Raw genomic sequence first — 144,179 nt, 5'->3', positions numbered from 1 at the left:
AGGTTCAGCCACCTTGAGAGAAGAGAAGAGAAGAAGGCTAGGCGCAAGGAAGAAGAAGAAGGCTAGGCGCAAGGAAGTTCAAATCAAGCAAGCAAGAAGAGAAGGTGAGTTTGAAATTGGGGGTTTGTAATTCAGAGATCTTTTGTAATAAATCAATTATAGTTTCATTCTCTTTTGATTTGAATTCAGTTTCTTTGTTATATTTTCTTTCTTCTTTCTCCTTCTTCCATTCTTCCTTGATGTTTTCAGCTTGTAAAATTTCAGTTCAGCAATCTAATTCTTTTTGATTCATTCGAATGGTCATGAATTGTACTTGAAGTTTCTCGAATAAGGGTGTTATTGTAGATTAATTCGGCCAACTAACCTTCAAAACTCAGATCTGAATTCTCAGATCTGAGATTGCAAGATCTGAATTGCTTGAAAGATAATTCAAATCTGCAAATTTCAGATTGGCCGAATGGATCTAAAGCTTGGAATTCCTAGAGTGCTTGAGAGAGACTCTAGGAATTCAGATCTACTATTCAAGAACTGAATTGGATGCAAGATTAGAGATAACTTGCACAGTTCCGTTGGTGATCAATTCAGTTTTGAATTGATACCTTAGATGTGTTTGAAGAAATGCATGCAAGAGGATTAGATCATTGATAGAGATATGGGGATCATCACTCATGCATAGATTGAACATGCACTCGAAAGAGGCTGTTCATGAGCTTGGGGTCTGACCAAACCAAAGCTCAATCATGATTTATTTGAATGATCCAAATTGATAGATTGCTGAATTCTGAGATTGACATTTACTGCTTACTCTTCTAACCTGATTTGAAGGCAATTGGGCCAATGATTTAGATAGTTTTTAGTTTAGGATTTTTAGCTTTCATTAAACTCTTGATTTATTTGTTAATCAGATAAGAAGTACTCAATTTAGTATTGATACTTGTTTCCTAAATCCTCGTGGGAACGATACTTCACTCACTACTTTATTACTTGAACGGCTAGTGCACTTGCTAGTGTCACAATGAGCCACGTCAATTCGAGACTAGTTCGCAAATCTTGAACCCGTTAGGAAAACCCTCTTGATTGTTCCCTTTGACCCAAGTCCCTTTGCAACATTCTAGTCATGCCATTAGGGACAATGGCACTTAAGTTGGGGGTGAGGAATGAGAGAGAAAAAGTGAAAAAATATAATAATAATAATAATAATAATAATAATAATAATAATAATAATAATAATAATAATAATAATAATAATAATAATAAGAACTAAACCTTTAGAAATGCAGAACTAATATTTTTACTAAGAAAATTTTAAGTTTTTCCATTAAAAGAGATTCCCAAATAGAAAAAGTTGAGGAAATTAATAAAAGAATATTGAATTTTGTAGAAATTGGTAGCAAGTGATAGGAGTCAAAAGTGGTCTTATTTGAATATTGTCAAAACCGTTTAGAAATTGGAAAATACTCTCAAGTTTGCCCTTGGTAGGATTATAAGAGAAAGATTGAGAAATTAGACAAAAATTCTTCAAGTCGTTAGAGATAGTGGACTACCCTGAACAATGCTTCGCAAAAAAAAAAAAGAATAAAAGAATAAAAGGTCAACGAACACCTTGGACTTAGTAATCGGGTCTCTTTACCTAAGTCAAGTGTCGAGATTCGCATCAAACGGAAAATGGAATGCCAAAGATAATCACCTAACACTTAGTAACAGGGTCTCTTCACCTAAGGCAAGTGTCGAGATTCGCATCAAACGGTGGAAGGTAACAATAAAAATAAGTGTGTGTCTCAAAGTTCAAGGGTAGAAATCCATTGTCAGAAATGGTAAGAAGAATACCTGTCCGATTTTGAAATCAATCTCAGATTTTCTTGACAAACTGCAAATGGAAGAGTATATAAGATTTTTAAGCTAAGTTTCTAAAATATTCAAAGCAATATAGTTTTACTCCTTAAGCCCAATACTGATCTATACAAAGTTTGAGAATTCTGGAAAAAGGATACTTGGCTGATTTTGTCAAGGATGATCTTGCTATGGGAATGATCTCTTTACTCGGTGTAATTTTAAGGCTGCATTGCTAAGGGATTAGCAATTGTTAAGTTGGGGGTGTTTTAAGGGCATCAATTCAGGGGTATTTTAGACCTTAGACTAGCTAACCTATACCCTTTTTCTGGTTAAATTCAATATTTTGACCTCTCAGGGTCCCTATGCAAATTATGGGTAAAAACTTGGAAATTTACAGAATTTCCTACAGATTTTGAGAAGTTGGTGCGAATTCCAGCTGAGAGAGGGGGTGTTTCTATGAAAAACTGAGCATAAGAGGGCGCCTCCTATATGCTAAACCTAGATAGGTGCCTTTCTTGTAAAATAACTCTTTGTTTGAAGCCCTAAGCACCTCCTCCTCATCTTTTTCTCTCTTGGTCGCCCTAGGTTATCAAATCTCCACCCTCCACTCTCTCCTAACCTCCAATCTCAACCATCCAAGCCTTAGCAACCTCTCATACCTTTAGATCTCTCCCTAAATAACATCCTAGCATTACACCTCACTCCTTAAACATTAACCAATCACCTTAGGATGCGACATCACATAGACCAATCACCTCTCTCCAGTTATAGGCGTCCAAATTTCAGCTCTACATAATATTGGGCGCCCTTTCCTCATCTTTTCAGCCTTAGGATCTCCTTAGAACAATCCTAACCCTCCATTCTCAAACCCTAGGGCGCCCAAATTTTTGCATAATCCTAAGAGCTACCCATCTCTTCCTCTCTAATCCTAATTATGTCCACCATTCTCTATAAAAAGGACCCAAGGGGCCTTTGGGAAGTGGTTGGTCAATTCACCCAATTCACAAGGCTAAGGTTTCTTGAGGAGTTCAAGGATTGTAGAAGGGAAGGACGCCCAGATCTTTTTAGGAGGGGTTCCTGCAAACAGTCCAACCAATCTACAACTACTGCCACTGGATTTGATCAACCATCCCTTTCGTTTTTTATTTTATTTTATTTTTATTCTAGCAATCTTTTAGATTTAATTTCAGTTGGATTCTACCCCCAAGTAAGACGGAAGGCTGTGCTTGAGAAGTTCAAGGGTAGAGGAAGAGGAGAACGCCCAGGCAAGAGGAGGGGTGGTTTTTGCTTGCAGTTCACCTAGCCACTACTTCCACCTCTAGATCCGGATCCCAACCAGTTTCCCATAGTTTTAGATTTACTTTTTATGCGTATTTTTATTTTCCATTCTTTATTTTCCAGTTTTTATTTTATTTTTGCAATTTATTTTATTTTTGCAATTTATTTTTATCAAATTTAATTTTTGTCTTCCTTTCTGTAGATTTGAAATTCGGCCAGGTAAGACAGAAGGCTCGGCTCGAGGAGTTCGAGGGTCAAAGGATAGATTCAGAGACTGCTACCTCTGACCAAGTTGTAGATTTTTTATTTTGTTTTTTATTTCTGTTATTTATTTTTCTGCAATTTTTACTTCCAGCATTGTTAGAATTTTGTTTTAATGAAAACCAGTTCAATTAATTAAATTTTGTGTTTATGCAATCTCAAATCTTGTTATTTTGTCCATATTGAAGTACATAACAATTTTTCCCTCACTTCCCTATGGATATGACCCCTTTCTCACCACTAACAGTGCTTTGTTGTTATTTTTAGAATTGGAAAATTTATAAATATTGAAACTAGTGTTCCGAAGTGGTTAACGACACGCTTTCGGACACACCAAGTTTTTGGTGCCATTGCCGGGGAAGCAACGGAGAAAAAATTTTATTTGCTTTGTTCAGATTTGTTTCATTATTTTTTTATTTTCGTTTGATTACTTGATCTGTAGTCTCATTTTAATTCTTGTTTCTCTTTGATTTTGCAGGACGTAATAGCAAAAGTTGGGGTACCAGAGCGTTGTCGAACTGCTGAAGAAAAAAGAAGAGAAGAGAAGAGAAATTAGGATTGCGATTCAGGTGTAATCGTCCCAATTTAATCCTATTTTTTGTTTTTGTTTTCGAATTCTTTTTGGTAAAGTAATGTTTTTGAATTCTTAGTTAATTATTTTTATTTCTTGATAGATTCAATTTATTTTTTTAGGATTATTTTTTGTTTCGTTCTTAGATATATATTTTTTTAGGATTGTTAGGTTCTGTTTTTTCTTTACTTTTAGGTTAGAAACTCATTTCATTTCTTTGATTTTTTATTCCCGCATATTCTTATTTTTTATTTATTTTCAGATTTGAAACTCATTCTTGGATGAATGAAATATGAAAATGGAATAAATTAATAAAATATAAAAAATACAATATAGTTACAAATTAAAAATACAAAATTACATTAATAGCAAATAAATTAAATAAAATTAAAACAAAATTTACAATAATTTGAAAAAAAAATAAAAAATTCTATACAACTAGTCAACTATTTTTCATGAATCATGACTTTCATCTTTTACTTCAGGTGAAATATCTGGTGTATGTAATAGTATCATGCCCTCCTTTGTCTTGTAAAGTCGAAATCTATCTTTTGCATGACTGCATCTAGCCAACCTTGGTACAATGGTACTTTGCACTAAAATAAGACTTCGATGGAACTATAGCCTGTAGGCACCGGAGGGTTAGTAGATTACGTGCCATGGCGGTGAGAACTGGATAATTTTTTGAATGTTCACTCCACCAGGGTAAAATATCAAATTATTTGTTCCCTCACCTTAACTACAAAATTTTGCTTGTAAATAAATTAAGTTTAGTAAATGAGCTTTTTGTAAAAGTAGTTGATTTCTACTTTCTACTTATTATTTCCTACTGCTTCAGATAATCAAATTCATATAAATTATACATTTCAAATACTAAATTATTAATTTATTCTTTTTTATTTCCAATGTCAATATTCATATTTTCACAATAGGTTTCGAGTGAAATATCAAAACCATCTTTCCTAATCTTAGGATCTAATATTGTAGCTAAGCAATAAAGGGGAGAAATGTTCTCCCAATATTTTTAAAATATTTTTTTTTTCATTATTTCAACAATTCATTTAAATTGTGGGTTATTTCTTCTTCCTTCTCATGTGTGAGAAAATGTCTGCTCAAATGGCCAATACCACCCTTGCTACAATAGCTAAAGTCTTTTCTACATTTTTGGCAAATTGCTCTTTTCTGCTTCCCCTCAACATCCTCTATTTTAAATATTTTCCAAATCGGGCTACTAAACTTGGGGTTTTGGAAAGAGCCGTCCATTTTTCTTTTTAAATTCTAAAAAATAAAGTTAATTTAATTGGACTTACTCAGATTGTTGGTTCAGAATCCCAACTTGAATGTAATAGTTAAAACCTTTCAATGTCTAAGGCTCCAAGCCTCCCAAATTTCTAACTTGGAGAATTAGTCAATCAACCAATCAGACTATCAAAGTTCACTCAAATTGTAGAGAATGTATGAGAGAGAGGGAAGAGATTAAGATAATTGTTGAATGTTGATTATTGAATTGGTGTGATGAGAAGAATGATGGAGGATAGGGCTATTTATAGGAATTGAAAATAATTCAATTGTCCAAAATTCCCTAAAAACTAACTGTTTTTTTAGGTTGTTGGGAGGGTATTTTGGTCATTGTAAAGTTATTTATAACTTTACCCAAAAATCCCCCCCTAAACTAGTTGTTATATTGCTGTTAGGGGGCATTTGTGTCATTTTTCTCCCCTTTATATGCAAAATACATAAATACCCCCTATATAGCTATATAAATAGCTATATAGGGGGTATTTATGTGAAAAAGCTCCAAAAAGCTGAAACTAGTCGTTGGGGGGAGGGGACCATCGGGCCAGACGACTAGTTTTCGGACGGGTCGAGCACGACCCGCTACGGGCCTTGTGGGCCATGCTGTATGATGGGCTGGACCCAACACGGCATGGACCATCGTGCGAGGCTTGCCGGGCCACGGGCAACACGACCTCATTTACACCTCTATGTGAGGGGCTCGACCTTTTCCGATTTTGTGAAATAGTCTACTACAATGGGGAGGTATTTTTTCTGTCCGACCGTAGTGGGGAATGCTCTGAAGATATCCATCCCCCATTGGGCATAAGGCCACGGACAAAGAAAGGGAATGAGGGGAGCCATTGCTGGTGGTAGAGATTTGAGTGCCTTTGACACTGGTCACACTTTCGGACAAGCTGGGTTGCATCTTGCTTCATGGTGGGCTAGTAGTAGCCTTGCCGGAGTGCCTTGTACGTTTGGGTTTGTGTGTCGGGGTGGTCTCTACAGATACATTCGTGTATCTCCCTAAGGACGTAGTTGACCTCTATTGGAGGGAGACACCGCAGCTAGGGGAGAGTGTGCGACTGGTGGTAGATCTGGCCCCGGAAGAGGCAATATTGGGTCGACCTGTGGGCTAGCCTCCTTGCTTCTGTTTGGTCTACCGGAAGGGTGCCATCTTGGAGGTATTGTATGATGGGTTTACGAGTGCTCATGGTTTGGTGAGCACGGTTTGCTTCTGTTTGGTCTACCGGAAGGGTGCCATCTTGGTACTACCAGTTTTTAGAAAATCGGTAACCAAAACCTAACTGAAGCCAGTTGGTTAACTAGTTGACTGGTTTGGTTAACCGTTGGTTCGGTTTGTCGGTTTTTTTTGGTTTTTTTATTTTTACAATATATATTATAAAAATATATAAATATAATAAAAATTATAAGTATATATAAAATATTATATTTTAAATAATAACTAATATATCATATATTATAAATATATTTATATGTAATGCATATTTATTAATTTATAATATATAAAAAATTTATAATATAATATACATGAACATATAGAAAAATATGTATACCGATCGGTTCGGTTAACCGTCGGTTTTCTGTATTGGTTAATCGAAACCGAGCTGACCAGTTCGGTTAATTGATTTTTTTATTCAGTTTCGATCATTGATTTTTGGTTGGTTCAGTTTTTCAGCTTGTTTTGCTCACCCCTAGATGGGATCCCTCCACGATTGCTCTTGCTAAACTGGGAGGACAATCAAAACTATTTATGAAATGCTGGTATAGGTACATTTTGATCACCACAACTGTAATAGCATAGAAGGTGCTAAAACGGTGCCGCAAAGGCACCTATGATGAGTTTAGGACTCGGTACAAACCTACGATGAGCTCTGAACCTACACAATTTTGCAATGAACCCGAAGCCTAAAGTGAGTTCACGATGAGCTCAGGGCTGCCATGGGCCCACAACAGACTCAAAGTCACGTACTAAAGGTAAACTCGAGGCCTTCATGAACCTGCGATGAGTTCAAGTTCATCGCAGGTCAGAAATGAGCAAAGAAATACGTGATTCATTAGTGCCATGTGTGATTGAACACCCAACAAGATTAAGAAAAAGGAATGTAAGATTAGTGTTGACGTCATCTGTGCCACGTTAGTCTAGGGGATTCGCAAAAGGAAGTAGCATATGTGTATTCTGAGAATCCACGGACGAAAGGAAACCTCGTCCTAGAGATATCTCATAAGACACATGAAGAAACCTTAGCGGTGCTCCCTGACAACTGACACCGAATCAAAGATTCCCTTCCCTAGTGGGAACCAAACACTTTTATCTCCTTCCTTTTAGGACCTCAGGATCTCTCCTTATAAATAGATGTCTAACTTATAATGAGAACATTCTTATATCATTCCTGTCCCCTTGTTCAGCTACCTTGTCACTCAGAGCCTTTAAACCTACCCCTTACCCCCAGCCTTCCTTCGTCTTTCAAGGAGACCCCTGTCTATAGCCTTACCACCACACTTACAGCTGGGTTGCACTAAAATGTCCATTCTGACTATCGTGCTGAGGTCGGCATGCGGCGAGCTGGCAAGCTTTGATAGTGCATCAGCTCGGATGTTCTTGGCTCTAGGGATCTGCAATATGGAAAAATGCTCAAGCTGTTGGGTGATCCCTTGCACTTTATGCAGGTAACTTGCCATGGTGGGCTCTCTTGCTTCGAACTGTCTGGTGACTTAGTTGACCATTAGCTGGGAGTCGCTGAAGGCTTCCATGCGCCTTACTCCAACGTCAAGGGTGAGCAAAAGTATGACTATTAGGGCTTCGTATTCTGCCTCCTTGTTAGACGCCTTGAAATCAAACCTCAGGGCGTGCTCCAGGGTGGTGTCGTCTGGGTCAAGGAGGATGAACCCTGTGTGCTACCTTGCCGATTGGATGACCCATCTACAAGGAAGGGTCTAGACTGGTGTCAGCACCTGATTTTTGTTTGGTCCATCTCCTGAACCCCAATTCACCCCAGATTCCCGAACAAACACTCCTGATCTCTCCAAAGCACCTAAAAATTCAAAAATCCCAAATTTTGCCCAGAGAGCCCTTAGATCCACCATTAAACCAATCCAATACTGATCCGATGGCCTTGATCAATCCTTATCAACACCTCGACCACTAGATCCGACAACACCATCAGACCTAGGACCTTCCAAAACACCTACACATGAAATTTAAATTAAAGATTCTGATGAGAGGAGAATTTATCATATTTTTATCCCCAAATTACTCTGTCTTTTATACTGAATTAGCACCTAGTTGGACTCATATTTCTGTTCAGGGCATGAAAGAAGGCATCAAGAGCAAAGAAAGACAAATCAGATGATTTTTCACTATTTCGACATCGTTCAGTGATCTGGACCTAACTCGCGTCTCCGAACTCCGAATGGGCTGATTCAAGACCCACTGGAAAGATAAGAGAAAAAGACAACTTTCATATTTTGGGCTTTTATTGATTCGGCCTGCATTGAAGTCAAATCCGGGCCCGAATCGGGGCAATTTCGTAGGAAGGCCCACTCCGCAGTTGAAGCCCAACTCGCAGAAAAGCCTGGCTGAAGCCCAATTCGCAGAGGAGGTTTATTACGAATCCAAGAACAAGATAAGAAGAATCCTTCCAGATCTAAATTCTTAATGTAATCTTAGAGAGATAAAGGGATTGAGTTTAGTAGATAAAGAGATAAGATTAGAATTAGGATAGGACTTTCCATTCTTGTAAGATTAACTTCAAGAGGAAGTAGGAGACCACCCCCCTCCCCTTCAATCTATATAAAGGAGGGGGTGGACCAGATAAGGGCATCACTCAATCACTCACTTCCTGATTTGAATCAAGAAGCAAGGAGCAATCAGTCAAGAAGGGTTCAAGATGTTAGACAGTTTTGTATGCCCTTAGCTTCAATCAGAATGATGTACTTTATGAGTTTATTGTAAATGAATAAAGATACATATTTGATTCATGTTCCCTTGGTATGTTTCTGTGTAATACCCTTAAACTAGACACTTAATGAGACTCGTGTTAGTTTAGAATGTTAACAGCCAGTGGGTCGGTCTGGGGAGACCTATCCTGACAAGGCTGACACTGTGGTGCCACCAAGTCGGTTGGGGTGGCCTGTCTCAGCTGCCAGGGTGAGACCCTAGGCACATACAGTGTAGGATTAATTGAATCTTTGAACTGGACCAGATTTCCAGTATTGCCCTGGACCTTGGAGATTGATGGGCAAAACTGGAAAGTTACACCCGACCCCTAGACTCGATTATGATACTGCGCTAGGTGTCGGATTGGGCTATCTTTCATGTACCAATCAGTGAGATCCTTAGCGGGGGTCAAAACCTGGGTATGTTGGGACAGTCCGAGAATTCATCTGAGTGGGTGATCATAGTGACAGGATCAGCCCCTTTGTCGGACAAAGGTAATGATTGGGGGTGCACTCTCACTGATAGAAACCAAGACTGTCGGCAGCCGATTTCAACCGTTGAGATTTGTTTTGCAAAATATATTTTATATAAGATATAAAAGTATATATATTATGGTTTCTAAAATGTTTGCAAGAAGGTTTTAATTCCCGGGATCCATATGAGTGGAGAGTGCAACACTGTTCCTTGCAGCTGAGGGAGAGGTCCTCTTTTGTCGGGCAGTGTATGATCATTATGGGCTGAGAGGTTAAGTGTAAGAGCATTGAGGTTAATACCTGATGGGCTAATCTTGCATCTGCCCACAGTCCCTGGGTGTTACAAGGTGGCTTGGCCCAGGGACCACTTAGTGTAAGTGTTGGGCCCACAGAGCCCATTTGATGGGTTTTCAGGGGGTGCACTGTCTTTAACAGTGTATTTGGCCAGGCCTTGTAACAAAGGCTGGGCCGAACTCGTGTGGCTGATGTGTAGATCAATGCTTGGGTCCCACGCCATACAAGGAAACCCAACTGGGCAACAGTTAAGAGGGTTAAGTGAGCACATAAGCTTAATGGGCCTAAAGCCCATTTCAAACTAGGCTGTTTATTTAGTTAATAAAGGGGCGAATTCTGAAGTGGATCAGCTAATAGGATTGGGCTTAGACCCTATCCACTTAGAGAGTCCAAGATCTAAATAAGATTTAGATCTGGAAAGCTCCTAATTAGATTAGGAGATGGCTGATCTGATCTCCAGATAAGATAAGGATTATCCCTTATCACTTAAAGGGACTTCTAACCCAAATATGATTTGGATTAGCAACTCCTGATCTGATTAGGAGCTGATCCCTTTAAGATTATAAAAGAAGAAGGGGGCGGCAGCCTTTAGACACACACACAGATCATCAGGTTTTCTTTAGTGCTGAAATCAAGAAGAGAGAATTCTGCTCCCTGCAAATACTGTCTTGCCGCCTCCCTATTCTTGCCGCCCTGTTTGCCAGTTCGATCTCCACTTGTGGGAGAAGTCAAGATTGGATCTTGACATCAGTTCTTTGAGAAAGGATTGAAAGGAGGCTGTGCTCACGTACCATCTTGCTGATTCTTGCGAAGGACAGAGTTCTTGGAGAAGAACACTGCTGATTCTGCTCCACCTGCACTGTGCCATCTTCAGTGGGAGCAGTCTTTGGATCCTTCCTTGGGCGTGAACACCTTCGTTGGGAGATATTACTTCTCCGTATCAGGTATAATCCTTCCCACTCCTTTTTGGTTCAGATATGGTTCAGTTTATGGTTCAGAATTGATCATTGAAAATATGATTTTCTAAATGGGGAATACGATTCCCAGTTGAAGGGAGAGAAAAATTTTTGAAATTCGCCCCTTATTCCACAATCTTTGGGCGTCCATAGGATGGATCTCTCATCCGTTCACAAGAAAGGTTCAAGAATTCAAGAAACTTCAAGAAGAAGGTGGCGGCAAGAAGAGGAGATCTCAGCACCATGGGCGAATTCAAGAGTTCTTTCTTCCCCTTTGTTTGCTTTAATTCTTCCATCATGAACTGATTTGTTTCTTGATAGGGCTATGGAAAGCCTAACCATGTTAATGAATATATTTTTATCTTCTTGATTTACCCAAGATTGTGATTTCCATATAGTCTATGAATTATTGTGCTTATTGCGATTAAGAGCTTGGCCACCTCTTAATTGGTTTGGGTTATGTGAATGAATTGAGAGAGGAATTCACATAATTGACAGAATAATTCATAGTGTGAATTGAATGGTATATAGAAATATATATACATGATTCATCTGAATTTAATGGTTTTCTTGGACTTAATGCACTTCCATCTTGAGAGCTCTACTCGAGAGATCGAAGGGTTACCTGATGGGCGTAGGTTTAGTATATCTCGAGAGAGAATATTAAATAAATTTGGGAAAATCTCAGCTTATGGGAATGACAATTAGTCTTGGATAATCGGACCCATCAATATTCATTACATTGGTTAGGTGGACCAAAAGTCCTAGCGATTTCATCATTTGCATATTCGATTAGTGATCACCCTTGTTTTTATTTTCTTTGTTCCAGTTTTATTTTCAGTAGTTCTTGCTCAATCCTAAATTTCGATTGTCCAAATAATTAGGGAAAACTGTGAATCTAATACTTATTTTGTTGAGTCCCCATGGGAACGATATTATTATACTACTTGATAACTTGCTAGGGTTATATATTTATAGCTATCAAGTTTTTGGCGCCGTTGCCGGGGATTTAATCGTAAAATAATATTAGAATTTGTTAACCTTTATTAATTTGGACCTTTTATTTCTGTTATTATTTTCTTTTATTTGTTTTTATTTCTGTTATTATTTTTATTTATTTGTTCGAATTCTGCTGGTTTAGATTTACTAGTGCATGACACACACTAGACAGGAAGGATTAGCAGAATTCGATCCTGAGATTGAAAGGACCCTTTGCTTGTTGCAAAGGGCCAACAAAGGAAAAGCAAAAGAAGATGTTGTTATTTGCAAACCAGCCATAGAGATAGAAGGAGAGATGGTAGAAGGAAATCACACCCTTTTGGACTATGCTTGTCCAAACATTGATGGGGCGACATCCAGCATTTGCAAGCCTACAATCCATGCCTATAATTTTGAAATAAAGCCTGCAATAATTCAAATGATCCAAACTAGTATTCAGTTTAGTGGGTTACCAAGTGATGACCCTAATGCACACATCATTAACTTCCTTGAAATATGTGATACCTTTAAACATAATGGAGTTAGTGATGATGCTATTAGGCTAAGATTATTTCCTTTTTCATTGCGTGATAGAGCTAAAGATTGGCTCAACTCACTCCCTGTAGGAAGTATCACCACTTGGAATAATCTAACCCAGAAATTTTTGGCTAAATATTTCCCACCCTCCAAAATAGCAAAGTTAATGATATTACTACCTTTGCTCAATTTGAGAGGGAATCCTTGTATAAAGCATGGGAAAGATTCAAGGAGATGCTTAAGAAGTGTTCCCACCATGGGATACCAATTTGGTGACAAATACAAACTTTTTATAATGGTATTACCCCCTCTAATCGGTCCATTATTGATGCAGCCGCAGGTGGTACAATCATGAGGAGAACTCCAGAGGAAGCATATGACTTAGTGGAGGAGATGGCATCAAATAGTTACCATTGGAGCAATGATCAAACCAATCAAAGGGGAGTACACCACATAGATTCCTTTGCATCGCTATCTACACAAATAGCCAATCTAAATAAGAGACTGGATAATTTTAGTATTGCAGCCATTAGTACACCATCTTGCATCTCATGTGATTTATGTGGTAAAATAGGACATGCCAATTCTGATTATCAAATAAATAGTCATTTTATTTCCCATGATAATGCTAATTTTATCTCTCATGCTGGCAGGAAAAACTACAACCCATATTCAAATACATACAACCTAGGGTGGAGGAGTCATCCAAACTTTTCATGGAGCAACAATCAGCAAAAGGCACCCATGGGATTCCAACCACAGCCGTCCCCACAAGAAAAAAAGAGCAATTTGGAGGAGATGATCTCTAAGTTCATCAACACTACTGAAGCAAAATTCCAAAGCCATGAAACGTCAATTAAGAACTTAGAGGCTCAAGTGGGGCAGATCGTGAGCATATTATTAGAGAGGAAAGAAGGAAGGCTACCCAGCAACACAGAAAAGAATCCCAGAGAGCATGTGAACGCCATAGCCTTAAGAAGCGGGAAGACAATCGGCGAAACCCAAGAAGACGACAAGGAAGCTGAATCGACCAATCTGCAAAAGGAGAATGAGGGAAGTACCCCTAAACTAAATTTACATGAAATTCAACTCCCTATTCCATACCCAAGAAGAGTTTTGAAGGCCAAATTAGATAAACAATTTGAAAAATTTTTGGAAGTGTTTAAAAAGATTCACATTAACCTTCCTCTTCTTGATGTGTTATCACAGATGCCCAAGTATGCAAAATTCCTGAAAGAGGTGATGTCCAATAAAAGAAAATGGAAGGATTGCAAGATGGTAAAACTAAACGAAGAATGTTCGGCCATTCTTCAAAATAAACTACCACCAAAACTGAAGGATCCAGGGAGTTTCTCTATACCTTGCACCATAGGAAATGCTGAATTCGATAAAGCCTTATGTGATCTTGGTGCTAGTATAAGTTTAATGCCCTATTCTATTTTTAAGAGACTTGGATTACATGAACTAACATCTACCACCATTACCCTTCAATTGGCTGATCGAAGCATCAAATACCCTAGGGGAATAGTGGAAGATTTCTTAGTTAAAGTAGGGAACTTCATCATCCCTGCTGATTTCATTGTGTTGGATATGGAGGAGGATAGATCGATGCCATTAATTCTAGGGAGACCCTTTTTTGCAACCAGTAATGCTTTAATTGATGTACAAAAGGGTCAGCTTACTCTAAGGATTAATGGAGAAGAAATGATATTTAATGTTTTTCAAACCCTAAAGTATCCCAACACTAAAGAACATGAAATTTATGTAATCGACTCCATTGATGTGGTGGCAGCAGAAATTAATAAATCAAAGATAGATGACCCCCTTGCAAACTGTCTTGTTAATTCTGGTAATAACATGCAGGTAGTGGAGGACGAAGTAGAGGAGGTAATAAATTATTTAGAGACCGGCCAAGAAGAGTGCAAGCCAAGAAAAGGGAGATTTCTACCATTAGATGGACCAATCTCCTCTAAACAATTATTACCCTCCATCAAAGCACCTTCAGCTTTGGAACTCAAACCCTTACCTTTTCATTTAAAATATATGTTTTTGGGAGACAGTTCCACCTTACCTGTAATTATCTCATCTGATTTGACAGGTCTCCAAGAGGAAAAGCTTGTGAGGGTACTCAAGCAACACATATCGGCCATAGGATGGAGCATTGCAGACATAAAAGGAATTAGCCCGTTGGTATGCACACACAAAATTCTGATGGAGGAAGGCTGTAGTCGCAAGGCACAACCACAAAGGAGGCTGAATCCAAAAATGCAACAGGTGGTAAAGGCAGAAATTCTGAAATGGCTCGAAGCAGGTATTATTTATCCAATTTCAGATTCATCATGGGTAAGCCCTGTTCAAGTCATACCAAAGAAAGGTGGGATGACTGTAATTATGAATGAAAATAATGAATCAACTCCCACAAGAACAATAACTGGCTGGAGGGTGTGCATAGACTATCGAAAATTAAATGAGGCCACTAGGAAAGATCACTTTCCACTGCCATTTATTGATCAGATGATAGAGAGACTTGTAGGGCACGAATATTATTGCTTCCTGGACGGCTACTCTAGGTACCTTCAAGTACCCATTGCACTGGTAGATCAGGAAAAAACCACTTTTACTTGCCCTTATGGGACCTTTTCCTTTAGGAGAATGCCATTTGGACTGTGCAATATGCACCTGCCACTTTCCAACGGTGTATGATGTCATTATTTGGTGATTTCATCAATAACTTCATGGAAGTCTTCATGGACGATTTCTCTATTTATGGATCATCATTCGAAAAATGCTTGCTTAATTTGGAAAAGGTACTCCAAAGGTGTGAGGAATCTAACATTGTTTTAAATTGGAAAAAATGCCATTTCATGGTTAGAGAAGGAATCGTTCTAGGGCATAAGGTATCCTCCCGGGGCATCGAGGTTGATAAAGCTAAAATAGAACTGATTGAAAAATTACCTCCACCACAGTCAGTAAAAGATGTTAGGGGCTTTCTCGGGCATGCCGGTTTTTATAGGCAGTTCATCAAAGATTTCTCAAAAATCGCCAGGCCCCTAACAAATCTGCTAGTTAAGGATGTGCCTTTTGAAATTTCATTGCAATAAATTAACCGAATCAAGTCTTTTCTATATCTTCCCGATCTGGGCCCATTTTGGCCAATTTGAACCTACCTATCAACTTAGAATTTTCGAAAATCCCACCCTATGAAATTTCAGCTAATAATACCCTCGTTTATCCTTTTATATAAAAAGATTCCATTTCGGCTAATCTCATTAGCCCGCACATGCATGAACCCACTCCGCGTCAAACCCATCTCAACCCACTTTTTTCGCCCAAAAATCCCCACCATTGAACCAGATGACCCAGTTCAACACATTTTCTAAAAATTACAAAAATATCCCTCAGAACCCCAAACTTACTAAATTGCCACTAGCCCTATTATAAATACAAACCTAACTCTCTTATTTGATATAATGAAATTTTTACCGTCTTCTCCCTTTGAGCGATAGAGCAACGACGACCCAATAGCGTGAACAACATTCTCCGACCCCCATCTCTGGTCTTCCTCGCCCTCTCTTCTTCTTCTTCTTCTTTTTCTTTGTTCTCCTTCTTATTCTCTCTTTCATCCTCTATAACTTTCTAAGTCATACTTCCTCTCCTTCTTCTTCCCATCCTTCTTTTTTCTTACCTTTCTTCCTTCGTTTCCCTTCCTCTGTTTGGATCGGTCAAGATCAATGCCGCCGCTTCAACTTCAAGCAACAGTGGTGGAGCTCCTCTTGTTGGGAATGTTGGACAGTTTTGTATGCCCTTAGCTTCAATCAGAATGATGTACTTTATGAGTTTATTGTAAATGAGTAAAAGTGCATATTTGATTTATGTTCCCTTGGTATGTTTCTGTGTAATACCCTTAAACTGGACACTTAATGAGACTCGTGCTAGTTTAGAATGTTCATAGCCAGTGGGTCGGTCTGGGGAGACCTATCCTGATAAGGCCTGACACTGTTGTGCCACCAAGTCGGTTGTGGTGGCCTGTCTCAGCTGCCAGGGTGAGACCCTAGGCACATACTGAAGGGATGAGAGATCCATCCTATGGACGCCCAAAGATTGCGGAATAAGGGGCGAATTTCAAAAATTTTATCTCTCCCTTCAACTGGGAATCGTATTCCCTATTTAGAAAATCATATTTTCAAGGATCAATCTTGAACCATAAACTGAACCAGATCTGAACCAAAAGGAGTGGGAGAGGATTATACCTGATACGGAGAAATACTATCTCCCAATGGAGGTGTTCACGCCCAAGGAAGGATCCTAAATCTGCTCCCATTGAAGATGGCGTAGTGAAGGATGGAGTAGAATCAACAACGTTCTTCAAAAGAACTTGACCCTTCGCAAGAATCAACTGGACGACTTGTGAGTACAGCTCCAACCAATCTTTTCCCAAAAGATTGAGATCAAGATCAAATCTTGATTGCTCCCAAGAACTAGAGATCGAACTGAAGGAATGGCAATGGGAGGAAGGTGGCGGCAGGAGAGAATTCGCAGTATGCAGGAAATCTCTCAATCTCTCTTTCTTTAAGAGAAGAATGCTGTTGATCTTCTAAAAGGCTGCCGCCCCCTTCCCCTTTTATAATCTCAAAGGGATCAGCTCCTAATCAGATTAGGAGTTGCTAATCCAAATCATATTTGGGTTAGAAGTCCCTTAGTGATAAGGGATAATCCTTATCTTATCTGCAGATCAGATCAGTTATCTCCTAATATAATTAGGAGGTTTCCAGATCTAAATCTCATTTAGATCTTGGACTCTCTGAGTGGATAGGGTCTAAGCCCAATCCTTTTAGCTGACCCACTGCAGAATTCGCCCCCTTTAAATGACTGATCAAATCAGCCCAGTTTGAAATGGGCTTAAGGCCCATTTAAGGTTATGTACTCAAAAAGCCTTCCAAACTGCTGCCCAGTTGGGCTTCCTTGTATGGCGTGGGACCTAAGCATTGATCTACACATCAGCCACATGGGTTCAGCCTAGCCTTTGTTACAAGGCCTGGCCGAATGCACTGCTGAAGACAGTGTACCCCCTGAAACCCATCAAATGGGCTCTATGGGCCCAACAGTTACACTAAGTGGTCCCTGGGCCAAGCCACCTTGTAACACCCAGGGACTGTGGGCAGATGCAAGATTAGCCCATCAGGTGTTATCCTCAATGGTCTTACACTTAACCTCTCAGCCCATAATGATCATACACTGCCCGACAAGAGAGGACCTCTCCCTCGGCTGCAAGGAATAGTGTTGCACTCTCCACTTATATGGATCCCGGGAATTAAAACCATCTTGCAAACATTTTAGAAACCATAATATATATACTTTTATATCTTATATAAAATATATTTTGCAAAACAAATCTCAACGGTTTAAATCGGCTGCCGGCAGTCTTGGTTTCCATCAGTGAGAGTGCATCCCCGATCATTACCTTTGTCCGACAAAGGGGCTGATCCTGTCACTATGATCACCCACTCAGATGAATTCTTGGACTGTCCCAACATACCTAGGTTTTGACCCCCGCTAAGGATCTCACTGATTGGTACATCGAAGATAGCCCAATCCGACACCTAGTGCAGTATCATAATCGAGTCTAGGGGTCGGGTGTACCTTTCCAGTTTTGCCCATCAATCTCCAAGGTCTAGGGCAATACTGGAAATCTGGTCCAGTTCAAATATTCAAATAATCCTACACTGTATGTGCCTAGGATCTCACCCTGGCAGCTGAGACAGGCCACCCCAACCGACTTGGTGGCACCACAGTGTCAGCCTTGTCAGGATAGGTCTCCCCAGACCGACCCACTGGCTGTGAACATTCTAAACTAACACGAGTCTCATTAAGTGTCCAGTTTAAGGGTGTTACACAGAAACATACCAAGGGAACATGAATCAAATATGTATCTTTATTCATTTACAATAAACTCATAAAGTACATCATTCTGATTGAAGCTAAGGGCATACAAAACTGTCTAACACATACAGTGTAGGATTAATTGAATCTTTGAACTGGACCAGATTTCCAGTATTGCCCTGGACCTTGGAGATTGATGGGAAAAATTGGAAATTTACACCCGACACCTAGACTCGATAATGATACTGCACTAGGAGCCGGATTGGGCTGTCTTTGATGTACCAATCAGAGAGATCCTTAGCGGGGGTCAAAACCTGGGTATGTTGGGACAGTCTGAGAATTCATCTGAGTGGGTGATCATAGTGACAGGATCAGCCCCTTTGTCGGACAAAGGTAATGATCGGGGATGCATTCTCACTGATGGAAACCAAGACTGCCGGCAACCGATTTCAATTGTTGAGATTTGTTTTGCAAAGTATATTTTATATGAGATATAAAAGTATATATATATATATTATGGTTTCTAAAATGTTTGCAAAAGGTTTTAATTCCCGGGATCCACATAAGTAGATAGTGCAACACTGTTCCTTGCAGCCGAGGGAGAGGTCCTCTCTTATCGGGCAGTGTATGATCATTATGGGCTGAGAGGTTAAGTGTAAGACCATTGAGGTTAATACCTAATGGGCTAATCTTGCATCTGCCCACAGTCCCTGGGTGTTAAAGTGGCTTGGCCCATGGATCACTTTGGATAAGTGTTGGGCCCATAGAGCCCATTTGATGGGTTTCAGGGGGTGCACTGTCCCTAACACTGTATTCGGCCAGGCCTTGTAACAAAGGCTGGGCCGAACCCATGTGGCTGATGTGTAGATCAGTGCTTGGGTCCCACGCCATACAAGGAAGCCCAACTGGGCAGCAGTTAGGAAGGTTAAGTGAGCATATAAGCTTAATGGGCCTAAAGCCCATTCGAACTGGGCTATTTAATTAGTTAAATATGGGGCAAATTCTGAGATGGATTAGCAGATAGGATAGGGTTTTAACCCTATCCACTCAGAGAGTCCAGATTTGAATGTGATTCAGATCTAGAAACCTGCGAATGAGATTAGGAGAAGGCTAATCTAATCTGCAGATAAGATAAGGGTTTATCCTTATTATCTAAAGGGATGTCTGATCCAAAATCAGATTTGGAACAACAAGTCCTAATTGGATTAGGAGCTGATCCTTTGGGGTCACAAGAGAAGGAAGGGGCGGCAGCCTTTGGTAGAGATTTTTCACATCCTCTTGAGTGTTGAAAACACAGAAGAAAGAATTAAGCAACCCTGCAGAATTCTTTCTTGCTGCCTCCTTGTTCTTGCCGCCCAGTTTTTCAGTTCGATCTCCAGTTGTGGGAGAAGTCAAGATTCGATCTTGACATCAGTTCTTTGTGAAAGAATTGATAAGAAGTTATGCTCACGTGCCATCCTGCTGTTTCTTGCGAAGGACAAAATTTTTGGAGAAGGATACTGCTGATTCTGCTCCATCCTGCACTGCGCCATCTTCAGTGGGAGTAGTCTTTGGATCCTTCCTTGGGTGTGAACACTTTCGTTGGGAGATATTGTTTCTCCGTATCAGGTATAATCTTCTCCTAGTACTTTTGGTTCAGATTTAGTTCAATTTATGGTTCAAGATTGATCTTTGAAAATATGATTTTCTAAATAGGGAATGCGATTCCTAGTTGAAAGGGAGAGAAATTTTTGAAATTCGCCCCTTTATTCTGAAAGATTTCGGCATCCATAAGATTTGGGCCTCCATACTCTCCTCTCTTTATCTAAGGAGTGTAAATCAGCTCATATTAAAAAACCCAAAATAAAACATGTAATTTTCCAATGTGGGACAAGTTAAAACTGGTTTTAGTGAGAAAAGCTATTTATCCAAAACATGTGTGCAGGTGTTTTTTGTCATGTAATTGACTAATCAAACCCCATTGGATTTAATCTGTAATGAAATTAAAATCCAATACCTCTCTCATTCTCTCTTTGTCACCCCATCCCTTATTTATAGTACGATCTGTTAGACAATGTATGCCCTTAGCTCCAATCAGATTGATGTGCCTTTTGTCATTTATTGTAAATGAATAAAGAACATAATTGATTCATGTTATTTTGGCGTGTTTATGTGTTATACTCTTAAACTTGACGCTTATGAGACTTGTGTTAGTTTAGAATCTTCATAGCCATTGGATAGATCTGAGGAGAGGTTATGTGCTCACTTAGCCCCTCATTTAACTGATCAAATCAGCCCAGTTCGAAATGGGCTTTAGGCCCATTAAAGTTATGTGCTTATTTTGCCTCCAAATTGCTGCCCATTTAGGCTTCCTTGTATGGCGTGGGACCCAAACATTGATCTACACATCAGCCACATGGGTTCAGCCCAGCCTTTGTTACAAGTCCTGGCCGAATACACTGTTATGGACAGTGCACCCCCTGAAACCCATCACATGGGCTCTATGGGCCCAACGCTTTACCCTAATTGGTCTCTGGGCCAAGTCACCTTGTAACACCCAGGGACTGTGGGCAGATGCAAGATTAGCCCATCAGGTATTACCCTATATGGTCTTACACTTAGCCTCTCAGTCCATAATGATCAAACACTGACCGAGAAGGGAGGACCTCTCACTCGGTTGCAAAGAACAGTGTTACACTCTCTGCTTATATGGATCCTGGGAATTAAAACCTTTTGCAAACAATTTTGGAAACCGTGATATATATATACTTTTATATCTCATATAAAATATATTTTGCAAAAATAAATCTCAACGATTGAAATCGGCTGCCGGCAGTCTTGGTTTCCATCAGCGAGAGTGCATCCTCGATCATTACCTTTGTCCGATAAAGGGGCTGATCCTGTCACTATGATCACTCACTCAGATGAATTCTCAGACTGTCCTTACATACCCAGGTTTTGACCCCCGCTAAGGATTTCACTGATTGGTACATCAAAGACAGCCCAATCCGACACCTAGTGCATTATCATAATCGAGTCTAGGGGTCGGGTGTAATTTTCCAGTTTTGCCCATCAATCTCCAAGGTCCAGGGCAATACTGGAAATTTGGTCCGGTTCAAAGTTTCTATTGATTCTACACTACATGTGCCTTGTGTCTCACCCTAGCGGTTGAGACAGGCCACCCCAACATTTGGCCGCACACCAGTGTCAACCTTGGCAGGATAAATCTCCCCAGACTTATCCAATAGCTATGAACATTCTAAACTAACACGAGTCTCAGAAGTGTCCAGTTTAAGGGTATTACATAGAAACACACCACAGGAACATTAATCAAATATGTACTTTATTCATTTGCACTAAACTTATAATGTACATCATTCTGATTGAAGCTAAGGGCATTCAAAAACTGTCTAACAGATGTGCGAGCTGTTTGTGTGATGAAGATCAAAATCTTTAATGGCGCCAAGATTTGCGCACTCTACATTTTTTCTATTCTATTATTTTGATCTGTAAATATTTTTTTTTTGGACAAAATGTATAGGATTTGATCTGATGTAATCAATAGAAAATTAGGGTTTTCTATTTTTTTTACATTGGAAGAAGTGCTGGTTCGCATGGAGGAGAAGAAGACATTTCTTAGATACAAGATCTGCAATTTGCGTTTTGCAGACACTGAATTTGCTACCTACGATTAACCTTTGTTTTGCAGGTTTGCAGATTGTCCAAGAACCTCACACTATAGCCCCATGATTTATTTTCTTGTCGATCCTGATTGTGTTTTTCGGCTGTAATTAGTTTTTTGATCATGTTTTGGAAATTGCAAATTGTTTTGGACACCAAACCCTAGGCCTAATTTGACCTAGGTAAACCCATGGTTCGATGGGGTTAGGTTTTTTACCCAAATTTGGTTATGGGCCAAGGGTTTGATGGCCCATCACAAGACGCAATTTGGCCCACCCCTGGTAAAACCCAGTTTTAGTCATTTAAAACTGCTTTAGCCCATTTTCAACATAATTGCTATATGGGCCGAAATGCCTTTTGCAGTTAAGCCCAGATACCTAGATAATGTTATTTGATAAAATTATGGGCTATAATGGGCTGATAATGTTTTAATTAATTAGGGTTTTATAGATGATTTAGTTGATTGGATCAATTATGTGATTGTTTCATGCATGTGATGTATGATATGTGATGTGCTACGGACACTGGTCATAAGTACTTGGCCCATGTTAATTCAATAGCGGCTCTTTTGCACACCATGGTTGAATGCACATCATTGCCATGGTGTCCTTAAGATCATTGGATGATCTCCCTTCTTGACGGACCCCACATCAACTTCCTCCCCAAGAGGAACCGTGTGGAGCCCTAGCCAGTTTAGGGCCCATCTAAATCTAACTTTAAGAAAGTCTGTGGGAGCCACTTTGGTTTGACCTAAATAAGAACTAGGGTGTAATTACTCATTGTCTCCAACTAAATATAAGTGCATGTGATAGGGAGATTCATTTGATGAATTCTCTAATGGCCTTCCATCGTTTGTATGAAGATGGGCTTATCAGTAACGAGGTGATGCACTATAAAATTGGGCTATCCATTTGTTGGTGAGTCTGTTGGATTGTTTCATAAGATGATAGGGGCATCATAGACCAATATGGGAAGGGCCTATCCTAAAATGGAAGACTCTCTCACGGTACCTTGGCGTTCACGGATATGATGGGTAAGCACTTACTGGATAAAAAGGTTTAACCTAAAATGGCAATGAACCTTGTCTGACAGAGGCCAAAGTGAAAGTTCATAAGATGAGTGGATATGATCTTTCACAGAAGGTGGTGAGGTTATGCAGCTGAAACAATTGGCTCCATGCACTGTATGTGATTTCCCACATTTCCAGAGACATAACCGTAGTTTTTGTCACTAAGATGAGAGGGAAATTTCAGAGATGAATAAATGAAAATGGAACATAGATTAAAAACCATTTCTATGTTGTTAATATGAATCAATTTAGGTTGTGGACTAATAATCTGCTTTGTCGTTATCAGAAATGGCAAACAGACAGTTCACCAAATTGTTGGACGACAACAGGCTTAAGGGCACAAATTATGCTAACTGGTTCCGTAACCTTATGCTGGTATTAACGTTCAATAAATTGGACAATGTTGATAAAAGCCCTGTTTCGGATCATCTGAGTGATAGGGCTTCTAAGGCCCGTAAGAGAGAGTATCAAGAATGGGAAGAGAAAAATTCTCTTGCTTGGTGTTATATTATAGCCTCCTTAGACAATTCGATACAGAGACAGTTCGATCAGATTGGAGTGTCCAAGGATATTTTGGAAAGTCTAAGGACCATGTATGAAGAGAAGAATTTTTGTACTTGATAGGTCTTAAAGTTGTTTATGACCGCTAAAATGGCTAAGAGCCAATAGGTTCATGACCATTGTCTAATGATGGTTGGTTATATTATTGAACCGGAGGCTCTCGGTTCAGGGCTTGGTCATGACACTAAAATTGATGCCATCCTAAATTCGGGCAAGAAAAAGTAGAAGGTGAAAATGAAGCCTCAGAAGAAGGGTAGCAAAACTAAAAAGAAAAGGAAGGACAAAACATTGGATGACTGTCACTTTTGCAAATAGATCGGCCATTAGAAGAGGAATTGTCCTCAGTACCTGGAGACCAAGAAACAAGGTAATTTTGAATCTTTTGCCATAGAGACCAATTTGTTGCTCACTTCTACTTCATGGTGTATTGATGAGAACGAAAAATATCATATTTTTATCCCTTAATAATTAGCCTTTTATGTTTATTTTATGCCCAAATGCACTCATAATTCTTATATTTTGGTTTAAGGCACGAAAAGAGGCGTTAGGTGAGAAACAAGGCTAATCAGGTCATTTTACACAGTTTCGGCGCCGTGTGGTAGATTGAGCATAATTATTTCATCCGGACTCCGATTGAGATGATTGAAGATGTGTTGGAAAGATAAGGAAAAGGTCTACAACTTTCATGTTTTAAGTTTTGATAGATTCGGAATGAGTCGAGGTCAAAATCGGGCCCGAATTATCTACAACTGCATTGGTGACGTGTTGAAGACATTCCTTAGCTTTAGTTTTCATCCACGATTTCACCACTCTCCCACTCACACAAGAACTTTGTTTTATTTTATTTTTGAGTATTTTCTGGATAATTCGGACTTGTAGATTGACCTAAAGGAATTTTAGGAGATTTTGTGGGCTTCTCTTGGGGGAAGTAGATAACAGGAAGAAAACCTAGAGAAAAGGCAAGCAGATTGGGAGCAGCCGAACCTCTCTTCTCTTCTCTCCGCCCCTCTTCTTCATTCTCTGATTTTCTTGGAGTTTTCACCATGCCCATGCGTGACTAAACTCTCATACTTGGTCGAAGGAAGCAGAAGCCTCAAAATCCACCAAACTGTGAGATCTAATTTGGTTTTTATTGTTTAATTCATGCTTTGGATATCGAATGTTCTTCTATGTTTATATCTATGATTGTTTCGTTTGATTGCTAGGAAGGCCTACTAGTTTATTATTCATTACAATCTATTGCTAGATTATATATCAAATCTATAATTGTTTGGTCCTTCTAATCTGTGAAGCAACTAGGGTTTAATGATTTACTGCGTCAGAAATTGTTAGATCCTAGGAAGGACACTCGACTGGTGGTGGATGTTATCCTAGACCAAGATTCATTCTTTTGGTTAATTACAACACTCAAAATTGCCTTGCTTCCCATTTAAATTTTGTTATCTTTAATTCTGATTTTCTTTCTTTCAAATCTGGTTTTCGTTACACACCCCTCTCCATCTTTGATTCACATAGCACATAATTCAGGTTAGATACTCTCTGTGGAACGATTCTTACTCGCACTACTACATTTTATTCTCACGAGTATAGGTTTTATTTTTGGGTGCCTACGATAAGCATGCATTGTATTGACTCTGGGGCTTCAACTCAAGCATGTAACACATTGCAGGGGTTTAAGAAAAATAGAAGACTGAGTGACGGAGAAGTTAAGCTATACTTGGGGACTTTTGCAACAATTCCAGCTACAGCCATAGGAACTATAAAATTAGTTTTCAGAGAAGGAATTATTGTACTTAAAGATTGTCTTCATGTACTGAAATTAAGAAGAAGTTTGATTTCTGTCTCGAAGTTGTGTTTGGATGGTTATTCTATTTTATTTTGTAATGTGATTACTATCAAATGGAATAACAAATTCCTCACTTACGGAGAACTCGGGAATGGTCTCTATGTTCTCCATCATTCTCTAAAAACAAATATAACCGAAACTACGTCAGAAATAATCCCTAAGAAGAGAACACGCGAAGCAGTTTATCCCACGTGTCTGTGGCATTACCGACTTGGCCACATTAACATAGATCATATCACAAGGTTGGTAAATGATGGTCCTTTAGATTTTCTAACTGTAGAAGATCTTCCAAGCCGTGAAGCTTGCCTTTAGGGTAATATGACGAAACGGCCATTTTCAGGTTAGCCAAAAAGATCTATAGGCACGCTTGACCTAATACATACTGATGCATGTGGTCCCCGGAATGTTAGGACACGTAACCAGCACATTTATTTTGTAACATTTACCGATTATTATTCACGATATTGTTATGTGTACCTAATGAGACATAAGTCTGAATCCTTTGAAATGTTCAAAGAGTTCAAGCAAGAGGTCAAGAAACAATTGGGGAGACAGATCAAAGCCCTTCGATTAAATTGAAGAGGTGAATATCTCTCCGACGAATTCAGGGACTACTTAAGGGACAATTGGATATTTTTTCATAGTTAGCTCCTCTTGCTACACCACAATTAAATGGTGTGTCAGAGAGGAGGAACCGAACTTTATTGGATATGGTCCGATCACTTCTCGTACACTCAGAACTACCTACATCCTTTTGGGGGTACACATTAGAGATTGTGATATATGTGCTGAACCGGGTTCCAACCAAATCCGTTCCTAAGATTCCATATGAGCTATGGACCAGTAAGAAACCAAGTGTAAGACACATGAAGATTTGGGGTTGTCCAATGCATGTTAAAAGAACAAGTGCTGACAAATTGGAATCCAAAACCAGTCGTTGCCTACTTGTAGGTTACCCAAAAGGCTCTGTAGGATATTTATTCTCTGACCCAGGAGAGCAGAAGGTTTTCTGTAGTCGAAATGCCCCTTTCTTGGAGGAAGATTACATCCTGAATAATCATCGTTAGGAAGTTGCTCTTGATGAGGAGAGCTTAGGAGTAGTGGGAGATGTCTCACAAGCTCTATTTAATAACCAACCTAGGAGATCTACTCGGGAATCCAGGCCTCCGGTTCGTTACGGCTATGACCAAGAAAGTTATTTGGTGGAAGCTACGATTAGTGAGGAGGATCCCGTGACTTATATGGAAGCTATGTTGGACATAGATTCCTTGAAGTGGGTAGACGCCATGAAAGCTGAGATGGACTCGATGGAGACCAACAAGGTATAGACTTTTGTAGACCTGCCCCTTGGGGTGAAAGCAATTGGTTGCAAGTGGATTTACAAGAGGAAGAAAGGCTCAGATGATAATGTTGAAACCTATAAAGCTCATCTTGGGGTGAATGGGTACACTCAGAAAGAGGGAATCGACTATGAGGAAACCTTTTCGCCAGTGGCCATGCTTAAGTCTATTAGGATCCTATTAGCTGTAGCAGCATACCATGATTACGAAATTTGGCAAATGGATGTCAAAACCACATTCTTGAATGGAGATCTTACTGAAGATATCTATATGCAGCAACCGCAAGGTTTCATAGTTGCTGGTCAAGAACACATGGTATGTAAACTTAATCGATCCATATTTGGACTTAAGCAAATTTCTAGGAGCTGGAACATCCGGTTGACTCTACTATCAAACAATTTGACTTTGAGCAGAATCTGGATAAGCCTTGTGTTTACAGGAAGACAGTGGGAGATAAGGTTACATTCATGGTTCTATATGTAGATGACATTCTACTCATTGGGAATGATGTAGGGGTGTTAAATATGGTGAAAGTGTGGCTTTCACAACAATTCTCTATAAAAGATCTTGGAGAAGCCTCCTACATCTTGGGTCTTCAACTTTATAGAGATAGATCAAAGAGTATAATAGGATTATCCTAGTTACATACATTGACAAGATTGTTAAAAGATGCAGTATGGAGAACTCTAAGAAAGGAAATGTTCCTTTTAGGCATGGAGTAACTCTCTCGAAGGGTATGTCTCCCAAGACTCCCGAGGAGATTGAGGGCATAAGAGAGGTTCCCTATGCCTCAGTCGTAGGGAGCATCATGTATGCCATGTTGTGCACTCGGCCTGACATTGCTCAGGCAGTGGGTGTGGTAAGTACATTTCAATCTAACCCAGGTTAGGAGCACTGGACATCTGTGAAAAACATACTCAAGTACCTTCAAAGGACAAAAGAGTTTTGTCTGGTATTCAGTGGTAGTTCACTATAGATCCAGGGGTATACTGATGCCAATTTCCAATCAAACCCAGATGATAGAAAGCCTACATCTGGTTACATCTTGACGATGGGGTCATGTGTAGTAAGAATAATAGTCCACAACCCAAGTTGAGCATATTGCCGTAAATGACGCTGCCTAATGTATGAAGTTGTTCATTATAGAATTTAGAATTCAGCACATCACCCATTCCACTGTTGCGTGACAACACTAGATCTACAGGAGTTATTAGAGGTAGCATCAGTGGAGAATGTGGCAGACCCATTGACTAAGCCGCTGACATACAAAGTGTTTGAGAAACACGTAGAAAGTATGGGACTCCGGCTTGTATCGGATTGGACCTAAGTGCAAGTGGGAGCTTTTAGACGGTGTATGCCCTTAGCTCCAACCAGATTGATGTACATTATGTCATTTATTGTAAATGAATAAAGTGCATAATTGATTCATGAGATTTGGTGTGTTTTTGTGTAATAACCTTAAACTGGACACTTATGAGACTCGTGTTAGTTTAGAATTTTTATAGTCATTGGATAGATATGGGAAGATTTATCCTACCAAGGCTGACACTGATGTGCTACCAAGTGGGTGGGGTGGCTTGTCTCAGCTGCTAGGGTGAGACCTGAGGTACATGTAGTGTAGGTTTTCTTGAAACCTTGAACCAGACCAAATTCCAGTATTGCCCTGGACCATGAAGATAGATGGGAAAAATTAGAATGTTACACTTGACCCCTAGACTCGATTATGGTATTGCACTAGGTATTGGATTGGGTTGCCTTTGATATGCCAATCAATGAGATCCTTAGAGGGGTTCAAAACCTGGGTGTGTTGGGACAGTTTGAGAATTGACCTGAGTGGGTGATCATAGTGTTAGGAACTACCCCTTTGTCGGACAAAATGAATGATCGGGGAATGCACTCTCTCTGATGGAAACCTAAACAACCAGCAATTGATTTCAAACTTGTTGAAATTTGGTTTGCAAAATATATTTATATAGATATATACTTATATATTATGGTTTCACAAAATGTTTGCAAAATATTTTAATTCCCGGGATCCATGTGAGTAGAGAGTGCAACACCATACCTTGTAGCCGAGGGAGAGGTCATCTCTTGTCGGGCAGTGTTTGATCATTATGGGCTGAGAGGGTAAGTGTAAGACCATTGAGGGTAATGCCCAATGGGCTAATCTTGCATCTGCCCACAATCCTTGGGCCTTCATATGGTGGTTGGACCCAAGGACCATTTAGTGTAAATGTTAGGCTCATTAAGAGTGTTAGACAGTTTTGTAGGCCCTTAGCTTCAATCAGAATGATGTACTTTATGAGTTTATTGTAAATGAATAAAAGTGTATATTTGATTCATGTTCCCTTGGTATGTTTCTGTGTAATGGACACTTAATGAGACTCGCCTTAGTTTAGAATGTTCACAGCCAGTGGGTCAGTCTAGGGAGACCTATCCTGACAAGGCTGACACTATGGTGCCACCAAATCGGTTGGGGTGGCCTGTCTCAGTTGCCAAGGTGAGACCCTAGGCACATACAGTGTAGGATTAATTGAATCTTTGAACTGGACCAGATTTCCAGTATTGCCCTGGACCTTGGAGATTGATGGGCAAAACTGGAAAGTTACACCCGACCCCTAGACTCGATTATGATACTGCATTAGGTGTCGGATTGGGCTGTCTTTAATGTACCATTCAGTGATGGGCCCCCACACCTCCCTCAGTGGTGGGCCCCCACACCTCATCAAGAGGTTACGTGCGGAACCCTAGCCGATTTAGGCCCACCGAAATTTAGCTTTATGAAAGTCAGTGGGAGCCACTTTGGTTTGACCTAAAATTAGAACTAGGGCGTAATTAACTGTTCCTTCCAGCTAATATGAGTGCATGTGATTGGGAGATTCATATGATGAACTCTCTAAAGGCCTTCCATCATTAGCATGAGGATGGGTCCTTCAGTAATGAGGAAACGCACCAGAAAATGGTTTATCCATTTGCTGTTGGGCTTGTCTGAGTGTTTCTTAAGATGATAGGGGTGTCGTAGACCGATGTGGGAGGGGCTTCACCAGAAAATGGAAACTTTCTCATGGTACCTTGGCGTTCACGAATATGATGGGTAAGCACTCACTAGACAGAAAGGTTTACCTGAAAATGGCTCTGAACCTTGTCTGATAGAGGCCAAAGGGAAAACTCATATGATGAGTGGATATGATCCTTCACAGAAAGGTGGTGGGGTTATGCAGCTGAAACAGTTGGCTCCATGCACCTATGTGATTTCCCACATTTCCAGAGACAACCCGTAGTCTCCGTCACTGAGAAAGGAGGGAAATCTCAAAGATGAATAAATGGAAATGGAACGTAGATTAAAATGCATATCTATGAAATGAACACGAATCAAATTAGGTTGTGGACTGATGTTTGCTCTTTTAACAGAAAATGGCAAACGGATCATTTGCAAAATTGCTTGATGACAACAAGTTGAAGGGCTCAAACTATGCCGACTAGTACAGGAACCTTATGTTGGTCTTAACCTCTGAAAAGTTGGATAAGGTAGCCAAGAATCCTGCCCCGGATCGTCCGGGAGATAGGGCTTCCGAGGCCCAGAGAAGATGGGCACACTTGACCTAATACATACTAATGTATGTGGTCCCCTGAGTGTTAGGACACGGAATCAACACGTGTATTTCATCACCTTCACAAATGATTTTTCACGATATGGTTACGATATGAGGAGAGGGTGCCCAATAATTATGTAGGGCTGAGATTTGGGCGCCCAGATAAGGAGGGTGTAGATTTGAACATCTAGGGTTGAAGGGTTAAGATTCAAAGAATAGGTGGTGCGCTAGATTGAATGGTTGGAATATAAGATGGAGGGAGTGGCTGAGATTTAATGGTGAGGAGCTGAATGGTGAGGGTTAGAAGAATAGGTGGTGCCCTAGGGTTTAAAAGCTATAAAGGAGAGCTCTAAAATGAGTGGTTGAGATTAAAAGTGGTGGAGGGTGGAGATTAAACAACTAGGGGCGGCTAGGGTTTGCTAAGAGTGAAAAGAATGGGTTCAAAGGCACCCTAGGGTTTGCTAAGAGTAAAAAGAATGGGCGAAGTTTTTGGGGAGCTGGTGTGAAGACCAACTGAGAGAGGGGGTGTTTGAATTTGCTGAGAGAAACCCAGTGGCTGATTCCTAGGCTTTGCAACTGGTTGACTTGGTACGTGCCCCACTGCCCTCCTTGCACCATCTTCAGCTAGCTATCCTATTTGGCCTTCGAATCTATTAATGGACTGCTGTTGTTTTAGGATCAACTGCTACAGCTGCATAAATTGATCATCTATTGATCGGGATTGTGGGGGTTGTGGGTAGCCCTGATATGATTGGGCCGGTTGACTCCTAGGGTACACCTACTGGAACTAGTTTTGTACTGCTAGCCTCTGAAACTATTGGACCATGGAGTTGGACGGATGCTGATGGGACTATACATTGGGTTGATGTGTCCTCCAAGAAAAGTTAGGATGGTTTCTCCCCCCAGGGTTATAAGTATTAGAATATGGATCACTATTGGGGCTTGAGAAACTCTGGGCTGCCTAAACTTGTTCTTAGATAAAAGGTGGAAATTGGGCCGCATGTTGTATGGTATGTTTCTGTGTAAGACCCTTAAACTGGACACTTAAATTGACTCGCGTTAGTTTAGAATGTTTACAGCCATTGGATAAGTCTGGGGAGATTTATCCTGCCAAGGCTGACACTGGTGTGCTGCCAAATGTTGGGGTGGTCTGTCTTAGCCGCCAGGGTGAGACCCAAGGCGCATGCAGTGTAGGATTACTTGAATCTTTGAACCGGACCAGATTTCCAGTATTGCCCTGGACCTTGGAGATTGATGGGAAAAACTAGAAAGTTACACTTGACCCTTAGACTCGATTATGACACTGCACTAGGTGTCAGATTGGGTTGTCTTTGATATGCCAATCAGTGAGATCCTTAGCGGGGGTCAAAACCTGGGTATGTTGGGACAGTATGAGAATTCATCTGAGTGGGTGATCATAGTGACAGGATCAGCCTCTTTGTCGGACAAAGGTAATGATCGGGGATGCACTCTCTCTGATGGAAACCAAACTGCCAGCAGTTGAGAGTGCAACACTGTTCCTTGCAGCCGAGGGAGAGGTCCTCTCTTGTCGGGCAGTGTTTGATAATTATGGGCTGAGAGGTTAAGTGTAAGGCCATTTAGGGTTATACCTGATGGGCTAATCTTGCATCTGCCCACAGTCCCTAGGTTTTTATAAGATGGCTTGGCCCAGGGACCACTTAGTGTAAGTGTTGGGTCCATCCATGTGATGGGCTCAAGGGGTTCACTGGGTTTTCTTGTGAATTTGGCTAGACCTTGTAACAGAGGCTGGGCCGAACCCATGTGGCTGACGTGTAGATCAATGCTTGCATCCCACGCCATATAAAGAATCCCAACTGGGTAGCAGTTTGGAAAGCCTATTCAGCACTTGATACATATTGGGCCTAAAGCCCATTTCGAACTGGGCTGATTTGATCAGTCACTTAAAGGGGCGGATCTAAGATTAGGTCAAGCCAAAAGGATTGGGTCTTAACCCTATCCACTCATACAGACCAAATTCAAATTAGGATTTGAATATGGTAACCTCCTGATAAGATCAGGAGTGGGCTGATCTAATCTGCAGATAAGATTAAGAAGACTCCTTATCCAAATACTGATTTGGATTATGATAACTCTAATGGGATTAAGAGGTTTCTTAATCATTAAGAAAGAAAGAGGAGAAACCCTAATTCGAATTACAAGACTTTGAAGGTTAAGGTAATTCGCAGAGAACACTGCAAACTAGAGATTGGATCTCAAAGAAACCCTAGAGAGGAGAAAGCAGTTTGCTACCTTCTTCTCTAGTCTTCTCCTCCAGTAGCCGCCGCCATCTACTACCAGTTCGATATCTCTATGAGGGAAAAGATCAAGAAAGCTTCTTGATATCAGTCTTTGCTGAAAGACTGATCGTGTGTAGTACTCATTGTTGCCATCGAGTTCTTCAGAAGGACCTGGTTCGTGGGATGAACACTGCAGGTTCTGCTCCATCATCACTGTGTCATCTTTAGTGGGAGCGGTTCTTGGAAGTTTCTTTGGGCGTGAACACCGACATTGGGAGATATTGTTTATCCGGATCAGGTATATCCCTTCCCTTCTCTTTTAGTTCAGATCTGGTTCGATTTTGGTTTAAGTTAGATCCTTGAATACTGTATTCTAAATAAAGGGAATGTGATTCCTAGTTGGAAGAAAGGTAAGAAATTTTTGAAATTCACCCACCCATTCCGCACCCTTTTTGGTGTCCATATGATGGATCTTACCATTCTTTCACTCACTTGGGTTCCCATAGAAGGATGGGAGCATCTGGATTGTACTTGAATTAATTTCATATTGTAAGGCCTGAGTATCAGGTAACTGGATGTAGGATGAAGGGTTGTATTGTGTAGGAGTGAAGTATTCCTTCAACTTTCTAGGATGGGCATCATTGATTCTGGCTATTTAATTTCGATGTTGATGATGGAGGTATCTCTCTATTTCAGGTATAGGTTCTATAGTTTCTCTCCTTAAAGATTTCCTTCCCAACATACAACACATAAGTCCCTTTTCTTTTTATTTGAATTTAAAATTTTGAGTTTAATTTCAAATGTGGATTTTGCAACTTGAATTTTGAAATTTAAACTCAACTTTTAAAACTCTCTTTTTTTTTTTTTTGAAATTTAAATTTTTGAAATTTAAATTCAAACTCAACTTTTGAAATTTAAATTCCTAAAATCTAAATTCAAGTTGGAATTAAAAAAAAAAAATTCTTCTTTTTTTTCTATTTTTTTAAAGGCAAACAAATCAACCACACGACCTAGGGGCTGACCTAGGGTTTCCTAAACTAGTGGTTCAACCAATGTGAATCCTTTTAGGTTCACTTGGAATTACACCACTTCCTTTCGTTATCCAGGTAAGAGGAGGGGATGTGGGAGGCTCCTCTTGCTCTCGCAAGGACCTAATTAAATAAGCACAAAACCCACTTAGGCTTAGCCGTTTAACCTCTTTCCTTAGACACCAACCGCTGGTTATGGAAAATAATTTCAAGTTTTCCTAAAATTCAGCACACCTTTGAACCAAATGTGAGGCTTCCCTAAAGGATCTTACTATCCAAATTTTAAATTAGGGTTTAGGGTGAACCACACATGAAAGGTGGTGATTTTTGGGCTAAGGGAGGGTGATGAAATCCCCACCTTATCTTATTTAAGTTGGATTGCCCTTAAATGGATTAATGGAAAGAAACAAAATAAACAAAGCAAATGCAACAGACTACAATGCATGAACAATTGTTTCTAAAATGCAATTCAGCAATTAAACATAAAAGAATAAAGCAAACAAACTAAGCAAAAGGAACAATTAAAATAATAAAAAGAACACCTAACACATTCACTACTAACAATAATAATTTCAGCAATTAAATAAACCTATATGATACATGTTCTAGAATATCATACCCTAAATATTGGAATGAAAATGCAAGAAAAATATTAACCAATTTGTTTTCGATTTTTTATATTTTTTTTTCAATTTTTTTAAATTCGAAAATTTAAAAATTTAAATTTCGAAATTTGAAATTCAAATTCAGATTCGAATTAAAATTTAAATTTAAATTCAGATTTGAAATTAAAACTCAAATTCAAAAATTTTAACAATTTCCTATTTAACAATTATTTATTCAATTAAACGACTAAAAGAAAAGAAAATAAATAAAGCAACAAAAAATAATTGCAAACAGAAAATAAAACAAGAAATTAATTGTGCTAAACAGAATTAACAACTACCAAAAATAAATTCTAACAAACTAATGGCTAATCTAAAAATTAAACCGAAAATAAAATTATCAAAAAGAAAATTATGCAAGAAATAGATAAAATAAAAGAAAAAATACAAATCTAAAAAAAATTAATACAAAATAAAATAAATAATATAAAAAGAAATATGCTGATTTTTTTTATTTATATTTTTTTGTTTTTTTTAATAAAAGAAAAACAAAAATCTAAAATTAATACGAAAAGAAAAATATGCTACAAAAATAAAATAAAATAAAATGAATGGATTTTTTTTTATTTCTTTATTTTTTTATCTGAAATAAAATTAAAAAATGAATCTAAAATTTAAACCGAAAATAAAATAAAGAAAAGAAAATTATGCTGCAAGAAATAAAATAAAATAAAATAAACGATTTTTTTTTCTTTTTTTTTTAAATCTGAAATAAAAGAAAAACACAACGCTAATAAAGCAAAAAAAATCGAACATGAATTTAAAATAAAGAAAGAAGAAATGATCTAGAAACAAAATGGAAGCAAAATAATACTAAAAAAATTGGATCTAGAAAAAAAATAATTCAAAAAATTAAAAAATAAGTATTCTATCAAAACAAGAGTTTGAAAATAAAAATAAGAAGATTAAAAAAAAAATGGAATGACTACACCTGAAACACAATTCATTTTCTCTTCTCTTCTCTTTTGTCCCGCAATCCCGCAATGCTCCGGTACCCCACCGTTCGCTATTCCATCATGCAGAATCAAAGGGAAACAAGAATTAAACTGAGATAACGAGTCAAGTAATCAAACGAAAAAGAAAATATAATGAAATAGATCCGGAAAAAGTAAATAAAAAATTTTCTTCGTGCTTCCCCAGCAACGGCGCTAGCCGGAAGTGTGTCGTTAAACACCCTAGAAATCCAGTTTAAATATTTATAATTTTTACCAATTCTCAAACAAATACAAACGCAGTAAATGGGTGAGAATGGTTCGTATCCAAAGGGAGGTGAGGGAAAAATTAATATTTTCTTAGATCCAGACAAGAGAACACAAAGGGGAGTTGCAAAAAAATAAAAAATTAATTAATTAAAAAATGGAATTCAGTAAAACCAAATTGGAATAATATTGATAATAACAAGTGCATAGAAATAAATAAATAACAGAAACATATAAATAAAAGAAACAAAATAAAAATGACTGAGAATCCGATCAGAGGTAGTAGTTTCCGGATCTCTCCTTCCACCCTCGAACTTCTCGAGCTAGGCCTTCCGTCTTACCTGGCCGAATCTCAGATCTGCAAAAGATAATTAAAACACAAATTAAATCTAATAAAAGTAAATTTTCATTAAGGAAAAATAAACTAAAATTAAAGAACATAAAGTAATTCTAAAACTGAATAAAATATGGTTGGGATTCAAATACAGAGGTGGCAGTAGTGGTGTTGGCGAACTGCAAGTAGGAATTCCTCCTCTTGTCTGGGTGTCCTCCTCCTCCTCTACCCTTGAACTTCTCAAGATCAGCCTTCCTTCTTACCTGGGTGAATTGACCAACCCCTTCTACAGGGTCCTTGGGACCCTTTTTATAGAGAATGTTGGACACAACTGGAAATAGGGTGGAAGATGGTGGGCGGCAGCTAGGATTTAGCAAAGTTAGGGACATCCTAGAGTTTCTAATGGATGGCTAAGATGGTTTTGAGGTGATCCTATGGCTGAAAATAAAAGGGGAGGGCGCCCAATATGTAGGGCTGAGATTTAGGCGCCCAGATATGGAGGGTGTAGATTAGAACATCTAGGGTTGAAGGGTTAAGATTAAAAGAATAGGTGGTGCCCTAGATTGAATGGTTTGAATATAAGATGGAGGTTTGGTTGAGATTTAATGGTGAGGAGCTAAGTGGTGAGGATTAGCCGAATAGGTGGTGCCCTAGGGTTTAAAAGCTATAAAGGAGAGCCCTAAAATGAGTGGTTGAGATTAAAAGAGGTGGAGGGTGGAGATTAAACAACTAGGGGCGACTAGGGTTTTCTAAGAGTGAAAAGGATGGGTTAAAAGGCGCCCTAGGGTTTGCTAAAACGTGGGAAGCATGCTAATACAGTAGGAGGGGCGCCAAACTGGGTTTAGCAGCTAGGAGGCACCCTCCTGCTTTCAGTTTTTCACAAAAACACCCCCTCTCTCAACTGGACTCCACACCACCTTCCCAAAATCTGCATTTCAGCCATTAAAACTTCATAGTTTTGCACAAAATTTGCACAGGGACCCTTAGAGGTCACAACATTGAAATTAATTGGGAAAATGACACAATTTGACTATCCTAAGGTAAAAAATACCCCTGAATTGATGCCCTTAAGGCCTCAAAATGCATCAAAATGTGAGTAGAGATATCGAGTCTGCAATCTACGATTAATTGTTCTTTGCAGGCTTACAGGATATCCAAGAAAAATCACACTGCAGCCCTCTGTTTTAGTTTCTTGATAATCTGATTATCTTGAATTAATTTACTTTCAAATCATTATTCTTGAATTAAATGTTGATCTGGACACCAAAAGTTTGGCCGATTTACACCAGATTTGGTCCAAACTGGTTGGACCAAATTATTGGTTCGATGGGGTTGGCTTTTCTAACCCTAATTCGATTTGGGCCAAAGGGTTGATGGCCCACTTCAAGTTTTAATTCGACCCACCTCTGTAAAAGCTAAATTTAATATGATAAAACTGAATCAGCCCCAATTTAGCTACATGGGCTGAACTGCTTTTTGCAGTACAACCCATGTACCTAGATAATGTTATATGATAACATTATGGGCTCTGTTGCTGATACTGATTTAATCTAATTAATTAAGGATTTTATAGATGTTTTAGTTGATTGGATCAATTTATCTCATGCATATGATGTATGGATGTGTGATTTGCTACGTACATGGACCATAAGTACTTGGCCCATGATTATTTCGATAGCAGCTCTTTCGCACACCATAGCTGAATACACATCATTGCCATGGTGTTCATAAGATCATTGGATGATCTCCCCATTTGGTGGGCTCCACATCAGCTTCCTCCCCAAGAGGAACCGTGCAGAACCCTAGCCGTTTAGGGCCCATTTAAATCTGGCTTTGAGAAAGCCAGTAGGAGCCACTTTGGTTTGACCTAAATAAAATTAGGGCGTAATATTTCGTTTCCTCCACTAAAATATGAGTGCATGTGATAAGGAGACTCATATGATGAACACTCTAAAGGCCTTCCATCATTAACATGAAGATGAGTCCTTTAGTAATGAGGAAATGCACCATAAAATTGGGCTATCCATTTGCTGTTGGATCTGTTGGATTGTTTCATAAGATGATAGGGGCATCATAGACCGATGTGGGAGGGGCCTATCCTAAAATGAAAGGCTCTCTCGCAGTACCTTGGCATTCACGAATATGATGGGTTAGCACTCACTGGACATAAAGGTTTAACCTAAAATGGCAATGAACTTTGTTTGACAGAGGTCAAAGGGAAAGCTCATGAGATGGGTGGATGCGATCCTTCATAGAAGGTGGTGGGGTTATGCAGCTGAAACAATTGGCTCCATGCACCCTATGTGGTTTCCCACATTTCCAGAGACATAGTTCACAGTTTTCGTCACTGAGATAGGAGGGAAATCTCAGAGATGAACAAATGAAAATGGAACATAGATTAAAATCCGTATCTATGTAGATAACATGAATCAAATTAGGTTGTGGACTAATATTTGCTTTGCCTTTTTTCAGAAATGGCAAATGGACAATTCACCAAATTGTTGGACGATAATAAGCTTACGGGCCCAAATTACGCTGATTGGTATCGTAACCTTATGATAGTTCTAACATCCGAGAAATTGGACAAGGTTGCTAAGAACCCTGCTCCAGATCATTCGGGTGATAGGGCTTCAGAGGTCCACAGGAGGGAATATAAAAAATGGGAAGAGAAAAACTCAATTGCTCAGTGCTATATCATCGCCTCCTTAGACAATCAGATACAACGGCAATCAGAGTAAGAGGAAGGCAAAGAAGAAACCTTAGAATATAACTTGCAAGCCTAAAAAGCAGAGGAAGGACAAGGCATCAGATGCTTGTCACTTCTGCAAACAGACCGGTCACTGGAAGAGGAACTGTCCTCACTTCTTGGAGACCAAGGAACAAGGTAATTTCGAAACCTTTGTCATAGAAACCAATATGTTGGTGACTTCTGCTTCCTGGTGCATTGACTCTAGGGCTTCTACTCATGCATGTAACACATTGCAGGGGTTCAGGACAAGCAGAAGACTAAGTGACGGTGAAGTGATTCTTTACTTAGGGACTTCTGCAAGTGTTGCATCTACAACCATAGGAACTGTAGAATTGTATTTCAGAGATGGAATAATTACATTAAAAGATTGTCTTTATGTACGCAATTTGAGAAGAAATTTAATTTTTGTTTCAAAATTGTGTGCGGTTGGTTATTCTGTTCTCTTTAGTAATGTGATTACTATTAAAAGGAATAACAAATTTTTCGCATATGGAGAACTTGAGAATGGTCTCTATGTTCACCATCCTTCGCTGGAAACAAATATAACTGAGACTACGTCGGATAATAACCCCAAGAAAAGAACCCGTGATATAGTTAATCCCACGTCCCTGTGGAATTACCGACTTCGCCATTAACATAGATCGTATCACAAGGTTGGTAAATGATGGTCCTTTGGATTTTCTAACTGTAGAAGATCTCCCAACCAGTGAACCTTGCCTTCAGGGTAAGATGACGAAACAGTCATTTAACAATAAGCCTAAAAAATCAACAGGCACGCTTGACCTTATACATACTGATGTATGTGGTCCCATGAATGTTAGGACACGTAACCGGCATGTTTATTTCAAAACATTTACCGACGATCACTCTCGGTATGGTTACATGTACATAATGAGACACAAGTCTGAATCCTTTGAAAAGTTCAAAGAGTTTAGGCAAGAGGTCGAGAAACAGTTGGGGAGACACATTAAGGCCCTTTGATTAGATCGATGAGGTGAATATCTCTCTGACTAATTCAGGGACTACTTAAAGGAAAATGGGATAGTGTCACAACTAGCTCCTCCTGCTACACCATAGTTAAATGGTGTGTCAGAGAGGAGGAACATGACTTTATTGGATATGGTTTGATCACTTCTCGTACACTCAGAATTACCCACATCCTTTTGGGGTTATGCATTGCAGACTGCGACATATGTGCTGAACCGGGTTCCAACCAAATCTGTTCCGAAGACTCCCTTTGAGCTTTGGACCAGTAAGAAACCAAGTGTGAGACACTTGAAGATTTGGGGTTGTCCGACACATGTTAAAAGAACACGTGCTGACAAATTGGAATCCAAAACCAGTCGTTGCCTATTTCTAGGTTACCCAAAAGGCTCTGTAGGATTTGGGGTTGTCTGGACTCTGGTAGATCCGCCCCCTGGGGTGAAAGCAATTGGTTGCAAATGGATCTATAAAAGGAAGAAAGACCCCGATGGTAAGGTTGAGACCTACAAGGCTTGTCTTGTGGCGAAATGGTACACTCAAAAAGAAGGAATTGATTATGAGGAAATCTTTTGGCCTATGGCCATGCTTAAATCCATTAGGATCTTGCTAGGTGTAGCAGCATACCATGACTATGAGATTTGGTAAATGGATGTCAAATCTGCGTTCCTGAATGGAGATCTTACTGAAAATATCTATATGCAGCAACTACAAGGTTTCATAGCTGCATGTCAGGAACACATGGTATATAAAATCAATCGATCCATATATGGACTTAAGCAAGCTTTTAGGAGCTGGAACATCCTGTTTGACTCTACTGTCAAATAGTTTGACTTTGAGCAGAATCTGGATGAGCCCTGTGTTTATAGGAAGACCAGTGGGGATAAGGTTAAATTCTTGGTTTTGTATGTAGACGACATTCTATTCATTGGGAATGATGTAGGAATGTTGAATACGGTGAAAGTATGGCTTTCACAATAATTATCTATGAAAGATCTTGGAGAAGCCTCTTATATCTTGGGACTTTGACTCTATAGAGGTAGATCAAAGAGGATAATAGGATTATCCCAATCTACTTATATTGACAAAATAGTCAAGAGATATAGTATGGAGAACTCCAAGAAAGGAAATGTTCCTTTCAGGCTAGAAGGAAGTTCCCTATGCCTCTGCCGTAGGGAGCATCATTAATGCCATGCTGTACACTCGGCCAGACATTGCTCAGGCCATGAGTGTGGTAAGTAGATACCAGTCTAACCCAGGACAAGAGCATTGGACCGCTATGAAAAATATACTGAAATACCTTCGAAGGACAAAAGAGTTTTGTCTGGTATTCGATAGTAGTTCACTACAGATCCTTGGGTATATCGATGCCGATTTCCAGTCAGACCCATATGATAGAAAGTCTACATTTGGATACATCTTTACGGTGGGATCCTGTGCAGTTAGCTGGAAAAGCAGCAAACAAGGGTCCACTACAAATTCCACAACCGAGGCCGAGTACATTGCCACAAGTGAAGCTGCCAAAGAAGCCGTATAGATGAAGAAGTTCATTCATGAATTAGGAGTAGTTCCATCCAGCACATCACCCATTCCATTGTTGTGTGACAACACTGGTGCCATTGCTCAGGCTAAGGAGCCACGAGCCCACTCAAAGTCAAAGCACACATCGAGAGGAAGTACCATGTACTACGGGAGATAGTTGGAAGAGGGGACGTCCTGATTCAGAAGGTAGCATCAGTCGAAAATGTAGCAGACCCATTAACTAAACCACTAACACAGAAAGTTTCTGAGAAACACGTGGAAAGTATGGGACTCCAGCTTATACCCGATTGGACCTAAGTGCAAGTTGGAGTTGTTAGACAGTGTATGCCCTTAGCTCCAATCAGCATGATGTAGATTATGACATTTATTGTAAATGAATAAAGTACATATTTGATTCATGTTATTATGGTGTGTTTCTGTCTAATACCCTTAAACTGAACACATATGAGACTCATGTAAGTTTAGAATCTTTACAGCTATTGGATAGATTTAGGGAGATTTATCCTGCCAAGGCTGACACTGATGTACCACCGAGTTGGTTGGGGTGGCTTGTCTTAGTTGCCAGGGTAAGACCCGAGGTACATGCAGTGTAGGTTTATTTGAAACCCTGAACCGGACCAGATTTCTAGTATTGCCCTAGACCTTGGTGATTAGTGGGCAAAATTGGAAAGTTACACCTGACCCCTAGACTCGATTATGATACTGCACTAGGTGTCGGATTGGGCTGTCTTTGATATGCCTATCAGTGAGATCCTTAGAGGGGGTCAAGACCTAGGTATGTTGGGACAGTCCAAGAATTCATCTGAGTGGGTGATCATAGTGATAGGATCAGCCCCTTTGTCGGACAAAGGTAATGATCGGGGATGCACTCTTTCTGATGGAAACCAAGACTGCCGACAGCCGATTTCAATCGTTGAAATTTGTTTTGCAAAATATCTTTATATACGGATATTCATATATATATATATATATATATATATATATATATATTACAGTTTCAAAATGTTTGCAAAAGGTTTTAATTCTCGGGATCCATGTGAGTAGAGAGTGCAGCACTGCACCTTGCAGCCGAGGGAGAGGCCCTCTCTTGTCGGGTAGTGTTTGATCATTATGGGTTGAGAGGTCAAGTGTAAGACCATTGAGGATTATACCTGAGGGGCTAATTTAGCATCTGCCTGCAGTCCTTGGGCCTTCATAAGATGGCTGGGCCCAAAGACCATTTAGTGTAAATGTTGGGCCCATTAAGAGCCCATAGTGATGGACTTAGGGGTTCACTGTATTCAGTAGTGTAAAGGAACGCTTAATTTGATTAGGAAGTCTAATCTTTATCTGCAGATATGATAAGGGATTATCCTTATCAGTTAAAGAGTCCAGATCCAAATAAAAGATTTGGATCAGGAAACTCCTAATGAGATTAGGTAATTGTCTCTTTAAGGCTATAAATAAGAGAGCAGGGCGAATCTTGAATTCACACTCACTGAATACAGAGAGAAGACAACACAGTTAGACTGGTCTTACCTTCTTCTCTTTTTCTTCCTTCTCTTGCTGCCCTACCTTGTTCAATCTCCAGTTCTTGGATTGGATCAAGATTCGATCTTGATATTGTTTCTTGCTAGAAGAAACAATTTAGAAGCTGTGATCACTGTCTCATTCGATTCTTGCTAAAGAATCACAAGTTCTTGGTGAAGAACTACCTGCTGATCCTGCCTCATCCAAAGTTGTGTCATCTTTAGTGGAAGGAGGATTTGTTACACTCTTTGGGCGTGAAAACATTCATTGGGAGGAGCATTCTTGTGTGGGTTTTGTGTTAGGTATATTTCTCCCTTAATTTGGTTTCAGATTTGGTCCGGTTTGGTTACAAGAACGAAATGGTCCATCACTATGGACTCTTAATGGCCCCAACATTTATACTAAATGGTTCCGGGGTCCAACCACCTTATGAAAACCAAAGGACTATGGGAAGATGCAAGATTAGCCCATCAGGTATTACCCTCAATGGTCTTACACTTAACCTCTCAGCGCATAATGATCGAACACTATCCGACAAGAGAGGACCTCTCCCTCAACTGCAAGGAACAATGCTGCACTCTCTATTCACATGGATCCTGGGAATTAAAATCTTTGCAAGCATTTTGAAACCATAATATATATATATATATATATATATATATATATATATATATATGTATATCTCTATATAAATATATTTTTCAAAAACAAATTTCAACGGTTGAAATCAACTATCGGCAGTTCAGGTTTGCATTAGAGAGAGTGCACTCCCCGATCATTCACTTTGTCCGACAAAGGGGCTGATCCTGTCACTATGATCACCCACTCAGGTGAACTCTCGGACTATCCCAACATACCTAGGTTTTGACCCCCTCTAAGGATCTCACTGATTGGCATATCAAAGACAGCCTAATCTGACACATAGTGTAGTATCATAATCGAGTTTAGGGGTCAGGTGTAACATTCTAGTTTTGCCCATTGATGTATGTGCAAATTACACATAAATTCTGATGTTTATTCATGGTTTTGATGCTGATTTGTGTAAATTCTTACCTCAATTTAGCTTGATTTCAGGAAATTATCAAGGGAGACCAGCTTAGGGTCAAGATAACATAAAACTATGGAAAAGAGGCCAAGTGGAGGCAATTCAGCCCAACTGGGAGAAAGACCCAGCCGAGAAGCCTAAGGAGGGCTATTCGGCCCATGAAGCCTAGGCAACACTCCATGGGGGAACCCAAGGAGAGAGCCTAGCCGAAGCACATCAAGGGAGCCCATTCGGCCCAGCAAGAGGGAGGCCCATGTACAATTTAAGAGCAGCCCAAGGAGCCTAGAAGCAACAAACTTTCTAGAAGAGAGAAAGGGGCTGAAGCGAAAGCTATAAAAGGAGAAGAGAAAGAGGGAAATAGGGGGAGATTCAAGAAGCTTCAAGAGAAGAAGAGGTGCTGAATCCGAATTGGGAGAAGAAGCCATTGGAGGAGATCAGTCTAGGTTATCTTTTTCCTTGAATTTTGCGCAAGTAGTAAATGACCTCAGCTAGGGTTTCATGATATTTTCTCACTTGATTCTTCTTTCTTACTGTAATTGAATCATGTTTCATGTAATTTCAGATCTATAATTAGTTTTCTAGGGTTATTTGAATGGATTAGATTCAATCTTGATGTTTCTTGATTAGGATTTTAATTGTTAGAATAGATAGCCGAATTGAATTTGTATGCTGGACTGTCTGAATTGCTTGATGAAGAATTTAGATAATCTGATTTTTTTTTGGCCAAATTGTTCCTAATTCTTGGAGTTTCTAGATTGCTTGAGAAAGAGTTTAGAAATTCGGATCTGCTAATCAAGAACCGAATTGAATACAATGTTAGAGATAACTTGTACAATTCGGTTGGTCTTCATTCAATTCTGCAATGATCCCTAGAACTCTTGATCTTAATGTATGCATGAAGATTAGATTCTTGATAGAGATATAAGAATCATCACTCATGCATAGATTGAGCATGTGCTCAAGAGAGGCTGTCCATAACATTAGGGTTTCACCAAACAAAGGCTGAATCCCAATCCAATCGAATGACCTAGAGAATTAATTGCTGAACCAAATCTGTTCATATATAGCTTGTCTTCTCAACTGCATGGAAGGTGTTTGATCCAATTTCCTAGAGATAGTTTGTTAGTTAGGAGTTCAGTTTTGGTTAGGTTAATATTTCGGTTAATCAGATAATAGATGGCTGATATATTACTAGTAGTTGCTGTATAAGTCTCATGGGAACGATACTCTATTCATCACTTTATTACTTGAGCGGCTAGTGCACTTGCTGGTGTAGCAATTACACATCAAGTTTTTGGCACCATTGCTGGGGACTTATTACAACAATATTAGGAACCATTAGCCACTGTTAATCTGATTTTTAATTCTGTATATGATGGTTCCGATTTGTGTACATTAACCTCCATTGCTGATATAAGTCATTTTCTTTCTTCTTGGTAATTGTTGTTGGACAGTTTTGTATGCCCTTAGCTTCAATCAGAATGACGTACTTTATGAGTTTATTGTAAATGAATAAAAGTGCATATTTGATTCATGTTCCCTTGGTATGTTTCTATGTAATACCCTTAAACTGAACACTTAATGAGATTCGTGTTAGTTTAGAATGTTCATAGCCAGTAGGTCGGTCTGGGGAGACCTATCCTGATAAGGCTGACACTGCTGTGCCACCAAGTCGGTTGGGGTGGCCTGTCTCAGCTGCCAGGGTGAAACCCTAGGCACATACAGTGTAGGATTAATTGAATCTTTGAACTGGACCAGATTTCCAGTATTGCCCTGGACCTTGGAGATTGATGGGCAAATCTGGAAAGTTACACCCGACCCCTAGACTCGATTATGATACTGCACTAGATGTCGGATTGGGTTGTCTTAAATGTACCAATTAGTGAGATCCTTAGCAGGGGTCAAAACCTGGGTATGTTGGAACAGTCTGAGAATTCATCTGAGTGGGTGATCATAGTGACAGGATCAGCCCCTTTCTCGGACAAAGGTAATGATCGGGGATGCACTCTCACTGATGGAAACCAAGACCGTCGGCAGCCGATTTCAATCGATGAGATTTGTTTTGCAAAGTATATTTTATATGAGATATAAAATTATATATATGTATATATTATGGTTTCTAAAATGTTTGCAAAAGGATTTAATTCCCGGGATCCATATAAGTAGAGAGTGCAACACTGTTCCTTGCAGCCGAGGGAGAGGTCCTCTCTTGTCTGGCAGTGTATGATCATTAAGGGCTGAGAGGTTAAGTGTAAGACCATTGAGGATAATACCTGATGGGCTAATCTTGCATCTGCCCACAGTCCCTGGGTGTTACAAGGTGGCTTGGCCCAGGGACCACTTAGGGTAAGTGTTGGGCCCATAGAGCCCATTTGATGGGTTTCAGGGGGTGCACTGTCCATAACAGTGTATTCGTCCAGGCCTTGTAACAAAGGCTAGGCCAAACCATGTGGCTGATGTGTAGATCATTGCTTGGGTCCCACGCCATACAAGGAAGCCCAATTGGGCAGCAGTTAGGAAGGTTAAGTGAGCACATAAGCTTAATGGACCTAAAACCCATTTCGAACTGGGCTATTTAATTAGTTAAATATGGGGCGAATTCTGAGATGGATTAGTAGATAGGATAGGGTCTTAACCCTATCCACTCAAAGAGTCCAGATCTGGAAACCTCCTAATGAGATTAGGAGAAGGCTAATCTAATCTACAGATAAGATAAGGGTTTATCCTTATCAGGTAAATGGATGTCTGATCCAAATCAGATTTGGATCAGCAAGTCCTAATTGGATTAGGAGCTGATCCTTTGGGGTCACAAGAGAAGGAAGGGGCGGCAGCCTTTGGTAGAGATTATTCACATCCTCTTGAGTGCTGAAAACACAGAAGAAAGAATTAAGCAACCCTTCAGAATTCTTTTTTTGCCTCCTCCTTGTTTTTGCCGTCCAGTTTGCCAATTCGATCTCCAGTTGTGGGAGAAGTCATGATTCGATCTTGACATCAGTTCTTTGAGAAAGAATTGATAGGAAGTTGTGCTCATGTGCCATTCTTCTATTTCTTGCAAAGGACAAAATTCTTGGAGAAGAATACTGCTGATTCTGCTCCATCCTGTACTACGCCATCTTTAGTGGGAGCAGTCTTTGGATCCTTCCTTGGGCGTGAACAACTTTGTTGGGAGATATTGTTTCTCCGTATCAGGTATAATCTTCTCCTACTACTTTTGGTTCAGATCTGGTTCAGTTTATGGTTCAAGATTGATCCTTGAAAATATGATTTTCTAAATTGGGAATGTGATTCCCAATTGAAAGGGAGAGAAAAATTTTTGAAATTCGCCCCTTTATTCCGCAAGATTTGGGCGTCCTTACAATGGATCTCGCATACCTTCAGTGGTATCAGAGCCATGGTTCAAATCTTGAACCAATTTGTTTCAGATCTGAACCTGCGCAAATGGGCAGAAGGCGTTCTACCCAATTTGCGTAGATATGGGTTTTGGGAAATTTGTTCCCAAAATTATGGGCAAATAATCTGAAATTAATTTTTATGTAAATTTGATTATTATTTAGAATTGTTCTTTATAATTTTCTTGATTTATGGGCTATTTGTACAAGAGAAGATAGAATTCTTGATTTGCACAGGGAACCTGCGATTTTGCAGATTATGAATTATTTTATTAATTTTGGTCTATAAAATATATTTTTTTTATTTTTAGACTGAATGTATAGGTATTCAATCTGATGTAATTATTAATAGAAATTAGGATTTCTATTTATTTTATTTTTGGATCAAAGATGGCGGCGCAGAAATGGAGATTTCGCAGAGAAGGAGATTTCGTAGATGGGAGAATTACAATCTGCGATTTGCAGTTTATGAAACTACAAACTATGATCTAACCTCTGTTTTGCAGGATGGATTGTGCGAACAACCCTATTTGACTGATTCTTGATTTTCTTTTATCAGTATTTAATTTCAGATTATTTTCTTGAATTAAAGATTTAATTAAAGATCAAACCCTAGACCCATTCGAACCAAGATTGGTTCAAATTGTTTGGACCAAATCTAGGGTTCAATCTAGGCTGAAAGTCAGCCCTATTTTTCCAACTAATGGGCCTGAGGATTGATATTTAATTAAATGGTTAATTCGGCCCAACCTGTAAAGGCCCAGTTTTAAATGGTTAAAACTGCTAAAAGTCCACTCTGGATAAAGCTATATGGGCCGAAACCATCAACCCTAATTCGGCCCATATACCTAGATAATATTAATGGTTAATGTTATGGATTTAAAATGGGCTTCGAATGGGCTTTACATATAATAAATTGATTGGATCAATTTATCCTTGCATGTGATGTATGGGCCATAAATGCTTGGCCCATGATCAATCGACAGTGGCTCTTGCGCACACCATGGCTGAATGCACATCATTGCCATGGTGCCCCTTTTGGTCATTGGATGACCTCCTTCAGTGGTGGGTCCACACGTCATGGAGAGGTTACGTATGGGATCCTAGCCGATTTGGGCCCACCGAAATCTGACTTTATGAAAGTCAGTGGGAGCTACTTGGGTTTGACCTAGATCAAACTAGGGCGTAATTAGCTGTTCCCTGCAGCTAATATGAGTGCATATGATAGGGAGATTCATATGATGAACTCTCTAAAGGCCTTCCATCATTAGCATGAGGATGGGTCCTTCAGTAATGAGGAAATGCACCAGAAAATGGGCTATCCATTTGCTGTTGGGCTTGTCTGAATGTTTCATAAGATGATAGGGGCGTCATAGACCGATGTGGGAGGGGCTTCACCAGAAAATGGGAAATCTCTCACGGTACCTTGGCGTTCACGAACATGATGGATAAGTACTCACTGGACAGAAAGGTTTACCTGAAAACGACTCTGAACCTTGTCTGACAGAGGCCAAGGGGAAAGCTCATGTGATGAGTGGATATGATCCTTCATAGAAAGGTGGTGGCGTTATGCAGCTGAAACAATTGGCTCCATGCTTGTCTGACAGAGGCCAAGGGGAAAGCTCATGTGATGAGTGGATATGATCCTTCATAGAAAGGTGGTGGCGTTATGCAGCTGAAATAATTGGCTCCATGCACCCTATGTGATTTCCCACATTTCCAGAGACAACCCATGGTCTCTATCATTGAGAAAGGAAGGAAATCTCAGAGATGAATATATGGAAATGGCAAACGGAGAATTTGCTCTTTTAGGAAGGAAATCAAATTAGGTTATGGACTGATGTTTGCTCTTTTATCAAAAAATGGCAAACGGAGAATTTGCAAAGTTGCTTGACGACAACAAGCTGAAGGGCCCAAACTATGCCGACTGGTACAGGAACCTTATGTTGGTCTTAACCTCTGAAAAGTTGGATAAGGTAGCCAAGAATCCTGCCCCGGATCGTCTGGGAGATAGGGCTTCTGAGGCCCGGAGAAGAGAATACCAAGAATGGGAGGAGAAAAACTCCCTTGCTCGCTGCTATATCATTGCCTCTTTGGACAATCCAATTCAGAGGCAGTTCGATCAGATCAAACTTGCTAAGGATGCATTGGATAGTCTCAAGACAATGTACAAAGAGCATAATCGTTCTACTCGACAGAAGGTCTTGAAACTGTTGATGACCGCGCAGATGTCCAAGGGCCAACAAGTTCATGACCATTGTCTCCGGATGATGGGTTATATCAACGAACTAGAGGCTCTTGGATCCAGGCTGGATCTGGTAACACAGATCGATGCTATTCTCAACTCCCTGCCTCCATCCTTTAATCCATTCATCATGAACAAGCTGAACGTTAGCTTGCAAGAACTTAGCAATATGTTGTAGAGGGCCGAAGAATTGATTAAATAGGATGAGCCCATTGCCATGCTTGTTGAAACTGGCAAATCGGGCAAGAAAAGGAAGGCAAAGAGAAAGCCCTAGAAGAAGGCTACCAAACCCAAGAAACAGAGGAAGGACAAGGCATCAGATGCCTATCATATTTGCAAGAAGACCGGCCACTGGAAAAGGAACTGTCCTGCCTACCTGGAATCTAAGAAAGGTAATATCGAAACTTGTGTTATAGAAACCAACTTATTGGTAGCTTCTGCGTCCTGGTGTATTGACTCCGGGGCTTCGACTCATGCGTGTAACTCACTGTAGGGGTTCAAGGTAAGCAGAAGGCTGAGTGAAGGAGAAGTCACACTCTACTTGGGGACTACTGCAACTGTTGCAGCCGCGGCCATAGGAATCGTGGAGTTACTTTTAGAGAAGGAACAATTGTACTGAAAGATTGTCTTTATGTACAAAATTTAAGGAGAAATTTGATTTTTGTCTCAAAACTGTGTGCAGATGGTTATTCTGTCTTCTTTAATAATACGATTACTATTAAAAGAAATAACAGATTCATCTTATACGGGGAACTAGAGAACGGCCTCTATGTTCTACATCATTCTCTAGAAACTAACATAACCGGAACTACGTCGGCTGAAATCCCCAAGAAAAGAGCCTGTGATACAGTCAATCCCACATGTTTGTGGCATTACCGACTTGGCCACATCGGTGTTGACCGAATCACAAGGTTGGTAAATGATGGTCCTTTGGATTTTCTGACTATAGAAGATCTTACCACCTGCGAGCCTTGCCTACAAGGCAAGATGACGAAACGGCCATTTGACGGTAAGCTTGAAAGGTATACAGGCACACTTGACCTTATACATACTGATGTATGTGGTCCCCTGAGTGTTAGGACAGGGAATCAACACGTGTACTTCATCACCTTCACTGATGATTTTTCACAATATGGTTACGTGTACCTATTGAGACACAAGTCTGAGATGGATTAGCAGATAGGATAGCGTCTTAACCCTATTCACTCAGAGAGTCCAGATCTGAATGTTATTCAGATCTAGAAACCTCCTAATGAGATTAGGAGAAGGCTAATCTAATCTGCAGATAAGGTAAGGGTTTATCCTTATCACCTAAAGGGATGTCTGATCCAAATCAGATTTGGATCAGCAAGTCCTAATTGGATTAGGAGCTGATCCTTTGGGGTCAACAAGAGAAGGAAGGGGCGGCAGCCTTTGGTAGAGATTATTCACATCCTCTTGAGTGCTGAAAACACAGAAGAAAGAATTAAGCAACCCTACAGAATCTTTCTTGCCGCCTCCTTGTTCTTGCCGCCCAGTTTGCCAGTTCGATCTCCAGTTGAGGGAGAAGTCAAGATTCGATATTGGCATCAGTTTTTTTATAAAGAATTAATAGGAAGCTGTGCTCACGTGCCATCCTGCTGTTTCTTGCGAAGGACAAAATTCTTGGAGAAGAATACTGCTGATTCTGCTCCATCCTACACTGCGCCATATTCAGTGGGAGCAGTCTTTGGATCCTTCCTTGGGTGTGAACACCTTCGTTGGGAGATATTGTTTCTCCATATCAGGTATAATCTTCTCCTACTACTTTTGGTTCAGATCTAGTTCAGTTTATGGTTCAAGATTGATCCTTGAAAATATGATTTTCTAAATAGGGAATGCGATTCCCAGTTGAAAGGGAGAGAAAAGTTTTTGAAATTCGCCCCTTTATTCTGCAAGATTTGGGCGTCCATACGATGGATCTGTTAGACAGTTGTATGCCCTTAGCTTCAATCAGAAATATGTACATTATGAATTTATTTTAAATGAATAAATTACACATTTGATTCATGTTCCTATGGTGTGTTTCTGTGTAATATCCTTAAATTGGACACTTAATGAGACTTGTGTTAGTTTAGAATGTTCGTAGCCATTGGGTAAGTTTGGGGAGATTTATCCTGCCAAGGCTGACACTGGTGTGCTGCCAACTGTTGGGGTGGCTTGTCTCAGCTACCAGGGTGAGACCCGAAGCACATGCAGTGTAGGATTAATAGAACCTTTGAACCCGACCAGATTTTCAGTATTGCCCTGGACCTTGGAGATAGATGGGCAAAACTGGAAAGTTACACCTGACCCCTAGACTCGATTATGATACTATACTAGGTGTCGGATTGGGTTGTCTTTGATGTACCAATCAGTGAGATCCTTAGTGGGGGTCAAAACCTAGGTATGTTGGGACAGTCCGAGAATTCATCTGAGTGGGTGAACTTAGTGACAGGATCAGCCCCTTTGTCGGACAAAGGTAATGATCGGGGATGCACTCTCTCTGATTGAAACCAATACTGCCAACAACCGATTTCAATTGTTGAGATTTTTTTTTGAAAAATATATTTATATAAAGATATATATATATATATATATATACATATGTATATATATATATATATGTTATGGTTTCAAAATGATTTGCAAAAGGTTTTAATTCCCGGGATCCATGTAAGAAGAGAGTGCAACACTGTTCCTTGCAGTGGAGGGAGAGGTCCTCCCTTGTCGGGTAGTGTTTGATCATTATGGGCTGAGAGGTGAAGTGTAAGACCATTGAGGATAATACCTGATGGACTAATCTTGTATCTACCCACAGTCCCTGGGTGTTACAAGGTGGCTTGGCCCAGGGACCACTTAGGGTAAGTGTTGGGCCCATAGAGCCCATAAGTTGGGTTTCAGGGGGTGCACTGTCCATAAATAGTGTATTCGGCCAGGCCTTGTAACAAAGGCTGGGCTGAACCCATGTGCCTAATGTGTAGATCAATGTTAGGGTCCCATGCCATACAAGGAAGCCCAACTGGGCAACAGTTTGAAAGGCTAAGTGAGTACATAACCTTAAATGGGCCTTAAGCCCATTTCGAACTGGGCTGATTTGATCAGTCAATTAAAGAGGGCGAATTCTGAGATGGATCAGCTGATAGGATTGGGCCTAGACCCTATCCACTTAGAGAGTCCAAGATCTAAATAAGATTTAGATCTGGAAGCCTCCTAATTAGATTAGGAGATGGCTGATCTGATCTGCATATAAGATAAGGGTTCTCCCTTATCACTTAAAGGGACTTCTAATCCAAATATAATTTGGATCAGCAGCTCCTAATAGGATTAGGAGCTGATCCCTTTAAATCTATAAAAGGAGGAGGGGGCGGTAGCCTTTAGACATGCAACCTAAGACTCTTGTCTTTAGAGCTGAATTTACAGAAGAGAGATTTCTGCAACCTCTGCAAAATCTCTCTTGCCGCCGCCATTACCTACAGTTCGATCTCCAGTTCTTGGGAGAAATCAAGATCTGATCTTGATACCAATCTTTTGGGAATAGATAGATTGGAGTTGTACTCACAAGCCATCCAATTGATTTTTGCGAAGGGTCAAGTTCTTTTGAAGAACATTGCTGATTCTGCTCCATCCTGCACTGCGCAATCTTCAGTGGGAGCAGATTTTGGATCCTTCCTTGGGCGTGAACACCTCCATTGGGAGATACTAATTCTCCGTATCAGGTACATCCTCCCTCCTACTCCTTTTGGTTCAGATCTGGTTTGGTTCATGGTTCAAGATTGATCCTTGAAAAATTTGTTTTTCTAAAATAGGGAATTCAATTCCCTACAAAGATGGGAGAAAATTTTTGAAATTCGCCCAGTCCATTCCGCTAGACTTGGGCGTCCATGTGATGGATATCCCATCCCTTCAAGATCTCTCATCCCTTCAATTGTAGTTGTCTTTGGTTGCTGATCTTGTTTTGGTAGTGTGTAGTTTTCTTGCTTGATAGATTACTTTTCTTATTGGTGTACATTAGTTTCTTTATTTCTTTGACTTGTAAAGTTTATGACAAGTAGATCTGAAATGGAGGGAATCCCCTACGATCCCGAGATTGAAAGAACCCTATGCATACGCCTTAGAGCTGCTAGACAAGTGAGAGCTGAAACTGAAGAGATGGCCGAACCAAGAACCATGATGGACTATGCCAAACCAACCCTTACCGGGGCTGCTTTAAGCATTGTAAGACCAGCCATATCTGCCAATAATTTTGAGATCAAACCAGCCATAATTCAGATGATACAAAACACGGTTCAGTTTTGTGGCATGGCTAATGAAGACCCGAATTCTCACATAGCCAACTTCTTGGAAATTTGTGATACTTTCAAGCACAACGGGGTGAGTGATGATGTGGTTAGGCTCAGGTTGTTCCCATTTTCATTGAAAGACAAAGCTAAGACTTGGCTGAATTCTTTGCCGGCTGGATCTATAGCAACATGGGATGAAATGGCTAGCTGATTCCTCTCCAAGTATTTTCCTCCATCCAAGACAGCAAAGATGAGGAATGACATCACCACTTTCTTTCAGTAAGATGGAGAGTCATTTTATGTGTCTTGGGAGCGTTACAAGGAGCTGTTAAGAAAGGTCCCTCATCATGGACTTCCCATATGGCTGCAAGTGCAAACCTTCTACAATGGGCTGATCGAAGCCAACAAGACCATTATGGATGCGGCAGCCGGGGGTTCCATTAACAACAAGACCCCTGAAGTTGCCCATGCACTCATAGAGGAAATGGCTTCAAACAACTACCAATGGAACTCTGAGAGAGCACAAGTTAGGTGGCAGCAAGGTCTTCACAATGTGGACACATATACAACTCTATCTGCGCAAATAGGTGCACTCAACAAAAAGATAGATGAGATGCAGATGGCAGCCATGCATGTTCAGTCCGTGACTTGTGAATGGTGTGGGGGAGGTCATATTGGCACTGAATGTCAAGTTGGCAATCAATTTATGCAGTCCCCAGAACAGATAGACTTTGTTGGCAACTTTCCAAGGCAGCAAGGAAATCAGTACCCTCGTGCCTTTAACTCCATATGGAGGAACAACCTGAATCAGTCATGGCCAAATCAGAACATGGTGAAGCCCTTTCCCCAAAACTTCAATCAGCCAGAAAAGAAAACTAACCTAGAGGAGCTGATGACCAAGTTCATAGCTAGTGCTGAAACAAGATTGCAGAACTAAGAGGCATCAATATAGAACTTGGAGAATCAAGTTGGGCAGTTGGCACAAATGATTTCAGCAAGAATACCGGGCACTTTACCTAGCAATACTTAAGTAAATCCAAGAGAGCAAGTGCAGGCTATCACTTTGAGAAGTGGTAATGAGGTGCTAGAAGTAGAGAAGAAAGCAAGGGCTGAAAACAAGGTAGATGCAACCCTTGAAACCGAAAAGAAGGAAGAAGAGCAATCTGAACCAAAGAAGAAGAGAAACCAACAGCCGTAAGTACCATTTCCAAATAGGCTGAAGCAACACAAATTGGAAAGGGAATTCGGTAAGTTTCTTGAAGTGTTTAAGAGTTTACATATTAACATCCCTTTTGCCGATGCTTTAGCCCAGATGCCACACTATGCAAAATTCTTGAAAGAGATATTGGCAAATAAAAGGAAATTGGGAGATGTAGCTACTGTTGCACTCAATGAAGAATGCTCCACAATCCTCCTCAACAAGCTGCCCCAGAAACTAAAAGATCCAGGGAGTTTCACTATCCCTTGTACTATAGGCAGTTTGAAAATTGATAAGGCATTATGTGATCTAGGAGCTAGCATAAACTTGATGCCATATTTGGTTTTTAAGAAACTAGGATTAGGTGAACCCCAACCTACTAGAGTTGCATTGCAATTAGCTGATAGATCCATAAAGCATCCTAGGGGAATCATAGAAGATGTGCTTCTTAAAGTAGAAAAATTCATCTTTCCAGTTGATTTCATTGTATTAGACATGCAAGAGGATGTTGATGTTCCTCTTGTCCTAGGGAGACCTTTCCTAGCTACGGGGAAGGCAATGATTGATGTCCCACAAGGGCAACTCAGCCTTAGGATCCAAGATGAGGAAATAATTTTACAAATGCTTGATGCTATGAAACATGCACCCTCTAGTGATGATTCTTGTTACATGATTGATGTTATTGATTATGCGGTTGATGATTGCTTTTAGGTTAGCAAGTTGGCCAACCCCCTTGACCTTTGCATACAAGAGGGAGGAGCTGCAAGGGAAGAAAATGAGGAGATTCAAAGCATGCCAGCATACCTGAATGCCAATCCACAAATTCAAGGCAAGGAATTTCTGAAGTTGGAGAGCTTGGACAGACTACCAATCAGCACCATCCAAGAGGAGTTTCCGAATGAACAGCTCTACTCCATTAAGGTAGATTCTACACCTTGGTATGCTGATTTTGCAAATTATCTTGCTGGACATGTTATCCATTTGAACATTTCATATCAGCAGAAGAAGAAATTCTTCTCTGATGCGAAACACTATTTGTGGGAGGATCCCTTTTTGTACAAGATATGTGCAGATTAGATCATAAGGAGGTGTGTCCCCGAGGAGGAGATGGAATCGGTGCTCCGGTACTGCCATGATAGAGAAGCGGGAGGCCACTTCGGAGCTAACTGCACTGCAGCCAAGGTTTTGCAATCAGGTTTCTATTGGCCTACCTTGTTCAAGGATGCTCATAGGTATGTGTCGGCATGTGACCAATGTCAGAGAGCAGGTAACATTTCCTGACAGAATGAAATGCCCCTCACTAATATCTTGATTTGTGAAATTTTTTATGTATGGGGTATAGACTTCATGGGATCCTTCCCGAATTCTTTTGGTAATAAGTACATCTAGTAGATGTTGATTATGTGTCTAATTGGGTGGAAGCCATGACTTTACCCACAAATGACTCTAGGAGGGTAGTACATGTTAGACAGTTTTGTATGCCCTTAGCTTCAATCCAATTTGATGTACTTTTGACATTTAGTGTAAATAAATAAAGTGCATGTTTGATTCATGTTGTTCGGTATAATTATGTGTAAGACCCTAAAACTAGACACTTATAGAGACTCGTGTTAGTTTTAAATGTTCACAGCCATTGGATAAGTCTAGGGAGATTTATCCTAGTAAGGCTGATACTGGTGTGCCACCAAGTGTTGGGATGACCTGTCTCGGCCACCAGGGTAAGACCCAAGGCACATGCAGTACAGGATTACTTGAATCCTTGAACTGGACCAGATTTCCAGTATTGCCCTAGACCTTGGAGACAGATGGGAAAAAATGGAAAGTTACACCTGACCCCTAGACTCGATTATGATACTTCACTAGGTGGCGGATCAGGCTGTCTTTGATATGCCAATCAGTGAGATCCTTAGCGGGGATCAAAACTTGGGTATGTTGGGGCAGTCTGAGAATTCATCTGAGTGGGTGATCATAGTGACAGGATCAGCCCCTTTGTCGGACAAGGGTAATGATCGGGAATGCACTCTCTCTGATGGAAACCAAACTGCCAGCAGTTGATTTCAATCGTTGGAATTTTGTTTTGCAAAATTAATATATATATATGTATATGTACGGTTTCAAAGTTTTGGCAAATGGTTTTAATTCCCGGGATCCATGTGAGTGGAGAGTGCGGCACTGTTCCTTGCAGCCGAGGGAGAGGTCCTCTCTTGTCGGGCAGTGCTTGACCATTAAGGGCTGAGAGGTTAAGTGTAAGACCATTTAGGATAATACCTGATGGGCTAATCTTGCACCTACCCATAGTCCCTGGGCTTTTATAAGATGGCTTGGCCCAGGGACAACTTAATGTAAGTGTTGGGCCCATAGGGTCCATGTGATGGGCTCAGGGGTTTACTGAGCTTTTCAGTGAATTCGGCTGGGCCGAACCCATGTGGCTGGTGTGTAGATCAATAGCTGGTGTATAGATCAATGGATTTTCTAATCGTAGAAAATCTTCCCACTTGTGAGCCTTGCCTCCAAGGTAAGATGACTAAGCGGCCATTTGACCGTAAGCCTGAAAGATCTGCAGGCACACTTGACCTAATACATACTGATGTATGTGGTCCCCTGAGCGTTAGGACACGAAATCAACACGTGTATTTCATCACCTTTACAGATGATTTTTCATGATATGGTTACGTGTACCTGATGAGGCACAAGTCTAAATCCTTTGAAAAGTTCAAAGAGTTCAGACAAGAAGTCGAGAAACAGTTAGGGAGAGAAATTAAGGCCCTTCGATCAGATCGAGGTGGCGAGTATCTCTCTGACGAATTCAAGGACTACTTAAAAGTCAACGGGATAGTGTCACAATTAGCTCCTCCTGCTACACCTCAACTCAACGGTGTTTCAGAGAGGAGGAATAGAACCTTGTTGGACATGGTCCGGTCACTTCTCGTACGCTCAGAATTACCCACATTTTTTTGGGGATACGCATTGGAAACTGCTATGTACGTGCTGAATCGGGTTCCAACCAAATTAGTTCCAAAAAATCCATATGAACTATGGACCGGAAGGAAGCCAAGTGTAAGACACTTGAAGATTTGGGGTTGTCCTGCACACGTTAAAAGAACAAGTGTGGACAAGTTGGAGTCTAAAACCAGTCGTTTCCTATTTGTAGGCTACCCAAAAGATTCGGTAGGTTATCTATTCTATGACCCAAGTGAGCCAAAAGTGTTCTGCAGTCGAAATGCCCAATTCTTAGAAACCGAATACATCCTGGAAACCCATTGTCAGGAAATTGTTCTTGATGAGGAGAGCTCAGGAGCAGTGGGAGATGTCCCATAGGTTCCAGGTAGTGACCAACCTAGAAGATCCACTCGGGTATCCAGGCCACCACTCCGACATGGTTATGACCAGGATAGTTACTTGGTGGAAGCCTTGACTAGTGAAGAGGATCCCATAACTTACGCGGAAGCTATGTTAGACATAGATTCCCAGAAGTGGGTGGAGGCCATGAAAGCTGAGATGGACTCAATGGAGACCAATGCAGTCTGGACTCTAGTAGATCCGCCCTCCGGGGTAAAAGCAATTGGTTGCAAATGGATCTAAAAGAGGAAGAAGGGCCCCGATGGCAGGATTGAGACCTACAAAGCTCATTTAGTGGTGAAAGGGTACACTCAGAAAAGAAGGTATCGATTATGAGGAAACCTTTTCGCCCGTGGCCATGCTTAAATCCATTAGGATCCTGCTAGCTGTAGCAGCATACCATGACTACGATATTTGGCAGATGGATGTCAAAACCGCGTTCCTAAATGGAGATCTTTGTGAAGATATCTACATGCAGTAGCCGCAAGGCTTCATTACTTCTGGTCAGGAACACATGGTATGTAAACTTAATAGATCCATATATGGACTTATGCAGGCTTCTAAGAGATGGAACATTCGTTTTGATTCTGCTGTCAAAACGTTTGACTTTGAGCAGAATCCAGATGAGCCCTGTGTTTACAGGAAGTCCAGTGGGGATAAGATCACCTTTTTGGTGTTGTATGTGGACGATATCCTACTCATTGGGAATGATGTAGGAATGTTGACTTCGGTCAAGGTATGGCTATCACAACAGTTCTCCATTAAAGATCTTGGAGAAGCTTCATACATACTGGGTCTTCGACTCTATAGAGATAGATCGAAGCGGATAATTGGATTATCGTAGGCTGCTTACATTGACAAAATTGTCAAAAGATACAACATGAAGAACTCCAAGAAAGGAAACGTTCCTTTCAGGCACGGAGTCACTCTCTCCAAGAAGATGTCTCCCAAGATTTTTGAGGAAATTGAGGGCATGAGAGACGTTCCCTATGCCTCAGCCGTAGGGAGCATCATGTATGCCATGCTGTGCACTCGCCTGGACATAGCTCAGGCGGTGAGTGTGGTAAGCAGATTCCAGGCCAACCCAGGGCAGGAGCATTGGACTGCTGTGAAGAACATACTTAAATACCTTCGAAGGACAAAAGAGTTTTGTCTGGTATTCGATGGTAGCTCACTACAAGTTCTAGGGTATACCGATGCCGATTTCCAGTCGGATCCAGATGATAGAAAGTCTACATCTGGGAATGTTTTCACGATAGGATCGTGTGCTGTTTACTGGAAAAGCAGCAAACAGGGGTCCACTGCAGATTCCACAACCGAGGCCGAGTACATTGCCGCAAGTGAAGCTGCCAAGGACGGCATGTGGATGAAGAAATTCATACACGAACTGGGAGCGATTCCGTCCAGCACATCACCCATCCCGTTGTTGTGCGACAACAATGGAGCAATTGCCCAGGCTAAAGAGCCTCGGGCCCACTCAAAGTCAAAGCACATCGAGAGGAAGTACCATGTACTGCGGGAGATCGTTGGTAGAGAGGACGTCCTAATTCAGAAGGTAGCATCAACGGATAATGTGGCAGACCCATTGACTAAGCCACTAACACAGAAGGTGTTTGAGAAACACGTGGAAAGTATGGGACTTCGGCTTATACCAGATTGGACCTAAGTGCAAGTGGGAGCTGTTAGACAGTTTTGTATGCCATTAGCTTTAATCCGATTTGATGTATTTTTGACATTTAGTATAAATAAATAAAGTGCATGTTTGATTCATGTTGTTTGGTATAATTCTGTGTAAGACCCTAAAACTGGACACTTATAGAGACTCGTGTTAGTTTTAAATGTTCACAGCCATTGGATAAGTCTGGGGAGATTTATCCTACCAAGGCTGATACTGGTAAGACCCAAGGCACATGCAGTACGGGATTACTTGAATCCTTGAACCGGACCAGATTTCCAATATTGCCCTGGACCTTGGAGATAGATGGGCAAAAGTGGAAAGTTACACCTGACCCCTAGACTCGATTATGATACTTCACTAGGTGGTAGATCAGGCTGTCTTTGATATGCCAATCAGTGAGATCCTTAGCGGGGATAAAAACCTGGGTATGTTGGGGCAGTCTGAGAATTCATCTGAGTGGGTGATCATAGTGACAGGATCAGCCCCTTTTTCGGACAAGGGTAATGATCGGGAATGCACTCTCTCTAATGGAAACCAAACTGCCGACAGTTGATTTCAATCGTTGGAATTTTGTTTTGCAAAATTAATATATATATATGTATATGTACGGTTTCAAAGTGTTTGCAAATGGTTTTAATTCCCGGGATCCATGTGAGTGGAGAGTGCGACCCTGTTCCTTGCAGCTGAGGGAGAGGTCCTCTCTTGTCGGGCAGTGCTTGATCATTAAGGGCTGAGAGGTTAAGTGTAAGACCATTTAGGATAATACCTGATGGGCTAATCTTGCACCTGCCCACAGTCCTTGGGTTTTTATAAGATGGCTTGGCCCAGGGACAACTTAATGTAAGTGTTGGGCCCATAGGGTCCATGTGATGGGCTCAGGGGTTTACTAAGCTTTTCAGTGAATTCGGCTGGGCCTTGTAATAAAGACTGGGCCGAACCCATGTGGCTGGTGTGTAGATCAATGCTTGGGTCCCATGCCATACAAAGAAGCCCAACTGGGTAGCAGATTGGAAACTAGTTAAGCACTGAACACTTAATGGGCCAAAAGCCCATTTCGAGCTGGGCTAATATGATCAACCATTTATGAGGCGAATCTGAGGTTAATGTTAGTAAAAGGATTGGGCCTTTAACCTTATCCACTCTAGGAGGCCAAATTCAAATCAGATTTGAATCTGGTAACCTCCTAATAAGATCAGGAGTAAGCTAACTTAATTTGCAGATAGGATTAAGATAATCCCCTATCCAAATACTGATTTGGATTGGAATAACTCCTAATTAGGAGGTTTCTTAATCAAGAAGAAAAGAGGAGAAACCCTTAGAGAGAAACACATTAGATTTCGAATAGGGGTTTTTTGCAAGGATACATCCTGCAAATTGAGATTAGATCTCATACAGACTCTAGAGAGAAGAGAAGCTATTCAGTCATCTTCGTCCCAGGAGTTCTCCTCCAGCTGTTGCCACTCTTTTTCAGACAAGATTCGATCTTTGAAGAAGAAAGAAGTCAAGAAATCAGTTCATGACATCAGTCTTGCAGAAAAGACTGAAAAAGATTCAGTGTTCAGAGTTTCCAGAGGATTCTTGCGAAGGATCCAGTGTGTAGGACGCACCTTGCTGGTTCCGTTCCACCCACAGCTGTGTCATCTTCAGCAGGAGCGGATCGTGGTGTCTTCTTTGGGCGTGAACACCAACTTTGGGAGATACTGCTTCTCTGGATCAGGTATATTCCTGCCTTTTTCTTTTTGGTTCAGATCTGGTTCGATTATGGTTCAAATAGGATGCTTGAATATTGTATTCTAAATTTAGGGAATATGATTCCCTGTTGGGAGAAGGTAGGAAAATTTTTGAAATTCGCCCACCCATTCCGCAACCTTTATGGTGTCCATTAGATGGATCCTACCATTCTTTTAGTACATTTCCTAAAAAAGCTATTCACCCGATTTGGCACACCTCGAGCTATAATTAGTGATAGGGGAACTCATTTTTGCAACACCCAATTTGAGCGGCTGATGCGAAAATATGGTGTTGCACACAAATTAGCTACCCCATATCACCCTCAAATCAGTGGCCAAGTCGAATTAGCTAATAGAGAGCTCAAAAGAATCCTGGAGAAGAAAGTAGACTCTACTAGGAAACACTAGGCAATCAGGTTAGATGATGCATTGTGGGTTGTCTTTGATGTATCAATCAGTGAGATCCTTAGTGGGGGTCAAAACCTGGGTATGTTGAGACAGTCTGAGAATTCATCTGAGTGGGTGATCATAGTGACAGAATCAGCCCCTTTGTCGGACAAAGGTAATGATCAGGGATGCACTCTCTCTGATGAAAACCAAGACTGCCGGCAGCCGATTTCAATTGTTGAGATTTTGTTTTGCAAAATATATTTATATAAAGATATATATATATATATATATATATATATATATAATGTTATGGTTTTGAAATGATTTGCAAAAGGTTTTAATTCCCGGGATCCATGTAAGCGGAGAGTGCAACACTGTTCCTTGCAGTGGAGGGAGAGGTCCTCCCTTGTCGGGTAGTGTTTGATCATTATGGGTTGAGAGGTGAAGTGTAAGACCATTAAGGATAATGCCTGATGGACTAATCTTGCATCTACCCACAGTCCCTGGGTGTTACAAGGTGGCTTGGCCCAGGGACCACTTAGGGTAAGTGTTGGGCCCATAGAGCCCATAAGATGGGTTTCAAGGGGTGCACTGTCCATAAATAGTGTATTCGGCCAGGCCTTGTAACAAAGGCTGGGCTAAACCCATGTGCCTAATGTGTATATCAATGTTAGGGTCCCACGCCATACAAGGAAGCCCAACTGGGCAGCAATTTGAAAGGCTAAGTGAGTACATAACCTTAAATGGGCCTTAAGCCCATTTCGAACTGGGCTGATTTGATCAGTCAATTAAAGAGGGCGAATTCTGAGATGGATCAGCTGATAGGATTGGGCCTAGACCCTATCCACTTAGAGAGTCCAAGATCTAAATGAGATTTAGATCTGGAAGCCTCCTAATTAGATTAGGAGATGGCTGATCTAATCTGCAGATAAGATAAGGGTTATCCCTTATCACTTAAAGGGACTTCTAATCCAAATATGATTTGGATTAGCAGCTCCTAATGGGATTAGGAGTTGATCCCTTTAAGATTATGAAAGAAAGAAAGGGGCAATACAGTTAGTGATTGATGTTCAATCCTCTTCAAAGGTGAAAATCACAAGAAGAGAGATTTTTGCACCTTGCGAATTCTCTTTTGCCGCCTCCTTCCTGCTGCCGCCATCACCCTCAGTTCGATCTCCAGTTCTTGGGAGAAATCAAGATCTGATCTTGATTCCAATCTTTTGGGAAAAGATTGGTTGGAGCTGTACTCACATTCCATCCAGTTGATTCTTGCGAAGGGTCAAGTTCTTTTGGAAGAACATTGTTGATTCTGCTCCATCCTGCACTGCACCATCTTCAGTGGGAGCAGATTTTGGATCCTTCCTTGGGCGTGAACACCTCCATTGGGAGATATTGCTTCTCTGTATCAGGTACATCCTCCCTCCTACTCCCTTTGGTTCAGATCTGGTTTGGTTCTTGATTCAAGATTGATCCTTGAAAAACATGTTTTTCTAAATATAGGGAATTCGATTCCCTACAAAGATGGGTGGAATTTTTGAAGTTCGCCCAATCCATTCTGCAAAACTTGGGCGTCCATGTGATGGATATCCCATCCCTTCAGCCGTAGAGGTCACTCACCCGGCACAAGGCACATTCAAGGTCAATGGTCAGCGCCTTAAACCATTTATAGTGGGTGGAACATTGCCTACTCCATCCACTGTATACTTAGACGACCGGTGACCTCACTAGACTGGCGAGCTTCAGATGATTGGTCATAACCTTCTTATTTGTTTTCTTCTTTTCTCATTCATATCAGTTGAGTTTGTTTTTTTCTTAGGTTGTTAATTCGGTAGATTATTGAGCTATTTTAGTATTCATCATTCTCTCTCTCTAGTTGTGTGTGGTTCCTAGCAGCTAGAGGTTACCTATTAAAAGAGCTATTGCAGAATTCAGAATGATCTTCTAGGAAGTCCTCTAAACCTTCTCACTACTTGATAATGCTCTTCATGCACTTACCCTCATTGCTGAATTCATCTTCACTCTCTAACACTAGGAAAATTGAGGGCAATGTTCATCTTAAGTGTGGGGGAGTTAGGCTGTAGCTATGCACCTCAATCACCCCAACAGAAACATGCATTGATAGGCCGAATAAACTGAAATTCCCTCAAGATTATTGTTGTTTATAAGGTGAATTCCAAGAGGGAATACAATAAGTTGAGGGAAATCACTGTAAGTGTTAGAATTTATTCTTGTGAATGATCCAAATTTATCACATTGCATGAGGTTAAGGAAGTCAAATAGGACTTTCATCATGAACAGCCCTAACTTTCTTCATGTGTATAGTGCACTTGATTGACATCTTAATGATCATTCGAACCATGTTCACATCTGAATTGTTAATGCATGAGGTTCAACATATGAAAAAGAAAAAAAAAGAGAAGAAGGGACAAAGTCCAAATGACTCCGTTGTCATGAACTGAATAGTAAAACTAGCGGTTTATGATATGAGTTCAGCCCCAACTCCGCTATTCCAAGCTGAATAGTAAAATTTGCAACTTGGAATATGAGTATTGTTATCTGCCTCTAGCCTGTGACCAGTGTGAGATGGAGCATAAAATGCACTCACACCAAAGAAAAAGGGGGAAAGAAAAGAATTCAGTGACGGCTGAGGTTCAAAGGAAAAAAGTTTGGTTGAACATTCAGGTGCATTGATAGATTTGAGACCAAGCTCAAAGTAATGGTTAATATTGGCGGTCAAGGAGTTGCTATACATATTGAATGGAAGTGAAGGTTGGAGCATGAAGAATCTCATATTCTCCCCTTCCTTTGCTTTATGTATGTGGTAAGAATGGCTAATCATGGGGATAAATCAGAATACTTATGCAGGTTTCCCGACCACTCAATGTATTCTCATCCTAAATTCATCCAGTAAATGGTAATAATAAGGGGGGATGATCAGTTTATGGGTGATGTCTTTGCTTGAGGACAAGCAAAAGCTTAAGTGTGGGGGTGTTTGATGTGTGTGCAAATTACATATAAATTATGATGTTTATGCATGGTTTTGATGCTGATTTGTGTAAATTCTTACCTCAATTTAGCTTGATTTCAAAAAATTATCAAGGGAGACCAGCTTAGGGGAAAGATAACATAAAACCATGGAAAAGAGGCCAAGTGGATGCAATTTAGCCCAGTTGGGAGAAAGGCCCAGCCCAGAAGCCTAAGGAGGGCTATTCGGCCAATGAAGCCTAGGCAGCACTCCATGGGGGAACCTAAGGAGAGAGCCTAGTCAAATCTCATCAAGGGAGCCCATTCGGCCCAGCAAGAGGGAGGCCCATGTATAGCTCAAGAGCAGCCCAAAGTTTAGCCCAAGGAGCCTAAAGGCGGCAAACTTTCTAGAAGAGAGAAAGGGGCTGAAGCGAAAGCTATAAAAGGAGAAGAGAAAGAGGGAAAAAGGGTTCAAACTCCTTTGGTTCGAAATCCTTTTGGGAGAATTTAGAGAGAGGCGCACAAGAGAGAAGAAAGGGGGAGATTCAAGAAGCTTCAAGAGAAGAAGAGGGGCTGAATCTGAATTGGGAGAAGAAGCCATTGGAGGAGATCAATCTAGGTTATCTTCTTCCTTGAATTATGTGCAAGTAGTAAATGATCTCAGCTAGGATTTCATGATATTTTCTCACTTGATTCTTCTTTCTTGCTGTAATTGAATCATGTTTCATGTAATTTCAGATCTGTAATTAGTTCTCTAGGGTTATTCGAATGGATTAGATTCAATCTTGATGTTTCTTGATTAGGATTTTAATTGTTACAATAGCTAGCCAAATTGAATTTGTATGATGGACTGTCCGAATTGCTTGATGAAGAATTTTGACAATCTGATTTCTGTTTGGCCAAACTATTCTTAGTTCTTGGAGTTTATAGATTGCTTGAGAAAGAGTTTAGAAATTTGGATATGCAGAAAAAAAATAAAACACAAATTAAATCTAATAAAAATAAATTTATAGGAAGGAAAAATTAAACTGGAAATTAAAGAACAGAAAGTAATTCTAAAACTGAAGAAAAAAAATGGTTGGGATTCAAATCTAAAGGTGGCAGTAGTGGTGTTGGAGACTTGCAAGTAGGAACCCCTCCTCTTGCCTGGGCGTCCTCTTCCTCTACCCTTGAACTTCTCAAGATCAGCTTTCCTTCTACCTAGGTGAATTGACCAACCCCTTCTCCAGGGCCCCTGGGGTCATTTTTATAGAGAATGGTGTATATAACTGAAATTAGAGAGAAAGAGGAGGCGGCAGATGGGTTTTAGCAAAAATATGGGTGCCCTAGGGTTTAGAATAAAGGCTTCTAATTTTATGTAAGGCTAAGAATTAATGGCTAAAGGCTGAATGGTGAAGATTAGAAGTTCGGTGGCTCCTAGGGTTAGAATGCTAAAAAAAGAGTAACCTAGAACGGATGGTGGAGATTAGGAGGGATGGAAGGTGAGGATTTAGAAGTTCGGAGCGGCTAGGGTTTGTTTAGAGTGAAAAGAATTGGTTAAAAGGTGGCCTAGGGTTTGATAAAACGTGGGGAGCATGCTAATACGGTAGGAGGGGCGCCAAACTGGGTTTAGCAGCTTGGAAGCGTCCTCTTGCTTTTAGTTTTTCACTAAAACACCCCCTCTCTCAGTTGTACTTCACACCAGCTTCCCCAAATCTGCATTTCAGCCATGAAAACTTCCTAGTTTTGCACATAATTTGCATAGGAACCCTCAGAGGTCATAACATTGAAATTAACTTGGAAAAGGACACAATTTGACTACTCTAAGGTTGAAAATACCCCTGAATTGATGCCTTTAAGGCATCAAAATGCAGAGCTATCACACCCCCCAACTTATCCATTGCTAGTCCCTTAGCAATGCAGCCTTAAAATTACACTGAGCATAGAGATCCTTCCCATCTCGAGATCATCCCTAATAGAATTAGTCAAGCATCCTGATTCTAGAATTCTCAAACTCTGTATAGATCGGTATTGGGCTTTATGGGTAAAATTGTCTTATTTTGAATATTACAAAAAAATGGCTGAAAAATCTTATTTACCCTTCCATTTGTAGATAGTCTTGATAAAATGAGACTGATTTAAAATCAGACAGGTATTGTTCTTATCATTTTTGACAATGGATTTCTACCCCTGAACTTGATATGCATACTTATTTTTTGTTACCTTTCATCGTTTTACGTGAATCTCGACACTTGACTTAGGTGAAGAGACCCAGTTACTAAGTCTAGGGTGTCCATTGACCTTTTATTCTTTTTTTTTTTTTGTAGAACTGTTCAGGGTAGTCCACTGTCTCTTAACAATTTGAAGAATTTTTTTGTCTAATTTCTCAATCTTTCTTTTCTTATTTTGACATCGGCAAACTTTTGAGTATTTTCTAATTTCTAAACGGTTTTGACAATATTCAAATATGACCAATTTTGACTCCTATCACTTGCTACCAATTTCTATAGAATTCAATATTCTTTTATTAGTTTTCTTAACTTTTTCTATTTGGGAATCTCTTTTAATGGAAAATTTTAAAGATTTTAGTGAAATTTTAATTCTACATATTTAAAGGCTTAACTTCATGATTTTTTTTTTCAATCTTTTCTCTCTTTCCTCACCCCCAACTTAAATGCCATTGTCACCAATGGCATGACTAGAAGGATGCAAATGGGACTTGGGCCAAGGGAACAATCAATAGGGTTTTCCTGAGGGGTTCAAGGTATGCCACTTGGTCTTGAATCAAGAACAGAAAAAACTCTAATCCTAAAACCAAAAAAATTAAAAACTATATTGGGTTGCCTCCTGACCAGCGCTAAGTTTAATGTCTTTAGCGAGACACATTTACTCACATCCCTCTAGATCACTTAAACCTATCTTCTCAACCTTTCCATTCTCAGAGATTCCTTCTACATATGGTTTAAGTCTTTGACCATTGACTTTGAATGTGCTTCCATTCTTTGGATCAACGATTTTAACTGCACCACACAAAAACACTTTCTCTACAAAAAATGGACTGTCCCACCTAGACCTTAATTTACTAGGTAACAAACGCAACCTGGAATTAAAGAGCCAAACTTTTTGATTAGGTTCAAAAGTTTTTCTTGAAATGTTTTTATCATGGAAAGCTTTTGTTTTGGCTTTATAAATGCGTGAACTTCCATAGGCCTCATTGCGTAATTCCTCTAGTTCACTTAATTGCAGGGCCCCAGTGGGATCCAACTTGATCTAAATCTAGATTGAACTTCTTAATGGCCCAATAAGCCCAATGTTCTAATTCGACGGGAAGGTGACTTTCTTTACCAAAAACCAGCCTATAAGGAGACATTCCAATAAGAGTTTTGTATGCATTCCGATAAGCCCAAAGTGCATCATCCAGTCTGTCGGACTAATCTTTTCGGTCGAGCCTAATGGTCTTTTGCAGAATACTTTTAATTTCCCTATTGGACACTTTCACTTGACCATTTGTTGGGGATGGTAGGGGGTGGCTATCTTGTGGGTGATTCTGTACTTGCGAAGCAAAGCATGGAATTGAGCGTTAGTAAAGTGTGACTCCCCATCACTAATGATTGCTCGTGGACACCCAAACCTAGAGAAAATGTTCTTTTGAACAAATTTCGTTACAACTTTATGATCATTGGTCCGAGTTGCTACCATCTTAATCCATTTTGACACATAATCAACGGCCACAAGGATGTATTCGTGACCGGATGATGGCGGAAACGGTTCCATGAAATCAATACCCCAAACATAAAAAATTTCTACAGCTAAAATAGGGTTAACTGGCATCATGTCTCTTCGGGACATATTCCCGACAGATTAGCATCTCAGGCAATTTTGGCTAAAGACATAGGCATCCTTAAATAAACTCGGCTAGTAAAACCCACTCTATAGAACTTTGTCCACAATTTTCTTTTCCGAAAAGTGCCCCCCACAAGCTAGATTGTGACAAAAGTTAAGAATGCTTTGGTGTTCAGACTCGGGGACACATCGTCGGATCACTTGATCTGAATAGATATGAAATAGCTTGGGATCTTCCCATAAGTAGTATTTGAATTGGAAAAAGAATCTGTCTTTCTCATTCTTAGACCACCACCTCGGGAATTTTACCTACTACTAAGTAATTGGCAATATATGGGCATACCAAGGGGGAGCACAATGAAAGACAACTAAAAGGTGTTCATCTAGGAAGGAATAGCCATGGATGGGCTTGCTTTTTTCAATTTGAATTTGGAACAGATGATCAGCTACTACATTTTCAGAGCCCTTTTTATCCCAAATCTCAAGGTCAAATTCTTGCAACAGAATGATCCTTCTGATGAGCCTAGGTTTGGCCTCTTTCTTAGAAAACAAATGTCTTAGGGCCGAGTGATCAGAATAGACAACCACTTTGGTGCCTAATAAGTATGGGCAAAATTTTTCCAGAGCAAACACTACATCTAACAATTCTCTCTGTGGTGATATAATTCAATTGGGCTTTCGAGAGGGTACGATTTGCATAATAGATCACCACAGGACGTTTATTGGCGTGCTGTCGTAGGCACCCAAAAATAAAACCTATACTCCTAAAAATAAATGCAGTAGTGTGAGTAAGAATCATTCTCACAGAGAGTATCTAACCTAGTTTGTTTGCTGCGTGAACAAAGATGGAGGGGGGTTGTATGTAACGAACCAGAATTAAAAAGAAAAAAAAACAGAATTAAAAAGAATGAAAATCAAATGAGAAACAATGCAATTCAGAGTACTGAAATTAATCAAAAGAATGAGTCTTGGTCTAAGTCAACATCCACCATCAGAATTTCACTACTGCTCATCGATGCAAAGATATATCAATTCAGACTTTGAATATTCATCGTAGGAATTATTTTCCTGCATCTCCCTAATCTTAGTTAATCGAAAAACAAGCGATCCTCCTAACCCTTACTACTGAGCAAACCCTAAACAAGCATTAAAGATTTAATCTAGCAGTAGCCTTAAGCATTAGAGATCGATGAAGCTAAACAACACAAGCACAAGCAGTTGCATTTAATTCAGTCGAGTGTTCTTCCTAAGATCTAACAATTTCTGATGCAACAAATCATTAAACCCTAGTTGCTTCACAGATTAGAGAGATCAAACAATTACGGATCTGATATCTAACCTAGCAGTAGATTGCAATGAATAATAAACTAGTAGGCCTCCTAGCAATCAGACGAAACAATCATGAACATAAACATAGAAGAACATTTGATATTCAAAGCATAAATCAAACAATAAAAATCAAATTAGATCTCACAGTTTTGTTGATTCTAAGACTTTTGTTTCCTTCGACCAAGTATCAGAGTTTAGCCATGCATGGTCATGGTGAAAACTCAAGAAAAATCAGAGAAGAGAGAAGAGAAGAGAAGAGAAGAGAGGTGCGGCAGCCCTAGGTCTGATTATTTTCTTTCTTGTTTTTTCCTCTTCTTTTCTTTCCCTCTACTTCCCCAAGAGAAGCCTACAAAATCTCCTAAAATTTCTCTAGATAACAGTCTCCAAGTCTGAATTATCAAGAAAAATATCAAACATAAGACAAAACAAAGTTCTAATGCAAGTGGGAGAGTGGTGATTTCGCGTATGAAGACTTGCAGGCTAAGGAATGTTTCCAGCACGTCAGTAGTGCGGTTGTAGCTAAATTGGGCCCGATTTAGACCTCGATGCATCCAGTATCTATCAAAACTCAAAACAAGAAAGTTGTAGATTTTATCCTTATAGTTCCAACACATCTTGAATCATATCAATCGAATTAGAGAGTTATACTCAAATTACGACAAGGTGCCGAAATTGTCCAAAATTACCCGATTAGCCTTGTTTTTCACTTAACGCCTCATTTGTGCCCTAAATCAAAATATAAGAATAATGAATCCATTTAGGCACTAAATAAGTATAAAAGACTAAAACATTAAGGAAGAAAAATATGATATTTTGCATTCTCATCAAATGCCCCTCACACTTAGCTTTTGCTCGTCCTCGGGCAAAACTCAAATTCACTTTCCCAAAAACACCAAGGTCACAGTGTCATCAATAGAGAGCAACCAAGCTCTTCAATACTCATAACACATCATGGACAAACATTCTTTACAACTTTCAATTACTTAGCATTGTCACTCAAAGGTGGAATAAACTAAATAGTAGACCCTCACGGAAATAAACACTCAACTCTCATGTTTGAAGGGTATGTGTTTTGCTCAAATTCATTCAAATGGAAATGATCTACCATAGGCTTGCATATCTTCTCATTCTCCACCACTGGGATCACATGCATAACACAAATCAAAAGGGAAACTAATAGAGCAAAACTGAATCATCTGAAGCTCGAATGCATAACACATGTAAAACCAATCACTTCATTCAGCAACTTCTTCAATTTTGCTTTAATGTATTTAAAGCATGTAAAACTCCTGCATTGGAAAAGAGATCATTCAAAGGAACACTTTTTGCTTGCAGTAGGGGACAATTCTTCACAACAGCTTCCACCTTTGTATGTATAAGCAACATTCTTTTTCTTGGAATTTTAGGAGGGGCATGGATAGTTTGTAGCATCAAAAGCAATTTCCTCCATTCCTTCCTTTCATCTTTACTTTTTTTTTCTTTTTTCTTTTTGCTGTTTTTTTTTTCAAAGCATATCAATCATTGGAACTCATGAATTGAGAATGAAAACATATTCCATTTCACCATTCACAACCATACCATGAATCCAAACACCCCTACACTTGAAACTTGCACATCCATTTATATTATAATGATGAGTAATGCTCCACTAAGTCTACGGCTTGGGTAAGGGTATTATTTTTTTTTCTCGGGTCTAAAGCTTGTAACATGGGTTTGCAATGAATGACAAGGGTCAATAAATCTCAAAGGGGTTCAACAAAGGGGATAATTTATCACAAGGTAGGTTGTTTGGCTTATGTAGCTTATAACAAAAAGGGCCTTAATCATGTTCATGCATGCTTGTGTCAATGTGATTTTGAAGAGAATCAAGGCAAGTTCTAGAGAAACAAATCCATGGAAGAATATCTCACATGAGAGAAAATAGTGAGACTGATATGGATGTGTCAGTCCAAAGGCTCAAAATCTCACCAGCTTTTGTTTACTAAATTTAGTCACTACCATTCTCAAAGAAAATAACTAAACTAATTAATTCTAAGTTGGAAGATTACTTATCCAATCATGTTACGAGCTTTTCAAGCTTAATTGAATCTTGCTCATGGCATACACAACCTAAAAAAAAATCGTTAAAAACCACAAAAAGCAAAGAGCAAAACTATTTTTTTTTTCAAAAAAAATGCAGAATTAAAACCCAACCTAATTCAAATTTTAAAATGCAACCTAAATCCCCTCCCCCACACTTAAAATTTACATTTTCCCCAATGTAAGGTGAAATGCAAAAAAAAAGGAAAAAATAACTAAAACATAAATGCAAAAATAAGAAGAAAAATAAAAAACAAACTTCCCTGTTTTTTTCTTTTTAATCAGCATAAATTGGATCCTCAAGGTCCAATTGTTCCACATTCTCTACTTGGAAGCCTTCATGGAAATGCTTGAGTCTATGGCCATTCACCTTGAACGCTTTGGAGGTTGCTAGACTTTGAATTTCAACTGCACCATGAGGAAAAACATTAGTAACAATAAAGGGTCCAATCCAACGAGAATGCAACTTACCTGGAAACAGACGAAGCCATGAATGGTAAAGGACTTTTTGACCAACTTTAAACTCCTTCTTAGAGATCATTTTGTCATGAAAAGCTTTCATCTTTTCCTTGTAAATTCTTGCACTCTCATAGGCATCATTTCGAATCTCCTTCAGCTCTTGTAGTTGCAACTTCTTGTGTTTTCCCTTTTCATCCATCATGGGTGGGTTTAAATCTGGAATAGGGGCCTACAAAACAGAGGGTAAAGGTCTCCTGTCAGAAATTGGCAACATAATATAAGGAGCGTTACCTGACTGTTGTAACTCTGGAGAATCATTCAATGTTGCAACAGTTTCCTGCAAATTAGAACTCAAAGTTGACTCCTCTTGCTCAAGATGCTTACTAATGGAAATTTCCAATCCATCAGTCCCATCAAGTTCAAAGACTTCCTGTGCTAAAGAATCAATCACATCAACAGAACAAATAGAATTATCATCAGTAGGATATTTCATGGCATCATAAATATTAAACTTAACAATCTCACCATCAAATTCCATGGTGAGTGTGCCACTATGAACATCTATCTTAGTCTTAGATGTTTTTAAGAATGGTCTTCCTAGCAAAATAGGAGTGGTTTGGTCACCATTATCCATATCAAGCACGTAGAAATCAGTAGGGAAAACTAAGTCATTTACTTTCACAAGAACATCCCCAACTACACCCTTAGGATATGCATTAGATCTATCAGCCAATTGAATCACAACACCAGTTTTATTCAAAGGTCCAAGTTTTAAAGAAGCATATATAGAATAAGGCATGACATTGATAGAAGCTCATAAGTCTAACATGGCCTTCTCTATTCTAGTGTTACCTATCATGCGAGGGATACTAAACATACCTGGATCTTTGCACTTTGCAGGGAATTTTCTTTGAATGACTGCAGAAACATTCTCCCCTACTCTCACCTTCTCACATCCTTTCAGTTTTTGTTTCCTCTTATGTGTACACAATTCGTTCAGGAATTTAGCATAATGAGGTACTTGTTTAATAGCATCTAAAAGGGGAATATTTACCTCGCATCTACGAAAAGTCTTATAAAAATCTTTAAACTGCTCATCTTTTCTAGATCCTGCTAAAGCATGAGGAAAAGGAGGTACCGGTTTATAATTAGAAAGAGGCAGAAACTTACGCTTGGGTAATTCATTGTCATTGGGAATGATGTCTTTCTCCTTTTTTTGCTTCGACGATGCAGGGGCTGTCTTTGCTGGAAACTCAGCCTCTTTACCACTTCTCAAAATGATTGCACTTACATTTTCCTTTGGATTCACTACTGTTTGAGAGGGTAATTTCCCCGAACCTTGCACCTCTAATCGACTAATTGCGGTCGCCATTTGGCCCATCTAATTGTCCAAACGTTGGATACTAGCCCTCGTCTCCTGCTGAAATTGCAAAGTGTTAGTGGCAAGAGATTTAACAATATCCTCTAAAGACATACTAGAATTGGAAATTTGGGCTAACTGTTGTCTAGGTGGGTGCGGCTGATATTGCTGAAAAGTCGGGCGGTTTTGCAGATTCCCATAGCTGAGATTGGGATGACCCTCCATCCAGGATTATACGTGCTCAAATAGGGATCATATTTCCTTTGCGGTTGCCCCGGAAAACCACTTGCCGCATTCACTTGTTCAATGGGATCCTCTTGAAGAGTTGGGCACATATCGGTTGGATGCGCTACTACCGAAAAAATCCCACAAGCCTTCACCATTTGCATATTACCTATAGCCATTTGACGAACAAGAGAAGTTAGACTCGCAATTTGTTGTTCAAGGGAAGAGATATTTACCTCATTAGCATGCTTTGATGGAGGGTCAAGCCTATAGCCAAATTGTTGAGAATTGGCCGCCATATTTGCAATCAAGTTTCTTGTGGCTTTGGGAGTTTTATCCACTAAAGCTCCTCCACTAGTAGCATCAATCATGCTCCTATCAGTGGATTGAAGACCCTCTTAGAAATACTGGATGAGTGGCTGCTCATTGATTTGATGATGGGGGCAGCTTGCACATAGTTTTTTAAAACGTTCCCAGTATTCATGTAGGGACTCCCCATTGTACTGCCTTATACCACAAATTTCTTTTCTAATGTTGGCCGCCCTTGAAGCTAGGAAATATTTCTCCAAAAATAGCCTCTTCATCTCGTTCCATGTGGTAATACTCCCAGAGGGTAGATAATAGAGTCAATCCTTAGCCGAATCCTTCATAGAAAATGCAAAGGCTCTTAGTTTAATTTGTCCTTCAGTCACCCCCGTGGGTTTCATACTCGTGCATACCACATGCAGCTCCTTCCAATGCTTGTAAGGATCCTCACCTGCAAGACCATGAAAAGTGGGCAAGAGATGTATCAATCCAGATTTCAATTCAAAAGTAGCATCAGCATTTAAAGCAGGAATAGTTATACATAAGGGTTGCTGATTCAAATTAGGTGCGGCAAGCTCTTTCAAAGTTTGGTTTACAGTCATAATGTCCTCCTCTGTCAAATCAGAACCGCTAACAGATAGGGAATCAAGAGTTGGATCATTCTCTTCAGACTGACTCTGAGCTTCTCTCCTTAACTTGCGCAAAGTTCCCTCTATTTTTGGATCGTACTGCAAATCACCTTGCTTAGAGAATCAAGTTACAGACATAAATCAAGGGAACCCTAATAAACCATGAACGACATATCATAAAAAAAATCTAGAGTGATGAAAATAAATAAATAAATAAGACAGAAAATATTCTACGCTAAAACACAAACAATCAAAGTGATCTATATATATATATATATTTCAAAAGTTTCAAGAACGAAACAATGATCACAATAAGCACAAAAACCGACTAGAAAAACTCCCTAGCAACGGTGCCAAAATTTGGCGTGCTGTTGTAGGCACCCAAAAATAAAATCTATACTCCTAAAAATAAATGCAGTAGTGCGAGTAAGGATCATTCCCACAGAGAGTATCTAACCTAGTTTGTTTGCTGTGTGAACAAAGATGGAGGGGGGGTTGTATGTAATGAACCAGAATTAAAAAGAAAGAAAATCAGAATTAAGAAGAATGAAAATCAAATGAGAAACAATGCAATTCAGAGTATTGAAATTAATCAAAAGAATGATCTTGGTCTAAGTCAAAATCTACCATCAGAATTTCACTACTGCTCATTGAAGGGATGAGAGATCCATCACATGGATAGCCGAACCCTGTAGGTAGGTAGGGCGAAATTTCAAAAATTTATTTCTCTACCATCTGGGAATCACATTCCCTGTTTTAGAAAAAATGTATTTTTTAAGGTTCAATCTTGAACCAAGAACCGAACCAGATCCGAATCAAAATAGTAGGAGAGGGATATACCTGATACGAAGAAACACTATCCTCCAATGAAGGTGTTCACGCCCAAAAAAGTCTCCAAAGACTGCTCCCACTGAAGATGACACAGTGTAGGGTGGAGCAGAATCAGCAGTGTTCTTCCCAAGAACCGAATCCTTCAGCAAGAATTCGATGGAGGCTGTGAGCACGACTTCAAATCAGCCTTTCACCAAAGACTGATATCAAGAACTATTCTTGATCGCTCCTACAAAAACTGGAGATCGAACTGGCAGTAGGCGGCAACTGGAGGAGAACGCAGGGAGAAGATGGCGCAGTCACACTGTTGCTGTCTTCTCTCTAGAATTTGGGATGGACCGAATGGTTTGCCCCCTCCTCCTTTTATAGGCTTAAAGAGATCAGCTCCTAATCCCATTAGGAGTTTCCTGATTCAAATCCTTATTTGAATCTGGACTTTCTTTAAGTGATAAGGATAAATCATTATCTTATCTGCAAATTAGATCAGCTCTCTCCTAAATCTCATTAGGAGGTTTCTAGATCCAAATCTGTATTTAGATCTAGACTCTCTGAGTGGATAGGGTAAGACCCTATCCTATCTGCTGATCCAAATCCTAGATCTTGTACCTAGAATACCATCTAAGAAGTAGAAGTATTTTTTCCTGGCGAGTTTTTCTAGAATTTGGTCAATGAAGGGCAAAGGGAAGTGGTCCTTTTTTGTGACTGCATTGAGCTTCCTAAAGTCGATGCACACTCGCCATCCCATGGCAAGTCGGGTAGGGATTACTTCACCTTGATCATTAGTGACCACGGTGAGTCCAGCTTTCTTAGGCACCACTTGCGTAGGACTTACCCAACTGCTATCCAAGATCGGGTAGATAATACTCGCATCTAACCACTTAACTACTTCTTGTTTGACCACCTCTCTCATATTTGGATTCAACCTTCTCTGCATCTCCCTACTAGGTTTGGCACCTTCCTCTATGTAAATATGGTGCATACAGATGGACGGACTAATACCCTTCAGATCAGCTACTGACCAACCAATAGCACCCCTATACTCCTTTAGTACCTCAATCAGTTTCTCTTCCTGTCTAGGGGTTAAGTCTATGGCTATGATCACCAGCAGTGTTTGGTCGGGTCCTAAAAACACATACCTAAGGGAGTCCGGTAAGGGCTTTAGTTCCAGTTGCAGGGGAGATTCCAATGAAGGCACAGGTGGTTCACCCTTCAGTTTTGGTAGAGGTTCAACAATAGGCCAAGATTGAAATGGGTGAGGAGACTTCATTAAGGTATTAAGTTCCTCCGTTAGGTCATCTACTGTGACTAGATTGGTTTCTTCGGGGTTTCTTTCTACATCTATCTTACAACAATTCTTATTCTTTTTCGGGTAGGCAGAAGGAATTCCAAACTCATATAGGTCTTCACACTTTTCCTCCCCTTGAAAAGCTAAGGTTTCTTTAGAATTTTCTAATTGTGGGGTATTAAAGGTTGTAGGATCTTGGTATTGGGGAAGACCTAAGGATTCATCTCTGGGGTTTACAATCGGTTGACTAGGCATTGAATCATTTTCCCATTGCAGGTTAACTTCCCTAAGCTGAATTACTTGGCTCTCTAATTTTAGGATTGACTGTTGCTGAACTAAGATCAGCTGTTGGAGCTGCCAAAACCTATCATCAAATGAATCGGTTTGATAAGGCTGAACTGGTTGGGTCCCAGAGTAATCATTATACTCACAGTGAGCCTAGGCTGCAGACCATTGAGAGTGCAAATCTAGCAGGGTGGTTTCTTGGGCTTGGGCCCAATAGGAAAAATTGAGTTGAATCTTCCACCCAGGATTATATGGATTAAAGGATGGGTTAACATTGGATTGGAGAAAATTGTTAGCTGCATGTACTTGCTCTAGAATTTTTTGTTGAAATGGGCCCGCACAGAGCATTTTTGGTTGACTAATGTGAAGAAAAATTATCATATTTTTATCCCTAAATATTCATTCTTTTACACTTAATTAACACTTAATTGGACTCATTACTCTTGTATTTTGATTCAGGGCAAGCAAGAAGGCGACAGGTGGGAAACAAGGCTAATCGGATGATTTTGCACAGTTTCGGCACCGTTCAGTAATCTGGGCATAACTCTCACATCTGGACTCCGATTGGGATGATTCAAGATGCACCAGAAATATAAGGGATAACTCCACAACTTTAATGTTCTGGGTATTGACAGATTTGGTCTGCATAGATGTCAAAATCGGGCCCAAATCGAAGCAAATTTGTAGAGAAGCCCATTTTACAACTAAAGCCCAATTCGCAGAAAAGCCTTGTAGCAGCCCAATTTATTAAAGAAGCCCAACTCGAATTCAAGAATAAAGAGTCTTATCAGATTTAAATTTCAAATGTACTCCTAGAAAGATAAAGAAGATTGAGATTACTAGATAAGAGATAGGATAGGATTAGATCAAAACTAATTAGGACTTTCTATTTTTGAGAATGAACTCCTAAAAGGAGTTGGAAACAGCATATCCTCCTAAAGCTATATAAAGGGGGGGGACTAGTTTTAGGCATCAATCAATCAATCAATCCATCTTGGAAGCAAAGCAAGAAGGAGAAAAAGAGGAAGGTGGCAGCAAGGAGATGACAACCAAGAGTGGTTGTGCTTCTCTTTTCTGATTCAAGGGGAATTTTTGGTTCAATTGTGTCACCGTGAGGTTATGTGCTTAATTTAAATTCTTGCCTTTAATTCAAGTATTTGTTTATTCTTGTGCACATTTTTATGGAAGTTGATGTTGATTAATCTGACAAATCAATTAATATTGATCTTCCTACGGCAATCCATGATTCGGTGATCCGTAATTGTCATGAATAGTGGTACAAGTAGCAATTAGGTCAATATCTTTGTGGGTCAATTGTTCGTGACAGACTTTGACCAATGTGTTGGCATGTTTTAACCTAAAAGGAATCAACGGAACAAAATTTAATAATTGCAGCTATCTCAATTATTTTTATTTTGGTTTAACTGCTTTCATAAAATTTATTGCTATCATTAATTGATATGGAACGCTATTGTGTCCAGTTGGTTAATGATATGTGTTGATTGATTGTTGGGTTTGGTCAACTAAACTAGGAAGGTATAAGGTTTATTATGGCTATCCTAATAAATCTAAAAGTTAAATGCTTGAATTGCAAGATTGCTATTTTTAGCCTAGGATCAGTGATCAATTGACTCAAATTGAACCTTTGGATCAGAGTTTGGTAAGACTAAATTTTTCCTTGTTAATTGTTATTTGCTCTTTTGTGTTAATTGTTTAGAAATTTAATTATTTGAAATTCCCACTCTTTAAATTGTGCACTTGGCTGAGAAATTAATTACTTGCTCCCTATGGGATTCGACCTGGTACCACTGTTACTACAAGTTTACTCGTAGAGTGGGACTAGAATTAAATCTGAGGGCTTCGACAACCCCTCAGAATTTTGGTGCCGTTGTCGATGAGCTATTTTAATTTCTTAGCTTCGTGCCTTTGGTTTGTGCTAACCTCTTTTGTTTTATGACTCGTTCTTCTCAAAAAGGTGAACTAGAATATATTCCTAAAATTGAGAAGACAACCCGATGTTTGAGAAGGGAGGCTAAAGAAAAGGAAGGGTCGTTCACCTCCAAGGGTGAATTCCGATATTGACTTGACAACTGGTGATAGAGCTATTTATGAGGAAGAAGAAGAAGAGATGGCTGATAGAGAAAGAACACTAAGGGAGTTAGTTGCACCAATCCTAAATCAACAGCCTCTGTGCATAGTATATCCCACTCTTAAGGTAGCTTTTGAACTTAAATCAGGTTTAATTCAATTGCTCCCTGTTTTTCATGGTTTTCCAGGGGAGGACCCTCACAAGCATCTTAAAGAGTTCCATGCTGTCTGTTCAAGCATGAAACCACAGGGTATGACTAAGGAACAGATAAAACTAATAGCTTTTCCTTTTACTTTACGAGATAAGGCAAAGGACTGGTTATATATTCTTCCTCCTGGTTCAATACGTACATGGGATGAGATGAATATGGTGTTTTTAGATAAGTATTTCCCTGCATCATGAGCTGCAAATATTAGAAAAGAAATTTGTGGGGTAAGGCAATCTAGTGGTGAGATACTATATGAGTATTGGGAAAGGTTCAAACAACTCTGCGCTAGCTGTCCACACCACCAAATACTTGAGCAGCTCTTAATCCAATACTTCTACGAAGGATTCCAACCTTTGGATAGGAGTATGGTAGATGCAGCTAGTGGAGGAGCCTTAGTCAACAAAACATCTGAGGCGGCTTGGAAATTGATCTCCAACATGACTGAGAACTCTCAACAATTTGGAGCAAGAACAGATGGAGCTATCAGACGTGTTAATGAGGTAAGCCATTCTAATATGGAAAGTCAAATTTCTGATCTATCTGCTTTGGTTCATCAATTGGATGCAGGGCAATTAAGAATGACTAAGGTTTGTAGCATATGCTCAATTCCTGGGCATCCTACGGACATGTGCCCATCATTGCAAGATGATTCAATGCAACAAGTCAATGCCATAGGAGGATATCCTGGCCAACCTCAACGCAAATATGATCCTTATTCTAACTATTACAATCCTAGGTGGAGGGATCATCCCAATCTGAGCTATGGAAATCAAGGAGGGCCATAGAGATTCCAACCTTAAGCTTTCAACAAACAACCTCCAATTCCAGCACTTACCTAAGCCCAAAATCAACCCTCAAGTTCAAGTATGTCTTTAGATGAGATAGTTAAGGCTCTAGGGACTAACACTCAACAATTTCAAGGGGAAACAAGGGCCAGCATCTAGAACATAGGGAACCAAATCAGTCAACTTGCTACTTCTATTAGCAAGTTGGAGGTGCAAAACTCTGGAAAATTACCATCACAGACGGTGGTCAATCCCAAGGAGAGTGCTAGTGCAATGGTGCTGAGAAGTTGGAAGGAATTGCAGTTATAACTTATTTCACAAAAGAAAGTGGATGAAGAGCAGAAAAGAAGAGGACGAACAAGATCCACTTGAGAGTTCCAATAAGGTAAAGCTTGATTCGCCTTTACCTAAGATTTCTAATGCCATTGTGCCACCTTTTCCTAGTAGGTTGGAAAAATCTAAAAAAGAAGAGTATGAACAAGAAGTTTTGGAGACCTTTAGGAAGTTGGAGATAAATATTCCTTTGTTAGATGCCATCAAGAAAATCCCGAAATACGCAAAATTTTTGAAGGAGTTGTGCACTAACAAAAGGAACCTAAGAGGTGATGAGAAGGTAAGGGTTGGGGAGAATGTATCAGCTGTCATCAAGAGAACCTTGCCAAAAAAGCGTGCTGATCCAGGTATGTTTACTTTACCTTGCATGATTGGCAAGAAAAGAATTGAGCGTGCCATGCTAGATTTAGGTGCATCTATCAATGTCATGCCATACTCAATCTATTGTGCTTTGAATTTGGGTCCATTGAAGGAGACTAAGGTAGTCATTCAATTAGCTGACCGTTCTAACGCTTACCCTAAGGGGATTGTTGAAGATGTTTTGGTGCAGCTTAATGACCTAATATTTCCAGTTGATTTTTACATCTTGAAGATGGAGGAAGACACTATCACAAATTCAGCTCCACTTCTATTAGGCAGTCCATTTATGAAAACAACCAAAACCAAAATAGATGTAGATGAGGGTACTCTCTCCGTCGAGTTTGATGGCGAGATTGTTAAATTTAACATTTTTGAAGCAATGAAATACCCCAATGAATGTCATTCAATCTGTTCAGTTGACATTGTTGATTCAATTGTATAGGAAATTTTTGAAGAAGAAGATATGAATGAGGAGCTCAAATTGAGTGCACAATTAGATATGAAGGAAGAGTTAGATTCATCCTGTGAAGCTTCAGAGCCAATATTGGAGTCAAGGTTAACAAATTCTAATATTCCATCATCATTTTCTCATAAGTGTTAGACAGTTTTGTATGCCCTTAGCTCCAATCAGTTTTGATGTACTTTTGATATTTAGTGTAAATGAATAAAGTGCATTTTTTATTCATATTGTGTGGTATGTTTCTGTGTAAACCCTTAAACTGGACACTTAATGAGAATCATGTTAGTTTAGAATGTTCATAGCCGTTGGATAAGTCTGGGGAGATTTATCCTGCCAAGGCTGATACTGGTGTGTTGTCGAATGTTGAGGTGGCCTGTCTCAGCCGCCAGGGTGAGACCCAAGGCACATTCACTGTAGGATTACTTGAATCGTTGAACCGGACCAGATTTACAGTATTGCCCTAGACCTTGGAGATTGATGGGCAAAACTGAAAAGTTACACCTGACCCCTAGACTCGATTATGATACTGCACTAGGTGTCAGAATTGGGCTGTCTTTGATATGCCAATCAGTGAGATCCTTAGTGGGGTCAAAACCTGGGTATGTTGGGACAGTCTGAGAATTCATCTGAGTGGGTTGATCATAGTGATAGGATCAGCCCCTTTGTCGGATAAAGGTAATGATCGGGGATGCACTCTCTCTGATGGAAACCAACTGCCGGCAGTTGATTTCAATCGTTGGAATTTTGTTTTGCAAAATTTATATATAAGATATATAGATATGTACGGTTTCAAAAATGTTTGCAAATGGTTTTAAATCCCAAGATCCATATGAGCAGAGAGTGCAACACTGTTCCTTGCAGCCGAGGGAGAGGTTCTCTCTTGTCGGGCAGTGTTTGATCATTATGGGCAAAGAGGTAGAGTGTAAGGCCATTTAGGGATACACCTGATGGGCTAATCTTGCATCTGCCCATAGTCCCTAGGTTTTTATAAGATGGTTTGGCCCAGGGACCACTTAGTGTAAGTGTTGGGCCCATAGAGTCCATGTGATGGGTTTAGGGGGTTCACTGGGCTCTCTAGTGAATTCGGCTAGGCCTTGTAACAAAGGCTGGGCTGAACCCATGTGGCTGATGTGTAGATCAATGCTTGGGTTCCACGCCATACAAAGAAGCCCAACTGGGCAGCAGTTTGGAAGCCTATTGAGCACTTAATACTTATTGGGCCTAAAGCCCATTTCGAACTGGCTGATTTAATTACCCACTTAAAGGGGCAGATCTAAGATTAAGGCAAGCCAAAGGATTGGGTCTTGACCCTATCCACTCTTGGAGACCAAATTCAAATAAAGATTTGAATCTGGTAACCTCCTGATAAGTTCAGGAGTGGGCTGACGTAATCTGCAGATAGGATTAAGATAATTCCCTATCCAAATACAGATTTGGATTGGGATAACTCTTAATAGGATTAGGAGGTTTCTTAATCACTAAGAAGGAGGAGAAACCCTAGTCTTGCATTACCAGAATTCGAACCAAGGGTTTTAGAGCAGAAAATTCTCCTGCTATTTGAGATAGGATCTCAGAGTTCTCCTCTAGTCGCCGCCGCCATTCACAGCCTAGTTCGATCTCTCTGGGAGGGAAAGATCAAGAAGGTGTTCTTGATATCAGTCTTTGCTGAAAGGCTGATTGTGTACAGTGCTCTTCGCTTCCATTGAATTCTTGTGAAGAATTTGGTTCGTGGGACGAACACTGCTGGTTCTGCTCCAGCATCACTATGTCATCTTTAGTGGGAGCAGTTCTTGGGAGTATTCTTTGGGCGTGGGAGATACCGACTCTCCGTATCAGGTATAACCCTTCCCTTTCTCTTTGGTTCAGATCAGGTTCGATTTTGGTTCGATTAGATCCTTGAATATTGTATTCTAAAATCAGGGAATATGATTCCCAGTTGGAAGGTAGGAGAGAAATTTTTGAAATTCGCCCACCCCATTCCGCTGCATTCTTGGCGTCCATATGATGGATCTCTCCATCCTTTCAGTGGTATCAGAGCCATAGGTTGGAATCTTGAACCAAGAAAATCATATCTGAACCTGCGCAAATGGACAGAAGCTGTTCTACCTGAATTTGCGCAGATTGTTGTTTTTTCCAAGAAATTATTTCTGGATGTGGGCGATTAATCTGAAGTTAATTTTGTTAAATCTAAAATTTATTTGAAATTGTTCTTGATTTATTTCTTGATTTAATGGGTTGTTCGTACATGGAGATCGAAGTGCAGATTTGGCGCAGATATTCTGCGCAATCCTTTTGCAGTTTCTATTCTATTCGGTCTGTAAAATATTTTTTTTTTCTAGACCAAATGTATAGGATTCAATCAAGAATGTAATTAATAGAAATTAGGGTTCTGTAATTTTTTATTTTCTTGATTGAAGATGGCGGCGGCGTTGGAGATTTGTAGATTGGAATATCACATTCTGCATTTTGCAGTTTGTGAAACTACAGCCCTTGATTACTGACCTCTGTTTTGCAAGTGGTACGAACATTCCATATCTGATTTGTGATTGTCTGAAATCAGAAATATTAATTTCAGATCTTTCTTGAATTGTTTCTTGAATTAAAAATTGGTTTTGGACCGTTTTGGACCAGATTGGACCAAAGCTGTTTGGACCGAAACTAGGGTTCGAATGGGGCTGTTCTCAGCCCTGATTTCTCCCACTTTAAGGTGTGAAACTAATCTTTAATTGGAAGAACCAATTCGGCCCAACCTGTAAAGCCCAGTTTTAAAGGGTTAAAACTACAAAAGCCCACTTTTGTGTAAAAGCTATGTGGGCCGAACTACTAACTGGTATTCAGTCAATATACCTAGATAATGTTAATTGTTAATATTATGGATTGTAAATGGGCTTGTTAATGGGCTTTACGACAAGTAATTGATTGGATCAATTCTTCCATTTCATGCAATGTGTGGATGTTTGATGTGTGGCGACCATGGGCCATAAGCATTTGGCCCGTGATGATACGATAGTGGCTATTGCGCACACCATGGCTGAATGCACATCATTGCCATGGTGTCCCTTATGGTCATTGGATGACCCTTCCTTACGTGGTGGGCTCCACAACCCTGAAAAAGGACTCGTGCGGAAACCCTAGCCGAATTGGGCCACCAGAAATCTGACTTTATGAAAGTCAGTGGGAGCCACTTTGGATTGACCTAAATTAACTAGGGCGTAATTACTTGTTCCCTCCGGTAATATGAGTGCATGTGATAGGGAGATCCATATGATGGACTCTCTAAAGGCCTTCCGTCATTAGCACGACGATGGGTCCTTTAGTAATGAGGAAACACACCATAAAATTGGGCTATCCATTTGTTGTTGGGACTGTTAGAGTGTTTCATAAGATGATAGGGGCGTCATAGACCGTTGTGGGAGGGGCTTCACCAGAAAATGGGAACACTCTCACGGTACCTTGGTGTAACTTGAACATGATGGGTGAGCACTCACTGGACAGAAAGGTTTACCCTAAAATGGCTATGAACCTTGTCTGACAAGAGGCCAAAGGGAAACTCATACGATGAGTGGATATGATCTGTCATAGAAAGGTGGTGGGGTTATGCAACTAAAACAGTTGGCTCCACGCACCCTATGTGATTTCCCACATTTCTAAAGACATTTTTCCGTCTCCGTCACTGAGATAGGAGGAAAATCTCAGAGATGAACAAATGGAAATGGAACATTGATGAAAAGCCATATCTATGTAGGTAACGTGAATCAAACAAGGTTGTGGACTAACGTTTTGCTGTTTTACCAGAAAATGGAAAACGGACAATTTGCTAAGTTGCTTGACGAAAACAAATTTAAGGGCTCAAACTATGCCGACTGGTACAAAAACCTTATGTTGGTCCTGACTTCAGAAAGGTTAGATAAAGTGGCAAAGAATCCTGTATCGGATCGTCCGGGAGACAGGGCTTCAGAAGCCCGCAGGAGGGAATACCAAGAATGGGAGGAGAAAAACTCCCTAGCCCACTACTATATCATAGCCCTTTTAGATAATCTGATACAGAGGCAATTTGATCAGATCGGACTCGCCAAAGACATATTGGATAGTTTAAAAAATATGTACTAAGAGCAGAATCATTCTACTCGCCAAAAGGTCCTGAAGCAGTTCATGACCGCGCAAATGACCAAGGGGCAGCAAGTTCATGACCATTGTCTCCGAATGATGGGTTACATAAACGAGCTGGAGGCCCTTGGGTCTGGGCTAGATCTGATCACACAGATAGACACCATTCTTAACTCCATGCCTCTGTCCTTCAATCCGTTCATTATGAATTATAATATGAACAAGTTGAATGTCAGTGTCCAAGAGCTCAACAATATGTTGCAACGAGCCGAAGAACCGATTAGGAAGGATGAGCCGATAGCCATGCTTGTTGAAGTTGGAAAATCTAGCAAGAAGAGGAGGGCAAAGAGGAAACCCCACAAAAAGGCCACTAAGTCTAAGAAACAAAAGTAAGACAAGGCATCTGATGCCTGTCACTTCTGCAAGTAGGCCGACCACTGGAAGAGGAATTGTCCTGCCTACCTGGAATCTAATAAAGGTATTTTCGAAACTTGTGTCCTAGAAACTAATTTGTTAGTTGCTTCTGTGTCCTGGTGTGTTGACTCCGGGGCTTCAACTCATGTGTGTAATTCACTGCAGGGGTTTAAAGTAAGCAGAAGGCTGAGTGAAGGAGAAGTGACACTTTACTTGGGGACTTCTGCAAGTGTTGCAGCTATGGCGATAGGAACCATAGAATTAGTCTTTAGAGAAGGAATACTTGTACTTAAGGATTGTCTTTATGTACAAAACTTGAGAAGAAATCTGATTTCTGTTTCTAAACTGTGTGCTGATGGATATACTGTCTGTTTTAGTAATATGATTACTACTAAAAGGAACAATAAATTCCTCGCATTCGGGGAACTGGAGAACGGTCTCTATGTTCTACATCCTTCTCTAGAAACTAACTTAACCGAAACTACGTCGGTCAAAATCCCCAGGTAAAGGACTCATGATATAGTTAGTTCCACGTGCTTGTGGCATTACCGACTTGGCCATCTCGGTGTTGACCGAATCACAAGGCTAGTAAAGGATGGTCCTTTGGATTTTCTAACCATAGAAGATCTTCCCGCTTGTGAGCCTTGCCTCCGAGGTAAGATGACAAAATGACCATTTAACGGTAAGCCTGAAAGATGTACAAGCATGCTTGACCTTATACATATTGATGTATGTGGTCCCCTGAGTGTTAGGACTCATAACCAACACGTGTACTTCATCACCTTCACCGACGATTACTCACGATATGGTTACATGTACCAAATGAGATAGAAGTCCGAATCCTTTGAAAAGTTCATGGAGTTCATACAAGAAATCAAGAAACAGTTAGGGAGAGAAATTAAGGCCCTTCGATCAAATCGAGGCGGCGAGTATCTCTCTAACGAATTCGGGGACTACTTGAAGGCCAACGGGATAATATCACAGTTAGCTCCTCCTGCAACACCACATCTTAACGGTGTTTCAAAGAGGAGGAATAGGACATTATTAGACATGGTCCGGTCACCTCTCACACGCTCGGAATTACCCACATCCTTTTGGGGATATGCATTAGAGACTACAATCTATGTGCTGAATCGGGTTCCAACCAAATCAGTTCTGAAAACTCCATACGAACTTTGGACCAGAAAGAAACCAAGTGTCAGAAACTTGAAGATTTGGAGTTGTCCTGTGCACGTTAAAAGAACGAGTGCGGACAAGTTGGAATCCAAGACCAGTCGTTGCCTATTTGTAGGCTACCCAAAGGATTCGGTGGATTATCTATTCTATGACCCAAGTGAGTAGAAAGTGTTATGCAGTCGAAACACTCAGTTCTTAGAAACCGATTATCCTGGACACCCATCGTTAGGAAATAGTTCTTGATGAGGAGAGCTCAGGAGTAGTGGGAGATGTCTCACAAGTTCCAGGTAGTGACCAACCTAGAAGATCCACCCGGGTATCCAGGCCACCAGTCCGTTATGGTTATGACCAGAATAGTTACCTGGTGGATGCCTTGACTAGTGAGGAGGATCCCGTGACTTACGCAGAAGCTATGTTGGACATAGATTCCTAGAAGTGGGTGGAGGCCATGAGAGCCAAGATGGACTCAATGGAGGCCAATGGAGTCTGGACTCTAGTAAATCCACCCTCCGGGGTAAAAGCAATCAGTTGCAAATGGATTTATAAGAGGAAGAAGGGCCCTGATGGCAAGGTTGAGATATTCAAAGCTCGTTTGGTGGCGAAAGGGTATACTCAGAAAGAAGGCATCGACCATGAGAAAACCTTTTCGCCCGTGGCCATGCTTAAATCCATTAGGATCCAACAAGCTGTAGCAACATACGATGACTATGAGATTTAGCAGATGGATGTCAAAACCGCATTCCTAAATGGCACAAGGCTTCATTGCTGCAGGTCAGGAAGACATGGAATGTAAACTTAATAGATCCATATATGGACTTAAGCAAGCTTCTAGGAGTTGGAACATTCGTTTTGACTTTGCAGTCAAATTGTTTGACTTTGAGCAGAATCCGGATGAGCCCTGTGTTTACAGGAAGTCCAGTGGGGATAAGGTCACCTTCTTGGTGTTGTATGTGGACGATATCCTACTCATTGGGAATGATGTAGGAATGTTGACTTCGGTCAAGGTGTGGTTTTCGTAGCAATTCTCCATGAAAGATCTTGGAGAAGCTTCCTATATACTGGGTCTTCGACTCTATAGAGAGATCAAAGCGGATAATTGGATTATCCCAGGCTGCTTACATCGATAAAATTGTCAAAAGATACAGCATAGAGAACTCCAAGAAAGGAAATGTTCCTTTCGGGCACAGAGTCACTCTCTCCAAGAAGATGTCTCCCAAGACTTCTGAGGAGATTGAAGGCATGAAAGATGTTCCCTATGCCTCAGCCATAGGGAGCATCATGTATGCCATGCTGTGCACTCGCCCTGACATTGCTCAGGCGGTGAGTGTTGTAAGTAGGTTCCAAGCCAACCCAGGAAGGAGCATTGGACAAAGTCAAATTGTTTGACTTTGAGCAGAATCCGGATGAGCCCTGTGTTTACAGGAAGTCCAGTGGGGATAAGGTCACCTTCTTGGTGTTGTATGTGGACGATATCCTACTCATTGGGAATGATGTAGGAATGTTGACTTCGGTCAAGGTGTGGTTTTCGTAGCAATTCTCCATGAAAGATCTTGGAGAAGCTTCCTATATACTGGGTCTTCGACTCTATAGAGAGATCAAAGCGGATAATTGGATTATCCCAGGCTGCTTACATCGATAAAATTGTCAAAAGATACAGCATAGAGAACTCCAAGAAAGGAAATGTTCCTTTCAGGCACAGAGTCACTCTCTCCAAGAAGATGTCTCCCAAGACTTCTGAGGAGATTGAGGGCATGAAAGATGTTCCCTATGCCTCAGCCATAGGGAGCATCATGTATGCCATGCTGTGCACTCGCCCTGACATTGCTCAGGCGGTGAGTGTTGTAAGTAGGTTCCAAGCCAACCCAGGAAGGAGCATTGGACTGCTGTGATGAACATACTCAAGTACCTTCGAAGGACAAAAGAGTTTTGTCAAGTATTCGATGGAAGTTCACTACAAATTCTGGGGTCTACTGATGCCGATTTCCAGTCGGATCCAGATGATAGAAAGTCATCATCTAGATATGTTTTCACGATAGGATCATGTGCTGTTGCTGGAAAAGTAGCATACAGGGGTCCACGGCAGATTTCACGACTGAGGCCGAGTACGTTGCTACAAGTGAAGCTGCCAAAGAAGCCATGTGGATGAAAAAGTTCATTCACGAATTAGGAGTGGTTTCATCCAGCACATCACCCATCTCGTTGTTGTGTGACAACAATGGAGCGATCGATCAAGCTAAGGAGCCTCCAGCCCACTCGAAGTCAAAGAACATCGAGAGGAAGTACCATGTACTACGGGAGATTGTTGGTAGAGGGGATGTCCTGATTCAGAGGGTAGCATCAACGGATAATGTGGCAGACCCATTGACTAAGCCACTCACACGGAAAGTGTTTGAGAAACACATGGAAAGCATGGCACTCCGGCTTGTACCAGATTGGACCTAAGTGCAAGTGGGAGCTATTAGACAGTTTTGTATGCCCTTTGCTCCAATTACTTTTGATGTACTTTTGACATTTAGTGTAAATGAATAAAGTGCATGTTTGATTCAGGTTGTGTGGTATGTATCTATGTAAGACCCTTAAACTGGACACTTAATGAGACTCGTGTTAGTTTAGAATGTTCACAGCCGTTGGATAAGTCTGGGGAGATTTATCCTACCAAGGCTGACATTGGTGTGCTGCCAAATGTTGGGGTGGCCTGTCTCGGCCACCAGGGTGAAACCCGAGGCACATGCACTGTAGGATTACTTGAATCTTTGAACTGGACCAGATTTCCAGTATTGCCCTGGACCTTGGAGATTGATGGGCAAAACTAGAAAGTTACACATGACCCCTAGACTCAATTATGATACTGCACTAGGTGTCGGGTTGGGCTGTCTTTGATATCCCAATCAGTGAGATCCTTAGTGGGGGTCAAAACCTCGGTATGTTGGGACAGTCTGAGAATTCATCTGAATGGAGTGATCATAGTGATAGGATCAGCCCCTTTGTCGGACAAAGGTAATGATCGGGGATGCACTCTCTCTGATGGAAACCAAACTACCGGAAGTTGATTTCAATCGTTGGAATTTTGTTTTGCAAAATTTATATATAAGATATATAGATATGTACGGTTTCAAAAATGTTTGCAAATGGTTTTAAATCCCGGGATCCATATGAGCAGAGAGTGCAACACTGTTCCTTGCAGCCAAGGGAGAGGTCCTCTCTTGTTGGGCAGTGTTTGATCATTATGGGCTGAGAGGTTGAGTGTAAGGACATTTAGGGTTACACATGATGGGCTAATCTTGCATCTGCCCACAGTCCCTAGGTTTTTATAAGATGGCTTGGCCCAGGGACCACTTAGTGTAAATGTTGGGCTCATAGAGTCCATGTGATGGGCTCAGGGGGTTCACTGGGCTCTCGAGTGAATTCGGCTAGGCCTTGTAACAAAGGTTGGGCTGAACCCATGTGGCTGATGTGTAGATCAATGCTTGTGTTCCACGCCATACAAAGAAGCCCAACTGGGTAGCAGTTTGGAAGCCTATTGAGCACTTAATACTTATTGGGCATAGAGCCCATTCCGAACTAGCTGATTTAATTACCCACTTAAAGGGGCGGATCTAAGATTAAGGCAAGCCAAAGGATTGGGTCTTGACCCTATCCACTCTTGGAGACCAAATTCAAATAAAGATTTGAATCTGGTAACCTCCTGAGAAGATCAGGAGTGGGCTGACGTAATCTGCAAATAGGATTAAGATAATTCCCTATCCAAATATAGATTTGGATTGGGATAACTCTTAACAGGATTAGGAGGTTTCTTAATCACTAAGAAGGAGGAGAAACCCTAGTCTTGCATTACTAGAATTCGAACCAAGGGTTTTAGAGCAGAAAATTCTCCTGCGATTTGAGATAGGATCTCAGAGTTCTCCTCCAGCCGCCGCCGCCATTCACAGCCTAGTTTGATCTCTCTGAGAGGGAAAGATCAAGAAGGTGTTCTTGATATCAGTCTTTGCTGAAAGGCTGATTGTGTACGGTGCTCTTCGCTTCCATTGAATTCTTGTGAAGAATTTGGTTCGTGGGACGAACACTGCTGGTTCTGCTCCAGCATCACTGCGTCATCTTCAGTGGGAGCAATTCTTGGGAGTATTCTTTGGGCATGAACACCAACGTTGGGAGATACCGACTCTCCGTATCAAGAATAATCCTTCCCTTTCTCTTTGGTTCAGATCAGGTTCAGTTTTGGTTCGATTAGATCCTTGAATATTGTATTCTAAAATTAGGGAATATGATTCCCAGTTGGAACGGAGGAGAGAAATTTTTGAAATTCATCCACCCCATTCCGCTGCATTCTTGGCGTCCATACGATGGATCTCTCCCTCCTTTCAATAAGAAATTGTTACCATCTATTTTGCAGGCTCCTAAGTTAGAGTTGAAGATGAAGGGATGAGAGATCCATCCTATGGACGCCCAAAGATTGCGGAATAAGGGGCGAATTTCAAAAAATTTTATCTCTCCCTTCAACTGGGAATCGTATTCCCTATTTAGAAAATCATATTTTCAATGATCAATCTTGAACCATAAACTGAACCAGATCTGAACCAAAAGGAGTGGGAGAGGATTATACCTGATACGGAGAAATACTATCTCCCAATGGAGGTGTTCACGCCCAAGGAAGGATCCAAAATCTGCTCCCACTGAAGATGGCGCAGTAAAGGATGGAGCAGAATCAGCAATGTTCTTCAAAAGAACTTGACCCTTCGCAAGAATCAACTGGACGGCTTGTGAGTACAGCTCCAATCAATCTTTTCCCAAAAGATTGAAATCAAGATCCAATCTTGATTGCTCCCAAGAACTGGAGATCGAACTGAAGGAATGGCAATGGCAGGAAGGTGGCGGCAGGAGAGAATTCGCAGTATGCAGGAAATCTCTCAATCTCTCTTTCTTTAAGAGAAGAATGCTGTTGATGATGTAAAAGGCTGCCACCCCCTTCCCCTTTTATAATCTCAACGGGATCAACTCCTAATCAGATTAGGAGTTGCTAATCCAAATCATATTTGGGTTAGAAGTCCCTTAGTGATAAGGGATAATCCTTATCTTATCTGCAAATCAGATCAGCTGTCTCCTAATCTAATTAGGAGGTTTCCAGATCTAAATCTTATTTAGATCTTGGACTCTCTGAGTGGATAGGGTCTAAGCCCAATCCTTTTAATTGACTCACTTCAGAATCACCCCCTTTAAATGACTGATCAAATCAGCCCAGTTCGAAATGGGCTTAAGGCCCATTAAGGTTATGTACTCAAAAAACCTTCCAAATTGCTGCCCAGTTGGGCTTCCTTGTATGGCATGGGACCCAAGCATTGATCTACACATCAGCCACATGGGTTCAGCCCAGCCTTTGTTACAAGGCCTGGCCGAATGCACTGCTGAATACAGTGTACCCCCTGAAACCCATCAAATGAGCTCTATGGGCCCAACACTTACACTAAGTGGTCCCTGGGCCAAGCCACCTTGTAACACCCAGGGACTGTGGGCAGATGCAAGATTAGCCCATCAGGCATTATCCTCAATGGTCTTACACTTAACCTCTCAGCCCATAATGATCAAACACTGCCCGACAAAAGAGGACCTCTCCCTCGGCTGCAAAGAGTAGTGTTGCACTCTCCACTTATATGGATCCCGAGAATTAAAACCTTCTTGCAAACATTTTAGAAACCATATATATATACTTTTATATCTTATATAAAATATATTTTGCAAAACAAATCTCAACGGTTGAAATCGGCAGCCGGCAGTCTTGGTTTCCATCAGTGAGAGTGCATCCCCGATCATTACCTTTGTCCGACAAAGGGGCTGATCCTGTCACTATGATCACCCACTCAGATGAATTCTCGGACTATCCCAACATACCCAGGTTTTGACCCCCGCTAAGGATCTCACTGATTGGTACATCAAAGACAGCCCAATCCGACACCTAGTGTAGTATCATAATCGAGTCTAGGGGTCGGGTGTAACTTTCCAGTTTTGTCCATCAATCTCCAAGGTCCAGGGCAATACTGGAAATCTGGTCCAGTTCAAAGATTCAATTAATCCTACACTGTATGTGCCTAGGGTCTCACCCTGGCAGCTGAGACAAGCCACCCCAACCGACTTGGTGGCACTACAGTGTCAGCCTTGTCAGGATAGGTCTCCCCAGACCGACCCACTGGCTGTGAACATTCTAAACTAACACGAGTCTCATTAAGTGTCCAGTTTAAGGGTATTACACAGAAACATACCAAGGGAACATGAATCAAATATGTATCTTTATTCATTTACAATAAACTCAGAAAGTACATCATTCCTTGAACTTAATGCACTTCTACCTTGAGAACTCTAGTCGAGAGATCAGAGGGTTACCTGATAGAAGTAGATTTAGTATATCTCGAGAGAGAAAATTAAATAAAATTGAAAAGACTTCAGCTTATGGGAATGACAAATTATCTTGTGTAATCTCATACATTAATATTCATTGGAATGGTTAGGTAGACCAAAAGTCCTAGCGAATTCAACCAATCGTTACATACTTCAGCATTGGTTACTCTTGCTCTTGTTTTCTTTTTCTGCTTTTCATTAGTTTTTATCTTCAAATCTGAAATTCGATTGTCCAAATAATTAGGGAAGGCTGTAGTTCTAATACTTATTTTGTTAAATCCTCGTGGGAACGATATTTTTATACTACTTGATAACTAGTGCACTTGCTAGGGTTATAATTATAACTATCAAGTTTTTGGCACCGTTAACGGGGATTTAATCCTAAAGTAATATTAGAACTTGTTAACCTTGGTTAATTTGGACCTTTTATTTCTGTTTTTATTTTTATTTTTCTTGTTCGAATTCTTGCTATGTTCAGATTCACTAGTGCATGACACGCACTAGACAAGAAGGACTAGCACGATTCGATCCTGAAATAGAGAGGACCCTTCGCTTGTTGCAAAGAGCCTGATGAGAGTAGAATTTATCATATTTTTATCCCCAATTATTCTTTCTTTTATACTGAATTAGCACCTAATTGGACTCATATTTCTGTTCAGGGCATGAAAGAAGGCATCAGGAGCAAAGAAAGACAAATCGGATGATTTTTCATAGTTTTGATATCGTTCAGTAATCTGGGCCTAACTCGCGTATCTGAACTCCGAATGGGCTGATTCAAGATCCATTGGAAAGATAGAGAAAAATCCACAACTTTCATGTTTTGGGCTTTCACAGATTCGGCCTGCATCGAAGTCAAATCTGGACCAGAAGTTGTGATAATTTCATAGGAAGGCCCAATCCGCAACTGAAGCCCAACTTGTAGAAAAGCCTGGCTGAAGCCCAGATCGCAGAGGAGGTCTAATACGAATCCAAGAACAAGAAACTGAGAAGAATCCTTCCAGATCTAAATTCTTGATGTAATCTTAGAGAGATAAGAGGATTGAGTTCAATAGATAAAAAGATAAGATTAGAATTAGGATAGGACTTTCTATTCTTGTAAAGATCAACTTCAAGAGGAAGTAGGAGACCACCCCCTCCCCTTTAAGCTATATAAAGGAGGGGGCAGACCAGCTTTAGGCATCACACAATCACTCACTTCCTGATTTGAATCAAGAAGAAAAGAAGCAATCAGCCAAGAATTTCCATGAATTCAAGAAACATGGAGGAGGAGATCAAGAATTCAAGAATCCCCAAGATCAAGGTGGCGGCAAGAAGAGGAGATCTCAGCACCATGGGCGAATTCAAGAGTTCTTTCTTATGGGAAAGAATATTAAATAAAATTGGGAAAAACTTCAGCTTATGAGAATAACAGTTAATCTTGGTTAATCGAACCCATCAATATTCATTACATTGATTAGGTGGACCAAAAGCCCTAGCGATTTCATCCATTGCATATTCGGTTAGTGATCACCCTTGCTTCTATTTTCTTTTTCTAGTTTTTATTTTCAATAGTTCTTGCTCTCTCAAATCTAAATTTCGATTGTCCAAAATAATTAGGGAAGACTGTGGTTCTAATACTTATTTTCTTAAATCCCCGTGGGAACGTTATTTTATACTACTTGATAACTAGTGCACTTACTAGGGTTATATATTTATAGCTATCAAGTTTTTGGCGCCATTGTCGGGGATTTAATCCTAAAATAATATTAGAATTTGTTAACCTTGATTAATTTGGACCTTTTATTTCTGTTTTTATTTTCTTTTTATTTTTGTTATTATTTTCATTTTTGTTTATTTGTTCGAACTCTTGTTGTGTTCAGATTTATTAGTGCATGACACACTAGAAGAGAACGACTAGCAAGATTCGATCCTAAAATAGAAAGAACCCTTCTTTATTTAAAGAGATGCTTAGGGAGTATCCTCACCATGGAATACCAGTTTGGTATCAAAATCAAACCTTTTATAATGGCATTACTCCCCCTAATCGATCTAATATTGATGCAGCTGCAGGTGGCACTATCATGAGAAGAACACCAGAGGAAGCCTATGACCTAGTAGAAGAGATGGTGTCAAACAAGTACCAATGGAGTAATGATCGAACCAATCAAAGGGGAGTACACCATGTCGATTCCTTTGCTGCTCTATCGGCTCAACTTGCTAGTCTGAATAAGAAACTTGATACTCTTAATATTGTAGCAATGAATACATTATCTAGCATCCCATGTGATTTCCGTGGTCAAATAGGACATACTAATTCTAATTGTCCATTATGTAGTCCTTTCACTTCATATGAGAATGCTAATCTTATCTCTCATGCTGGCAGGCCGAATTTCAACTCCTACTCAAACACATACAACCCAGGGTGGAGGGATCATCCAAACTTTTCATGGAACAACAATCAACAAATGGCACCCATGGGATTCCAACAACAGCCGCCCCCACAAGAAAAAAAGAGTAATTTGGAGGAGATGATTTCTAAGTTCATCAATGCTACTGAAGCAAAATTCCAAAGCCATGAAGCATCGATTAAGAACTTAGAAGTTCAAGTGGGGCAGATTGTGCATATGTTGTCGGAAAGAAAAGAGGAACGGCTGCCCAGCAATACAGAGAAGAATGCAAGAGAGCAAGTAAATGCATAGCTTTAGGAAGTGGAAAGACAGTTGGCGAACCCCAGAAGGATGATAAGGAGATCGAAGGGAGTACACCTAAACTGAGTTCAGATGCCATTAAACTTCCTCTGCCCTATCCTGAAAAAGTCTTGAAAGCTAACTTGGATGAGGAAGTTAAGGAGGTTTTGAATAATTTGAAGGCTGGTGGCCAGGAAGGGTGCAAGCCAAGACAAGGTAAGGTTCATTATAATATGTTGTTGATTTCTAATAAGAGACAGTTACCCTCTTTGTTGCAGGTCCATGTTCCATATTTAAACCCACCCATGATGGATGGAAAGGGAGCACACCGAAAGCTGAAACCACGAGAGTTAGAGGATCCGACTTATGATAGGGAAGTTTGCTTTTTCTTTTTGTTCTTACATTTCTAGTTTAGTTTTTTTTTTGCCCTTTCTTTGCATTTAACCTCACATTGGGGACAATGCAAGTTTTAAGTGTGGGGGAGGGGATTTAGGATTTAGGGCAGAATTTAGGTTGTGTTTTAAAATTTGATTTAGGTCGTATTTTCTGCATTTGCTTTAAAAAAAAAACTCATCTCTTTTGAAATCAATTGAAACAATATTCTAGGAAAATTTTTGTGAACCTTGTAATGAGGTACAATTAGGAAGTACATGACCTATCTGAAGCCATTTCTAGTTAAGCTAGTCCTAAATTCAGGTTTAAGTAAATAGGGTGAATATTTTTTGTAGGATGGAGCATAAAATGCACCTACCAAGCAAGCAATTCAATAGTAGGATGGAGCATAAAATGCACCTACTAACCAGCAAATTCAACAGTAGGATGGAGCAGAAAATAAACCTACTGGACGAGTGATCCAAAAGTGAGACGGAGCATAAAATGCACTCACTCCCGAAAAAAAAAAAAAAAAAAAAAAAAAAAAAAAGAGGTTTTCCATGATTTACTACCTGGTTTGCAGTAGCAAAAATTGGATTGGCTGATAGATGAGTTGAGTATAACTTGGTTGTGTTGATGGTTAACCTAGAATATTTGTGGAGAAAGAGGAAGGAGAGTTGAGTTTAAAAATCGGTAGGAAAGTTAGTTTTTTCTTGCTTTATTTCTTGCTTGAGTTTTGTCTTGCCCGAGGACGAGCAAGAGTTTAAGTGTGAGGGATTTGATGAGAGTAGAATTTATCATATTTTTATCCCCAATTATTCTGTCTTTTATACTGAATTAGCACCTAATTGGACTCATATTTCTATTCAGTGCATGAAAAAGGCATTAGGAGCAAAGAAAGACAAATCGGATGATTTTTCACAGTTTCGACATTGTTCAGTAATCTGGGCCTAACTCGCGTATCCGAACTCCAAATTGGCTGACTTAAGATCCACTGGAAAGATAAGAGAAACATCCACAACTTTCATGTTTTTGGCTTTCGCAGATTCAGCCTGCATCGAAGTCAAATCTGGGCCTAAAGTCATGGAAATTTCATAGGAAGGCCCGATCCGCAGCTGAAGCCCAACTTGCAGAAAAGCCTGGCTGAACACCAATTCGCAGAGGAGGTCTAATACGAATCCAAGAACAAGAAACTGAGAAGAATCCTTCCAGATCTAAATTCTTGATGTAATCTTAGAGAGATAAGAGGATTGAGTTCATTAGATAAAAATATAAGATTAGAATTAGGATAGGACTTTCTATTCTTGTAAAAATCAACTTCAAGAGGAAGTAGGAGACCACCCCCTCCCCTTTAAGCTATATAAAGGTGGGGGCGGACCAGCTTTAGGCATTACACAATCACTCACTTCCTGATTTGAATCAAGAAGAAAAGAAGCAATCATCCAAGAATTTCCAAGAATTCAAGAAACGTGGAGGAGGAGATCAAGAATTCAAAATCCCCAAGATCAAGGTGGCGGCAAGAAGAGGAGATCTCAGCACCATGGGTGAATTCAAGAGTTCTTTCTTTCTCTTTGTTTGCTTTAATTCTTCCATCATGAACTAAATAGTTTCTTGCTAGGACTGTGGAAAGCCTAACCATGATAATGAATATATTTATCTCTATGATTTTTCCAAGACTGTGATTCTCATATAGTCTATGAATTATTTGCTTAATGCGATTAGGAGTGGCCATCTCTTAATTGATTCGGTGTATATGAATGAATCAGGAGAGGAATTTATATACTCGACCACGTAATTCATTGTGTGAATTGAATGGTATATAGGGATATATACACATGATTCATCTAAATATTTGAGTTTTTCTTGCACTTAATGCATTTTTATTATTGAGAACTCTAGTCGAGGGATCAAGGGGTTACTTGATAGAAATAGGTTTAATATATCTTGGGAAAGAATATTAAATAAAATTGGGAAAAACTTCAGTTTATGGGAATAACAGTTAATCTTGGTTAATCGAACCCATCAATATTCATTACATTGATTAGGTGGACCAAAAGCCCTAGCGATTTCATCCATTGCATATTCGGTTAGTGATCACCCTTGCTTCTATTTTCTTTTTCTAGTTTTTATTTTTAGTAGTTCTTGCTCTCTCAAATCTGAATTTCAATTGTCCAAATAATTAGGGAAGACTGTGGTTCTAATACTTATTTTGTTAAATCCACGTGGGAACGATATTTTATACTACTTGATAACTAGTGCACTTGCTAGGGTTAGAGCCAACAATGGTAAGACGAGAGAGGAGGTTGAAATTGGCAAACCAGCAATAGAAGTTGAGGAAGAGATGGTAGAAGCAAATCGCACCCTTTTGGACTACGCCTGTCCTACCATTGGTGGGGCTACTTCCAGTATTTGCAAATCCATAATTCAAACCAACAATTTTGAAATCAAATTTGCAATCACTCAAATGATTCAGACAAGTATTCAATTTAGTGGGTTGCCAAGTGATGACCCTAATGCACATATTGTTAACTTCTTGGAAATATGTGATACATTTAAACATAATGGAGTTAGTGATGATGCTATTAGGCTTAGACTATTTCCATTTTCATTGCGTGATAGAGCTAAAGATTGGCTTAACTCACTCCCTGCAGGAAGTATCACCACTTGGAATGACCTGACCCAAAAATTCTTGGCTAAGTATTTTCCACCCTCTAAAATAGAAAAATTAATTAATGATGACACTACTTTTGCTCAATTAGAGAGGGAATCTCTGTATGAAGCATGGGAACGATTCAAGGAGATGCTTAGGAAGTGTCCTCACCATGGGATACCAACTTGGCGTCAAATTCAAACCTTTTATAATGGTATTACCCCCTCTAATCGTTCTATTATTGATGCAGCTGCAGGTGGCACAATCATGAGAAAAACACCAGAGGAAGCTTATGATCCAATAGAAGAGATGGTGTCAAACAGCTATCAGTGGAGTAATGATCGAACCGATCGTAGGGGAGTACACCATATCGATTCTTTTGCGGCTCTATCTGCTCAACTTGCTAGTCTGAATAAAAAATTAGATAGTCTTAATGTTGCAGCAATAAATACATCATCTAGCACCCCATGTGATTTTTGTGGTCAAATAGGACATATTAATTCTGATTGTCCATTAGGTAGTCCTTTTGCTTCACATGAGAATGCTAATTTTATCTCTCATACTGGTAGGTCGAATTTCAACCCCTACTCAAACACATAAAACCCAGGGTGGAGGAACCATCCAAATTTTTCATGGAACAACAACCAACAAAAGGCACCCATGGGATTCCAACAACAGCCACCCCCACAAGAAAAAAAGAGTAATTTGGAAGAGATAAATTCTAAGTTCATCAATGCTTCTAAAGCAAAATTCCAGGAACATGATAAGAGAATTTTAAGTCAAGAAGCATCAATCAAGAACTTAGAAGTTCAAATGGGGCAGATTGTGAATCTGTTGTCGGAAAGAAAAGATGGATGACTACCCAACAACATGGACAAGAATCCCAGAGAGCAAATAACGCCATAGCTTTGAGAAGTGGGAAGACAATTGGCGAGACCCAGAATGATAACCAGAAAGCTGAAGTGGTCGATCCACAAAAGGAGGCCGAAGGGAGTACACCTAAACTGAATTTAGATGCTATTAAACTTCCTCTCCCCTACCCTGGAAGAGTTTTGAAAGATAACTTGGATAAACAATTTGAGAAATTTTTAGAAGTATTTAGAAAAATACATATTAACCTCCCCCTTCTTGATGTATTGTCACAGATGCCAAAATATGCTAAATTCTTGAAGGAGGTGATGTCGAATAAAAGGAAATGGGAGGAATACGAGATGGTGAAATTGAACGAAGAGTGCTCTGCCATCCTCCAAAATAAATTGCCCCCAAAGCTTAAGGATCCAGGGAGTTTTTCTATACCTTGCACCATAGGGAATACTGAATTTGAAAAAGCTTTATGTGATTTAGGTGCTAGTATAAATTTAATGCCTTATTCTATTTTTGAAAAACTTGGATTGCATGAACTGACACCTACTACTATTATCCTGCAATTAGCTGATAGAAGCATTAAATATTCTAGGGGAATAATAGAAGATGTTTTAGTCAAAGTGGGCAATTTTATTATTCCTGCTGATTTCATTGTGTTGGATATGGAGGAAGATAGGACAATGCCTCTGATTTTAGGGAGACCTTTCCTTGCTACTAGTAATGCTTTAATTGATGTGCGAAAAGGTCTACTTACCCTTAGAATCAATGGTGAAGAAGTGATGTTTAATGTTGATTGGTTCTTGTAAATATTTTCATCGGATTGTGCCATTGTGAGGTTCTGTATTTAACTTAAGATTTCTTTTTTTAATTCAAGTATTCATTGGTTCTTGTAAATATTTTCATCAGATGTTAATATTAATTAGTCTGACAAATTAATTAATGTTGATTTTTCTACTATTGTCCATGGTTCGGTGATCTGCAATTGTCACGAATAGTGGTACAAGTAGCAATTAGGTTAATATCTTTCTGGGTCAATTGTTCATGACAACCTTTGACCAATGTATTGACATGTTTTAACCTAAAGGGAATCGATGGAACAAGATTTGATAATTGCAACTATATCAATTGTTGTTATCTTGGTTTAACTGTTTTCACAAAGCTTAATGCTATCACTGGTTAATATGGAACGCTACCGTACCCAGTTAAGTAGTGATAAGTGTTGATCGAATGCTGGGTTTGGTCATCTGAATTAGGAAAACACAAGGTTTATTATGACTATCCTAATAAATCTAAGGTTAAATGCTTGAATTGCAAGACTACCAAAGTCTACCTATGATCGATGGCCAATTGACTAACCCGAACCCTTGAACCAAAATTCGGTAAGACTGATTTCTCTTGTTTGTTTAGTTTGCAATTACTCTCTTTTAATTTCAGTTATTTAATTTTCCCACTCAGTGATAATATTCATTCGGCTGAGAGATTACTGTTAGCTCCCTGTAGGATTTGACCTAGTACCACTTTTACTACAAATATTTTATTGTGGACTACTACTAATTTTGAGGGTTTCGACAACCCGCCAAAATTTTGGCGCTGTTGTCAGGGAACAACTTTAATTTCTTAGCTATTTCCTTCTATTTGTGTTAACCTTCTTGTTTTATGACTCATGCTTCTCAACGAGGTGAACTCAAGTACAACCCCGAAATTGAGAAGACTACCCGTCGTTTAAGGAATGCGGTGAAACAAAGGAAGGACCGTTCACCTAAAAGGGGGAATTCTGAATTCGACCTACCAACTTGTGATCAACCCATCTTCGAAGAGGAAGAAAGGATGACTGATAGAGAGAGAACATTAAGGGAGTTGGCTGCACCGATTATGAACCAATAGCCCCTATGCATAACATATCCCACTCTTGAGGTAGCCTTTGAACTAAAATCTGGTTTAATACAATTATTGCCTATTTTTCATGGCTTTCCAGGTGAGGACCCTCATAAACATCTAAAGGAATTCTATGTCGTCTGTTCTAGCATGAAGCCACAGGGTATGACCGAGGACCAGGTAAAACTTATAGCTTTTCCATTTACTTTACGAGATAAAGAAAAGGATTGGTTATATATTCTTCCCCCAGGTTCAATACGTACATGGGATGAGATGAACAGAATATTTTTAGATAAATATTTTCCTGCATCCCGGGCTGCAAACATTAGGAAAGAAATATGTGGTGTTCGGTAGTTTGGTGGTGAGGACCCTCATAAACATCTAAAGGAATTCTATGTCGTCTGTTCTAGCATGAAGCCATAGGGTATGACCGAGGACCAGGTAAAACTTATAGCTTTTCCATTTACTTTACGAGATAAAGCAAAGGATTGGTTATATATTCTTCCCCCCAGTTCAATATGTACATGGGATGAGATGAACAGGATATTTTTAGATAAATATTTTCCTGCATCCCGGGCAGCAAACATTAGGAAAGAAATATGTGGAGTTCGGCAGTTTGGTGGTGAGACACTATACGAATATTGGGAAAGGTTTAAACAACTTGTTGCTAGTTGTCCACACCACCAAATACCCGAACAACTTTTAATCCAATACTTCTATGAAGGGCTCCAGCTCATGGATACAAGTATGGTAGATGCAGCCAGTGGAGGAGCCTTGGTGAACAAAACACCCGAAGCGGCCAGGGAATTAATTTCCAACATGGCCGAAAATTCACAACAGTTCGGCTCAAGGACAGATGGCACCATTAGACGTGTTAATGAGGTAAGTCATGCTAATTTTGAAAATCAGATTTCAGATTTAACTGCTTTGGTTAGGCAACTGGCTGTAGGACAATTGCAAACGGCCAGGGTGTGTGGTATATGTTCGATCCCCGGTCATCCTACGGACATGTGTCCATTACTACAGGATGGATCGATGCAGCAAGTAAGTGTCGTAGGAGGATTCCCGGGTCAGCCTCAACGCAAATATGACCCCTACTCCAATTACTACAACCCGGGGTGGAGGGATCATCCAAATCTAAGCTACGGGAACCAAGGAGGACAGCAGAAATATCAGCCCCAATTTTTCAGTCGACAGCCCCAATTTTCAGCACCTATCATAGCGCAAGGCCAACCCTCAAATTCAGGTATGTCATTAGATGAAATAGTTAAGGCTCTAGCTACTAACACTCAGCAATTTCAGCAGGAAACAAGAGGCAACATTCAGAATTTGGGGAACCAAATCAGCCAACTTGCCACTTCCATTAGCAAGTTGGAGGCGCAAAACTCTGGGAAACTACCATCACAAACGGTAGTCAACCCAAAGGAGAATGCAAGTGCAGTAGTGTTGAGAAGCGGAAAGGAGTTGCAGCCTCAACTAAGCTCACCATCGAAGGCAGCTAAGGGAGACAAGGAAGAGGAGAGACACGGGTCAAACGAAGACCCCATTGAGGTAATATCTGACCCCCCTCTCCCTAAGGTTACTAATGCTGTTATACCACCTTTTCCTAGTAGGTTGGAGAAGTCCAAGAAAGAGGAATATGAGCAAGAGGTGCTAGAAACCTTCAGGAAGGTGGAGATCAATATCCCTTTGTTAGATGCTATAAAACAGATCCCAAAATATGCAAAATTTTTGAAAGAATTATGCACTAACAAAAGGAGGTTGCGAATCGATAAGAAGGTAAGAGTTGGAGAGAATGTTTCAGCCATGATCAAGAGGACCTTACCAGAAAAATGTGCTGATCCAAGTATGTTCACCCTACCTTGTGTGATTGGCAATAAACGAATCGAGCGTGCCATGCTAGACTTAGGTGCATCTATCAATGTCATGCTATACTCAATTTACTATGCCTTGAGATTAGGTCCTTTAAAAGAAACTAGAGTTTTTATTCAATTAGCTGATCGTTCAAATGCCTACCTAGAAGGAATTGTTGAGGATGTGTTGGCACAGGTTAACGATTTAATTTTTCCAGCTGATTTCTACATCCTGAAGATGGAGGAGGATACAGTCACAAGTTCAGCCCCACTTCTATTAGGCAGGCCATTCATGAAAACGGCCAAGACCAAAATAGATGTGGACGAGGGTACCCTCTCCGTCGATGGCCAATTGACTAACCCGAACCCTTGAACCAGAATTTGGTAAGACTGATTTCTCTTGTTTGTTTAGTTTGCTATTACTCTCTTTTAATTTCAGTTATTTAATTTTCCCACTCAATGATAATATTCATTCGGTTGAGATATTATAGTTAGCTCCCTATGGAATTCGACCTAGTACCACTTTTACTACAAATATTTTATTGTGGACAAGTACTAATTTTGAGGGCTTCGACAACCCGTCACCCATGAATGTAGCACATCACACATCCAAACATCACATGCAAGAAAGAATTGATCCAATCAATTAATAACTGTAAAGCCCATTTAAAGCCCATAATATTAACCATTAATATTATCTAGGTATATGGGCCGAAATTAGGGTTGATCAATTTGGTCCATATAGCTTTATCTACGAAGTGGGCTTTTTGCAGTTTTAACAATTTAAAACTGGGCCTTTATAGGTTGGGCCGAATTAAACATTCAATTAATTATCAATCCTTAGGCCCATTAGTGGGAGAATTAGGGCTGACATTCAGCCTTGATCAAACCCTACATTCGGTCCAACCAGTTTGGACCAATCTAGTTCGAATGTGTCTAGGGTGTGATCTTTAATTAAAGATTTAATTCAAGAAATTAATCTGAAATTAAGTACTGATAAAAGAAAAACAAGAATCAGTCAGATAAGGTTGTTTGCACAATCCATCCTACAAAACAGAGGTTAGATCACAGTTTGCAGTTTCATAAACTGCAAATTGCAGATAGCCATTTTCCCATCTATGAAATCTCTTTCCTTGCGCCGCCATCTTCGATCCAAAATAAAATAAATAGAAAACCTAATTTCTATTAATATTACATCAGATTGAAGGCCTATACATTCAGTCTAAAAAATAAAAAAAATAAATTATTTTACAGACCAAATGTAATAAAAAAATAACAAGAAACTGCAAAATCGCAAGTTCCCTGCGCCAATCAAGATTTCGATTTCCATGAGTACGAACAGCCCATAAATCAAGAAAATTATAAAGAACAATTCTAAATAACATTCAGATTTATAAAATTTAATTTCAGATCAGTCGCCCATCAACTGAAAACAAATTTTTTAGAAAAACCTTATATCTGCGCAAATCGGGTAGAACGCCTTTTGCCCATTTGCGTAGGTTTAGATTTGATCGAATTCGCTTCAAGATTTGAACCTGGCTCTGATACCACTGAAGGGATGAGATATCCATCGTATGGATGCCCGAATCTTGTAGAATAGAATGGGCAAATTTCAAAAATTTCCCTCCATCCTACTGGGAATCGTATTCCCTATTTTAGAAAAATCGTATTTTTCAAGGATCGATCTTGAACAAAGAAGCGAACCAGATCTGAACAGAAGCAATAGGAAAGGGATATACCTGATACAGAGAAATAGTATCTCCCAATGAAGGTGTTCACGCCCAAGGAAGGAACCAAAAACTACTCCCACTGAAGATGGCGCAGTGCGGGATGGAGCAGAATCAATAGTGTTCTTCAAAAGAACCAGATCCTTCACAAGTATCAGTTGGATGGCACGTGAGCACTTCTTCTAACCAGCCCTTTCACAAAGGGCTGATATCAAGATCCAATCTTGATCACTCCTACTGACAAGAGGAGATTGAACTGACAGATATGGCGGCGGTAGGAAGGAGGCAGCAAGAGAGATTTTAGCGCAGTGATGCTGAATTCTCTCTTCTGTGATTTCAGCTCTAAAGAGGATGTGAATATGAATGTCTTCTAAAGGCTGTCGCCCCCCTCCTCCTTTTATAATCCTAAAGGGATCACCTCCTAATCCCATTAGGAGTTGCTAATCCAAATCATATTTGGATCAGAATTCCCCTTAAGTGATAAGGGTAAACCCTTATCTTATCTACAGATTAGATCATCCCCCTCCTAATCCTATTAGGAAGTTTCCAAATCTGAATCAGATCTGGACTTTCTGAGTGGATAGGGTTAAGGCCCAATCCTATCTGCTAATAAATCTCAGAATTTGCCCCTCTTTTAACTGATCAAATCAGCCCAGTTCGAAATGGGTTTTAGGCCCAATAAGGTTATGTGCTCACTTAGCCTTCCAAACTGCTGCCCAGTTGGGTGTCCTTGTATGGCGTGGGACCCAAACATTGATCTACACATCAGCCACATGGGTTAAGCCCAGCCTTTGTTACAAGGCCTGGCTGAATACACTGTTATGGACAGTGCACCCCCTAAAACCCATCACATGGGCTCTATGGGCCCAACACTTACCCTAAGTGGTCCCTAGGCCAAGCCACCATGTAACACCCAGAGACTGTGGGCAGATGCAAGATTAGCCCATCAGGTATTACCCTCAATGGTCTTACACTTAACCTCTCAGCCCATAATGATCAAACACTGCCCGACAAGAGAGGACCTCTCCCTCGGCTGCAAGGAACCGTGTTGCACTCTCTACTCACATGGATCCCGGGAATTAAAACCTTTTGCAAACGTTTGAAACCATAATATATATATGTATATCAGTATATAAATAAATTTTGCAAAACAAAATTTCAACGATTGAAATCGGCTACTGGTAGTCTTGGTTTCCATCAGAGAGAGTGCATCCCCGCTAAGGATCTCACTAATTGGCATATCAAATCAGCCCAATCCGACACCTAGTGCAGTATCATAGTTGAGTCTAGGGGTCAGGTGTAACTTTCCAGTTTTGCCCACTAATCACCAAGGTCTAGGGCAATACTGGAAATCTGGTCCGATTCAAGGTTTCAAGTAAACCTACACTGCATGTACCTCAGGTCTTACCCTAGCAGCTAAGACAGGCCACCCCAACACTTGGCGGCACATCAATGTCAGCCTTAGCAGGATAAATCTCCCCAAACTTATCCAATGGCTATGAACATTCTAAACTAACACACCACTATAACATGAATCAAATATGTACTTTATTCATTTACAATAAATGTCATAATGTACATCAATCTGATTGGAGCTAAGGGCATACACTGTCTAACAAGAGTCAAACTGGATGTTCCAACTCCTAGAAGCTTACTTAAGTCCATATATGGATCTGTTGAGTTTACATACCATGTGTTCCTGACCTGTAGCTATGAAACCTTGCAGTTGCTGCATATAGATATCTTCAGTAAGATCTCCATTCAACATGCAGTTTTGATATCTTCTTAAATTAGGTATGAAAAGTCAATCTTTAAGTACAATTGTTCCTTCTCTGAAAACTAGTTCTATAGTTCCTATGGTTGTAGTTGCAACTGTTATTGAAGTCCCCAAGTAGAGCGTCACTTCTCCATCACTCAGTCTTCTGCTTATCTTGAACCCCTGCAATAAGTTACACGCAAGAGTTGAAACCCCTAGTCAATACACCAGGAAGCAGAAGTGACCAACAAATTGGTCTCTATGATAAAAGATCCAAAATTACCCTTGCTTCTTAGTCTTCAGGTATTGAGGATAATTCCTCTTCCAATGGCAGGTCTGCTTGCAGAAGTGACAGGCATCCGATGTCTTATCTTTCTTCTGCTTTTTAGTTTTGTTACCCTTCTTCTGAGCCTTCCTTTTAGCCTTCCACTTTTTCTTGCCTGATTTGCCACCTTCAATAAGCATGGCTATCAGCTTATCCTTCTTAATCAATTCTTCAGCCCTCTACAACATATTGTTTAGTTCCTGAGTGCTAACGTTTAGCTTATTCATGTTGTAATTCATGATAAACTGATTGAAGGACAGAGGTAAGGAATTGAGGACAACATCAATTTTGGTGTCATGATCTAGCCCTAACTCGAGAGCCTCCAGTTCATTGATATAACCCATCATCTTTAGACAATGGTCATGAACCTTTTGGTTCTTGGTCATCTGTGCGGTCATAAACGATTTTAAGACCTTTTGTCGAGTAGAACGGTTCTACTCTTCATACATAGTCTTCAGACTATCCAATATATCCTTGGACACTTTGATCCTATCGAATTGTCGCTGTATCGGATTGTCTAAAGAGGCTATAATATAACACCGGGCAAGAGAGTTTTTCTCTTCCCATTCTTGATAATCCCTTCTACGAGCTTCAGAAGCCTTGTCACTCGGACGATCCGGAGTAGGGTTCTTAGCAATTTTGTCCAATTTCTCGGACATCAGAACCAGCATAAGGTTTCAGAACTAGTCAGCATAATTAGGGCCCTTGAGTTTGTTATCATCCAACAATTTGGTGAAGTTTTCGTTTGCCATTTCTGGTAAAGGCAAGGCAGATTATTAGTCCATGACCTAAATTTATTCATGTGTACCTCATAGATATGGCTTTTAATCTATGTTCCACCCCAACCAACTTGTCGGCACATCAGTGTCAGCTTTGGCAGGATAAATCCCCCAGATTTATCCAAGGACTGTGAAGATTCTAAACTAACACGAGTCTCATAAGTGTCCAATTTAAGGGTATTACACAGAAACACAACAAAACACCTGAATCAGTTATGTACTTTTATTCATTTACAATAAATGTCATTAAGTACATCAATCTTATTGGAGCTAAGGGCATACACTGTCTAACATAGGTGCCTTAATACCCACCCTCCATTTTTGGGTGCCCAAATCTCAGCCTTACATAATATTGTGCACCCTCTCCTTCTCTTCTCAGCCTTAGGATCAACCCAGAACCATCCTAACCCTTCATTAGAAACCCTAGGTTTCCCACATCTTTGCTAAAACCCAGTTGTCGCCCCCTCTTTCTCTCTAATCCCAGTGGTGTCCATCCTTCTCTATAAAAAGACCCAAGGGCTCCTAAGAAGGGGTGTGATTCTGCCACAGTTAAGATGGAAGGCTGATCTGGAGAAATTCAAGGGTAGAGGAAGAGGAGAACACCCAAGCAAGAGGAGGGGTTGCTACTTGCAGTTCACCTAAGCCACTACTGCCACCTCTGGATTCGGATCCCAACCATTATTAGCTTTAGTTTTAATTTTTGTTCTTTCATTTCCAGTTTTGTTTCTTTCTTTCTACAATTTACTTTCATTTTCTTTTCTACAAATTTGGAATTCGGCAAGTAGTCATTATAAGATAAAAAATTTGATGACATTGCAGCCTCGATTGAGCAAAGTCAATAATTCTAATTTTGAGCCATCACCAGTAATTGAGGAACTGACCTTTGTGCAAACTGAAGAATGTGTCATTGAAAACCTACCTAAGAACGACATCTCTTTGATCGATTTAGATGTTTCGTTAGGAGCTAAGAATAATTTGTCTGCTATTTCAAATGTCGCCTTTGATACTTGGGCACCTTTGCTAGTTTAGAAGTAACTTCCAGAGTAGGGGTACAATGCCCTCTACCTTACTTCCACTTTTGTCGAGAGCATCTTTTCGCCATTATACATAGTCCCCATCCATTTTGGCTTCCGTGTCAATCAAAGTCGCACACTGAACTACGTTCGGCCTGACCCCTCTCACAGGGATATGTAGAGCAGCACATCTCACAGGTCCGACCTCTGCCTTCAATAAATTACCAGTTTTTCCTAATCATTTTCTATCATTTTCTTTCCCTAAATCACTTATTCATGATGAAACAATAAATTCGATTAGGTCTCGTTACCCTTAAAATAAGATGAAGATTCTCCTTTCTAAGAAAGTTGCATAATTGAAAGCCTAAAAAATTGGGGATTTTCAATGTATCACCAAGCCATGTCTTCGTAAAAATCTAGTTGACAATCATTGACTCACATCTGGGAATACCCAATAAAAAGGAATTACCCAATGAATAAAAAGTAATGATCCCACCGCTACCACATCATTGGACATTTCAAATAGCCTTGAGCATAAATCTCAATCTTTTTTCATGAGCACCCAAATATCCTAAACTATGGTAGTTTTGATAATTTAAGTATGTATCATCTACTATTTCCCTCGAACCAGCACAGATTAAGAGTATCATCATGACCTAGTGCTTCACCAATTGATAAAGGAAAGGATTGCATACCACCTCTGGCCGTCTTAATTATCAAGTGATCCTACTATCTCTCAAAATCCGCTAGGTAGCCCGATTGATCCATGCATAAATACATATTCCTTGGTGAACTAGTTAAATTTCTGTTGTGCCATTTGTAGGGTATAGAAAATGAAGAAATAAAAAGAGAGCAATGAAGAAGAGACTACGGCAACCTAATATGGAGGAATGGTCAAAGAAGATTCGAGAAATTAGAAAGTGATGGGAATAAAAAGTATCATATTTTTATCCCCAAATATTCATTCTTTTACATTAAATTAGCACTTAATTGGATTCATTACTCTTGTATTTCTATTCAGCGCAAGCAAGAAGGCGACAGGAGGAAAATAAGGCTAATCGGACGATTTTGCATAATTTCGGCACTGTTCAGTAATCTGGGCATAAGTCTCACATCCGGACTCCGATTGGGATGATTCAAGATGCACCGGAAATATAAGGGAGAGATCCATAACTTTCATGTTCTGGGCTTTGACAGATTAGGTCTGCATCGAGGTCAAAATCGGGCCCAAAGTTGGAGAAAATTTGTAAAGAAGCCCAGCCCATAGCTGAAGCCCAATTCGCAGAAGAGCCTTGTAGCAGTCCAATTTATTGAAGAATGCCAACTCGAATTCAAGAATAAAGAGTCCCATCAGATTTAAATTTCAAATATAATTCTAAAAGGATAAGAGGATTGAGATTACTAGATAAGAGATAGGATAGGATTAGACCAAAACTGATTAGGACTTTCTATTTTTTAGGATAATCTCCTAAGAGGAGTTGGAGAGAGCCCGGGGGGGGGGGGGGGACCAGCTTTAGGCACTCAATCAATCAGAAGATCATCCATCCATCTGGGAAGCAAAGCAAGAAGGAGGCGACCACCATGAACGGTTGAGCTTTTCTTTTCTGATGAAGGGGGATTTTTTATTCAATTGTGTCATCGTAAGGTTATGTGTTTAATTTAAGTTCGTGCTTTTAATTCAAGTATTTGTTGATTCTTGCGCATTTTTTTATTGAAGTTAATGTTGATTAGTCTGACAAATTAATTAATATTGATCTTTCTACTGCTATCCATGATTTGATGATCCGTAATTGTCACAAATAGTGGTACAAGTAGCAATTAGGTTAATATCTTTTTGGGTCAATTATTCGTGATAGCCTTTGACCAATGTATTGGCATGTTTTAACCTAAAGGGAATCAATAGAACAAGATTGGATAATTGCAGCTATCTCAATTGTGTCATCGTGAGGTTATGTGTTTAATTTAAGTTCGTGCTTTTAATTCAAGTATTCGTTGATTCTTGCGCATTTTTTTATTGAAGTCAATGTTGATTAGTCTGACAAATTAATTAATATTGATCTTTCTACTGCTATCCATGATTCGATGATCCGTAATTGTCACGAATAGTGGTACAAGTAGCAATTAGGTTATTATCTTTTTGGGTCAATTATTCGTGATAGCCTTTGACCAATGTATTGGCATGTTTTAACCTAAAGGGAATCAATAGAACAAGATTGGATAATTGCAGCTATCTCAATTATTTTTATTTTGGTTTAACTGTTTTCACAGAGGTTATTGCTATCATTAATTGATATGGAACGCTATCGTGTCCAGTCGATCAATGATAAGTGTTGATCGAATGCTGGGTTTGGTCAACTAAATTAGGAAAACACAAGGTTTATTATGGCTATCCTAATAAATCCAAAGGTTAAATGCTTGAATTGCAAGACTGCTGATTTTTACCTATGATCGATGATCAATTGACTCAAATTGAACCCTTGGATCAGAATTCGGTAAGACTAAATTTTCCTTGTTAATTGTTATTTGCTCTTTTGTCATTTTAGAATTTTAATTATTCAAATTTCCCACTCTTTAATATGTGCATTCGGCTGAGAAATTACTTACTAGCTCCCTGTGGGATTCGACCTGGTACCACTGTTACTACAATTTTGTTGTAAGGTGGGACTAGAATTAATTTTGAGGGCTTCGACAACCCGTCAAAATTTTGGCATCGTTGTTGGGGATCTATTTTAATTTCTTAGCTTCATGCCTTCCATTTGTGCTAACCTCTTTTGTTTTATGACTCGTTCTTCTCAAAAATGTGAACTAGAATATATTCCTGAAATTTAGAAGACAAAACACATGAGGCGGGTTGGCAATTGATCTCCAACATGGCTGAGAACTCTTAACAATTTGGAGCAAGAACAGATGGAGCTATCAAACGTGTTAATGAGGTAAGCTATTCTAATCTGGAAAGTCAAATTTCTGATCTAACTGCTTTGGTTCGCCAATTGGCTGCAGAGCAATTAAAAACAATTGCGGTTTGTGGCATATGCTCAATTCCTGGGCATCCTACGGACATGTGCCCATCATTGCAAGATTATTCAATGCAACAAGTCAATGCCATGGGAGGATTTCCTAGAAAACCTCAACGTAAATATGATCCCTATTCCAACTATTACAATCCTGGGTGGAGGGATCATCCCAATCTGAGCTATGGAAATCAAGGAGGGCCACAGAGATTCCAGCCTCAAGCTTTCAATTGACAACCACCAATTCCAGCACTTACCCAGGCCCAAAATCAACCCTCAAGTTCAGGTATGTCTTTAGATGAGATAGTTAAGGCTCTAGCGATTAACACTCAACAATTCCAATAGGAAACAAGGGCCAGCATCCAGAACTTAGGGAACCAAATCTATCAACTTGCTACTTCTATTAGCAAGTTGGAGGCACAAACTTCTAGAAAACTACCATCACATACGGTGGTCAATCCCAAGGAGAATGCTAGTGCAATGGTGCTAAGAAGTGGGAAGGAATTGCAGTCACAGCTTGCTTCACCAAGGAAAGTGGATGAAGAGAAGAAAGAAGAGGAAGAACAAGATCCACCTAAGAGTTCCAATAAGGAAATTTTTTAAGAAGAAGATATGAATGAGGAGCTCGAATTGAGTGCACAATTGGATATGAAGGAAGAGTTAGATTCGTCCTGTGCGCATTCCATTTTTTCTATAGATATTACTGACTCTTTAGTGCAGAAAACTTTTGAACTAGATGATGAAACACACTGAAAGTTGCACTTAACAATGGGCCTAATCAATTACAACAAGCAAAAAAGGAGTTTGTGTTGAATCCTGAATTGCAAAATTCGAATTTTGAGTTGGAATCTTTTAAAACTATAACTCTTAGTTTACCTCCAGCTCACACAAAACTCCTTCCATCTATTTTGCAGGCCCCTATTCCAAATTTGAACCCACCCATGATGGATGAAAGAGCACACCGAAAGTTGCGACCACGTGAGTTAGAGGATCCATGATAGGGAAGTTGTTTTTTTCCTTTTTCTTTTTTTTTTGCAATTATAATTTAGTTTTTCTTCCCTTTCTCTGCATTTCACCTCACATTGGGGACAATGTAAGTTTTAAGTGTGGGGGAGGGATTTAGGTTAGAATTTAGGTTGCATTTTAAAATTTGATTTAGGTCGTGTTTTTCTGCATTTGCTTTTCAAAAAAAAAAAAAAAAAACTCAACTCTTTTGATATCAATTGAAACAATGTTCTAGGAAAATTCTTATGAACCTAGTAATGAGGTACGATCAAGGAGTACATGACTTATCTGAAGTCATTTCTAGTTAAGCTAGTCCTAAATTCAGGTTTAAGTAAATAGGGTAAATACTTCACCATTGCCACAATTGGTAGGATGGAGCACAAAATGCACCTACCGGTCAAATAATCCGATGGTAGGATGAAGCATAAAATGCACCTACCAGCCAAATCATCTGATAATATGACAGAGCATAAAATGCACCTACTAGCTAGTAATTCAAACAGTAGGATGGAGCATAAAATTCACCTACTGACCAAGTAATCCAAAAGTGAGATGGAGCATAAAATGCACTCACTTCTTCAGAGGAGAGAAAAAGAAAATAAAAAGAGAGAGAGAAGATAAAAAGGTTTTCCCTGATTTACAACCTGGTTTGCAGTAGCAAAAATTGGATTGACTGACGAATGAGTCGTGTATGACTTGGTTGTGTTGATTTGACAGTTTGCAATAGAAAACCTAGAATATTTATGGAGAAAGATGAAGGAGAGTTGAGTTTAAAAATCGGTAGGATAGTTAGTTTGTTCTTGTTCTATATTTGCTTGAATTTTGTCTTGCCTGAGGACGGGCAAGGTTTAAGTGTGGGGCGATTTGATGGGAATAAAAAGTATCATATTTTTATCCCCAAATATTCATTATTTTACATTAAATTAGCACTTAATTAGACACATTACTCTTGTATTTTGATTCAAGGCAAGCAAGAAGGCGATAGGAGAAAAACAAGGCTAATCGGACGATTTTGCACAGTTTCGGCACCATTCAGTAATCTAGGCATAACTCTCACATCCGGACCCCGATTGGGATGATTCAAGATGCACCGGAAAGATAAGGGAGAGATCCACAACTTTCATGTTCTAGGTTTTGACAGATTCGGTCTAAATAGATGTCAAAATCAGGCCCGACGTTGGAGCAAATTCGTAGAGAAGCCCAGCCCACAACTGAAGCCCAATTCGCAGAAGAGCCTTGTAGCAGCCCTATTTATTGAAGAATACCAACTCGAATTCAAGAATAAAGAGTCCCATCAGATTTAAATTTCAAATATAATTCTAGAAGGATTAGAGGATTGAGATTACTAGATAAGAGATAGGATAGGATTAGACCAAAACTGATTAGGACTTTCTATTTTTGAGGATAATCTCCTAAGAGGAGTTGGAGAGAGCCCGGGGGGGCGGGCCAGCTTTAGGCACTCGATCAATCAGAAGATCATCCATCCATTTGGGAAGCAAATCAAGAAGGAGGCAACCACCATGAACGTTTGAGCTTTTCTTTTCTTATCAAGGGGGATTTTTTATTCAATTGTGTCATTGTGAGGTTATGTGTTTAATTTAAGTTCGTGCTTTTAATTCAAGTATTCATTGATTCTTGCGCATTTTTTTATTGAAGTTAATGTTGATTAGTCTGACAAATTAATTAATATTGATCTTTCTACTGCAATCCATGATTCGATGATCCATAATTGTCACGAATAGTGGTACAAGTAGCAATTAGGTTAATATCTTTTTGGGTCAATTGTTCGTGACAGCCTTTGACCAATGTATTGGCATGTTTTAACCTAAAGGAAATCAACGGAACAAGATTGAATAATTGCAGCTATCTCAATTATTTTTATTTTGGTTTAACTATTTTCACGGAGGTTATTGCTATCATTAATTGAAATGGAACGCTATCGTGCCCAGCCGGTCAATGATGAGTGTTGATCAAATGCTGGGTTTGGTCAACTAAATTAGGAAAACACGAGGTTTATTATGGCTATCCTAATAAATCCGAAGGTTAAATGCTTGAATTGCAAGACTGCTGATTTTTACCTACGATCGATGATCAATTGACTCAAATTGAACCCTTGGATCAGAATTCGGTAAGACTGAATTTTCCTTGTTAATTGTTATTTGCTCTTTTGTTATTTTAGAATTTTAATTATTCGAATTTCCCACTCTTTAATTTGCGCATTCGGCTAAGAAATTACTTACTAGCTCCCTGTGGGCTTCGACTTGGTACCACTGTTACTACAATTTTGTTGTAAGGTGGGACTAGAATTAATTTTGAGGGCTTCGATAACCCGTCAGAAAGCTTTGAGGAGATGGAAGTCGAGGAAAACCAAAGTAGTGCTTTTATAAAAGTACTTTTAGAAAAGTACTTTTGTAAATGTGCTCATATAAAAGTACTTTTGTAAAAGTGCTTTCATAAAAGTGCTTTTATAAACATGCTTTTGTAAAACAGTTTTCATAAAAGTACTTTCATAAAAGAACTTGCATAAAATTTGAAAGAAAATGAATGACAAAATAGTCACAAATGCTTATTTAAGTGCTTATTTGAGAAAAGGCTACCAAACACGCAATATGAAATAAGTGCTTATTTTTTAAAATAAATACTTTTAAAAGTTGGCTGCTAAATGCAAATAAATGCTTATTCAAATAAACACTTGTTTTTAAGCACTTATTATTAACACAAGCACTCCCTTATTATCATAATGGATGGTTCTATCATGTCGAACAAAGCCTTCACTAAAAGAAATCTTTTTAATCAAACATTTCAATAGAGTAAGGTTCAATGGACATGGTAAAACCATATTTAAAGTGTAGCTTTCATAGTCTTATTGTCATAATAATTGTCATAAATATTAGGAAACAAAATTCTTAGGTGGAAGACCGAGTAGCAAAAATACAAAATAGTGGCATGTTTTGAAATTTTGAAGAATAGCTAAGGGCAAAAGGGTTTTTTTTTGTACAATTTAGTGACAATACTTAATGAAACTCTAATTTCATAAACTTAAAGAATACTTTAAATAGGTTTTTAAATTCCATGAATCTTTCAATACTAGTAATTAAGCACGTGCATTGCACGTGAGAATTTTTTCTTCATATTAATTACTTGAATTTTAGATATATCATAGTTAAGATGGAAATCGAAAATCAACAAAGGTAACAATATGATTAAAAAACTTAAATGCTTGTAGTAAATGTGCACATGCATTGCATGTGGGAAATTTAAATTACAATAACAATTATTATTATTATTATTATTATTATTATTATTATTATTATTATTATTATTATTATTATTATTATTATTATTATTATTATTATTATTATTATAAAATTTTGTATTTCATTTTGGTCAAAAATAAAAGCAAGTTTACTTTAACAATTATTTTTAATTAATATGATGCTTATATAACATTAAAAATGTTCCCAAATGTTTTCAACAAAATTTTGTACTTTTTCATTTTGTGTGTTCAATCTTATTTTGAATATTTGTTATGCAATTATGACATCATGAGTTTCTTTGAAAAGCTGGATTATGACATCATGTGTTCTATCTTAATTTTTGTTTGACACAATTAATATACAATTTTTTATATATTATTTTGATTACTTGTACTTTTTTATTTTTTAATGATTTATTATTTAACTATCATATTATTGACTAATCAATTTGATCCAACCATTAAACCACCACCTAAAAGAAAAAATAGTTTGATTTCTATGTTGACATTAAATTTTGTATCACATTATCATTGATAAAATTATTTCTTATGCACACTACTTATTTTTGTTCAATATAATGAATGTATAATATTAGAGATGTATCCACTGTTTTATTTTTTATAAATATATAACATTGGATATGTGTCCAAAATTGTCTCTATTTTTTATTTTTGTAATTCGTTATATTTCTATTTTTAAATATTTGATTATTTGGCTATGACATCATTTCATTTACAAGTTTGGCATTTTCATTTTCATCATTAATAAAAATACTTCTTACATTTCACATTTATTTTTGTTTAGTATAATAAATATACAATATTAGAGATATGCCCAATTCTTATTTTTTGTATTATATATTTTATTATTTTAAATTTTTATTATTTAATTATGATATTATTTATTAACCCATTTAACCCCAATTGGTTGAGTTGCTTACCCACCACCAAGATGGAAGAAAATGGTTTTATTTTCAAATTACTTTTCAAAACATTTATTTTTATACTATTAAAATTAATGTTTTCAATTTAATTAGTAGAATTTAATAATGAGAAAAATTTATCTTAAATATAAGATTTAATGAAAGAATATACCTCATTTATGTAATTTAATGAGAGAGAATAGGAAAATAGTTTCATTTCCAATTGGTTTTAAATTTTACATTGCATTTCCATCATTAATAAAAACATTTCTTATTTATCATACTTCTTATTATTTTATATGTCAAATATATAATGTTAAAAATATTCCTAATTTTTTATTTAATTTCTATATTTGTTTGCATTTAATCTATTTTTGAATTTCATTATTTAATTGTGGCAACATGGACTGACCTGTTTGACCCAAAATGGTTTAGGGTCCATTTAGTTCGTAGTTAGAATTGGAATCAGAATCGGAATCGAAATCCTCCGGAATCGAAATCGGAATGGTTCATTCCCATAGTCTGTTAGGTTTGTACAAGAATGGGAATGGGAATTAAAATCAGCAAGAATGGAATTTCATTCCCAAGGAAGGGTCAAGGAATGGCCATTCCCTCAAATGGGGGAATTCCATTCCAGTAGGAATGGGAATGGGATTCTGATTCCGCCCAACCAAACAGTTGGAATAGGAATAGCCCATTCCGATTTTGATTCCAGACCCCTATTCCTGCAAACCAAATGGGCCATAATTTCTTACCACCAACTAGATGAGAACACTACTCTTTTCAGGTAAATTTTAAAAGTATAACTTTTTATGATATTAGAATTATTAATTTCTTATGTATGGATTTAATTAATAAATTTTAGTGAAGGGAATAAATAAAAATACACTAAATATATGATTAAATGAAGGTGAATGCAAGTCAATAACTTAAATATTGGATTTAATGAGAGCAAATTGAATGCATTGAATATCTTAAAATTACATCTTTTCAACGAATTTAATATCAATAATCATTACCCTATTTGCCCTCATTTTTATCAATAAATAATGAAAGGATAAATTTTGTGTTAAAAATTTCAGAAATATTCTTAAGATTAAGAGTAATTTTTAAAGTCATATAGGTTTAGATTTATCAAATAAATTAAGTTATTTTAAATAATTTTAAATAATTAGTCTTATAAATCCTTTTATTTGGTTGCGATTCTTTGAGATAGAAAGAGGTGTTTTTTCATAGAATAGATCAAAGAAGTTTTTTTTTTTGGTACTAGCGGGGACCCGTGTGATGCACATGAAAATCTGAAAGATTTAATAATTTTATTTATTATTAATTAGTATTAAATTAATAATCAAAATTTGTTGTTAATTAACTAAAAGTACTCGAAGTTATTATTAATATCTAAAATTTTAATAGTTGTATTTTCATTTAATGTTGATTTACAAAAAATAATTATTGTTAATTTAATATGAACAAATATTTTTATTGTTAATAATTTATAGTAATTTTAATATTTTTTATTATTTTTAAAAGAAATTTTGATTAACTTTAAATACATAAAAATAATTACAAAAGCTAACATTTTTATTAATTTCACTAATAATTAATATTATATAGGAATGACAACGGGGTGGGTTTAGGGTGGGGCACCCCATCCCTGTCCTTACCCCATAGTCAAGACACTATGCCCCATCCCTGCTTCATCCCTAGTGCCAGGTGGGTTCAAGGAAAGAAAACCACTCCTCAATGTCAAGTGAGTTCAAGGGCGTGGCACCCCACTCCTCATCAAGGCAAGGCAACCCTGCCCCGTCCCCAGTATTGGATGGGTTCAACTAGAGGTGTAAATCAAGTCATGCTGGGCCAAGCCTTGGGCCAGGCCAAGCCGTGGACTGGGCCAAGCTATGAGAGGTTCATTTAAAAAAAAATATTGAAAAATATGTTTTAAATTTTTATTTCATATGACTTTTGATGTATACAATTGTTTATATATACAATTAGACCTATTCATGGGCCAAGTAGCCTGATGGCTTGGCCCGACCTAACCCATTATTTTTCAGGCTGGGACAAAATTTCAGGCTCGTGATCTTGAGCTTGGGCTTTCTCAAAAAATCCAGACCCAATACTATTACATATATAAAAAAGTACTTATGTTATATATGCTTCTTAAATTATTATTAAATATCAATTTACTATTAGGAAATATAAATTAGTTTATTAATTTATTAAATTATTACTAAATTAATATAATATTAGTTTATAAAAGTATACTAAAAATAAGACATTTTGTGTACAGATCGGGCTTTGGGCTCGGGCTCGAGCTTTGGGCTTTATATAAGTGCTGGGCTCGGGCTCAAGATCTAGGCTCGATGGTCGGCAGGGCTTGGGCTCGGGCTTGCACATTTCTGTTGTTAAAGAGGCTCGTGTTAGTTATAAAACTATTATTTTTTACAAATTATAATTTTTATTTAATTCTAGTCTAGTATTAAAAATATATAGCATTTCTATATATATATATATATATATTTATATATATTAATATAAATTTTTTATTTAAATATTATATAATAATATTTACCACATATGCATATAAAATTTGTTATTTAAATATTATATAATAATATTTGTTAATTACTGTTTATAAATAATTATTGTTAATTATATTACTATTAATAATTAAAATACATTATTTTTTTCATTCTTATATAGTATTTTTTGCAATAAAATACAATTAATTTATTTTTTTTATTATTTTTAGTGTTTTAAATAAGTATTAGGTTTTTCAGATTTTTCAGATTTTTAATTAATTTTTGGTGTTTTTTCATTATTATTCAGTAATTTTTGCATATGAATATTTTTCAATATTTTTCAGTATTTTCATCATTTATTTTTGCATATTAGTCACTATAAAATTAATTTGCATTTGCTTTCAGTAAAAATAAATTAAATAACTAATTAAATACCATAGTTAATAAAAAATACAACTAATTTTCAACATTTTTCAATAGTTTCTAGCTTGAGTATTTTTTAATAGTTTTTGGTTTTGTTTAATAATAAAATACTATTAATTCTATTTTTTAATTATTGTTAGTAAATACCCTTATTAATATAAAATATTGTTATTTTCAATATTTTTAATTATTTTTAGTATTTTAATTATGTTTAGATTTTTTATCAAAATTTTTCAGATTTTTAATTAATTGTTGGTATTTTAAAACTATCAATTAATATTTTTTATTGGTGTTTATTAAGGTCTCAACTCATAAGTTATCTAATAATACTGTTAAAACTATCAATTAATATTTTTATATTTAAATTTATTATTTTAATTAGCATTTATTAAGTTGTATTTTTAAGTGGAATTGAAACACATTTTTAATATTTACTAAGTTTTGTTAATATTTATTTTTAGTGAAAGTTTAGTGGATTTTTAAATTAGTATTTTTTATTGTTTAACCTCAACCTATTTATATTATTTGATTTATATCATGGTTTTCAAAATCGGACTGGACTAGAAAAACTGGGAACTGATCAGGTGGTTCTGTTTTACCCCAGAACTGTTATTTTGCCAAAAACCGTTGATTTGTTAGCAAACCATTGACTCGGGCGATCAAACCGTTTGAATCGTCCAATGGTTTTGGTCGTTTTATTTTTTTTTTATTTTTTGTTAGAATGGGTCGTTCGTTCGATTCGAACGGTCGGACCATTCAACCCGAAAACCAAACCTTTGATCATTTTGTTGTCTGATTTGGTTTTAATAACCTCGATTTATATTATTACTCTTCTCTCTCTCTCTCTCTCTCTCTCTCTCTCTCTCTCTCTCTTTTAAATGTAATAATAACATGCATTAAAATAAAAGGCTTTTGAAAAACCAAAGGTCTCTCTCTTAAATGTCTTTTTTTTAAATATAATAATAATATACATTATATTAACATGCATTAATATAATAAACCATGATTATTATTTTATATTTTAAAACAAAATAAAATAAAAAAATGCAAAAAATTGAAAAAATAAATAGATAACTTTTTTTTTTACTCTCTAAGATGAGACATGCTGATATGGATGAATCAATTATATATATATATATATATATATATCGAGAGTGAGGAGAGAGAGATATTTGATGAAAGAAGTTGGAACTTGGAACAACCAAAATTCCGATCATTTGAGATCGGATGCGGACATGCATACACCTGAATTTATCCCAGTGGTCAGTCAGCTTGTTTTCTGTCGCATTGATGCTTGATAAATCTAGACCATCCATATGAAAAGGAACCATGAAAAATCTCCACGTTTTGTTGGAGGGTGATGCATGCATGATTCAGAGCTGAAACTTCTGACTTGAGAGAATGACGTGGCAAAAGCAGATGTTGGTTTTGGTTGCCAGGTGGGATTGTGAGAAGATTGATGAGCAGGATTTCAATCCTGTTTGCTTAAAAGGCGTGTACGGAATTTAAATAGCGTTATCGATTTTCGAATTATAATCTGTTACGGGAGATATTCTCGATGTGAGACGTGGTTTGTGATTGGTAAATTCGGACTCGAAGTTATCTATACTCTTAACACTGCGAGTCTGCGACTGCGTCAATCACACCACGTAAGTTTCGTAAACGTGAGTATAATGGGATGTCAGGATGATATCATGATTGGCCGATTACCCTACCGTTGACTGGGAGTATTCGAAGCAGCGTACATGAGCCCGATTATTTTAACGTGTGGAATAAGGCATCATGGTTATCAGATGCCATGATGTCATGATGTCTCATGTGTCGCCACGCCTCTAGTTGGTTATTACCGGAAATGATTTGTTTAGAATTGGTTTTTGGTAGCGGGTTGTTACTTTTTATTTGGGTCCCATTCTTTGTTCTCTACCGTACTTGCTCCTGTTTTTTTCTTTTAAAATTTTATTTTTATTTATCAAAAAAATCCACAAGATTCCATTATTTGTCTAAAAGAAATGGTAGGGGTGGTGATGTTTAATGAGACCGGATCTGCTCCTCGTTATGGGCTAAGGGTGCTGGCCAGTGTTTGTAGCCGAGGCCCTTGTTCGTCCCTATTTTAATTGTAGAGGCTACCTATTTTTTTCTTTTAAAATTTTATTTTTATTTATCAAAAAAATCCACAAGATTCCATCTCTTTGTCTAAAAGAAATGGTAGGGGTGGTGATGTTTAATGAGACCGGATCTGCTCCTCGTTATGGGCCAAAGGTGTTGGCCAGTGTTTGTAGCCGAGGCCCTTTTTCGTCCCTATTTTAATTGCAGAGGCTAGGGGGACGTCTAGTTCATGTGTTAGACAGTTTTTGTATGCCCTTAGTTTCAATCTGATTTGATGTATTTTTGACATTTAGTGTAAATAAATAAAGTGCATGTTTGATTCATGTTGTTTGGTATAATTCTGTGTAAGACCCTAAAACTGGACACTTATAGAGACTCGTGTTAGTTTTAAATGTTCACAGCCATTGAATAAGTCAGGGGAGATTTATCCTGCCAAGGCTGATACTGGTGTGCCACCAAGTGTTGGGATGGCATGTCTCGGCCACCAGGGTAAGACCCAAGGCACATGCAGTATGGGATTACTCGAATCCCTGAACCGGACCAGATTTCCAGTATTTCCCTGGACCTTGGAGACGGATGGGCAAAACTGGAAAGTTACACCTGACCCCTATACTCGATTATGACACTTCACTATGTGGTAGATCAGGCTGTCTTTGATATGCCAATCAGTGAGATCCTCAGCGGGGGTCAAAACCTGGGCATGTTGGGGCAGTCTGAGAATTCATTTGAATGAGTGATCATAGTGACGGGATCAGCCCCTTTGTCGGACAAAGGTAATGATCGGGAAGGCACTCTCTCTAATGGAAACCAAACTGCCGGCAGTTGATTTCAATCGTTGGAATTTTGTTTTGCAAAATTAATATATATATGTATATGTACGATTTCAAAATGTTTGCAAATGGTTTTAATTCCTGGGATCCATGTGAGTAGAGAGTGCGGCACTGTTCCTTGCAGCCGAGGGAGAGGTCATCTCTTGTCGGGCAGTGCTAGATCATTAAGGGCTGAGAGATTAAGTGTAAGACCATTTAGGATAATACATGATGGGCTAATCTTGCACCTGCCCACAGTCCCTGGGTTTTTATAAGATGGCTTGGCCCAAGGACCACTTAATGTAAGTGTTGGGCCCATAGGGTCCATGTGATGGGCTCAGGGGTTCACTGAGCTTTTCCATGAATTCGGCTGGACCTCGTAATAAAGGCTGGGCCGAACCCATGTGGCTGGTGTGTAGATCAATGCTTGGGTCCCACACCATACAAAGAAGCCCAACTGGGCAGCAGATTGGAAACTAGTTAAACACTGAACACTTAATGGGCCAAAAGCCCATTTCGAGCTGGGCTTATATGATCACCCATCTATGGGGCGAATCTGAGATTAATGCTAGTAAAAGGATTGGCCCTTTAACCATATCCACTCTGGGAGACCAAATTCAAATCAGATTTGAATCTGGTAACCTCCTGATAAGATCATGAGTAAGCTAACTTAATATGCAGATAGGATTAAGATAATCCCCTATCCAAATACTGATTTGGATTGGGATAACTCCTAATTAGGAGGTTTCTTAATCAAGAAGAAAGAGGAGAAACCCTAAGAAAAACATATCAGGTTTCAAACCTAGGGTGAAAGCAAGCAACAAAACTTCATGCGAATTGAGATAGGATCTCATACAGACTCCAGAGAGAAGAGAAGCAGTTCAGCCATCTCCGTCCCAGGAGTTCTCCTCCAACCGCCGCCATTCCCTCTTGCAAGATTTGATCTTTGCAGCAATAGGAAGTCAAGAAATCAGTTCTTGACATCAGTCTTGCAAGAAAGACTGAAAAAGATTCGGTGTTCAGAGTTTCCAGAGGGTTCTTGCGAAGGATCCAGTGTGTAGGACGCACCCTGCTGGTTCCGTTCCACCCACAGCTGTGACATCTTCAGTAGGATAGGATCTTGGTGTCTTCTTTGGGCGTGAACACCAACTTTGGGAGATACTGTTTCTCCAGATCAGGTATAATCCTCCATTTTTCTTTTTGGTTCAAATCTAGTTCGATTATGGTTCAAGTAGAATCCTTGAATATTGTATTCTAAATTTAGGAAATGCGATTCCCAGTTGGGAGAAGGTAGAAAAATTTTTGAAATTCGCCCACCCATTCCGTAACCTTTATGGCGTCCATTAGATGGATCCTACCATTCTTTCATCGTGAAGAATCGTGTGTTCCCGTTGCAATTTGGTCTGAGCGTGGTGTCTCAGAAGAGGCTGTATGCATTGGTCAGTCATGCAGTTGAGGGGTTCTAGCCACTTAACAATTTTAACACCAAAAGATTGAGACAAGGTAAAAAACTTTGCACTATTATTCATTGTTCAGTCGATAAGAGTTACATTCATTGGTAGTACATTTGGAGATTTTCTGAGTTCCATATCCGAGAGACAAGTCTTCTATCTAAGTGCTCGAGCCGAAAAGTGATGGGGCCGACAACTTGATTAACCTTCTAGGGACATTCCCAGTTGGAGCCGAGCTTGCCTATGCCGGGCTCGGACCCCATGACTTTTTTGAGGACAAGGTCTCCTTCTCAGTAATCTCTCTTTTACCCCTGAATTATAGTAGCGAGCTACCCTTTGTTGGTAGGCTGCTACTCTTATCTACGCATGCTCTCAGACATCTTCCAACAGGTCCAAGTTTGTTCTAAGTTCTTTACTATTCTTAGCCTCATTGTATACCTCAGTCCAAAGCGTCGACTGGCCAATCTCTGCTGGAATGATGGCCTCGGTGCCATATGTTAGGTTGAACGGGGTTTCCCCCATGGTTGTCCATAAAGGGAAGGGAGATCCATCATATGGATGGCCGAACCATGTAGGGTGGTTGGGCAAATTTTCAAAAATTTCTTTCTCCGTCCCGAGAATCCTATTCCCTGATTTAGAAAAATTGCATTTTTTAAGGTTCGTTCTTGAAACAAACCGGACCAAATCTGAAACCAATATTAGGCAGAGGAATACTTGATACGGAATCCACGCAAAAAAGCTTCTCCCAATATAGGTGTTCACGCCCAAAGATACCAAATCCTTCCTTCACTGAAGATGACACAACTTAGAGTCAGGCAGGACCAGTAGGGACAATCTTCAACAAGAACCCCAATTCTTCAGCAAGAATCATGCAGGGATGTGAGCACAACTTCAAGATTGTTTCTTCCAGCAAAAAACAATATCAAGATCCAATCTTGATCACTCCAAGAACTGGAGATCGAACAGGGTAGGGCGACAAGAGCAAGAGGAGAGAGAACTGAATGCAGAAATCTGTGAAACTGTGTAAACTTTTTCTAGTTCGCCCTCCTCCTTTTATATAATCCTTAAAGAGTTAACCTCATAATCTGATTAGGAGTTTCTTGATCCAAATCTTTATTTGGACCTAGACTCTTTAAGTGATAAGGCTTATCCCTTATCTTATCTGTATATCGGGATCAACTTCTCCTAATCCAATTAGAAGTTTCCTAATCCAAATCTTTATTTGGATCTGAACTCTTTTAGTGGATAAGAATTATCCTCTTATCCTTATATGTTGATCCATACCCAGATTTGCCCCCTTATTTAATTAATCAGATTAAGTCTAGTTCGAATTGGGCTTTAGGCCCATTAAGCTTTTAGACTCATTTCCCTTTAAGTGTTGGCTAGCTTGGCTCTCTTTGTATGGCGTGGGACCCTATCATTGATCTCCACATAAGCCACATAGGTTCAGCCCAGCCTCTGTTACAAGGTCTGGCCGAGTTCACGACTGAATATAGTTAACCCCTGAGCCCATCAGTATGGGCTCTTAATGGACCCAATATTTACACTAAATGGTCCTTGGGCCCAGCCATCTTATGAAGGCCCAAGGACTGTGGGTAGATGTGAGATTAGCCCATCAGGTAAAATCCCTAAATGGTCTTACACTTAACCTCTTAGCCCATAATGATCAAACACTGCCCGACAAGAGAGGACCTCTCCCTCGATTGTAAGGTACAGTGTTGCACTCTCTACTCACATGGATCCCAGGAATTAAAACCTTTTGCAAACATTTTGTGAAGCCATAATATATATGTATATCTCTATATAAATATATTTTGCAAAACAAATCTTAACAAGTTTCAAATCAACTGCCGGTAGTTTAGGTTTCCATCAGAGAGAGTATATTCCCCGATCATTCACTTTGTCCGACAAAGGGGCTGATCCTGTTACTATGATCACCCACTCAGGTGAATTCTCAGACTGCCCCAATAAACTCAAGTTTTGACCCCTCTAAGGATCTCACTGATTGACATATCAAAAATAGCCCAATCCAACACCTAGTGCACTACCATAATCGAGTCTAGGGGTTAGGTGTAACTTTCCAGTTTTGCCCATTTATCTCCAAGGTCCAGGGCATAACTAGAAAATGGTCTGGTTCAAGGTTTCAAGCAAACCCACACTACATGTGCTTCAAGTCTCACCTGGCAGGTAAGACAAGCCACCCCGACCGACTTGGTAGCACATTAGTGTGAGCCTTGGTAGGATAAACCTCCCTAGGTTTATCCAATGGCTGTGAAGATTCTAAACTAACATAAGTCTCATTAGTGTCCAGTTTAAGGGAATTACACAAAAACACACCATAATAACATGAATCAACTATGTATTTTATTCATTTACAATAAATGTCAATAATATACATCAATCTAATTGGGGCTAAGAGCATACACTTTCTAATAGTGGAATGAGTGATGTGTTGGACAGAACAACTCCTAATTCTTGAATGAACTTTTTTCATCCAAACGGCTTCCTTAGCAGCTTCAGTTGCGGCAATGTACTCAACCTCGATTGTGGAATCTGCGGTGGACCCCTATTTGTTATTTTTCCAGTTGACTGCATAGGATCCCATCCTAAAGATGTAACCAGATGTAGACTTTCTATCATCTGGGCCTGACTAAAAGTCGGTGGTATGTTGTCGTAGGCACCCAAAAATAAACCTTTACTCGTAAAGATGGAATGTAGTAGTGCGAGTAGGGATCTTTCCCACAGAGAGTATCTAACCCAAATTATGTGCTACGTGAATCAAATGAGGGGGTGTATGTAACGAAAATCAGATTTAAAATAAGGAAAATCAGAATTAATAAAGAACACAATTTAAATGAGAATTTAAGTAACTTTGAGTGCTGAAATTAATCAAGGAACAAATCTTGGTCTAGGATAACATCCACCATCAGAATTATACTACTACTCATCGATGCAAAGATAAATCAATTCAGACTTTGAATATTCATCGTATGAATTAATTTCCTGCATCTTCCTACTATCAGTTAATCGGAAAACAAGCGATCCTCTTAACCCTTACTACTGAACAACCCCTAAACAAACATTAAAGATTTAATACAGCAATAGCATTAAGCATTAGAGATCAATGAAGCTAAACAACACAAGCACAAGCAGTTGCATTTAATTTAGTCAACTGTTCTTCCTAGGATCTAACAATTTCTGACTCAGCAATTCATTAAACCTTAGTTGCTTCGCAGATTAGAGTGATCAAACAATTACAGATTTGATATCTAATCTAGCAATAGATTGTAATGAATAATAAACTAGTAGGCCTTCCTAGCAATCAAATGAAACAACCATATATATAAACATAGAAGAATATTCGATATCCCAAGCATGAACTAAACAATAAAAACTAAATTAGATCTCATAGTTTGGTGGATTTTGAGGCTTCTGCTTCCTTCGACCAAATACAAGAGTTTAGCCACGCATGGTAATGGTGAAAACTCTAAAAAAATCAGAGAATGAAGAAGAGAGGGGCGGAGAGAAGAGAAAAGAAGAGAAGAAAGGTTCGGCTGCTCCCAATCTGCTTGCCTTCCCTCTAGGGTTTCCTCCTCTAATCTACTTCCCCTAAGAGAAGCCTTCAAAATCTCCTAAAATTCCTCTAACTCTATCTACAAGTCTCACTTATCCAGGAAATACTCAAAAATAAGATAAAACAATGTTCTTGTGTGAGTGAGAGAGTGATGAAATCGCGGATGGAAGCTTCAAGGCTAAGGAATGTCTTCAACACGTCACTAGTGCAGTTACAGAGAATTCTGACCCGATTTTGATCTCGATTCACTCTGAATCTATCCAAACACAAAACAAGAAAGTTGTATAACTTTTCCTTATCTTTTCAACACATCATGAATCATCTCAATCGGAGTCCGGATGAGAGAACTATGCTCCATCTACCACACAGCGCCAAAATTGTGTAAAATGACCCGATTAGCCTTGTTTCTCACCTAACGCCTCATTTCGTGCCTTAAACCAAAATATAAGAATCATGAGTGCATTTGGGCATAAAATAAACAAAAAAGGCTAATTATTAAGGGAGAAAAATATGATATTTTTCATTCTCATCAGTTGGCATCGGTATACCCTACGATCTGTAGTGAACTACCATCGAATACCAGACAAAATTCTTTTGTCCTTCGAAGGTATTTCAGTATGTTCTTCACAGTTGTCTAATGCTCCTATCCTAGCTTTGATTGATATCTACTTACCACACTCACTGCTTGAGCAATGTCAAGTCGAGTGCATAGCATGGCATACATGATGCTCCCTACGACTGAGGCATAGGGAACCTCTCTCATGCCCTCAATCTCCTCGGGAGAATTGGGAGACATATCATTGGACAGAGTGACTCCGTGCCTGAAAGGAACATTCCTTTCTTGGATTTCTCCATGCTGTATCTCTTGACAATTTTGTCAATGTGAGTAGATTGGGATAATCCTATTATACTCTTCAATCTATCTCTTTAAAGTCAAAGACCCAAGAAGTATGAGGCTTTTCCAAGATCTTTCATGGAGAATTGCTATGATAGCCACACTTTCACTGTAGTTAACATTCCCACATCATTCCCAATGAGCAGGATGTCATCTACATATAGAACCAGGAATACAACCTTATCTCCCACTATCTTCCTATAAACACAATGCTCATTCGGATTCTGCTCAAAATCAAACTATTTGATGGTAGAGTCAAACCGGATGTTCCAACTCCTAAAAGCTTGCCTAAGTCCATATATGGATCGGCTGAGTTTACACACAATGTATTCCTGACCTACAACAATGAATTCTTGCGGTTGTTGCATGTAGATATCTTAAGTTGTTAGACAGTTTTGTATGCCCTTAGCTTCAATCAGAATGATGTACATTATGAGTTTATTGTAAATGAATAAAAGTACATATTTGATTCATGTTCCCTTGGTATGTTTCTATGTAATACCCTTAAACTTGACACATAATGAAACTCGTCTTAGTTTAGAATGTTCACAGCCAGTGGGTCGGTCTAGGGAGACATATCCTGATACGGCTGACACTGTTGTGGCACCAAGTCAGTTGGGGTGGCCTGTCTCAGCTGCCAGGGTGAGACCCTAGGCACATATAGTATAGAATTAATTGAATCTTTGAACCGGACCAGATTTCCAATATTGCCCTGGACCTTGGAGATTAATGGGCAAAACTAGAAAGTTACACCCGACCCCTAGACTCAATTATGATACTACACTGGGTGTCGGATTGGGCTGTCTTTGATGTACCAATCAGTGAGATCCTTAGCGAGGCTCAAAACCTGGGTATGTTGGGACAGTTTGAGAATTCATCTGAGTGGGGGATCATAGCGATAGGATCAGCCCCTTTGTCAGACAAAGGTAATGATCAGGGATGCACTCTCTCTAGTGGAAACCAAGAATGCCGGCAGCTGATTTCAATCGTTGAGATTTGTTTTGCAAAATATATTTCATATGAGAAATAAAAGTATATATATTATGGTTTCTAAAATGTTTGCAAAAGGTTTTAATTCTCGGGATCCATATGAGTAGAGAGTGCTACATTGTTCCCTGCAGTCGAGGAAGGGGTCCTCTCTTGTCGGGCAGGGTTTGATCATTATGGGCTGAGAGGTTGAGTATAAGACCATTGAGGGGCAATACCTGATGGGCTAATCTTACATCTGCCCACAGTCCCTAGGTGTTACAAGGTGGCTTGGCCCAGGGACCACTTAGGGTAAGTGTTGGGCCCATAGAACCCATTTGGTGGTTTTCAGGGGGTGCACTGTCCATAGCAGTGTATTCGGCCAGGCCTTGTAACAAAGGCTGGGCCGAACCCATGTGGCTGATGTGTAGATCAATGTTTGGGTCCCACGCCATACATGGAAGCCAACTGGGCAGCAGTTTGGAAGGCTTAGTGAGCACACAACCTTAATGGGCCTGAAGCCCATTTCGAACTGGGCTGATTTGATCAGTTTAAATGAGAGGCGGATCTGGGATTAAATCAGTTAATAGGATTGGGCCTTGACCCTATCCACTCAAAGAGTCCAAGATCTAAATAAGATTTAGATCTAGGAGCCTCCAAATAGGATTAGGAGATGACAGATCTAATCTACAGATAAGGTAAAGGTTCATCCTTAGGACCTAAAGGGAAGATTGGTCCAAATCTGATTTGGATCAGCAACTCCTAATTGGATTAGGGGCTGATCCTTTTGGGTTACAAGAGAAGTAAGGGGCGGTAGCCTCTAGACACACAACACAAGAGAGAAAAAGATCTCTAGTCTTCAGAGCTGAAATCACAGAAGAAAGATTTCTACAATCTCTACGAAATTCTTTCTTGCCGCCTCCTCCCTACCGTCGCCAGACCTCTATTTCGATCTCCAACTTTGTAGGCAAAATCAAAATTCGATCTTGATAGCAGCCCTTTGTGAAAGGACTGATTGGAAGCAGTGCTCACGTTCCATCCAGCTATTCTTACGAAGGATCAGGTTCTTGGAGAACGCTGCTGATTCTGCTCCATCCCGCACTGCGCCATCTTCAGTGGGAGCAGTCTTTGGATCCTTTGTTGGGCGTGAACACCTCCATCGAGAGATAATATTTCTCTATATCAGGTATACCTCTCTCCTACTCTTTTTGGTTCAGATCTGGTTCAGTTTATGGTTCAAGATTGATCCTTGAAAATATGATTTTCTAAATAGGGAATGTGATTCCCAATTGAAGGGAGAGAAATTTTTTTGAAATTCGCCCACCTTATTCCGCAAGATTTGGGCGTCCATACGATGGATCTCTCATCCCTTCAGTGGTATCAGAGCCATGGTTCAAATCTTGAACCAATTTGTTTCAGACCTGAACTTGCGCAAATGGGCAGAAGGCGTTCTACCCAATTTGTGCAGATAAAGTTTTTGGGAATTTTTGTCCCAAAATTTATGGGCGAATAATCTGAAATTATTTTTACATAAATCTGATTATTGTTTAAAATTGTTCTTTATGATTTTCTTGATTTATGGGCTGTTCGTAGAAGAGGAGAACGAATTCTTGATTTGCACAGGGAACCTGTGATTTTGCAGTTTATGGATTACTTTATTACATTTGGTCTGTAAAACATTTTTTTTTTAATTTTAGACTGAATGTATAGGTATTCAATCTGATGTAATTATTAATAGAAATTAGGATTTCAATTTTTTTTATTTTGGATCGAAGATGGCGGCGCATAGAAGAAGATTTTGCAGAGAAGGAGATTTCGTAGATGGGAGAATTGCAATCTGCGATTTGTAGTTTATGAAACTGCAAACAGTGATCTAACCTCTGTTTTGTAGGAAGGATTGTACGAACAGCCCTGATAGACTGATTCTTGATTGTTCTTTTATCAGTATTTAATTTCATATTATTTTCTTGAATTAAAGATTAAATTAAAGATCAAACCCTAGACCCATTCGAACCAAGATTGGTTCAAAATTGTTTGGACCAAATCTACGGTTCGATTAAGGCTGAAAGTCAGCCCTAATTTTCCCACTAATGGGCATGAGGCTTGATAATTAATTAAATATTTAATTCGGCCCAACCTGTAAAGGCCCAGTTTTAAGTTGTTAAAACTGCTAAAAGCCCATTTTGCCGATAAAGCTATATGGGCCGAACCCATCAACCCTAATTCGGCCCATATACCAAGATAATATTAATGGTTAATATTATGATTTTAAAAATGGGCTTCAAAAGGGCTTTACAGATAATTAATTGATTGGATCAATTTATCCTTGCATGTGATGTATGGATGTGTGATGTGCTACGTACATGGGCCATAAGTGCTTGGCCCATGCTCAATTGACAGTGGCTCTTGTGTACACCATGGTTGAATGCACATCATTGCCATGGTGTCCCTTTTGGCCATTGGATGACCTCCTTCAGTGGTGGGCCCCACACCTCATGGAGAGGATACGTGCAGGACCCTAGCTGATTTGGGCCCACCGAAATCTGGCTTTATGAAAGTCAGTGGGAGCCACTTTGGTTTGACCTAGATCAATTTAGGGCGTAATTTATTGTTCCCTCCAGTTAATATGAGTGCATGTGATGGGGAGATTCATATGATGAACTCTCTAAAGGCCTTCCATCATTAGCATGAGGATGGATCCTTCAGTAACACATGGAGATCTTACTGAAGATATCTACATGCAGCAGCCACAAGGCTTCATGTTGCTGGTTAGGAACACATGGTATGTGATGTAGCGCGATCCGGGCACTCCTAGCTGGCTGCGAACAGGCTTCTTGTTGGCAACGAACGGCACCTGAGAAAATGAAAGGAAGGATTCCCAGCGGGAATACTCCGATGCTTAAGTTAGTATTGTGTCTGGGGAGTAAAGAGAAAACGAAGGCTAAGAGTGGAGGTCACGCTTATCACTATATTCGAGTGAGTAGAGGTTTTTTTGTTTTCAGAAGAAGTTTCTCCTCTGCCCTGAGGGCTTTTATAGAGGCGTTTTTGTGAGTTCGGGCATAACCGCCACTGGGCCCCTACCACAGCCGTTACCTGCCTGGGCTGCGCAGGTGGCCGTTGTGACGTACTCCTTGCTCGGGTAAGTGACACGTCTCCAAAGTGACAGGCACGCCTCCGCCTGCAGAGAGACGTGAGTGCAGACTGCTGAAAGGACAGGGACTGCGCCGTCAGCAGGGACTGGGTGCAGTCTGATTGGTATAGTCTGTTGGATAGAAGCTTCCTGAGGAATGCTCGTGCGGCTCATTTGCGAGCTACTTTTCAGCAAGCTTGGAATACTTCAGGAGTGCCCTTAGTAGAATTGATCCTCGGGATGACTTGTCTGCTTACCAGCTCGGGCGAGCTGGTTTCCTTAGCTTGCAAGCTAAGGTTGCCTCGGAATATCCCTTTGGAGGTAGCTCGGGGAACCCGGAGCTCGCGTCGTGGCGAGCTCCTCCTTTTGCGCGCTACAATGTAGCAAGCTGCTTTATGAGCCCGTTACTTAGCCATACTGGACCACAATGCTGAGCTGCCGCCTACTTCAGTGTCCACGTGTCACCGTTTCGTAGATCGGGTCAAATCATCCTTCATCAGTATGTAAACTAAATAGATCCATTTATGGACTTAAGCAAACTTCTAGGAGTTGGAACATTCGTTTTGACTCTGCTGTCAAATCGTTTGACTTCAAGCAAAATCCGGATGAACCCTATGTTTACAGGAAGTACAGTGGAGATAAGGTTACCTTCTTGGTTCTGTATGTAGATGACATTCTACTCATTGGGAATGATGTAGGAATGTTAAATACGGTGAAAGTATGGCTTTCATAGCAATTCCCCATGAAAGATCTTGGAGAAGCCTCCTATATACTGGGACTTCGACACTATAGAGCTATATCAAAGCGGATAATAGGATTATCCCAATCTGCTTACATTGACAAAATAGTCAAAAGATACAGCATGGAGAACTCCAAGAAAGGAAATGTTCCTTTTAGGCACGGAGTCACTCTCTCCAAGAAGATGTCTCCCAAGACCTCTGAAGAGATTGAGGGCATGAAGGACGTTCCCTATGCCTCTGCCGTAGGGAGCATCATGTATGCCATGTTGTGCACTCGTCCTGACATTGATCAGGCAGTGAGTGTGGTAAGCAGATTTCTGGCCTACCCAGGGCAGGAGCACTGGACTACTGTGAAAAATACACTTAAGTACCTTCGAAGGACAAAAGAGTTTTGTCTGGTATTCGATGGTAGCTCACTACAGATCCAAGGGTATACCGATGCCGATTTCCAGTCAGATCCAGATGATAGAAAGTCTACATCTGGATATGTTTTCAGGATAGGATCGTGTGTTGTTTGCTGGAAAAGCAGCAAACAGGGGTCCACTGCAGACTCCACGACCGAGGCCGAGTACATTGCTGCAAGCGAGGCTGCCAAAGAAGCCGTGTGGATGAAGAAATTCGTTCATGAGTTGGGAGTAGTTCCGTCAAGCACATCACCCATCCAATTGTTGTGTGACAACAATGGAGCCATTGCTCAGGCTAAGGAGCCACGAGCCCACTCGAAGTCAAAGCACATCGAGAGGAAGTACCATGTACTGCGGGAGATTGTTGGTAGAGGGGACGTCCTGATTCAGAAGGTAGCGTCAGTGGAAAATGTAGTAGATCCAATGACAAAGTCACTATCACAGAAAGTGTTTGAGAAACACGGGGAAAGCATGGGACTCCGGCTTGTACCTGATTGGACCAAAGTGCAAGTGGGAGTTGTTAGACAGTTTTGTATGCCCTTAGCTTCAATCAGAATGATGTACATTATGAGTTTATTGTAAATGAATAAAAGTACATATTTGATTCATGTTCCCTTGGTATGTTTCTATGTAATACCCTTAAACTGCACACATAATGAGACTCGTGTTAGTTCAGAATGTTCACAGCCGGTGGGTCAGTCTGGGGAGACCTATCCTGATAAGGCTGACACTGTTGTGCCACCAAGTCGGTTGGGGTGGCCTATCTCAGCTGCCAGGGTGAGACCCTAGGCACATACAATGTAGGATTAATTAAATCTTTCAACCGGACCAGATTTCCAGTATTGCCCTGAACTTTGGAGATTAATGGGCAAAATTGGAAAGTTACACCCAACCCCTAGACTCGATTATGATACTACACTGGGTATCGGATTGGGCTGTCTTTGATGTACCAATCAGTGAGATCCTTAGCGGGGGTCAAAACCTGGGTATGTTGGGACAGTCTGAGAGTTCATCTGAGTGGGTGATCAAAGTGACAGGATCAGCCCCTTTGTCGGACAAAGGTAATGATCGGGGATGCACTGTCTCTGGTGGAAACCAAGACTACCGGCAGCCGATTTCAATCGTTGATATTTGTTTTGCAAAATATATTTTATATGAGATATAAAAGTATATATATTATGGTTTCTAAAATGTTTGCAAAATGTTTTAATTCCCGGGATCCTTATGAGAAGAGAGTGCAACACTGTTCCTTGCAGCCGAGGGAGAGGTCCTCTCTTGTTGGGCAGTGCTTGATCATTATGGGCTGAGAGGTTGAGTGAAAGACCATTGAGGGGCAATACCTGATGGGCTAATCTTGCATCTGCCCGCAGTCCCTGGGTGTTACAAGGTGGCTTGGCCCAGGGACCACTTAGGGTAAGTGTTGGACTCATAGAGCCCATTTGATGGGTTTCAAGGGGTGCACTGTCCATAGTAGTGTATTCGGCCAAGCCTTATAACAAAGGATGGGCTGAGCCCATGTGGCTGATGTGTAGATCAATGTTTGGTCCCACACCATACAAGAAAGCCCAACTGGAAAGCAGTTTGGAAGGCTTAGTGAGCACACAACCTTAATAGGATTAGGCCTTGACCCTATCCACTTAAAGAGTCCAAGATCTAAATAAGATTTAGATCTAGGAGCCTCCTAATAGGATTAGGAGATGACTGATCTAATCTATAGATAAGATAAGGGTTCATCCTTATCACCAAAAGGGATGTCTGATCCAAATTTGATTTGGATCAGCAACTCCTAATTGGATTTGGGGCTGATCTTTTTGGGTTACAAGAGAAGTAAGGGGCGGCAGCCTTTAGACACACAACCCAAGAGAGCAAAAGATCTCTAGTCTTCAGAGCTGAAATCATAGAAGAAAGATTTTTGCAATCTTTGCGAAATTCTTTCTTGCTGCCTCCTCCCTGCCGCCGCCAAACATCTAGTTTGATCTCCAGCTTTGTAGGAGAAATCAAGATTCGATCTTGATAGCAGCCCTTTGTGAAAGGACTGATTGGAAGCAGTGCTCACGTGCCATCCAGCTATTCTTACGAATGATCAGGTTCTTGGAGAACGCTCTTGATTCTACTCCATCCTGCACTGTGCCATCTTCAGTGGGAGCAATCTTTGGATCCTTCCTTGGGCGTGAACACCTCCATTGAGAGATAATATTTCTTTGTATCAGGTATACCTCTCTCCTACTCTTTTTGGTTCAGATCTGGTTTAGTTTATGGTTCAAGATTGATCCTTGAAAATATGATTTTCTAAATAGGGAATGCGATTCCCAGTTGAAGGGAGAGAAATTTTTTTGAAATTTGCCCACCTTATTCTACAAGATTTGGGCGTCCATACGATGGATCTCTCATCCCTTCATATCTTAAGTAAGATCTCTGTTTAGGAATGCGGTTTTGACATCCATTTGCCAAATCTCGTAATCATGGTGTGTTGCTACATCTAGCAGGATCCTAATGGATTTAAGTAAGGCCACTGGCGATAAGGTTTCCTCATAGTCTATTTCCTCTTTCTGAGTGTACCATTTCGCCACAAAACGAGCCTTATAGGTTTCAACCTTTCCATCGGAGCCCTTCTTCTTCTTGTAAATCCATTTGCAACCAATTGCTTTTACCCTAGGCGGCGGATCTAGGGGAGTCCAGACTCCATTGATATTCATTGAATCCATTTCAGCTCTCATGGCATCTACCCACTTCAAGGAATCTATGTCCAACATAGCTTCCATATAAGTCACGGGATTCTCCTAACTGTTCATAGCTTCCACCAAGTAACTTTCTTGATCATATCTGTAACGAGCTAGAGGCCTAGAAACCCGGGTAAATCTTCTAGGTTGGTTATTTTCTGGAGCCTGTGGGACATCTCCCATTACTCCTAGGCTCTCCTCATCAAGAATAACTTCTTGATGATGATTGTCCAAAATATAGTCTTCTTCCAAAAAATGGGCATTTCGACTGCAAAACACCTTTTGCTCCTTTGGGTCATAGAACAAATAACCTACAGAGCTTTTGGAGTAGCCTACAAATAGTCAACGGCTGGTCTTGGATTCCAATTTGTCAACACTTGTTCTTTTAACATGTGCCAGACAACTCCAAATATTCAATTGTCTTACACTTGGTTTCTTACCGGTCCATAGCTCATATGGAGTCTTAGGAACGGATTTGGTTGGAACCTGGTTCAGCATGCATATCGCAGTTTCTAATGTGTAACCCCAAAAGGATATAGGTAATTCTAAGTGGACAAGAAGTGAACAGACCATATCCAATAGAGTCCAATTTCTCCTCTTTGATACACCATTTAATTGTGGTGTAATAGGAGGAGCCAGTTGTGATACAATCTCATTTTCCCTTAAGTAGTCCCTGAATTCGTCGGAGAGATATTCGCCTCCTCGATCTGATCAGTCTCCCCAACTGTTTCTCGACCTCTTGTCTAAACTTCTTGAACTTTTCAAAGGATTCAGACTTGTGTCTCATTAGGTACACGTAACCATACCGTGAAAAATCATCGGTAAATGTTATAAAGTAAACATGCTGGTTACATTTCCTAACATTCATGGGACCACATGCATCAGTATGTATCAGGTCTAAAGTGCATATAGATCTTTCAGGCTTACCTGTAAATGGCCATTTCGTCATCTTACCCTAAGGGCAAGGTTCACAGGTTGGAAGATCTTCTACAGTTAAAAAATCCAAAGGACCATCTTTTACCAATCTAGTGATACAGTCAATGTTAATGTGACCAAGTCGGTAATGCCACAAGCACATGGGATTAACTGTATCACAAGTTTTCTTCTTGGGGATTACATCCGATGTAGTTTCAATTAAGTTTGTTTATAGAGAATGATAGAGAACATAGAGACCATTCTCAAGTTCTTCGTAAGTGAGGAATTCGTTATTCCATTTAATAGTAATCATATTACTGAATAAAATAGAATAACCATCCATGCACAACTTTGAAGTAGAAACCAAACTTTTTCTCAAATTAGGTACATAAAGACAATCTTTAAGTACAATAATGCCTTATTTGAAAATTAATTCTACAGTTCCTATAGCCATAGCTACAACTGTTGCTAAAGCTCCCAAGTAGAGTGTCACTTCTCCGTCACTCAGCCTTCTGCTTGTCTTGAACCCCTGCAATGTGTTATTTGCATGAGTAGAAGCGTCGGAGTCAATACACTAGGAAACAGAAGTGACCAACAAATTGGTCTCTATGACAAAATATTCAAAATGACCTTGTTTCTTAGTCTCCAAATACTGAGGATAATTCCTCTTCATGTGATCGGTCTACTTGCAAAAGTGACAGGCATCCGATGTCTTGTCCTTCTTTTGCTTTTTAGGCTTGCTAACCTTTTTCTGGGGCTTCCTCTTTGCCTTCTGCTTTTTCTTACCCGATTTGCCACATTTAACAAACATGGCAATCGACCTATCATTCTTAATCAATTCTTCAGCCCTCTGCAATATATTGCTGAGTTCCTGAAGGCTAACTTTTAGCTTGTTCATTTTGTAATTCATGATAAATTGATTGAAGGAGGGTGGCAAAGAGTTAAGAACAACATCAATTTTAGTGTCATCACCAAGCCCTGAACCGAGAACCTCCATTTCATTGGTATAGCCCATCATCTTTAGACAATGGTCATGAACCTATTGCTTCTCAGTCATTTGAGTGGTCATAAACAGTTTTAAGACCTTTTGTCGAGTAGAACGATTATGCTCTTTATACATTGCCCTCAGACTATCCATGATATCCTTTGACACTTCGATCTTATCGAACTGTTGTTGTATCGGATTGTCTAAGGAGGCTATGATATAACATCAAGCAAGAGAATTTTTCTCCTCCCATTCTTGATACTCTTTCTTTCGTGCCTCAGAAGCCATATCACCCAGATATTTCGGTGCAGTGTTTTTGGCTACCTTGTCCAATTTCACGGACGTCGGCACTAGCATAAGGTTATGGAACCAGTTAATGTAGTTTGGGCCCTTAAGCTTATTATTGTCCAACAGTTTGGCGAATTGTCTGTTTGCCATTTCTGATAAAAGACAATGCAAATTATTAGTCCACAACCTAAATTGATTCATGTTATTTACAAAGAAAAGGCTTTTAATCTATGTTCCATTTCCATTTCTTCATCTCTGAGATTTCTCTCCCATCTCAATGATGGAGACACGGTTATATCTTTGGAAATGTGGGAAATAACATATGGTGCATGGAGCCAACTGTTTCAGTTGCATAACCCCACCACTTTCTGTAAATGATCATATTCACTCATCTTATGAGCTTTCCCTTTGGCCTCTATTAGACAAGGTTCATTGCCATTTTAGGTTAAACCTATATGTCCAGTAAGTGTGGACTCATCATATTCATGAACGCCAAGGTACAGAGAGAGAGTCTTCCATTTCAGGATAGGCCCCTCCCACATTGATATATGATGCCCCTATCATCTTATGAAGCAATCAAACAGACTCACCAGCAAATGGATAGCCCAATTTTGTGGTGCATCTCCTCATTACTAATAAACACATCCTCATGAAAATGATGGAAGGCCTTTAGAGAGTTCATCATATGAATCTCCCTATCACATGCACTTATATATCTAGAGGGAACAAGTTGTTACATCCCTAGATCTGATTTAGGTCAAACTAAAGTGGCTCCCACTGGCTTTCTTAAAGTTAGATTCAAATGGAACCAAAACGGCTAGGGTTCTGCACGGTTCCTCTTGGGGAGAAAGCTGATCTGAGGCCCATTGAGAAGGGAGATCATCCAATGAACTTTAGGACAACATGGCAATAATGTGCATTCAGCCATGGTGTGCACAGAGAGCCACTAACGAATGAAAATTGGGCCAAGTGCTTATGGCCCATGTACGTAGCACATCACATGCATGAAATAATTGATCCAACCAATTTAAATCAACTACAAAACCCTAAATAGATAAAACTAGGTTTTACAGGGTGGGTCGAATTGCATCTTGTAATGGGTCATCAAACCCCTGACCCAAATCAGAATTTGGGGCTGAGAATAGACCCCCATTGAACCATAGGTTTGGTCCAACCAGTTTGGACCAATCTTGGGTCAAATCGGCCTAGGGTTTGGCGTCCATTGCAATATTCAATTCAAGATTGTGATCTGAAATTAATTACAAACGATTAAAGACAATCAAGAATCAGCAAGAAAAAATATCAGAGGGTTGTACGTGTGATTGCAATACTTGCAAAATAAAGGGTTAATCACAAAAAGCGAATTTGATATCTGTAAATCGCATATTGTAGTTTCTCAAACTATAAATGTCTTCTCTTCTTCCATGTGTTCCAACAAGTCCTCAGACGTGAAAAAATAGAAAAACCTATTTTTTATTAATTACATCACATCAAATCCTATACATTTTGTCTAAAAATAAAAAAAAAATTATTCACAGAACAAAATGAATAGAAAGAAAAATTGTAGGGTGTGCAAATCTTGCCACCTTTAAAGAATTCAATTTCCATCACACGATAGCCTATGAATCCAAGAAACAATTACAGAACCATTCCATAATAATTAAAGAATAATAAAGAATTAATTTCAGATCTACACGCCCATTATTAATTTCTACTCATTTGCGTAGGTTCAGATCTGGTCCAGATTTGGTTCAAGACTTGAACATGGCTCTGATACCACTAAAGGGAAGGGAGATCCATCATATGGATGGCCGAACCATGCAGGGTGGCTGGGAAAATTTTCAAAAATTTCTTCCTTCCTTCCGGGAATTCTATTCCTTGATTTAGAAAAACTACATTTTTCAAGGTTTGTTCTTGAAACAAACCATACCAAATCTGAAACCAAGATTAGGGAGATGAATACCTGATATGGAATCTACGCAAGAAAGCTCCTCCCAATGTAGGTGTTCATGCCCAAAGAGGTTACTAAATTCTCAGACTGTCCCAACATACCCAGGTTTTGACCCCTGCTAAGAATCTCACTGATTGGCATATCAAAGACAGCCCAATCCGACACCTAGTGCAGTACCATAATCGGGTCTAGGGGTCAGGTGTAACTTTCTAGTTTCGCCCATCAATCTCCAAGGTCCAGGGCAATACTGGAAATCTGGTCCGGTTCAAGGATTCCAGTAATCCTACACTGCATGAGCCTTGGGTCTCACCCTGGCGGCTGAGACAAGCCACCCCAACACTTGGCAGCACACCAGTGTCAGCCTTGACAGGATAAATCTCCCCAAACTTATCCAATGGCTGTGAATGTTCTAAACAAACATGAGTCTCATTAAGTGTCCAGTTTAAGGGTCATACACAGAAATATACCACACAACATGAATCAAACATGTACTTTATTTATTTACACTAAATATCAAAAGTACATCAAAACTGATTGAAGCTAAGGTGATGGGAATAAAAAGTATCATATTTTTATCCCCAAATGTTCATTCTTCTACATTAAATTAGCACTTAATTGGACTCATTACTCTTGTATTTCGATTCAGGGCAAACAAGAAGGCAAATGGAGGAAAAAAAGACTAATCGGATGATTTTGCACAGTTTCAGCACCGTTCAGTAATCGGGGCATAACTCTCAACTCCCAACTCCGATTGGGATGATTCAAGATGCACAGGAAAGATAAGGGAGAACTCCACAACTCTCGTGTTTTGGGTTTTGACAGATTCGATCTGAATCGAGGTCAAAATTGGGCCCGAAGTCGGAAAAAATTCGTAGTAAAGCCCAGTTCACAACTGAAGCCCAATTCGCAGGAAAGCCGTGGAGAGATTACTAGATAAGATATAGGATATGATTAGATCAAAACTGATTAGGACTTTCTATTTTTGAGGATAATCTCCTAAGAGGAGTTGGAGAGAACCCCTCCTCCTAAAGCTATATAAAGGGGGGGCGGACCAGCTTTAAGCATCACTCAATCACTGAAGCACTCAATCAAAACAAAAGATCAGTCCATCCATCTAGGAAGCAGAGCAAGAGGGAGTCAACAACCATGAGCGGCTAAGCTTTTTTTTTCTGATTCAAGGGGGATTTTCGATTCAATTGTCATCGTGAGGTTCTGTGTTTAATTTAAATTCTTGCTTTTAATTCAAGTATTCATTGATTCTTGTGCATGTTCTTATGGATGTTAATGTTAATTAGCCTGACAAATTAATTAATGTTGATCTTCCTACTGCTATCCATAGTTCAATGATCCGTAATTGTCACGAATAGTGGTACAAGTAGCAATTAGGTTATTATCCTACATGGGCCAATTGTTCGTGACAGCCTTTGACCAATGTATGGGTATATTTTAACCTAAGGGGAATCAATGGAACAAGATTCGATAATTACAACTATCTCAATTATTGTTATTTTGGTTTAACTGTTTTCACAAAGATTCTTGCTATCATTAATTGACCGAATGCTGGGTTTGGTCAACTAATTCAGGAAAACACGAGGTTTATTATGGCTATTCTAACAAATCCCAAGGTTAAAAATTTGAATTGCAAGATTGCTGAATTTTACTTAGGATTGATGACCAATTGACTCAATCTGAACCCTTGGATCAGAATTCGGTAAGACTGAATTTTCCTTGATTGTTATTTGCTATTTTGCTTTAATTGTTATTTTAGAATTTTAATTATTCAAATTTCCCACTCTTTAAATTGCACATTCGGCTGAGAAATTAATTACTGGCTCTTTGTGGGATTCGACCTGGTATCACTGTTACAACAATTTTGTTGTAAGGTGTGATTAGAATTAATTATTGACAACTTGTGATCGACCCATTTTTGAAGAGGAAAAAGGATGGCTGATAGAGAAAGAACGCTAAGAGAGTTAGCTGCACCAATCATGAATCAGCAGCCTTTATGCATAATCTATCCCACTCTCGAGGTAGCTTTTGAACTTAAATCGGGTTTGATTCAATTGCTTCCTGTTTTTCATGGATTTTCAAGTGAGGACCCTCATAAGCATCATAAAGAGTTCCATGTCGTCTGTTCAAGCATGAAACCACGGGGTATGACTGAGGATCAGGTAAAACTTAGCTTTTCCTTTTACTTTACAAGATAAAGCAAAGGACTAGTTATATATTCTTCTTCCTGGTTCAATACGTACATAGGATAAGATGAATAGGATGTTTTTAGATAAATATTTCCCTGCATCACGAGCTGCAAATATTAGGAAGGAGATTTGTTGGGTTCGGCAGTTTAGTGGTGAGACACTATACAAGTATTGGGAAAGGTTTAAACAACTCTGTGCTAGCTGCCCAC

At 39.5% G+C, this 144,179-nt stretch overlaps 6 protein-coding genes, 4 non-coding genes and 1 pseudogene across 10 annotated transcripts; 6 read left to right on the top strand and 5 right to left on the bottom strand.

Annotated features, from left to right (window-relative positions):
• Positions 1 to 12,573: 12,573 nt before the first annotated feature.
• Positions 12,574 to 12,680, bottom strand: LOC148789924 (small nucleolar RNA R71). Its single transcript, XR_016079960.1, has one exon. It is a non-coding gene; the product is annotated as a small nucleolar RNA R71 (small nucleolar RNA).
• Positions 12,681 to 13,161: 481 nt separating this feature from the next.
• LOC148789923 (uncharacterized) lies at positions 13,162 to 15,518 on the top strand (annotated as a pseudogene).
• A 37,851-nt stretch (positions 15,519 to 53,369) lies between these two features.
• On the top strand, positions 53,370 to 53,801 carry LOC109114208 (uncharacterized). Its single transcript, XM_019196525.1, has one exon. It carries the CDS (start codon positions 53,370 to 53,372, stop codon positions 53,799 to 53,801), a length of 432 nt encoding a protein of 143 aa, XP_019052070.1.
• Positions 53,802 to 53,837: 36 nt separating this feature from the next.
• LOC148789922 (small nucleolar RNA R71) lies at positions 53,838 to 53,944 on the bottom strand. Its single transcript, XR_016079953.1, has one exon. It is a non-coding gene; the product is annotated as a small nucleolar RNA R71 (small nucleolar RNA).
• Positions 53,945 to 54,902: 958 nt separating this feature from the next.
• On the top strand, positions 54,903 to 55,865 carry LOC104590434 (uncharacterized). The gene is made up of 2 exons (XM_010249104.2): positions 54,903 to 55,343; positions 55,500 to 55,865. Exons 1-2 carry the CDS (start codon positions 54,903 to 54,905, stop codon positions 55,863 to 55,865), a joined length of 807 nt encoding a protein of 268 aa, XP_010247406.2.
• A 16,531-nt stretch (positions 55,866 to 72,396) lies between these two features.
• On the bottom strand, positions 72,397 to 72,777 carry LOC148789921 (uncharacterized). The gene is made up of 2 exons (XM_088893814.1): positions 72,591 to 72,777; positions 72,397 to 72,527 (listed from the first exon to the last, which is right to left on the bottom strand). The coding sequence occupies exons 1-2, from the start codon at positions 72,775 to 72,777 to the stop codon at positions 72,397 to 72,399; spliced, it is 318 nt and encodes a 105-aa protein (XP_088749940.1).
• Positions 72,778 to 72,807: 30 nt separating this feature from the next.
• On the bottom strand, positions 72,808 to 73,950 carry LOC148789920 (uncharacterized). Its single transcript, XM_088893813.1, has 2 exons — positions 73,406 to 73,950; positions 72,808 to 73,300 (listed from the first exon to the last, which is right to left on the bottom strand). Exons 1-2 carry the CDS (start codon positions 73,948 to 73,950, stop codon positions 72,808 to 72,810), a joined length of 1,038 nt encoding a protein of 345 aa, XP_088749939.1.
• Positions 73,951 to 74,592: 642 nt separating this feature from the next.
• On the top strand, positions 74,593 to 74,699 carry LOC148789919 (small nucleolar RNA R71). Its single transcript, XR_016079947.1, has one exon. It is a non-coding gene; the product is annotated as a small nucleolar RNA R71 (small nucleolar RNA).
• Positions 74,700 to 79,627: 4,928 nt separating this feature from the next.
• Positions 79,628 to 79,990, top strand: LOC148789918 (uncharacterized). The gene has a single exon (XM_088893812.1). It carries the CDS (start codon positions 79,628 to 79,630, stop codon positions 79,988 to 79,990), a length of 363 nt encoding a protein of 120 aa, XP_088749938.1.
• Positions 79,991 to 80,912: 922 nt separating this feature from the next.
• LOC148789917 (uncharacterized) lies at positions 80,913 to 81,875 on the top strand. The gene is made up of 2 exons (XM_088893811.1): positions 80,913 to 81,629; positions 81,717 to 81,875. The coding sequence occupies exons 1-2, from the start codon at positions 80,913 to 80,915 to the stop codon at positions 81,873 to 81,875; spliced, it is 876 nt and encodes a 291-aa protein (XP_088749937.1).
• Positions 81,876 to 99,578: 17,703 nt separating this feature from the next.
• Positions 99,579 to 99,685, bottom strand: LOC148789916 (small nucleolar RNA R71). The gene has a single exon (XR_016079951.1). It is a non-coding gene; the product is annotated as a small nucleolar RNA R71 (small nucleolar RNA).
• Between the last annotated feature and the right edge of the window lie 44,494 nt (positions 99,686 to 144,179).

This window comes from Nelumbo nucifera, chromosome 8 (assembly GCF_055504915.1).
Source record: "Nelumbo nucifera cultivar China Antique chromosome 8, China Antique-T2T, whole genome shotgun sequence".
Taxonomy (NCBI): domain Eukaryota; kingdom Viridiplantae; phylum Streptophyta; class Magnoliopsida; order Proteales; family Nelumbonaceae; genus Nelumbo; species Nelumbo nucifera.
This window is presented reverse-complemented; position numbering and strand designations above follow the sequence as displayed.

Excerpts from the sequence above, each read along its gene's own strand:
- LOC109114208 (XM_019196525.1), top strand. The coding sequence starts at position 53,370 with ATGGAGGGAATCCCCTACGATCCCGAGATTGAAAGAACCCTATGCATA.
- LOC148789918 (XM_088893812.1), top strand. The coding sequence starts at position 79,628 with ATGGCTGATAGAGAAAGAACACTAAGGGAGTTAGTTGCACCAATCCTA.
- LOC148789921 (XM_088893814.1), bottom strand. The coding sequence starts at position 72,777 with ATGGATGAAAAGGGAAAACACAAGAAGTTGCAACTACAAGAGCTGAAG. Across the intron at positions 72,528-72,590 it reads ATGGCTTCGTCTGTTTCCAG|TTGAAATTCAAAGTCTAGCA; the intron begins GTAAGTTGCATT and ends CTCATGGTGCAG.
- LOC104590434 (XM_010249104.2), top strand. The coding sequence starts at position 54,903 with ATGCCACACTATGCAAAATTCTTGAAAGAGATATTGGCAAATAAAAGG. Across the intron at positions 55,344-55,499 it reads CTTTCCTAGCTACGGGGAAG|GTTAGCAAGTTGGCCAACCC; the intron begins GCAATGATTGAT and ends GATTGCTTTTAG.
- LOC148789920 (XM_088893813.1), bottom strand. The coding sequence starts at position 73,950 with ATGGCGACCGCAATTAGTCGATTAGAGGTGCAAGGTTCGGGGAAATTA. Across the intron at positions 73,301-73,405 it reads ACTAGAATAGAGAAGGCCAT|ATCTAATGCATATCCTAAGG; the intron begins GTTAGACTTATG and ends ATTGGCTGATAG.
- LOC148789917 (XM_088893811.1), top strand. The coding sequence starts at position 80,913 with ATGAAGAGCAGAAAAGAAGAGGACGAACAAGATCCACTTGAGAGTTCC. Across the intron at positions 81,630-81,716 it reads TCGAGTTTGATGGCGAGATT|GAAATTTTTGAAGAAGAAGA; the intron begins GTTAAATTTAAC and ends TCAATTGTATAG.